Raw genomic sequence first — 144179 nt, forward strand, 5'->3', positions numbered from 1 at the left:
CCAGTTCGGCTTGTAGTCTGGCAAATTGTGGCCTCTTCAGGACTGATAGTCTAACCTATATGTAAGTTACATATGTTCAGGGATAAAAATTCTTTGTTCATTTTAAGCAATGCTAATTTTAAATTATTTCTTCTCTGTTAAGATCTAGCAGCATTTTCAATGCTGGCCAAATATAAATGAAAAAAAAAACAAACCCCTTTTTGTCTAAGCGGCAAAAACATCCTACTCCTGCCTACTGTGAGATCAGTGGAGGAAACTCTGATGGCAGAGAAGTGACCGAGTATGCCATTCATGGGACCGGATCTGTCTGCAGGACCAGAAACATTTTACTGTGAGCTTTGCTAACACCAAACAAATGGTCAAGTGCAAACTTAATCTGAGCTCTGGAGTCTGCCTAAGCGTAGGAGGACCAAGCTCGGGTTTTCGCAATTGGGTCAGGAAGGAGTATCTGGGCAAGCACACCTCAGCTTGACCACCAGCAGGTACCTAGAGCAGGCATTTCACTTGCCTGAGAAATATTAACTCTACTGCTGTCACAGTACAATTCAGGCATAGAATATGTACTCAGGCAAGTCCACTCAGGGTGATATGCAAACACCTACTTTCTTACTCTTTCTGTGATCATAATAATATCTCAGAAACGGCCTCCTCACAAACAGGTTTGTGGATGACAGAAATTTTAATGACAGATTTATGCACAGCAAAGAAAATTGCAAAGGCCAAATGTTCAGAACCTAACAGGCTATGTGCAAGAAAGAGCAAAGCAGACAGCATGGGAAAGAAATGGGGGACTTCAAGAATGATGAAAATATTGAAAATCTCCTCATTGGTACTAATAGAAGAAAGTCACAAGAAATTAGCATGAAAATGCAACCTGAAAGAGAGTTGATGCCTGTATATGTTACCCACTAGGAGGCACAATGTTTGCATACTAGAATTAAAGATGTCATTCAAGAAGCTGGAATGTAGTTACTATGTTCTCAGAATACAGCAAAAGCAAATTAAGAATGATGAAATAGATTAGTAAAAAAAGGAATAAAACCCCATAAAGTTCAAATGAAGGACCTAATTCCATCCCTATTAAAATGTAAACAGCCACATTCACAGTAAGTTCAGTGCGAGTATTATAATGAGCCTGAAGTAAGGTCCTTAGTACATGATGAAATCCACACACACACAAAATGTACTTAAAAAAAAAAAAAGGCAGACAATTTATTTTTATTTTACTTTTACTTCTAAAAGAAAAGTAGGCAGAATAATCCCCTATATTTGGGTTATTTCCCCAGAAACAAAGACTGAGTTACTTTTTATCTCCTAAAGCGCTGCAGTTAATGTCAGCACTCTGGTCCCGAGTCAGAGGTGAATAAAAAGTGAGTGGACCTGTGTTTGCGCTCTTTGCTGACAGCACAGTTGCTGCAGGATGGTGTTCTCCTTTCAGAGTGCACACAAAATGACAATTGTCTGCCACATACTGAGTTGTTAGTGATAGGGCTGAGCCTTCCGTGTTTCTCATGTCAGCTTCTCAGGGCTTGCAAAGAATTGGTGCTCTGGCTGGTGTCAGCATTCCTTTAGTGAGTCTTCAAAAGCCACATCAGCTTGAAGTTGATGGTACAAGGAGAAATGCAGGCAAAGGCCTGTGTGGGAACTGCAGTAAGTCTATGTGGCTGTATCCGAAATTTAGCACTGGGGGCGCATTTGAGCCCTTGTGTCCAGATGAGTACCTCACCTTGATTATGATGCCATGTCTGGGTGAGATTCTTCCGCTTTTTCCGGGGTCTTTGTTGGGAAGGCAGCCTGGCTGCACAAAATTGCAGGACTAGGAGGCATGCTTTAATTAGTCCTTAATTTGTCCCCCTGGGGAAAGCAGGGTCTCAGGGCAGGCTGTGATGCTTGCTTGTCTAACAATCCCGTGAAAAAACTGGGCAAAGCCGACCCTGAGGTTTGCAGCTGGCTGGTTGACACCTGGCACTTGTGCAGAGGGGCTGAAGAGGAAAGGTTATACCTCCTCTGAGACCATACCAGGGCCAGAGTCTCAGGTATCCAAGAATGTGACTGTGCGCAGCTGAGGCTGTAGCAAACCTCCCATCCACCTCATCAATGCAGGACAAAGACCTTTGGGAGAGTACCAAGGACATGAGCTCCCAGACAACAGCTCTTGCAGATGTATGGCCACAAAGGGGGGGTGTTGAGGACATCTCAATATGTGTGCTGTCTAGGGTTTCTGGGGAGCTCAAAGATTGTGTTTGCTGACTGTGTGTCTTCACCCCTAGAAATAGGGCAGCTCTTCACAGTCCTTAGCCTCAATCCGTCAAAACTTGCTGACCCACGCTGGTTCTGTTTCTCCTCTCTAGAAATGATTTTTTGCACAGGTTCAGCCCTTTGGTTTTATTTTGTGTTGTGGTCTGTGGTTTTGCAGGGACAGCTGCTGTAACTTGATCATTACTTGTCTCACGGCTCCCAGTTATCTTTAGTGTTGCTCCGCTTTTATGACAGTCAACTGCTGTCCACTGTCTTGTCTGCAAGCCTTCAACTTTTTGGGTAAGGATTGGGTCTTATTTTGTTTGCTGAGTGTCATGTAGAGGTCTCTCATTGAGGCCTTGCATAGCACGACAGAGCAATGAAAATACTGATGATGTTAATAAACTCCCAAGAAATAGCAATACTCCGTAAGGAAAAACAGCAACAAGCTGTTTTTAAGGTGTGAAGGAAAGAGCAAAGAAAGTGAATCATGTCCGGTCAAGCCCAAAGATGTCATTCCCAAGATGATGTGTTCCACCTACCCAGTACTTGCTGCAAATTAAAACATCCCAAAGATGAAAACAGGCTGCTTGAAGTATGTCTCTGGTCCCACCTCTGGCAGTTGAGATTTGCTCCAGATCAGGGCCATGCTGCCCTCCCTCAATCCAAGGCAGTTTGTCTCCCTTCTCCTCAACTGTCCGGCTGGATTTTGCCCAAGAATCCTGAAAACCATCAGCAAACAGCTATCTGCTTATGGATGGATTTACTGCTCTCTCTAAGTGGTTTGCCTTTTTCCAAAGGCTGTGTAACTATTAGCATACTGAACCAAGCCAGCCTCAGAGAACACGGTTCGCCTTGCTTTCCCCGAGCGCTTTTCCCCGTTACTGAATGCTCCTGATCGGGGCAGAAAACGATCTGTTCGGGACATCGGCACAGGAGAGGCCGGGAGGGCCGGGACAACTCTCTGAAGCCGGTTTGCCCTCCTTCCCCAGCGGAGCCCCGGAGCACGGACTCATTTTCCTGGAGCGCTTCCAGCCCGGCAGGGCGGTGGGGGAGCTCCGGGGGGGAGGCCCGGCCCCGGGGAGGCGCCGGCGGCAGCGGCGGGGCCCGCCCCACTCACCTGGGCAGCCGCTCCGTAGCGCCGGTCCCTCTCGCTTTCGCTCCTTGGAGGATGAACGAGCCGGGGAGGAAGGTAAGGGGGAGCCGGGCGGGTCGGGGGGCAGCGGGGCGATGGCGAGGGACTCCCCGGGGACGCCCAGAACCGGGGCACAGCGGCGGCGAGTGCTGGCTCTCTGCGGGTGACCTCCCGCTCCGGGCGGCACCCCGGGGCCGGTGGAGAAGTGTCCGAGCGCTGGTGCTGCCGCAGGGGCTGCTGACCCCGCTCAACACGGCTCGGCTCGCCGGGAGCTGCGCTCAGCTGCTCCTGATGCGCAGCGCCAGAGGCTGCCTGCGCCTGCAGTGACCACCCGAGCGCGGTTTGCTGACCAGATATACCCGCACAAGAATAAATCAAGGGAGAAGAGTTGTATTACTGAAGTAACAGCGAGCAAAGAACAAGCTTCCTGTGAGGAAACGAAGTCTTGCTGCGAGACTTTTCAATGCTGTAGGAGAACCGCTATCGCTTTTCTTAACTTTTGAGTCGTGTGAAGTACTTGATTCAGTCCTTCTCTGTCCACCAGAACAAAGGGTTTGATGGAGAGCAGATGTCTAAGCCTTTTAAATGGGATTGGATCTTCTTGTCTAGATCTAGAAAATTTGCTTGTAACCAGAAGTATCTGCCCACTGTCCTCCAAAAACGGCTACTGCCGGTGACTGAAGCCTGTAGTTACTGTGTATTTCTGTATGTTACTCTTGCTCTTCAAAGCAGTGTAGTAAAGGGTTGCTGTGTCTCTCGAGAATGTGCTGATATTGACGACAGTGGCCCATTTTAGGGAAAAGGACTGCAGGTGTCTGTCCCCAGGAGGAAATCTGCATCCCTGGGGCAGCTCATCACCTATCAGCACTGAGGAGCAAAAGCCCAGGACCGCATCTTCTTCTGCCCGTGGAGAGAGAGAAGCAGCTGCAGACAGAGGAGGGCAGGCCCTGCAGCTCTTCTCTGCTGACACACAAAGGGATGCCATGGCAGAGAGAAAGGTGCCTGCCCCTCCATGCACTCTCCACGCAATCTGTGCCTCATTGCATTTACGATGGCACAGACTGCTAGTGGAAAGAGAGCCAGACTGAGTTCCCTTTTCAGCTCTGCTTCTTTGAGTGAGCTTGCAAAACTTCTGTAGAATCATAGAATGGTTTGGGTTGGAAGGGATTATAAAGATCTTCTAGTTCCAACCCCCTGCTACAGGCAGGGACACATAGTCTAGAGCGCAAAGTATTCCACAAACTTCTTGGGAAAACTGAGATAGCTGGCATTGTCCAAGCCAGTCAAAATCTGACTGTAAGAGAAGGCCAAAGATGAGTTTTACGGTGTGATTAGCAAGCAATTCCAGCAAAAACTTTCTGTCTGAGCAATACCTACCTGAGGGAATTTTGTTGTAGGGTGTTGCTATTGGGAGGCTGTTATTCACAGAACTCACAGAATATAATATGCCAACACAGTATAACCAACCCGTGGTAAATTAAAACACAGCTTTTCTGCAATGACTGATTTTTCAAAGTTATGAGGTGAAAGGAGTTTGGGGCAGGGAAACAAAAAGGACTTGATTTTGCTTTTTGGTTAATTTGGAGGAAGGTTGTTGTTTTCAATGAAGTTACTCTTGATCACATTGGTGAGAGAGTCATCGGATTTGTGGACTGAAAAATACATCCTGCTTTTCCTCAGGCAGAAGAGATAACATTTGCCTCTTGTATTTAATATCTTTCTGTTTTCCGAGCACCAACATTTCTTGTATTGTTGATGAGTAAAAGCACAAGGTTAACATTTGATAATCTATTGCCAAATTATTGTAGAGGTGGGTTTTTTTTAACAGAATAGAGGTATACAGAGAAGAGTTCTATTCTAGCTGCCATGATTATTATTTTCCTCATATCTATTTTAAGTTAAAAACACAGCATGTAGTCTGGATAATTTAAATAATTTCTAGGTATTTACTTTGCTCTAATCTGGGAATGCAGCATGTTAGTTTTTTACTGTAGTTTAGAAATCTTTTGGACCAATATGAAAGGACACAGAAACTGTTGAGCTTCCTAAGAGCCTAGTAAATTTTTCCTTTTTTTTTTTTTTTTTTTTTTTTTTTTTTTTTTGTACAGGCTTATTTATACATTCTTAAACTGGTTTTACAGTAAATGAACCATGAATAGAGGTAACTGTCTTCAGTAGCTGGTTGTCAAGTACCAGATTTTTAAGTCTCTGTAAAATGTGACCTCTGAAGTAGTATATTCTTACTGCAATGAACTGGGATTTACAGATATTGCTTCCAATAATGCCAACATAAACTTATCAATCTACTTGTAGCATGGCGTCTTAATATTGAGATCAGAGTGAAGCCTGTGACTGGCTTTGGAAGGGATATAAAGTTTGAGGAGTATATTTTCCCCATTGTGGAGGGATTTGCAGGTGTAAACACCAAAAGAATGTATATCCACCGGTTTTACTGGGAAAAAAAAAAAAAAAAAGATGAGACACTTCAGGATTCCACTGGCAGCTTTCAGAATCACTCATACACTTCAATTCATCATGCTAACATTAGTCATGTGTAATAAATTGGTTTCCTGTGAGCATTAATTTGTTAGGATTTATACAGTTGCAGCTAAAGGCAGTGAAGGCTCTTTAGTAGTGGAAAAACTGGTGCATGTGAATATCTTCCAGTGTTTTGACTTAATTCTGGGGCCATGCTAAATATGTGTTTCTGAGGGCAGAGTCTCCTTCAGTACATTAACTGTCCCTCCTGGAAGTCCCTGTTTGAATTAGTATGTGCTGCTCACTGTAAAGCCTTCTTCTTTAGCGGGCATCGGTCAGGTCAGGCTGCAACAGCATGACTGCAGGAGCATGACTTGAGCATGCCATAAAAGGTGGTGTAAGTATGCGTGCATGTATTTTAAATATTCCCTCTTCCCTCCCTGTCCAGTAAATCCATGGTTGTCCTCTCACAGGCAAGATGCAAGAAGAATACCAGTGTTAGGAACATGAATCTTTCATTTTCCATTTCTTCACTTCCTACTCCAGCAGCAGACAGACATCCGTCTCCTCTGCACCCACTCACTCTGCCCCATTCCAGCCTCCGCTCGTGCTAACGCCACTTATTTGTTCCACCTCTCCAAGTTCCTTCCGAGCACCACATATATGAGGAGAGGCTGAGACAGCTGGGACTGTTCAACCTGGGGAAGAGAAATCTTGGGGGCATCTCATCGACGAATATAAATGCCTGAAGGGAGGGTGCAAAGAAATGGAGCCAGGTTCTTTCCAGTGGTGCCCAGTGACAGGACCAGAGGCAGTGGGCACAAACTGAAACATGGGAGGTTCCCTCTGAACATCAGGAGACAACTATGAGGGTGACTGAGCCCTGGAAAAGGGTGCCCAAAGGGGTGATGGAGTCTCCATCCTTGGACATACTATAAAACCACCCAGATATGCCCTTCCTGAGCAAGTGGTTCTAGGTGGCCCTTCTTGAACGAGGGGGTTGGACAAGATGACTGTTCCAACCTCAACCATCCTACAGTTCTGTGATTCTGCTGTCAGACAAAGCATTAAGTTATTCTCCCCACTTCTCTGTTGCTTTTCAGCAATCCACATAGTTTCCCATCCTGCAGCCTTCACTCCTCTCAAACACTCTGGCATTGTGCACAGGCAGGATCATCCTCTTCAGTGATGATCCTTCCCCATTACCCAAAACCAACCAAGAGTTGCATTTAGCAGACGTTCTCCAGAGCTGTGACTTTTTATTCCTACAACTTGTTTTCTGACATCAACTCAACCTAAGTAAGGGAAATCCAGGTAAGGGTGGGCAGGTGCCTACAATACTGTCTTGACAACATAGCAATGTTGTCAAAGTGTTCAGTAGGAACAGAGCAGAAACCTGAGTGCTGGGATATTAAGGAAACCTAAGTATTGACTGACAAAATAACTTACCATTGATATCTGTTCAGAAAAATGGACCTTGTATAGCTAGCAACACAGTTTAGGATGTACGTGACATTTTGACCAAGCTCAGTTTACGAAGTCGAAATATTCCTTCCTTTATTAAATGCTAGGTGCTATTGATACCTGGGGTGGGTAAATTCCTATGAATAAAGTCTCAAACTAGGTAGTCAACAACCCTTAGAGGTCTTTTGGGGCAATGTCATTTACACCAATGTAGAGGTTCTGAGTGGCATTCCTGAACTCCTGGCTCTGCTGCAAATCTCAGATGTGGTCTAGGGCAGGTAACTCAAATGCCCAACTTCAGTTTCCAAACTGTTAACAGAAATGAAAAGGGACTTAAAATATTGCAAGGAATACATACAACTGATTGCTCTTTTGTTATTAAATGCAGTTTTAGGATACATTAATCTGCAAATTAGTGTATTATGCTCTGGGAGTCTGGAAGGTCTCGTCCAGAAGTGCAGCCTGAGCAGCAAGAAAGGCTGCATGGCTGGGTGATGAAGTGCAGTCTGCTTCATTTCGCTCATACTAAGCCTGTCTTCAAGGTAGTCCTCAAAGACAGCCACCAGCAGAGCAGTATGGTGGGATCTGAGCCATGACTTGGGTTGTGAATATCAACAACTAAAAGGAAAACTAGGGAGGTTTTCTCTGGTAACTGGAAAACCATAGTTTGTCAAACAGATTGATCTCAGTCCAGCTCTTGAAGGATGAGTGAATGTCCATATTGCCATAATTAGAGTGAACCATGGACTGGATCAGCAGAGGCTAAAGGCTCAAACTGTCCTCTAAACTGAGGTATTTTAGCTGTGAAGCGATCACTTCTGAATAAACTGGTCTCTAATCCATGAAAGCACTTCAGAAGCCTTAGGAACCAAAATAACATGTTCAAAGAACTTTGTCATTCAGCGTCACAATCCTTGCACTAACTGTGCTTCACATTTGCAGTATTTTTACATGACTTCCTAAAAACAGTGGAGAAACAGTGATCAAACACCAGGTAATGCTCCAAGGAGGTGTACACACGAGTGTTTGTTGGTGACTGGGTGTCAGATAAATGCTTTATTAGGCAGGCAGCATGCTGCTTGGATGACATGACCAATTCTTGAAGGATTTACAATGTGCCATTGAAAACAGAGAGATTTAAACTAAAATCTTGCAAAGACTTAAAACCCACATGTTTAGCTTTACACCTCATGGGTAGTTTCGCTGAGGTCAATGAAACTATTCACTGTGGAAAGCTAAGAAGGTGTGTAAATCTCTGCAGCATTAAACATTTTGCTTGATTGTCTCCCCCGGGACTGGAAACAGGGATTGGCAGCTATCAGATATACAGGCTAAAATAGCAACTGGTGCCTTTGAATTTTGGCCCAGTTGAAAAACAGCATTAAAAATTGTGGAACAATCCTGGCCTTTTTCCTAACTTGCAGTGGGTGCTGCGTGGCTCTGAACTCCTCCCTGCAGTCCCCCCAAACAATTGAGATTTGCTCACCCCTGGGTAAGAAAAGTAGGTGCATTTTGACTGACAAAAGAAGTATTTTTAACTGGTTTTAAGAAAAGAAAAAAAAAAGTATTTGGCACAATGGGGACATGGAGGGGCAGATGGTGTGATGTTGTGCGTATGGAAGGCTTGCAGGCAGACCCTCTGCCAGGGTCGGGAGGGGGCTGCACCACTGGTGATGCTTCTCCTCCTCTTCCCCTTCCTTCTTTTCTCCTCCTCCCCCCCCGCCCCCGCGGCTCAAGCACCCGGTGGCCGCAGGCGCTTCGTAAGACACTGCCGGGAAGGGGAAGGGTCTGGGGTCCCTGGGGGCGGCGCGGGGGGACGGGCGGGGGTGCCGGGGAGGCGCCGCAGGGGCGGGAGCGGCCGGGGCAGCGCCCGCGGTGGGGGGTGGTGCCGGTGCCGCCGCGGGGTGCGCGGCGCAGGGGCGGCGGCCCCGCAGCCCGCTCGGGCGGCAGGTGGGAGCGGAGCGGAACGGGCCGGTCTGCCGGCGGTGCAGTGGGAGGGGAGGGGAAGGGAAGGGATGGGCTGCGCCCCCAGCATCCACGTCTCGCAGAGCGGCGTGATTTACTGCCGGGACTCGGACGAGTCCAATTCACCCCACCAGACCACCACCATCTCGCAGGGCACCACCACCCTGCACGGCCTCTTTATCAAGACAGACGCGGCCGACTCCATCCCCTCCGTCCTCGCCTACCAAAGCCGGCAGCAGCCGCCGCCCTCCGCCGGCCCCCGCCGCAAAGAGCGCAGGGATCCCGGAGCCTCCGCCCGGGCCAGGGCGACCCGCTGCTGCGGCGTCGAGGCGGAGACCCAGACCAGCAACGCCAGCGTCAAGGTACACCGCGGCCGCTCAGGGAGGAGGGGGGCCCCGGTGGGGCCGGTGTGGGTCCTCCCTGCCGGCCGCGGTAGAGGGAGGACGGATCCAGAGCATCCTCCGCCTGCGCCGGGGAGGGAGGTGATGCTTCCTCGGACGGGATGCAGCTGCGGGGAGCGGTTGCTCTGGCGCCCACTGACTCACCGCAGCTGCGGCGGCCGGGCCGGGCCGGGCTGGCACTGCTGCGGGGGGGCCGCGCCGGGGCGCGCCTGGCCCAGAGTACCCCGGGAGGCGGTGCCGGGCCACTCGGGCTGCCCCGCGCCCGCAGCGCTTGGGTGGCTCCGGGGATCCCCTGTGCTGCGACCGCTCCCGGAGTTACAGCGGGGGGGCGGAGGGGAGGGCTCGTTTCCAGGTTTGTGGCTGATGGCAGGGATTGGGCGTCTGCGAGAAGTGTTAATGTGCCGGAATGAAATCTCCCTCTGCTTAATTCTCCACAGCAAAAAGCCCATACTTGCTGTTGGGCTTTCTTCATCCCTTTTTCTTCCCCTTCCTCCCACGTATCTGGTTAAAATGAACTGTTGCTGCGAGGCGTGGAACCGAACCACTATGATCTGCACACAGGCAAATACGCCTTGCTGGTGTAGGACGAGGGGAGGCTCCCGGGAGGGGCAGGCAGGGGCTATGCCTGTAGGGTCAGCTCATCCACATCTGGAAGACTTGAGTCCCCCTCTCAGTGAAAAAGGCAGCACTGCTGCAACTGCACGTCAACTTCCTCGCTGAAGTTGACTAGTTAAAAGAGATGACAGCTCTGGAGGGTTTGGGGGGGATGGGGGTGTTTTGTTGTTTGGTTTTTTTTTCTTCTTAGAATCAGGGTAGATTTCATTAATTTCCCTGAAAACTTTCAGATCAGAATCAAATTTTACTTTGTTGCCCTATTCCAAATCTTATTATGAAAACAAATGGTGCCTTGTGACCCCACTGCTCCTTGGGTTACTCTTCTGTTGTACTAATAAAGCAGGATATCACAAAGTAGTTCCAGGGGATTACATACATCCTGGTATTTTCTTAGACTATAATGAAGAAATTAAAAGGTTATATAATCGTATATAATTAAAAAAACCAACTCCGGACATCATCTAAGGAAAACATAAGTGAGAGACATCACAGAGAAAGTAAACCCATTTCAGGGGGATGACATCTGAGCAGGACTGGAGTAAAAAATTTTTTTTATTTCTTGGGTTTGTGGATTTTTTTTTTAATTTTTTTTTTTTTCAGAGTAGAATACTTAAGGTAAAATACATTGTGGTTTGTTTGTTTGTTAATGTAGAGAAGAGCAAAACAGAAATTGATGCACAATTCATTAAGTTGAGATTTGAAAAAAAAGTAGGGTTTTTTTAAAGTGGTAATGCCCCTTTCTGTTCTAATGAATTGTTTGTTATCTGGGATTACATCATGTGCTCTTATAAACAAATACATTTGTCAGTTTTGTGGTTATTAAAAGTGGACTTTTCTAGATATTTTTGAACTTTATAATTGGCACTGTAGTATTACTTTGGATAGTTTCAGTTCTTTTTACAATTTTAGAGTTCCAAGCACCTAAATGGAATTATGTGGGTTGGGTTATTTATTTATTTGTTTATTTAACAACTGCTTCAATGATACAGTAGAAATGTTTCCATTCTTATAAGAATTATGATCCGTGAAATACTTTATGTATTTTCTAAACTAAGCTGGAGCCTCCATTCTTGCTGGTATTTCTGGCACAATTTCCTAGTGTTATGTTTGTCTGGCCAAAGCAAAGCTGGAATATTGCAGAACTATCATGGAGGCAAAATAGTACTTGATACCTGGTGGGCCATAAGAAATTGAAAATAATGGAAATATGTTCTCCAGTACTACATGGTAACTATTTATTTCCATTGAAGTTCAAAATGAAGAAAAATACGAGTTATTTTGGTGCAGAAAAAGTATCTAGTAATACCACATGGTTTTAACATGTAGTGCGTGGCTGCATATATTTGCTGTGTTGAAATCTCGTATAACTGTATTTAGGGGACAACATAAATAAACAGACAAACAAGTTTTAGGGCTCTTGTTGCTAACATACCGCCTAGTGGGGGAAAAAAACAACCCTCTTCAGACTTCTATTGATTACTGTATCTTATTTTTCTCCTTGAAATGACAAGTGCAGCTGGTGTAATGGTTTGGTTCTTCATATGCTGTTCTTTGTGGAAGAGAAAAACCTATCTATGAAACTCTCTTGGAAGTCAGTCACACTAGGAACAGGTTTTGACAGTTTTTAGTTTTTTCTATAGCAAAATAAAATTTCAAAGTAAAGCTCAGAAATAAGAAATACGAGACAGTATCTTTTACCAGTGTTGGTATGTCTTAAGTTCCAAGGCAGAAGCATTGAGGAGAAGAATGCACCCCATATGTGAAACACCTAGCTTTTATGGGGGTTTTGTTTTGGTTTAGGTCTGGATGAATAGGGAAAAAGATGCAGCTGCCAAATACAAATACAAATTGCTGTGGAGAGCATTGAGAAATCCAGAGTTGCATTAGGTCTATGGGTTCTGGAGAAATGCAACCCTAAGCATTGCCTTGATTTCAAATACCTTTCTTCTTTTTAAAGCAGTATCATGTTTAGGAAAAGTCACCATACTTTTCACACTTCTTTTTTTGTTTGAAGTGTATTGCTGTTTGACTGGCTGAAAGTACATTCTGCAGAACATGGAACATACCAGGTGTAGGGTAAACTTGGAAAATAAACCTCCCAACTTTGTAACTTAGTGTGATCAGGGTCCATTTCACAACTTAACAGGACACATAAGACACCAAAGTCCTCTTGAACATACTCTGGGGCTGAAAAGATTTGGGCAGACCAAATGTTACAGTGCAAAGCATTTTTAATTTAGGTTAGCTGCTCTCTGGGAGATGGTGGCCTGAGTAACTCTAACCATAAAGAAAATTTTTAGTAGAGAGGTGCTTTACTTGGACAAAGCCCAGACTTCTTGTATTTTAGTGAATACACTAAAAGGAGTTTTGCAAAGGATTTGGTGGCTCTGTATCTGGCCTTTCCATTTCCCTTTCAAATGGTGCAGGTAAACTTCAACAAGCACTGTAATTGTGCTTTTAAGCAATGCTGGACAGGAGAAGTGTTACTGAATGGAGAAAACTGCTTCTTCAGAAAATAATAAATCAGCTGGCAAAGGAAACCGAGCAGCCTGATAGATTAAACCTATTTGGTGTTGAGTCACACAACATTCTGGACTTCCACAACTGTTCTGAGTGATAGGCATTTATATCATAAAATATAAAAGGCTTGCTTCTCTTTTTTCTCCTGCCCTCCCTTAGTAATACAAAAAGAGGAGAGTTGGAAGCTTGTCAGAGAGCAATGAGCCTCAGCCATTTCAGCACTGAGAGTCAAGAGGTGCCTCAAGGACCTGTGCACCCCTCTGAGTCCTCCAGTAAAAAGTTGTTTTGGAACATTTGCTTTCAGTGACCCAAATACTAAACATTTGTAGGTAAACTGAGCATTAGTAGCATCTGTTTTCTACTTTGTACCATTTGCTTGTGTAAAATAAGACTCTGAGGGTTTACTTTCTGAGGAGCTTGATGTGGATTTTTTGACAATTTCTAATACTCCCTGATCATACTGAATACAAAGCAGAGAGATTTCAAATAAAACTGACTGCACAGCTGAAAGACATAATGCAAGCTGAGAAGTTGTGCCATATACCATGGGGAATAGCGTATGCTCTTGGGATGAAGGGGATAGGATTGAATTCTTGCAGCTGAGAATGCTTAATGATAGCTAGGGTGTGATAGAGAAAATGGGCACATAGTTTCTCATTTCTTTCCTTCAGGTGAGGAATAATCCAGTCATCTGTCATCCTTTACGTAGTGGTTTAGACAGCAGAGTAATTGAGCAGACGAAGGTTGTGGAATTAAACATCACACTTGCCCTGCAGGTAGTCTGAGAGACAAGGCTACCAAACATCTCTTGTAGACATTTCCCTTCAGGTGGTGTGAGTGCCCCCTCCATGCCTTGGACATCTATCACATGAAGATGCTGAGCTTGCCCTATTTGCTGTAATAAGCATTTGAGCACCTGACTCATAAAAATTTTCCTGTTGCTGGTGGGGTCCTTCAACATCTCCAGGAGTTTGTTATTACAGACAGGTTGCCATACCTCTTCTACGTCCCTGGTTTCCTAGATGAGATGTTTGTACCAGGCTGGATTGTACAGCCTAGGCGTTCCTAAAGGAAGGAGTAATGCAAGTGCATCTTTTTAATAACTTGGTAATGTTCTGTGAAGCAGTCCATAATTTTGTGTAATGATACTTAAAGCCTGCAGAAGTTAAAAAGAGTATCATTTATACTCTAAAAGAGATGATAGTAATTTCTGAAATGCTGGGTGCTCATGGGTAAACTTGTCAGATTAGTACAACCAGAGCTGGGGACATTTGTAAGCCTTAGTCCCATGTGCAAAAAAAGCAGCAGAGTTGAGGGTTTTGGTTTGATGTTTTGTTTTTTAGCTTGGGCTTTTTTTTTTTTTGCTTGTTTCTTTGTTTGGTTGGGTTTTTTTGTGTCTTTTGGTTGGTTGTTTTTTTTTTTTCCCAAAGTCTTCATAGCACAAGGCAGACATGCTATTTGCATGAATACTGTAGTCCCATTTTGGATTATCTGTGTACTCCCTCAAAAGTATTGTTACTTGAAAACTCAAGCCCAGAAGAGTAAGATTTCGTGAAAGTGTAAGTAGTGGTGTGAAGGGCAATGAGAGATGGATAAGAAACCATGCTTTAGATTAAATTCTCCTCTTCCACCACCTGCACTGCTGCCAGATCTCAGTGTGCTTTACTTTCCATGTTGATCATTCTCTGCTTATATTTCCTGTCTGCCTGTTGGTCACACCTCTTATTTTTAAAAAAGATTCAAGTCTGTCTACATTACAGGCTTTTTTTAGTGTAGCCCAAAGTGAAAGATGCAAGATGCATGGTGTATGTGAAATCTGTAGGATTATCTTTAGCGTAACTTCTCTAAAATTGCCTTCAGTGAAGGCTGTATGTACCTATGTGGTTGCTAGGAAATAGCATGTGAAATGTTTTATGGTGTAGCAGAGTTTAACTCTTTAGGGGGAGTATTGTCATGGTAACCAAGCCCTGTATTTTCAGGACTTCAAAATAAGTCAATGGCAGTGGGATTATGGCTTCAGAAAATCAACAGTCGCCTTTACCGATGTAAAGATAAATATGCAGAGCATTGTGAAACACAGCTTGTGTGTTTGAAGGGCATGAATTTACAGACACTTGATGATCTCTTGTGTAGTACTGTCTCTCTCTGGCCCGGTTTAGTAGACGCATTTCTAGCCCAGTAAGTGACCAGTCTTGCCAGGCAGCAACAGCTGATTGCCCCCTTGCTTCTCTGAGAGTATCTTGTTTGGGACAATTCTCACAGGCCATAAAGTATGTTGAGCTCGTTCTATAGGAGCTCCCACAATTCCCACAAAACACTGGTGCTTTTGGCTTGTGAAGCTTGAACCAGCTTTCCTTTTGTGTGAGAAAGAAGTGCTGTCAGAGAGAAGTTATTAGTTCCAAGTAAGATGGCATGCTGCATGGCCTTCTGGAGATAGTGTCTAGTGCAGGTAACATTTTTCACTTGAGAAAACCATTAGTCCATTTGCTCATGAGCTTTATTTTTCCCTTGCAGGTCAGCCAGTTTTGTCACTGCCCCAGCCTTCAGCACCCAATTATTTATAAATGTCTCTCTCTTACCTGTTAAAAGAACAAAGTATGTTAGAGACATTCTGTTCCTTTGTGTTACCTCTGACATTGTGAATAGAGAGTTACACTGAAGAGTTGTTAAAAAAAAAAAGCCCTGTGTATCTCTACCCACTGATTTGACCATCCAGTGCCAAATATTTCGTTTATTGAATATCATAGAATCATAGAATAGTTAGGGTTGGAAAGGACCTTAAGATCATCTAGTTCCAACCCCCCTGCCATGGGCAGGGACACCTCACACTAAACCATGTTGCCCAAGGCTCTGTCCAACCTGGCCTTGAACACTGCCAGGGATGGAGCACTTACCACTTCTTCGGGCAACCCATTCCAGTGCCTCACCACCCTCACAGTAAAGAACTTCTTTCTTATATCTACCCTGAACTTCCCCTGTTTCAGTTTGAACCCGTTACCCTGTGTCCTACCACTACAGTCCCTAAGGAAGAGTTCCTCCCCAGCATCCTTCTAGGCCCCCTTCAGATACTGGAAGGCTGCTATGAGGTCTCCACGCAGCCTTCTCTTCTCCAGGCTGAACAGCCCCAAGTTTCTCAGTCTGTCTTCATACAGGAGGTGCTCCAGCCCTCTTATCATCCTCGTGGCCCTCCTCTGGACTCGCTCCAACAGCTCCATGTCCTTTTTATGGTGAGGACAGCAGAACTGTACACAATACTCCAAGTGGGGTCTCACGAGAGCAGAGCAGAGGGGCAGGATCACCTCCTTTGACCTGCTGGTCACACTGCTTTTGATGTAGCCCAGAATACGGTTGGATTTCTGTGCAGCAAGCACACACTGTGAAGCCAGCTCATGTTCAGTTTCTCATTGACCAAGACCCCCAAGTGCTTCTCTGCAGGGCTACTCTGAATCTCTTCTCCGCCCAACCAGTAGCAGTGCCTGGGATTGCCCCGACCCAGGTGTAGGACCTTGCACTTGGCTTTGTTGAACTTCATGAGGTTGGCATTGGCCCGCATCTCAAGTGTGTCAAATACAGAATATAGAAAGGCTAGAGCTTAGATTTATTCTGAGAAGCCACTCAGAGAAACAGTGCTATTTTACAATCAGTCTCAGTTTTAAACTCTTAATAATGTGAGTTACTCACTTTGAAAATACCGAACCAATTTTGGTGTGGATTTACAATTAATTGATCTCTTGTCCTGGATTCGTACTGCATCTGAAGAGGCAGCTTTCATTCTAAAAGGATGTAAAAACTGGAGCAATGTCAGTTGGTTTTATAGCATGGAACAGGGGAGCAGGACTTGCAAAGATCTGGGCCACCCGGACTCCAGCAGAGAATTCACAGAGAATGCAGTCAAGTGTGAGCATGTGTATAGGTATTATGAAATTGTTTTTTAATAAGAAATCCAAAGAAAGAACAGTTAGCTGAGATGCGCTGCATTAGTAGGATCAGTAACATCCACTGTAAAGAGGTAAGGCAGTGAGCTGAAATAGGTAGAATGGAGTTTTGAAGCAATGTAGCTATTGGAAAACAACTATTCAACAGCTATTTATAAGCCTAGGACAAACTGTGCTTTCAGACAGTTTGCATGTAGAGCTGTAACCTGTTAGATTCAATTACAATTTATTTGTTTATATTTGAAGGTGCAGGGTCCTATTCCTGTTTTATGCATGATTTAATCAACATAGTTATATACTTACAAGCTGCATATGTTTTAGGGCTATAAAAAATCAGTTAATCAAATGTGGAATTAGCCATGAGGTCTCTGAAATTTGCTTTGGAGCTGCTTCCAGCACTACATTTTCCCTTTGCTTTTAGGTCAGCCATTTTGCCACAGGGACAGAAGAAGAGGCTTTCTTCTTCCCACATTGCAGATTTGGAAGACTGTCTAAAGGCACTGTGAATGTCAATATTGTCAATGGTTATCCTTCTTCTGCAGTTATATGTAATAATCATTGCGTACACCTATGAAATGCAACTTATGGAACCATTGTATTAGCCAGAAAAACAGGAAATCCCTTTCAGAAAGGAGAGGGAAAAGGAGGCTTTAACTTTTCTGTGTGCTTATTTCCAAAGTGAATCAGATTTCTTTTGGAACTCAGAGACTTCAGGGTAGCAGATAGCATGGTGGCTAGGGTGATTTTTGGAGATGAGACACCCACGTTCAATTCTCTGTTTTGAAGGGGTTCCTCCAGGCAAGTCCCCTGCCTCCTGGACAGTTGGCTGTTGTGGGTTTCTCTTCCTTTTGGCTCTGAGACCCCCCTCTCCTAAATCCATCCATTCCAAAGAGTCCCATCCTGATGAATCACTGCTTCCTCCTGTCACAAAGGAAGCCTTTTCCTAAACAGCTGCTTAATTATGTTGGGAAATAACACAAGCTTTCAGGAAAAGATGGTATGTTCTATTTCAGAATAAAACCATTCACATGTGCTAAATGGTGAGGACTGTGTAACTGCCATGTTGAAACCCTCACTGTGGCCTCATTTCAGGCAGCTTCCCTTTGAGTCAGACTGCAAAGTGAGGGAGGCCAGGATAGCAAGACACCTCAGAAGTCTGACTTCTTGCTTTCTCGTGAACTGTGAACACGGTGCAATGGGCTACATTTGCTGGACAGCGCTCCCGGCCCCATGGAGCTCTGGACGGCAGCTGAAGTGCACTGGTGAAACCTGGGAAGTCTTTGACTATCTTTGTTCTGGAGGCTTTTGCAGACATAGTAAAAGGTCAACTAGAGTACTGTGGGTGGTTAGAGAAGAGATGGATGAAGTGAAGACCTGAGATGGGCTAAGCAGAGAAAGACATCATTGTTCAAGTGAAAAGTAATCAATCAAGCCTAAGTTGAGATGGTTGTGGAAGGAGCATCTGTTATGGGCTGGAGGAGGCTGGGATGGAGACTTAAACCAGAGGAAGTGGGGCTGAAGAGGTATGTGAATGGAAGTGTTTAGAGTGAAAGAAAGATTTGTCTTGGTGGCAGAGGTTGCCAATGACACTTGAAAGTCTTGAGGAGATGCAATCATCTGAATCTAGTGACTTCTGTCCAGATCTTATAGCTTGCAACAAAAAGTATAGCTTGCAACTCAGCACTGAGAAATTGTGTGGATTGTAGCAATTGTCTTGAACATGATATTTCTGAATTTTATTTGAGGTAGTCTTCATGAGCTTCTAAAACAATTCAATCATACATTGGTTTCACTGCAATAGGAAATGCCTAGATGGTGTTCTGTGCACAGAGTTGTAGTAATGTATCTGCTGCTGCCTAAATAGTCTGTGGTTTTATTTCCCACCCCATCACAACAGTAGAGAATGCCTATGTATTTTAGTGTTTGAGAGCAGGAAAGAAGTATCTCATATTTGTCTAAACAAATTGAAGTCTACTAACCATTTTGTTTGCCAGTGCAAACCCTATACTCTTGAAAGGAAAAAAATTCTTGGCTTCACATGTTTTTTCTCCTTGTCTGGAGTACTGCTCCAGACAAACCATGCTGGTGTGTTGTGGTGTTGTGATAGTTGGGGGAAGAATGCTGGTAGCTAAATCAGTGCTTTTACTATAAAACGGGAAAGGGAGCTTGCTGGGAGAGTCTTGTTGTCCTGAAGAGAGCTTTGACAGAAGGGCAGGAAGAAACTCCAGAAAAAAAAAACCCAGAACAAAGCAAAAAAAAAAAAAACCCAAACCAAACAAATAAAAAATCCCCACCAAACCCAACAACAAGCAGGGCATAACATTCAGAATTATTATAACATGGAGATACTTCTGGTAAAACTTTGTGAAATAACAACATGCATGCCTATATTCCAAGCTCAGATAGGATATTGCCAGGAGAGGATTCAGTCTGTGGTCTATTAGAGCACAGTCTATTAGCTCTGTGAGTCAATGCATGGGAATGAATTTAATCTTAATGACACCTTTTTTCTTTCAAACTTGACTTTGTATAAATGTCACTTTATTTGGTACAACAGTTTCTTTGGTGCATTCTGGCATTTTTGCTCATTTCAATGTGTAATCTGGTCATTCAGGTGGGCTTGGAGTAAGCAACAGAGCTTGTTTGTTTCTCATACCATTAGTAGATTTAAAACTGTGCTTGATATTGCCAAAGACTCAAGCTCAAAATTGTGAATTGTGACGGTTTTAAAAATAATATATTTAAAATTTCAGAATTTTAAATTAGGCCGTGTATTCTAGCGCTAGAGATATCAGGCTTTTTCTTTCAGGTATGAAGCCAGGTGTTTTAACAAAAGTGAATTATCATAAAATTATCAATAATATAAAATCTAGTGGACTGATCAGTATTGCACTAAACCAGAAAGCATTAGGATAACCATAGAATAGTTTGGGTTGGAAGGGACCTCCAAAGGTCGTCTAGTCCAACCTCCTGCAAGGAGCAGGAACACCTTGAACTAGATCAGGTCTCCCAGAACCACATCCACCTGGCCTTGAACATCTCCAGGGATGGTGCATCCACCACCTCTCTGGGCAACCTGTGCCACTATTTTACCACACCCTCATTGTAAAGAATTTCTTCCTCACATCCAGCCTGAATCTCCCCTTTTCTAGTTTAAAACCATCACCCCTCGGTCCTATCACAACTGGCCTTGCTAAAAAGTCTGTCCCTATCTTTCTTATAGGCCTCTTTTAAGAACTGAAAGACCTCAATAAGGTCTCCCTGGAGTTCTGCAGGCTGAACCACCCCAAACCTCTCAGCCTTTCCTCACACGAGAGATGCTCCATCCCTCCGGTCATTTTTGTGGCCCTTCTCTGGACCGTCTCCAACAGGTCCGTATCTTTCCTGTGCTGAGGGACTCCAGAGCTGGCTGCAGTACTCCAGGTGGGGTCTCACCAGAGCAGAGCAGAGGGGCAGAATCACCTCCCTCCCTGCTGGCCGCGCTGCTTTGGGTGTAGCCCAACATATGATTGGTCTAATGGGCTGTGAGCACATACTGCCCGCTCATGTCCTACCTTTAATCCACCAGTACCCCCAAGTCCTTCTCCTCTGAGGTACTCTCAATCCCTTCATCCCCCAGCCTGTATTGGTATCGAGGGTTGCCCTGACCCAGGTGCAGGATGCTGCATTTGGCTGTGTTGAACCTCATGAGGTTCGCATGGGCCCACCTCTGAAGTCTGTCCAAGTCCTGCTGGATAGCTTCCCGTCCCTCAGGTGTGTCAACTGCACCACTCAGCTTGATATTGACTTGCTGACAGCACACTCAATCCTACTGTCTATGTCATTGGTGAAGATATTAAACAGCACTGGTCCCAGCACAGACTTCTGAGGGTGCCAATTGTCACTTGTATCCAAACAGACATTGAGTCATTGACCACAAGTCTCTGGATGTGACCATCCAGCCAATTCCTCATCCACCAAACAGTCCACCCATCAAACCCATATCTCTCCAGTTTGGAGAGAAGGATGTGGGGGACTGTCAAAGGCTTTGCAGAAGTCCAAATAGACAACACCTGTACCCCTGGTAAGATCCTGCAGTGAATTAGATCTATATACTGCTCTTGGGGGTTTGGGCCCTCACAAATGTATGTGGAAAAATCTTGTATGTTCAGTGTATTCCTTATACCTACCATTTTTCCCCAACACATGCTTCTAGAGTTTGGGAAGAAAAACTAGCAGGTGGTGAGAAACTCTTTTTAGAAGTAGTCTGAACCACCAGTTTTAGACTTTTGACTTATATTTGTTTGTTTTTTTTCCTACCCTATCAATTCAAAAGATTCTTTTTTGTCAGTTTGCAGATATGTATTAACTGGAACAGCCAATGCACATGTAGATCTTTCTTGGCCCTCTGGCATTTTAGTGGCTTAGAGACTATCCATACAGTTCAAAGAGTTCAGTAATGAATCATCTTCAAAGAAGGGAATCGTTTTCATGGGTTCCACCAGGTTTATACAAAAAGCTATTTTTAGATCAAGGATTTTTCCCCCCCTTAGAGCTATGCGACATCTGTGGCCTCGCCTTAGATTTGAAAAATCTGCTGTACTGAAAGTAACTCCTTTAAGGCCGTCCTTTCATGTTCACTTTATTGTTATTTTTCATTTGATTGCAAATTATCTGCAGATAGCTTAAAATTGAAAAGGGCTCTGTAGTTATGTGTCTCACATGTCAAGTCTTATCAGAGAACACTGTTTTCCTGCATCGTTAATGGGGATGGTTGCCTGTGACAGGATGACCATTAATTACCATGCTCACACTTACTCTCGGGAGTCAGTACATGATGCAGTTTCACTGCCCAAGTCTGAGATACGTGTATGTTTACAAATCGGTGTTTTATGATGGACGTACAGTTTTTGGCATATAGCATATTAAACAGCTACTGAGTAAAGAATGCTTCAACATACCCTTGTTTTATTTGGAAACTCATGCAGGACAGCTGCACAGGATCCACTGGAACAAATTAACAAAATGAAAGAAAATGGAGGCAACTTGCTCACAGTTGCAAGGTGTTTCAGTTTCTGTTACTGATGTAAAATGGATACTAGATACATATAAACTTCTTTGAGTTCGGGCTAGAGAGCTACTCCTACATGATACTGTCATCAGGCAGATTTAGGAATACCTGGGTGGTAAAGAGCAGCTATAAACTTTTGTGTGTTTCAGAAATTTTTAGGAGAGAGATCAGGTCAACTCTGTTTGTGTGCACGCATTGTAAGAACATTTAACAGAACTAGCTTTCTAAATGGACATCAGAACATGAAGTGTGATTTTCTTTTAAGGTACTCAAGGTACAAAAGTACTCAGGATTTTTTGTGTAACACTTATCATTGAAGGAAGAACAGCATTTTATTTCAAAATCTAATTAAAGAGCTTAAAATACAAAACACTCTCTTACAGAACTTTTATTTTTCACTTGTTCTTTCAGCAGAGGATCACTAAAGAGGATAGTCTGCCTTCTTTGGATAATAGGTGATCCTTTTGCGTGTTTGTATGCACACTTGGTGTAAGATTGTCTGCAGATTAGATGAGCCATATTCTGTTATCTCCCCTCCAGTTTTGGTTGTTTGGGTGGGTTTTTCCCCCCCCATTTGACCAATTGCAGAGGTGTTGTCATTGCTGAGAATGGGATCTAACCAGGATACATTTAAAAGCATGGACTTCCTGCTTCTTTTTGGTCGCAGTTCACATCCTGTGTCTATCAGCTGCCAAGTCTCTTCGTTCATTCTTTGATGATGATCAGTTACGTTCTTTCTCACTCTGGAGGAGAACAGTTCTATCTGCCTGTTCCAAGTACTATCACAACTGATAAGTATCTGATGACAGTAGGCATATCTTCTTTTCTGCTACCAGCATATATGCCATAGACAGGAAAGAATCATGCCACAGATGTGGCTTAAAACTGTATTTTCGTTGCTGCCTATCATAGGATTAAGCATAAAACAGGAAAGATAGTCTGCTGTGTACCCTCTTTAAACTCCTTCCAAACTTTTGCTGCTTATCTGCTCATAAATTTGCTTAGCAACTGACCTGCATGCTGATGGGAAACTAGTGGGAGTTGGATTTCCTGCTTATTTGGAAATGTCACTTCAACAAGAGAAGTATTTCAAAGATAACATTCTGGAAAAATGTTTCAAGTCAATCAGAACTTACTGTAGTCAATCTCAGATTCTGTTTATATTTTGATAAAAATGTCTACATGATTTACTGCTTCTTCAGAAAGCTTTACTTCTAAGAAATTAAAATAGTCTGGTGTCTTGAAGGATCCAGCTGGAAAATTTATAACTGTCTGGCAATGGTAATTTTGATCACTTCATGCTGCAGCTGGGAGGTCCAAAGACGGGTTGCCGTAGAGACACCCACACAGAGATAACCACCTTTAAATTACTAAAGCTCGAGGGCTAATGATCACGGTAACATCAGCTGTAAAACACTCACTGGTAAGCTGGCTAGTTTCAGCAGCTGGCTGCACTGACTATACCTAACTACAGCCCAGTGATGTATGCTTTTGAGGTTGGAAGCATAGGACTGAGATCTTGTAGTTCTTGCTGAGGCACAACCAGCCTTGTACTAAGGGGCCTGACCAGGTACCTAAACACATCAGTTGTGCCGCTGTTGTAAAGGACAAATAACTGGCCTTGGACAACTGGATCAGATCTGTAAATGCTCACTGGCTCCACAAATGAGATTGCAGTTCCTGCTGCTGCTCTCCCTTCTAATCTGGTAACTTGCTTGATTTTTTATTTATTTTTTTACTTTTTGCAATGATGTATTTTGCATCTTTGTTAGAGGTTGCACAGTTAGATCAAAATTCAGAGTGAAAAATAAAATGAGTGATTATTTACTCTTCTAACCATCAGCCATAAAACATCATTTGTATTTTCACAAATTGGGCTTTGCTGTCTGTGTTAAATGCTTGCGGATGTATTCAGTAAGCACATATGGAATAGGAAAGTCATTCCTTTTGAAGGAAAAGATGAAGCGGAGCACTAAGGTGAAGAATTTAGCAAGCTATCTTTAAATAAATATGGTTTCTGACTTGGTTTGCATCTGAGTCCAAAGCGGTCAAAAGAAGCCAAGAAAGATTTTAAATTAGACTAGTAGGCTGTTACTCGATCCATCATCATTATGTTTCTTTTCATGGAGAACCTAGTCATACGAGGAAGCATATGACTTAAATGCTTACTTGATATTACTGTCAGCAACAGGAAAGTAAAGTGAACGACAGTCAATTGTGTATGTTCTGCTGTACATAAAAATTCATGGAGACTTCTGTATTACTTCATGCTGTACACCTTTTAGTGATAAGTGGTAATCTCAGACAGAAATGTCTGCAGTCTACCTTTCAACAGTAGCGTAAGACAATCATTAAACCAAGCCATCTTAAATAAGATAGATGCTCTTGCAGTTGTTTCATTTTCTGAGAATTAGTCTTTTCTGTAGATCTCACTTATAAATCCTTCCCACGTAGATTGTATTTATTCTGTTTCTGTACACCAGTTGCAGCATCTTCACTAGTCTTCCAAGGATAATAAAATAAGTTGTGATGGGTACAAGTGAAATTACTGTGATCATACCATAATTTAGTTACTTGAACCTGTGTAAAATTTCATTATAACAAGTGTCTTATGTAACAAGGAAAAATTCAATTAAAGTAACAGGCATACTTGAGAAATTGGGGAATAGTTCTTACTTGCTGTGAACACAGGTAAGGTTTCTATGCCAACATCATATATACACTTTCGTAATCTCATAACATGATCGATAACTACAAAATCGTACATTTTACTGCATGTAGAAATAGGGTAAACTTTTTTCTAATCTGATATAGGCAAAGTCAGTTATGCGTCCCAAGTTCTGAGATGGCCTGATGCCTTTAGTGCTGTGGCTTTTGCCTTCCCCAACATGAATTCCTGCTTTGCAATGAAGATTCCTGTGCCATCACAGAGGTTGTCTCAGTGTCGCCAAGTGGAAGCAAACTCCTAGCTGACTCTTCCTGGACTGGAGAGATAGTTCCCAATCTAGAGATGAAGATCTCATTCTGGAGAAAAATGGGAACTGTGCACAGAGTTGCTTTTAGTTACCCTTTGAAAACTTCCAAATATATATTCCTTAGCTGGCTCTTGGTAAGTGTTTTGGGGCAATCGTATTTTAAATGTGGTATGAGTGACTGAATAGTGTTAAAATATTTATGCATACATCTTGATTGAAATTAAAATAATGGTTGAGGGAATGACTTTTTTGGAGTTTTCATTTTAAAGAGCAAAGGAAATTTTTAGGGCTATTTTCATAAAGTGAAATATAAAAATGCCAGTTAAAGCAAACATATTGCATTAGAACTTTTATAGGAAGAACTGTATCTGCAAATGTATGTACCTCTTCACTGGAAGCTGCAAGAGGAATTAAACCACGAGAAATTTCTATAACATGAAACATGAAGTATAAGCCAGCACTCAGACTTCTATGAAGAATGTCATAAAAGTCTTCCATATGAAGACTTTTCAGTATTTTGCATGTATTCATTACGTATTTTTTAAAAATATTGTTGTTGAAATGGGTCAACAGTGCACGCTTCTGTAAATTACATACAGTTCTCATCACTAACAAAATTACTTCTCACCTTCTTTCTCATCTTATTGCTAACTTTTGGAGGGGGCGGTGTCCTTTCCTAAGGTCTCCCTAAAATCAAGTTGTCCTAATTTGGATCTGAGAAGCAGTATTCTCACTGCCTGTAAGAAAAAAAAAAACACTGATCAAGATTCATGTAAGTGATATATCAAGGCCACTTTTCTTATAGAAGGCAAACTCCCATTTCAGAACAGATCTCTCTTCAAGATAAATTAGCCATGCTGGCTGTTAAACTGCCCTAAAGGCTATCAGAGCTGTTGTCTCAGACCCGCTGTGGATTCAGGGAGATGTTGATTCACACTGACTTTCAAAATACATCTTTATCTGCCTTGATGACTTAAAATGACTTTGCTTTATTTTTAATTAAAGTTTTCTGAGTAATCTGCACCTGATACATAACAGTTTCAGTGAAAAGCATAATGACTGCAAATTACAGAATGTGTCAGGCTGTGCCTTGCTTTACAATTATATGTATAAAAAGAAGGTAGTGTTCCATGAACCACATAACATGAGTTCACCGGGGCACTGAAAATAATAAGTGAAAGAGAGATCTTTTGAAGACTAATAGATCAAAAATTACTTCTGTGAATTTTGTACATCTCTAAGGCCCGCAGTGGGGAGTGGATGCTGGAGCTTTCATAGATGCTTGTCCTGGCCTTGTACATATCATGCAGTGTTGACCATTCTCAGAGACATGATGTTAGTTTGGTGGCTTGATCTGACCCAGTGCACCTGTTGTTGCGTGTTTGCAATCCTGGCCTCCATTGAAGCCTGACTTAGCAGAATATTTAAGTGCATGAGTCAAACCATCCAGCTTGACTGGAAAAACCAGAGCACCAGTTTGACTTTACATTTCCACTGGGTCATTGCACTCAAAAGAAGCCTAAAACAGCCTTGGGCTGGCTATAACCTGTGTCTGGCAGCTAAATATAGAACAATTGGTTAGTTCCAAGTCACAACAAGGGTCTAAAAAGGAAAAGTTTTTCCCCAAGAAGAGCTTCATATGTGAAAATTTCTTGTTCAGATAATGTTATATGGATCTGAAGACTTGGGGCCTGAATTCTGTAATGAGTACTAATATATTTGCACTACCATAACTTAAATAATTCATGATGCTCTTTTGTTACTCAGTGTGGAGGATCCAGCTATCTGTACTGCGTTATCACTTCATCACAAGGTTTCTGCAGATGGGACCAGTAAGCTAATCAGACTGTTTTATGTATGCCTAGAAATCTGCTTTTTATGTCCAGTGGCTGAAACAGTTACAGACATTTCATTACTGATGTACTTTGTTAGGATGCCTTGCAGCCTGACAACTCATTTACTTTTGGGGAAGCATTTAAACTCTAATAGTAACTTGCCATGTGAAGAAAAATGCAATTTCTGGAATGACTATGAGCTGGCAGTGTGTCCAGAGGGCCAATAGTAACTTAAGGTGCATCAGAAGGAGTGTGGCCAGCAGGTTGAGGGAGGTGATCCTTCCCCTCTGCTCGACTCTGGTGAGGCCACATCTAGAGTCCTGTGTCCAATTCTGGGCTCCTCAGCACAAGAAAGACAAGGAGCTACTGGAGAGGGTCCAGTGGAGGCCACAAGGATGATCAGGGGTCTGGAGCATCTCTCTAGTAAGGAGAAACTGTGGGAGCTGGGCCTGTTTAGTCTAGAGAAGAGAAGACTGAGAGGGGATCTCATTAATGCATACAAATATTTCAAAGGTGGGTGCCAGGAGGGTGGTGCCAGACTCTTTTCAGTGGTGCCCAGCGGCAGGATGAGGAGCAACGGCCATAAACTAAAACACGAGAAGGTTCACCTCAGTATGAGCAAGCACTTCTTTACATTGAGGGTGGCAGAGCACTGGAAGAGGCTGCCCAGGAGGGTCATGGAGTCTCCCTCTCTGAAGACATTCAAAACCTGCCTGTATAACCTGCTCTAGGTGGCCCTGCCTGGGCAGCGGGGTTGGACTAGATGATCTCCAGAGGTCCCATCCAACCCTAATAATTCTGTGATTTTGTGAAAGGACTCTTGGGCCAGAGAGATGACCCCTGAAATTGTAGGAAGCCACCTTCTATAGCCCCTTCAACTTCATTCAAACCTTGGAAAAGTTTTTTCTCTGACTTGACTGACAGGAGTCCTAAGCTGTCATTTCTGCTTCTTCTGTTGTATTCAGCTAAGAAGCTTTTAACATATAGCAACATACATAAGAATGCAATGTGACACTTCACATTGTTTGAATTTCAGCCCATTTCTGCAACTCCTGCCCTCAAGATTTTCTATTACTCTACCTATCTTGCAGTTCTTTTATTCACCCCATTATCTTCAGCTCATTTAATAGAATTACCTGTGGCATGCCAACAAATGCCTTTCAGTAGTCTTGAACAGGACAGGTTTGTTAATTTTCCTTTCTCTAGAAGATACTTTTTATTATTTTATACATTTTTATCAGCACCCATATCAGGGTGACCCAGTAAGTTTGGTAAAATGAAATTGAATTGCATCTTCTGTTCAATATAACTGTATGTCTTTATTCTTCCATACAACTCTGGCACAGATTTCTAGCATGAATGCCAATATGATGGGCTTGTGATTACCCAGACCACTTTCCCTGCTTCCTGAGCAGGTCATTTCCCCCAGCTTATGTCAATCAAATATTTCTCAGCTTCTTTGAAAATTGAATGTTTTATTTGAAATAGAATGAAAATTGAATTCAGCAAGAAATTTATAGCTATTTATTTATCCCTGGCGGTGTTCAAGGCTAGGTTGGGCAGAGCCTTGGGTGACATGGTTTAGTGCAAGGTGTCCCTGCCCATGAGAGGGGGATTGGAACTAGATGATCTTAAGGTCCTTTCCAATCCTAACTATTCTATGATTCTATGATTCTATATTGTGATATGCACTTGTGATTAAAAACAATATTAACAGGAAATAACACATATTTCTCTATAAAGCCTAGCCAAAGACGGTTGTAAATAAGAATATACATATGAGAAAGATATGTAACGGAAAATTCCAGCAATATATTTTTCTGTTGTAATCTCATGGGCTGTAATGTTAGATTGTAACACATACATAAACAGTTCTTCAGTGGAGCTGTATGGGATACTCAGTCTAATCCACTAAAATGAAGAGATCATGCCCTATAAAAGCTTTGCTGGTGAAAATTTTGCCAGTGAATTGGAACTCAAAGATTTTATGACTTTCAGAGACAGAATTTCTAGATAAAGGTGGTTGGAAAGTGTCAGGCTTTGAACTGTCCATGTGATCTCTTAGAGAGGAGATTAATGTTCACTTACACTTCATATACAGATATGTATATAATTCCTGTTGCTTAATAATTGCTTAATTGTGCAAAATGTTGAGCATTTGGGCCATGCTACCTTTAACTTTATAAGAAGCCCTTTTTTTCTCCAGTAATACTGCTCATAAAATAAAACTAAACAGATTGCTGAGTTGAGGCTGTGGTTCACAGAATTTGGCTCCTACAGTATAAGGTACATTGAAAATAGGCAGTTGTAACTATTCTATGGGGAGAGAAAGCAAGGCCATTAACACTGCATTCAGTGGCCAGAACTTCTGCTTGTAATTCTTGAGTTTGGAAGTTCATATTGTGCACATGTAGAAGTCATGGTTGAAGATCAGTTGCTGAGACATTTGGAAGAAAGTTGTGTTTCATTATCTGTGGAGAATATAACAGTAATTCTTTTATCCACTCAGTATTGTGTTGGTAGTGAGTTGCATAATACATCCTAATGATGGACAGTCCTAATGGTGAACTAAAATGACTATATTCTATTCAAAATGATGTCAGTACATAAAAACCGCAGTAGCAGTAAGAGCTCTCTGTAGAACATTGGTGTGACTTTTGTAATGCTCGGTCTGCAATGTGGCACTTAATTTGGTGGTGCTTCTCCTTGTTATGACTGGAATAAAATGTCCAAAAAAAAAAATCTTTTTCCAGGAAGCTTTTAATGGTTTCCTCCGCCACCACTGTGGAAATAGTGATGTGTAACACCAAAATGATTATTTTTTATTGCATAAGTAATAATTTGCCCTGGTGCAGCAAACCAGCTGAAGGAGTATGTGATGTCTTCTCTCCATACTTCTGCAGAGCTTATTTGGATTGCAGCCATGTGCAAAAGTTAAACCCTAACATAAGATGCTGATCCTGCCAGCATTTACATGAGTAGTATAAGGGCAGTGAAATTAGTATGACTGCATTCAAGTTTGTGAGACTGGGTAGTTAAATTCCCAGGTATATAAAAGCAATTCTTACTTTCGTGAGGTATGAATACTTCAGATACATCTAACAACCACTACTCTGTTCCTCTGGGTCAGAACTTCCCATTCTTTTGACCACTTCACGTGTGCCGCTATACCCACCTTGTATAAATATTACTTCTACTCTTCTTCAGTCTCCATTGTGTTTGGGTAGGGCTTATAGAATCAGTCAGCCAGTGTGCCATATTATATGAGGTAATATAAAAGTAAGTGCCTCTTAGGTTTATAACCTAAATAGATGAGACAAGCTTCATAACCACTTTATTTGTGAATGACAAAATAAAGAGGGTGAAAATGCTGGTTTGGGCCAACACCCACGTGGCTCAGTCACTTGACTCACCAGTGGGCAAGGCACTGTGCACATCCTGGAAGGTGATATCCAGATGTTAGTATTAGAGTCTTAGATTCACACACTACTGCTGCTGTCTGGGTTATCTGCAGTGTCTTTCTCAAAATTAAAATGGAAACTTAAATGTGGCCATGAGTTACTCAGTCAGCATGAGGGCCTCCGAGTTGTTTATTTTGATGAGAATTTGGCTTTGATTTTTGTTGTCTGCACAGTTTTTAGTGTGAGACATGGCACAGACTTCCATGTTGATGATTTATAGCTGCACAATAATAGGTGGTGTTGTGCGGGAGGCTTTGTTATTGGAGACAGTATCACTCTTGATACTAAGATGGTAGGGTCTACTTTGGGAATATTTTTTCTATCTGTAGGTTTCTGATAAAAGAAGCAGTGGCAAAATAGTTAATTTTGACATATATTTAAATGTTATTTTTAGACTTTGGGTTCAATGATAGGTTGTAAAGGAAAAAGTTATCTCGACAACTTGGAAGATTTAATTTTTGTTCTATTGGTGGTTGTACCGTGTATTTGCAATTTGGATTTGTTGTTAGCTTTTAGAATCATAGAATGTTTTGGGTTGGAAAGGACCTTAAGATCATCTAGTTCCAATCCCCTGCCATGGGTAGGGACACCACACACTAGATCATGTCACCCAAGACTCCACCCAACCTGGCCTTGAACACTGCCAGGGATGGAGCACTTACCACTTTGGGCAACCCATTCCAGTGCCTCATCACGCTCACAGTAAAGAACTTCTTTCTTATATCTACCCTGAACTTCCCCTGTTTCAGTTTGAACCCATTACCCCGTGTCCTGTCACTACAGTCCCTGATGAAGAGTCCCTCTCTGGCATCCTTCTAGGCCCCCTTCAGATACTGGAAGGCTGCTATGAAGTCTCCATGCAGCCATCTCTTCTCCAGGCTGAACAGCCCCAAGTTTCTCAGCCTGTCTTCATATGGGAGTCGCTCCAGCCACCTGATCATCCTCATGGCCTCCTCTGGACTCGCTCCAACAGCTCCATGTCCTTTTTATGTTGAGGACACCAGAACTGCACACAGTGCTTCAAGAGGGGTCTCACGAGAGCAGAGCAGAGGGGCAGGATCACCTCCTTTGACCTGCTGGTCACACTGCTTTTGATGTAGCCCAGGATACGATTGGTTTCTGGGCTGTGCATGCACACTGAAGCCAGCTCATGTTCAGTTTCTCATCAACCAACGCCCCCAGGTCCTCCTCTGCAGGGCTGCTCTGAATCTCTTCTCCACCCAACCTGTAGCTGTGCCTGGAATTGCCACGACCCAGGTGCAGAACCTTACACTTGGCTTGGTTGAACTTCATGAGGCTGATATCAGCTCACCTCTCAAGTGTGTCGTGGTTCCTCTGGATGGCATCCCTTCCCTCCAGCATACCAACTGAACCACACAGCTTGGTGTCATTGGCAAACTTGCTGAGGACGCATCAATACCACTGTCCATGTCGCCGACAAAGATGTTGAACAGGATCAGTCCCAACACTGACCCCTGGGGGACACTGCTTGTCTCCAATTGGACATTGAGCCATTGACCACAACTCTGCGTGCAGCTATCCAGCCAATCCTTTATTCACTGGGTGGTCCATCCATCAAATTTATGTCTCTCCAATATAGAGACAAGGATGACAAAAGAAGCGTGACCAGCAGGTCGAAGGAGGTGATCCTGCCCCTCTACTCTGCTCTTGTGAGACCCCACTTGGAGTACTGCGTACAGTTCTGGTGTCCTCAACATAAAAAGGACATGGAGCTGTTGGAGCGAGTCCAGAGGAGGGCCACGAGGATGATAAGAGGGCTGGAGCACCTCCCATATGAAGACAGGCTGAGAAAGTTGGGGCTGTTCAGCCTGGAGAAGAGAAGGCTGCGTGGTGACCTCATAGCAGCCTTCCAGTATCTGAAGGGGGTCTACAAGGATGCTGGGGAGGGACTCTTCCTTAGGGACTGTAGTGGTAGGACAAGGGGTAATGGGTTCAAACTTAAACAGAGGAAGTTTAGATTAGATATAAGGAAGAAGTTCTTTACAGTGAGGGTGGTGAAGCACTGGAATGGGTTGCCCAGGGAGGTTGTGGATGCTCCATCCCTGGCGGTGTTCAAGGCCAGGTTGGACAGAGCCTTGAGCCACATGGTTTAGGGCAAGGTGTCCCTGCCCATGGCAGGGGGGTTGGAACTAGATGATCTTAAGGTCCTTTCCAACCCTTACGATTCTATGATTCTATGATTCTATGATTCTATGTTGTGCAGGACAGTGTCAAATGCTTTGAACAAGTCCACATAGATGATGTCAACTGCTTTGCCCCTATCCACCAGTGCTGTAGCCCCATCATAGTAGGCCACCAGATTTGTCAGGCATGATTTGCTGTAGTGAAGCCATGTTGGTTGTCACCAACCATCTCATTTTTCATGTGCCCTAGCATGGTTTCCAGGAGAATCTGCTCCAAGACCCTGCCAGGCACAAAGGCGAGACTGACCAGTCTGTAGTTCCCCAGGTCTTCCATTTTCCCCTCCTTGAAAATGGGGGTTATATTTCCTCTTTACCAGTCATCAGGAACTTCACCTGACTGCCATGATTTTTCGAATATGATGGACAGTGGCTTAGCAACTTCATTCGCCAGCTCCTTCAGGATCCGCGGATGGATTTCATGAGGTCCCATGAACTTGTGCACATTCAGGTTCTTAAGATGGTGTCGAACCTGATCCTCTCCTCCAGTGGGCCTAAGGTCTTCATTCTCACAGTCCCTGCATCTGCCTTCCAAGGCTTGGGCGGTGTGGTCAGAGCATTCGCCAGTGAAGACTGAGGCACAGAAGTCATTGAGAATGTCAGCCTACTCCAAGTCCAGGGTAGCCAGTTTTCCTGTTTCCTTATGGAGAGGACCCTTAGTCTATCTTTTGTTAGCGACATAACTATAGAAGCCCTTCCTGTTATCTTTGACATGCCCAGCTAGACTCAATTCTAACTGGGCCTTAGCTTTCCTGACCTGATTGCTAGCTTCCTGGACAACGTCCCTGTATTCTTCCCAGGCCGTCTGACCCCACTTTCACCTTATATAGGCTCCTTTTTTCCTTCTGAGTTTTCTCAGCAGTTCCTTATCCATTCATAGAGGCCTCCTGGCATTTTTTCCCCATTTTCTTCTTGTCGGGACGCAATGCTCCTGAACTTGGAGCAGGTGATCCTTGAATATCAACCAGCACTCTTGGGTCCCCCTGCCTTCCAGGTCTTTATCCCATGGAACCTTACTAAGCAGGTTCCTGAAGAGGCCAAAGTCTGCTCTCTTGAAGTCCAGGGCAGTGAGCTTGCTGTGTAGCCTTCTCACTGCCCTGAGGACCTTGAACTCCACCATCTAATGATCACTGCAGCAATGGCTGCCTTGGAGTGTCACATTCCCCACCAGCCCCTCCCTGTTGGTGAGCACGAGGTCAAGCATGGCACCTCTCCTTTTCAACTCGTCTATCACTTGCAAGAGGAAGTTGTCTTCCACACAATCAAGAACTCTCCAGCTGATCATTGACATAAATAGCTACAACCCCTCCCATCTGCCTGGCCTGTCTTTTCTAAAGAGTCTGTAATGTTCCGTTCCAACACTCCAGTCATAGGAGCCATCCCACCATGTTTCTGTGATGCCAATGGTATCATACCCCGTAGATGTGCACACATCTCTAATTCCTCTTGTTTATTTTGACTTGTGTTTTCTGTTTGGTTGGTTTTGGTTTTATTTTTTAATAGAGTTTCTAGGTGTAATTCTAAGATACATCTTGTTGATGCTCAAATTTTAATTAAAATGCCAAACTAATTGGCTTCAGCTACCTTTCCCCAGATTTGAATAATCAAAACAGAAGAACTGTGAAGCAAACACTGTCTGGCAGTGTGAAGGAGTGGAAGAGAGAGAATCATCATGTCTTTAAAAAAGTGAGGAATACCCTATTCTTTACTAGAACTTAGTTTGATATTTTTGTAAAATGTAGATCGAAGTTCACAGCCGAGCTTCTTCTAAGAGTAAGACAACTCAGAAAACTTCAGTAAGTGACTAATGCTCATCAGAACATCTTTGTTCTGGCTTTGGGTTTTTTGTTTGTTTCTCTGTGTCTCAGAAAGAGAAATATGGTGTTGGGTTTAGGCTGAGATAATGTGTTAGGTACCTTATACTACCTAAGCAAAAAAACATATAAACAGACGTTGTTGAACCAGAGAGAAATACTTTCCAGCCGTGCCCACCTGGCTTTAAGAAACAAGAGTAGGTGATACTAAGACAAAGCTCTGATGTGAAGAGCATTGTCATGCATCACGCTTCCATCATGTGTCTTCAAAGAAGCCTGCTAGCCACTCTAAGCTTGATACTTGAAGCCAGAAGCATCTTCACTGAATAGTGTTGGAGAAATGGTAGACTGGAAACATAGTACATACCTTGGGTCAAATAGTTGTTTTCCTTTTAAACCTTGGGTTACAGTCCATAATACCTGTGTGTGCATTTGCAACTGGTATTTGAGGTGCTGCTTCTGACTGCTGTCAGCTATTGAGGAGCATAATCTTAGTGGTTTTGAAGGCAAGGGAGAACCTGTGACTTCAGCTCAATCTTAATTTGTTCACATTCACTAAAATACTGTATATTTTATGTTAGGTAAAGTGGAAGCCAAGACAACTAGAATTTTTTCTTTCAGTAAGAAACCAGGTAGGTTGTCTGCCTCAATTACTTTAACACTGTAACAGCAGTGTTAAATTAATTGAGAACACACTGTTTCTTGTTATAACCTCTCTGAATCCAAACTTGTCCTCCAACAAGCAGCAGCCAAAGCTAGCAATACATTGAATGTAGAGAAAGGAGACAGATTGCACTTTTCTAGTAGAAGTAGACTTGTGGAAAACTCCTGAATATCCACATATTCCAGGAGGAATTTCAAATATGACAACTATATTTCAGCAAACTCTTACTGACATCTCAGAGCCCTGGAAGTATACTCCTCACAACTCATTACAGAAGTGGGACTTGAAGTTCATTTTGGCAGCACCTTCCGTAAGAGGTGGAGGGAACTGAACAGGCTGCAGAGCAAATGGTGAGCTGGCAGCCCCTCTCATGAATGCAGACAACCTCCAGATGTTTTTTCTTAGTCTTCAGAAGGCAAAGTTAATTTTACATTTTAAAATTATTGGTTGATTGCAGACTAATGGTATGCTTCATAAGTTGTGGGTATTTACTCAGACGAAGTGCTGATGTAAGAAGACCAGGATTACTTACGTAGCAGCTTGCTGCAAATTACTGTTCTAGCTGTTTCCATTTATACTTATATGATCATGTCACCTGAATCTTCCAGTATTGAAACTCACTTCATATCTTTTTGTATCAATTTTAATAGCCATGTCCAAGAGTTGCTCTACTATATTGAACCATAAGTCTGCCAGCCCATTATGTTGTGTCCTAGAGCAAAGAGCCTTATGCAAGAGACAGAAAAGAGGCCAGATGGAGAGGGATCTCTCCCTGGGCCTCTATTAACCTGTAACTAAGGGGCTTCTGAGTTGATGTGATGTTTCTACTAACATATTTCACAGCAACTCAGTGCCTACCTTTGGTAAATTTTGTTCAACTGCTTTTTGAACAATACCCCCTTCAGTGGCCTGGTGATTTAAGTGAAAGCACCATATTTCTTGTATTGCGAAGACTATTGATGAATCATTCTTCGTTCAGCTTTACACCATTCACGATTTCATAGATGCCTCTTACGTTCCTTAGTTACCTGTCTGCCTGGCATAGGCAGCCTAGTCTTTTTAGTTCTCTGAAGATGTCTTGGAATATCTATGATTATTATTAACTTATCTCAAAGAGAAAACAAAAAAAGATGGTGTACAGCATTGAAAGTGTAGGTTCATCAGAAATTTACGTGGCAACATAAACTCATTTTATTTGGCTCTTCATTCCTAACCTCACATTGGTTGCTTTTTTGACTAGCTGAACATACAAGGATAAAAATGAGATAAATTTTTAAATCTTTCTGTGTTTATAGTTTTGGATTTTGCTCTCTCTTAAATGCGCTGCTTGTATTTCTGAAACAGTGTAGGCTTAGTTGCTGTATTTTTCCCTAAGACTGATGTAAGAAGGTTTGACTGGATTCTCCAGTAATAAGTGCAACTCTTGCTCTTACAAAGTTGAGAAGGGACAGTAATGACAAATGGATTTACAGAAAGAGGTCTCACCAAGCCAAGTTCCACAAGTCTTGGGCAGATTCTGCTTACTTTGACAGATATTTGGAAAAGTGTTTTTTCCCCATGCCTCTTTGCACTGTCAGGACAGTAACTTACCTGCCATGCATATTTGCATACTTAGTGAACTGAAATATATGTGCTAACAAAATACATAGATTTTCAGAGAAATTTCTGTGGACAAAGTCACTATTCAAAATAAACCTGATGTTATTGGGGACTACATTCTGAAATTGGCATTCTTTCCACAAGTATAAAAATGTTGCCATTTGTGACATGAGTCTGTCTCTTTACTATCTGTGTGCTGCTGGATTAAAATGTGGAAGTGTATTTTTCTTAAAGAAGTCATTTTTTAACTTGCCACAATAGTTATACAGAGAGTTACTAAAGTTTCTTGTCTCTGGAGGAGTCCATAGTGTCTGTGCAATGTTCACTTTTGAAAGTATTTCAAAGAGAAATCTGTTTGCCTGTTGGGTTTTTTTGTTTGTTTGTTTCTTTGTTTATTCATTTGTGGGGGTTTTTTTGTTTGTTTATTTGTTGGGTTTTTTATTTTAAAGTGCCAATTTGATCTGAACATACTCAATATTACAGGTAAGGGAAAGTAGTGAAATAAAAAAGGGTTAAGTTATGATATTTCTCTTACATAGTAGTTCAGAAGTTAAAGCATTTGACCAGTCTATGGATTTTAATTCGTTTCTTGTCGGTGGAGGCTGGAGGTGATTGCTTGAGCAGCAGACGTGCTGGAAAGGGATAGGCAAAGACATGGTTGATCCAATCAAGCACTGTGGTAGCATCACTTGGACAGACTAAATACCATCCAGGGGTCCCTTCAAGCCAGCAGTTTTGTGTTTCTTTACTCATTTGGTGTTTCACTCAACATCTCTAGACATTAGTCAGGCCCTTCTTCCTACTCAGGTTCTGCATACCTGGGAGAAAGGGAGGAAGTTTCCTACAGCTATAGACCTTGAGGCACTATAGGTAGTCAGTGAGAAAGGTATGCTCTTAATTTATATGTCCTGCTGCAATGTGAGCAGGAATACCTAGTCCAAATACTGTTTGAAACCTATGCATTAGATTTTTGCCATGTCTCAATCCCCTGATTAGGAACAAATGCTGCGAGTTGTTTTTTGCTTTTTGTTTTTTTGGTGGTGGGTTTTAGTATGTTTTTTGGGGGGTGAGGGGATTGAACATTTTAACAGCATCTGTGGATAAGAAGCTGTTATCTTGAAAAGACACCTTGTCACAGCCAATTTAATTTCTCAGATTTTTGTATTCCTATGGTATAGCAATCGAGCCAATTTAAACAAATGTATCTCTAAACTTCTACATAAACATAAGAATAAGAAACCTGCAATACCTTAGAGTAACTTAAGGTAAAGAGGAATAAATGCTTGCCTTTCTTATCAAAAGGTAGGAAATGTCAGCTATGCCGTATTTTTCTTGTAGACTTGTATGTAAAACATTAACCAGAAAACCTACTAAGAAATGTGACTTTTTTCCTTAAAATCAATACTGAATTTAGAGTGAGAAAGACAGGATGCCTCAAAGATAGAATTTCATGAAAGAAAAGTGTTTGGTATCAGACTGTGATGCATCATTTTGTAATTTGATGTCTTCCTGGTGTATATTTAACCTATTAAAATCAGTTTGTAACTTTTTTTTTTTTTTTAATATCATTGGCATGAAAGGTTCACTGTCAGTGAGTACACTGATAATGATAACTACACCTTTTGAGACCATGCCCTTCTCAAGCAATGTGAATAGCTGCCAAGACATCTGAGCCACCTTGCTGGGCGCTTTGCTCTTGAACAAGAGATGTGTGGATAGTAGATTTTGGGATGTGGGCCATTTATTGCTCTGCTGTAGGAAGGAGGTGAAGGAGAAAGAAATAGTGCCAGATAGGAAGGTAGGCATATTCACCAAGAGTTCACAAGGAACATAAATCTGAAATTGATGAACTACTAAGGTGTATCACCTATTCTTTAAACTGATGTCAGTGCCAGAGGAGTGAGAAACAGATAATGGCACATTAGTCTTCCTTAGAGGGTACCAAAGATGATGCAGGAACTACATCTGTTTCCACACTGGACAAGACACTGTGTCTAGAGATATAACTTAACACAAGTAGATGCGGTGGGTAATTGGACAAAATGATGTGCTGGGGAAGAGTTAGCATGGCTTTTCCTATAAGGAAAGCATAGCTGAGGTGAGTTATGAGCACTGAGTTTAGGTGGTATAAGGGACAGAGTCACTTTGTGCTTGCCCTGTTTTTGAAGTTTTGGGTCTGTCGTATGGTTTTGGCCACTTCTGAAGACAGAATGTTGGGCCAAGATTGGTTGTTCTGACCAATTTTTGGTTGTTCCTCAAAGACCTTCTATAAAGGGCATGGGAATGTGTTTAGAAACCTCTCCAGAGATTTGTAGGGTTTTATTAACGAATGTCCTAATGAACTGTGTTCAACCAACTGAAGCTTGGACACCAAATCTATTTTGTGCTAACATCAAAAACCAGAATTGTGGTACTGATCTTAGTAGGACCAGTGTGCACAACATGTGCCTTGAATACATGTAAGAAAAATTTGGAGTGAAATTTTATGTACAAACCTGCAGGATTGCTTCCAGATTCTGTTGAAAGCTTTAATTTGCAAATTATATGAATAAAAGGGACGTAGACTACTCTTTATATATTGTGGGGTTTTTGGTAACCTATCTTCCCTTAACAGGTCTCAAAGCAGTTGCTGATGTGACCAGAATTGAGAACTGATTGATTGACAATGGTAGTTTGTATGCCAAATGTAACAAAATAATAGCCAAAATAGTGTATTTTCTACTTGATTGTTATACTTCCTATTATGATAATGTATTCATAAGGAAGCTGCTACCAAAATGTGAACAGAATGCAAGAAGTCCTAATATAATATTCTTTCTTCAGTTATGATTTTATACCAGGTACACATTTGTTATATTAGAGCTCACAGAATTATTTGACAAGTGTCAGCTTGCTTGTTCAAGAGATTACCTAAAAATTGCTAGCAACTTGACACTAGTACATTTTTCTTTCTCAATTCTTTTTCTCTAAGGGTGATCCAATTTTTGTGACCTGTTTGTGCTATCTGTCCTTTGTTCCCCTTTCTCCTCCCCATGTCTTTCAGAGGTTTACCTGCATCCATTGGTTTGTTTTTCTTCCTTTACCACTTATTGTAGATTGAAGCAGCAAGATCACTACTGTCTATAATTGCTTAAAAAGAGATTAATTATATTGCGGGGTGGGAGGGCAGAAGGAGTGAGAAAAAAGAAGAAATACTTTTCAAATACTTACTTTTCTTATTTGAAATACAAGCCAGGAAGCCATGTAGAGTGGAATGAGGATGAAGGAAGAAAGATAGAAATCTTAACATCTGTTCCTGAAGCTGACTCTGATCATACAGATCTTTGCAGCTTTGCACAGAAGCAGTTGTAGGAGCAGACTCTGAAAACCAAAGTTAAAAAACAGCTTAGGCATCCAACATGCTAACAACTGTGTAATTCACAAAAACCCAATTTTAGCGATTTGGTTCTTAGACTTCAAAATTTTAATAAGGACTTCTGTTTTTATGAGAACATCTGCCAATCTTAGCTCTACTGAGATCCACAGTCTTGGCATACACGTCACACCAAAGAATATGTGGAGTTCACAGCCAGAGACATTTCTGTAGCAGGTCCCCTGAAAGATCTAGTCAGGCTGGTATTCTCAGAGTTCATGAGAAATGCAGGGACAATAGTGGGCTGGGTTTTCTGGCATATGATAGCCTGTGCCCAGCCAAGTTTGGTTTCAAGTGCTTCTCTCCCATGTGAGTGCTCCCCCACCAGGGTAAGGCAAGGTTAGCTAGGAAGAGGCAGGTGTGAAAGGAAGTTAGACAGTGCTTAATGCTCCTTTTCTGGCACAGGTCTCCCTCATGAGTGAAGGAGTGAGTATGCAACAGGAGCCTTACTTTATCAACCAGAGATGAGGGTAGTCATGGAAGGGAAGGCCCTTAACTTTCTTCTTCTCCCTCACAAATTTCCTGTTCCGTTGTGTGCAATGACATAGGTTTAACTGGAGGCATTGAGAGGGCCTCATCCCAATTCTGCTTCATTTTGGGAAGCAGAAGAACCAGTTGCAGGTTTGTGAACTCTACCCTTGAGCTAGGTGCATGAAAGTACAGCAAAGCCTGCCAAACCTATATGTCTTTGTAGGTTTGGGTCCAGTTTATTGGCTGTGTATATAGTCTCTTCATGCTATGTGCCTCAGTGTGTGTTGTCACATATATTGTGAAAATCTAGCTCTCCAAAATGTGTATTTTTTTACCAGTTCTTATATATCTGATGGGTCAGGCTTCTGTTATGGTCGCTTGCAGAATTTGCAGTTGCCAAGTCAACAATGATGAAGCCTTATTTCTTCTAAATGGTATGTGCATTTGATCATTATTTTCAGTTAGTAAAACAGCATGACCTTACGTTAACCTAACAGTTGAGCTATCCAACTATTTAATGCTCCTCTGCACACCTTGGAAGGGTGATAACAGGATGGCATGAGGGGAGCAGATTGTGGAGCAGAGTGAGTTGGCAGCCCTCTAGTGGGAGCCAGGGAAGTGCAAGGTACGAGCAGCTGGGGAAGCTGGGAAACACGTGACTGAAAGCCACAGACAGGAGAGGGCAGGAGGAGAGAAAAAACACTACCGACCCCCCCCCAAAAAATCCAACAGAACTTGAAAACAGAAGTGGCAGAGAGTGGCGCTTCATGAAAGAGGGTTGGGAGAGTAGCTGTATTGGGGGGTGGAGAGGATGAACAGACACAGCTTGTCAAATGAATGAATCAGGGAAAGATGGTGTCTGGAAAAGCCATGGAAATCAGGCCAAAAGCCATCTAGCTCAGGACCAAGTCTCCAGCAAGAATGTGTAGTGATCTGTCCTGTTTATTCTCATAGCTTTTGCCAGCTTATTATTTAGGGGCTTCTTCAATCAGAGGTGGCATCTTTGTGGGTTCTTAAATTTTCCCCTGTAAATCTGCCCCTTCTTTAATACACTCAAATTGCAAGATAGGTCAAGTGATATTACCTGGAACAGCTGAAGCTGTCAAAGAAACGTAGGAAGACTCCAAACAGAGAAAGAGTAGTGAGGTGTCAAACTATAGAAAAATGCCGGTGGGTGGGAGTTGAATAGAGCAGAAGTGATAATAAAGTGAAAGAAAAGAAGAAAGATTGGGATATAGTTCATCTAAGAAAGACAGGCAAAGGAAAGAATGGGAAAAAGAGAGTGGCAGAATGTTGCTAAGCAGTGGAAGAGGAGCTGGACACCCTGGTCAAAGGTGTTGTAGCAGGAACAGGAGTAGGACACCAGCTCCAAGCAAGGGATGTTGAAGAACAGATATGGGCCCTGTGTCCTGTAAGGGAATTCAAGCAAGGTTAAAGCCACACATGGTTGTAATCCTTTTCAGGACTGAAGATTGGCCAGGTAAAAAAGGGAAGGGATTTGAGGCTGAAAATATTGGTACAGTTACATATGTAAATGGTAACAGCCAAAGGATGGGCAGAGGTTTCAACCCCCACTAGCTGTGTGAATAGGTAGAGCTGAGCTGGAGAGAATTGCAAATGAGCCCTAGCAAAAATGGGGAGAGCTGGGCCAAAAAGAGAGTCCAGTTACCTGCTTACAAAACCAAAGGGACAGATATCTGAAAACATACTACAAAAGTGAGGGAAGGGATGCATCATTGTGGGATGAGAGGAAAGAATATATAGGGATTAGGGGAAAGGGGCTTTCAGGGCAAAAGGGTGTCCATAGGGTCCTTGGCACCTATGTGATGCTTCTCAACTGGCACACCCATCCTGAGCCTTTCCAGGAGGCTGAATTCACCAATGCCTTTGCTTCACTGGTTGGTTGGTTCTAGTTGCTGTTGTTGCTCTGGAGCAATCAAGAATCATTCAAGGAGATTTTACTCTACTAATTAGTAATTCTTTTTGCAGTGGTTGTGTTACTAATTATTGATGATTTATAAACTGCAGGGGCTATAAATCTGCAGGCATATGGGGGGTGAAGATTTTTGTGTTGATGATTTAAAAGGGCAGAACTTTAATGATGTAGTAAGTACATTTTGCTTAATGGTACTGCTATGATAGTAAGGTAATTGACGATCTCTAATTCACATGAAAATGTACAGGTTAAGAAAGTACCATTGACTTTGTCTTTAATTACTTGATTAATAGCTGATTCCTGGTGAGATTGCCTTGGAGATCAGAATGATATTGGAAATAATATGGTTTAAAATGTTAAAGCAAAATTTCTTCACAGTTTTTAAGCTTTTGTTGTTTGCTCATGGTTAGTTTATTTATGATTTCTTTGCTTCTAAACATGCTCACTGAAATCAGGGATTTTCCCACTGTCCTCTTTGGAACCAGGCTTGTATCCACATATTTTACCAGAAAAGTTTGTCACGAGCTACTGTACTAATTGGTTTAGGTTCCAGATCTACTAGCAGCCCTTCCTGACAATCAATCGTATAATGAGAGATTTATTTAAATTGGAAATCGTCAGCAATGAGATGTTCACTTAAGTCAGGAAATGAACAGAGGTATGGTCATGGTATCACTACCATGCAACATCCACATGATCAGACTATTCTGGGAGGTAGGAGCATGTGGAATTAGTTCCTTCAGGCCAAAGAGAGATCTGTAGGACACTTGTGAAGGCCAGGCCCTCCTTTTTGCTGCATCCTCTAGCTGTGGTTTGAAAGAGAAAAGTGAGACAGTCACTTGTTCCCACAGCAATTTGGACATATAAATCCAAGGGATTGATTTAGCTGTAAAATAAAACTCATAACTCCAAGTCCAGGAAGGAGGATTTTGGACATACTTTTTTGCTGTATCTGTTGAAGTTTATTAATCCTTCCTATGCTGAGGTTCATTACCAGTCTTAATTTGAGGGTCCCATTTGTTTCCATGCATTGTAGAAGCAACAAAGTTGAGCAAGTTAGGAGCTTGGCAATCTTTCAGATATAGCAGCATCTTTTCTGCGTTCATGTGTGGTTCTGGCCCTATCATGTCTGTGCAGAGCAGGATAGGGACAAGTTCACCTACACTGGGGCTCTCAGATTTTCTAATCTCATGCAGCTTTCATACTGTTAGCAAAGGCAGGAACACCCTGAAACTGGGAGGGAGGAAGAGAGAGAAATTCTCATTTTTAGGTTCTTATATTCAGGAATTTTCTATTCATGAGGCTGACACGGAAGCATCAGGAAGAGAAACCTCGAGTCCCAGTGGTGTGGATTTATTGTTGTTGTTATTTTAAAATACCCAGGCGAAGAGAAGTGGCTACCCTCTAAAGGAATCTCCAGAAAAGAATTGTAGACTTCCCTGCTTCAATCTATGCAGTTATTTCATTTTGGGCAGAACAGAGTAATTAAAGCTGTATGTTCTCTGAAGTGTAGAAGGCACTCATTTACAAGTTTTTTCATCAATCCTCCAGGTCAAAGGGGCAGACCTTGAAAAGGCCAGGTGGATCTGGCAGGTTAAAAAATGGCTAGAAGGGTGGTGCCATAGTCAGGGGTTTGTTACTTAGACCATCCCTGGCAGTGTCCAAGGCCAGGTTGGACAGAGCTTTGGGCGAAAGGTCTAGGGTGAGGCATCCCTGCCCATTGTAGGGGGTTTAGAACTAGGTGATCTTAAGGCCCTTTCCAAGAGAAACCATTCTATGATTTTATGATTCTATGTCGGTTCCCTAGTAGCATTGATAAATGGATAATAAAATAAATATCTGTGTCTTAACTAACTGTCTTTTGTGAAGGATTCTGGGCTCTAGATCAATATATTCTGGGACAGTCAGAGCTTGTAAAAAAAGAAGGTTTTTCAGTGATACTGACCCGAGCCTGTTGTGTATTCTTACAGATTCATCTAATGAGTCTACTTTATGAGTCTACTTTAAAAATTTTCCTTTTTTTTTTTTTTGAATCAAAATGAATAATGGTAAAAAACGTATTTAAGAGTTTCCTCCACCATTGGATGGTGAATGTGCTATTTTTCTTTTTTGGTGGGTGGGAAGAGTGGCTGGGAGCTTTCAGAGAACTCTTTCTCGAACCTTACTCATAACTCATGGTTGGTGATGGGTGCTAACTTTCATTTCTATTCTGATACACTTTCTGGCATGAAGTTACATTCTGCTATGGCAGGAGCTCAAGTGGGAAGTTAAGCTATTGTATAAGAAAAGGAGAGGTTAACTACACTTATATTGGGGGCAGTTTTTGCTTTGGAAAACAGTGGCAGGCTTTGTGGTTTAATCTTTTGGAGTCCTGCCTGTTACCACCTTCTGACGTACGTTGTTGGGCTGAGAAGAATGGGTGCTCAGTGGTGCATGAAAGTCCAACGTGTCAGTTGTAGCTATACATAATACCACTGTCTCACATGCAGGCAAGGCTGTTAATGCTTAACACGATATTGTATTCTCTAAGGGAAAAAGCTGAATACTGGTAACTTCATCCATTTTGAATGTTCATACGCATTCCTTTGAAAAATACTGAAATTAAGAACAAGGTAATACCTAGACAGAAGGCTCAAACTAACAATAACTGCAGAGCAAAATGCTACAGAAATTAGGCTCCAGGATTCCTGTGTCACAGGGAACAAGCCTGGGAATCTGCCTACAGTTAGGGCTTTGTTCAAACTTTGTGCCTTGAAGAGCAATTACTTTAACTTGCCTACACCTGGGGTAACTGGTACCAGAAACACAGAGAATCTGCCATTTTGGAGATTGGTAACTTGCAAATAATCCTCCATACGCATGAGGGGAACAATATTTTAAGGCTTCAAAGACTCTTTTCCTCAAGTACATGCATCTGTGGGTGGACATAGGTATTGTTCAGTTGCTTAACAACCTTCTGTGGCTAATGGTCTGAAGTGAAACAAATCAGTAATGTGCAGGAGAAGTGTATTGAAATTTATCAAGACACAAAAAGTATTAAGGTAATTCAACTCCTAGGAAATATTGGCAACAAAGCAGCCACAGCCAATATCTGCTGGCTCTCTTGCAGTAGCTTTAAATTATGATATGTTCTCATATCTTCTGAAAATGTCATGGTTCACATGGTAGCAGTGTTTTTTCCTGCAAAAGGAAGGCTATGGTTCTGGAAAACAATTTTAAATCTGCGATGCAAAAAAGTTCTCTTGTCTAAAGAAGTAACTTTTTTCCCAACCAAATAGATTAAAATATTATTGAATATGTGTCACAAGACCTTTAATACAAGTTCTGTATCACATTCATATGAGTAAGCAAATTTTGGCCAGGAAAAAAAATAGCTTTCCGTAGTCTTGAGCAAAATACAAGTCCTTCTGTGTAACCAAGGTACACTGTTGGGGCAAGAGGGGAAAGGAAATGTTGTTTCTTGTTTCCTTATTTAAAACCTTACAATTTTTAACAGGCAAATAAAACAAAATTGGGAGTTTGGAAAATATGTTCATAAAAGATACACTTCAAAGCAACTATATTAATGCTGCTACTCATATGTCTGCCTGCCTTTGAGAGTCTTTCATGGTTCTGTTTGATTGCTCATTCTTGCATGTAAAATGCCATCCTGTTAAGAAACAGACTGGGAAAAAATATCTGTATTACTTTTCTTTAGCAGGCTTCAGCAACAGAAGTACAAATTGGGCCCATGAGACTGACACAAGATCCAATTCAGGTAAGATGCTCTTTCCATTTCTTGATACAGTCAGTTCAGTATTAATGGATGAAGAAATGAAGATTCAACCCCTGTAGTTAAGCATGATGTTTTCATTTTACTTGTTTGAGGACTGTGAGATGGGTAATTGGTGTTTTGGTTTATCTGATTGCTTCAGAAGAGATGTACAAGTAAATTAACTTGGTAAACAAGGTGCTTAAATTTCCATTAACATCAAATCATTCCTTTTATAAGTCCTGTCAATAGGAGTGTGTGTGTATGTGCATTAGCAGGGGAAAGAGCTGCCTCTCTGTATCTAAAATCTGTTCAGTTCTGATGTACCAAAGCAGAGAGCTCCATTATAAAATTTAAGTACCCTTTGAGTTTTGCTGGGTTTTGCACAACAAAACAGAGAACTGCTTTTACAGGTCACCAATCCAAGAAATCTCACCGTCTCCAACAATACAGTTTGAACTTCAGCTTAAGGAGCACAGCTCTCACCCTCGCTTACTTCTGTACGTTTTGTTCCTGTGCCAGTAAACAGATGCCAAGCGTTTGGTTTTTTTTCTTTTTAATTTAGCCTATAGTGGGTGTTAGAGCTCTCAGATGTCAGGAAATTAAATAATCTTAGTCTTTAACATTGCTCTAGTGACACAGCATTCATTTGAATTAACTTTTTGGGTCACAGAAACATTTAGTCACCAGTCACCTTTTGGTGGGTTGGCTTCTTTTTCCCTGTATCTGGCTATGAGAGGAAAAACCTACAAGTGGAAGGAATGCTATGCCCAAGGAAAATAAATCATGTGTATATGCATCATAAAGCTTTACATTTTTATTTCTGTATTAAGCATTCAGTCTTAATGATGACTTGATCTGATGAAACTGTTTATATCATAAGATAACTGTGGAACAGTGGCTTTAGCAGCAGACCAGTCTTTGGTTTTGCAAGGAATTTCAACATAAAAGTGTGGAACTCTTCACAGAAAAATATTCTGTAGACTGTGATCATCTTTAGAAAGAATGTCAAGCAGATGTTTAACAAACACAAATACACTCAGTGCTTATGTCAGAATTTTACTTTATGGAAACTGGATTTGCCAAAGTGCCAGTCTTAGCTGTTTTAATTGAAGATTTTCCATATAAGAAAGGAAAATGGGGTTTTTGTTCTTTCTAAATGTTTGACATTTTTCTTGGTATCTCGTCAGGTGTGGATGTTATTTTGTCCCTAGATTTCACAAGCAAGAATCTATGGTGCTGCCATAGAAGACCTTAAGCAAAGCAGAAAGCAGACCTGAAGTAAAACCATTAACTGACAAGTTTTCCATAAAGACACTGCCATATGCTAACTTATTTACGGTAAAGGGAAAACAATTTATGTAAACTCACCTCCTTTGTTTGTGGAACAAGCCACATTACCTCAGCTAATTTGACAAGTACTGCACACACCTATGCATTTAAAAAATGTGTATTAATATTTATTCCATCTAGACAGTGGGATTATGTGTTTGCAATGCAAACAGCTACTGAATATCACATTTTAAATGTCTGTTTGCGGGTGCTTAATCATGTTCACAATTGTCTGATAAGTCTATTTATTTTGTTAAAACAATTGCCACCAGGGCTTTTCTTAGCAATGTTAATTTTATTCTGGTGCATGTTTCATGCTGTTATGGGACACCTGTGCCAACCCCAAAATGGCCCATGTTTTTTGTCTAAGAGGTGACCTTACTTGTGACTGTGACCTGCCATAAACCTTTTAATAGATTCCTCACTGGACTTCATGTCCATCTGTGTTGGAGGACAAATCTGGTTTGGTTTGTACTAGATTGTGACCCAGGTGCTGCTAGCCTTAAGGGGCAAGGAGAAAAGTCCAAAGCAAACCCACCAGCTCTGACACTCCAAATATCCTCCTCACATGCTGCTTGCACATTTGCCCTGATATTGTACCAAGACTTGCAAATAGGCAACGTGAGGTTCTGAGACCTTAGAAATGGCCATGGTAAAAGTACATATAAATGCACTTTCTCCAGCGGACACAGGAGAAAAGTGGTTTTTATAAAAGTTTAGTGCACATGAAAACCCTGTCTTATCCTTATTATTTACCAAGGTTTGGATGTGTCCTTGCCTCCCCTTTCCACCGTTATATATTGCATTTTCTCACTTCTTAGGACATTCATTAGCCATCATCTCTTTCACAGCATTGACATCAAGCTTCATTTCTGTTCTGATGATGGTCATCTTCCCTGCTCAGCCGCAAAGGAAGCATAATGATGCACAGCATTTTACTGTCTCCCCATGCCAATTTTCGGTGTAACAAGAGCTCTTCCCTAGCTTAAGTCAGAGCCACTATGTGTTTTCCACCTTAAAACTCTCTTGCTGGGATACAATAACATAAAAATAATTAAGTATCTTTATTTTCACTTCTTAAGTTGCTGTTTGTAATTTTCTCAGTTTTGTTTTGGTACCCTGTGTGGCTGTACTCAGCTGGTGTCTCTTGTTTTATTTTGAGCTCTTTAAAGCAAATCTCTGTCCCTTTTCTGTATTTGTATGATAAACTGGGAACAAGACATGCAATACTTGAGCAAAGCAAATACTTAGAAAGATGGTGAAAACTCCAGTAAATCACAAAAAAATGTAAAGACCTCCACAGGAGAAGTCCAGAGCTCCTAAACAAGGGCAACACTGAGTAGAGTGATCTTTTTACAGTTTTACAGTTTACTGACAAATTACACACACGCCCACAGAAAAAAAAAACCTACATGGGGAGTTTTGCCAAGAAACACAGATTGAATTCAAGCTTTTCCTTGCGGTATTGTTTATATGTATTGTTATATTTTTATCTTGACTTTGAGAACATATCCTGCAATATACTTATAGTTATAGTAAGCTCCATGCAAATGTTAATGAGAAAGCATGGTAGTAATACTTTAAAAAACCTTCAAAAGTTAATATTCTTAGAAGGATTCACACACTGATAATTAGCTACCAGTGGAAGATTAGGTGGTTTAACTAAACTCCATTATTTTACAGCTGGTAAATGATCACATTTTGCAATCCTTTCAATATTCCCAGTTTGGAAATAGAGAAGGAAGATATCAAAATATGTGCCCTAAAAAATCAGTTTTCTGAGCCATATTGTACTGATCAAAATACGAGCAAAATAAAATTAATGCCAGTTGGAACCAAACAGGAGAAATTAAGGACTTTCCTGAGTATCTGCAGACCTTTGATGGCTGGAAAAAAATCAGGGATTGATTAGGTAGCATGACAACAGTTACCTTGGGTGTTAAGTGCCAGTAACCCAAATCTGCTTACTGTTAACTGTAATTAAAAATACGCTCTCTAATAAATTGAAATTCTTGTTTCTTAATATTTATGGAAGTTCCAAGCATATAATTTTCTTTCCCTGCTTAATGAAACCTTGACTGGTTGTCCTGCCAGAATAACATTAATTGATTTGTTTATTGTTTAGAAGTTAACAATCCAGACAGGTCAAGATACGAGGAAAATTGTGGCCACCTTTTCTAGCTTCTAGACTGATGGTGTTGAATTTCATGTGGTGACACCACAGCTTCATAGAGAAGCACAGATGGAAGGTTATTGACATTTCCTATGGGCACTTGGGGCAAAATTTTGCATATTTTGCTCAGACAGTTTTTTTTTCAGGGAAATCAGGGGATTACTTTTATCTGTGAAATGAACAGGATATTGCTTCATACACAGATTATTCTCTGCCCATTGCCTTTCTGTGCAGTTTTGAGGCCTTCTTTTTCACAGCATATTTGCACTAAATTAACTTTTTACTTCATCTGTCACACAGGGTGGCATGGTTAGTGATTGGTTGCTATGACAAATATGTGCAAATTGTGAAGGGGTTGTCTATATGACTTGTGTTCCTAGCTATATAATTTGAATGCTTGATAATACATGTATTATAGGGCAAGGATGAAAAATCTATTCTCTCTTAAAAACACTCATTTTTTCACACAAGCAACACACAAATAAAGCTGTTTTCAACCTGTATTCTGTTATTCTGTATGTCAGTTAGCAAACAGACCTTCTACAGCATCAATTTGATTTTTTGAACAGCTCCTTTGCACACATTCTGCCTGATCTTGTGTGAGCAGTTCCTTAAGTGTTCAGTTGAGGTTGTTGAAACTACCTCATATATTTACATAATTAGAGATAGTTTATTGGGTAAAAATTGTTACATCTGAAAGAAGAGGGGTTTTCCCCTACTCAGCCCTGCTCATTCCTACTTGTCTGTTTTTCTCTTCAGTTTTGAAAGAACATTGGTTAACTCCATTTTGTTGTACATCAAAGAAGAAATAATGAATAAAACTGTGTTATGTTAATTGTCCCTGAAGAGGGATAATTAAGGCAGTTACATTTCAGACATTTCATTACAATTAAAAGTGTGTGTAGGTGGGATGGCCTGATGAGAGTGGTGATGATGTTGGAACACCTACCTGCCTATTCTGGGTGGCTGCTGATTGACTTGGAATGCCAGATAGAAAAGACTCATCATCTGGCAGCTGGTTTTGTCCTAAATATCAGTCCTATGCAATTAACTATTGATTATCTATTGACAATCTATCTATTAAGAAAGTTGTGCTATTGCATCAGCTGTTTTACAGTCTGTAGATCAATCTTCCCACCTTCAAAGTAGACTCAGTCTGTCATATAGCAGAAATGTTTGTTAAGATTTGCACCATGCAGAAAACTATTTTGTATGTATAATGCGATGCTGCTGTTTTGCACGCTTTGCAGGTTTTGCTGATCTTTGCGAAAGAAGACAGCCAGAGTGATGGTTTCTGGTGGGCTTGTGACAGAGCTGGATACAGGTGCAACATTGCACGTACTCCAGAGTCAGCACTTGAATGTTTTCTTGATAAGCACCAGGAGATAATTGTTATAGATCACAGGAACTCCAGATATTTTGATGCGGAAGATATCTGCAGGTAACCTAAAGGATCTTATGCTCTTATGGTTCTCTTGAATTTTAGAACATGCTGAACATTAAAAAAATAAATAAATAAGAAGTACAAAACCTACAGTAAAAAGAAAGTTCGAGGATTGAGGCCAGGGGACTTGCTGTAAGAGGAGAACAATACAAAAAATACACTTTGGCAAACCTGAATTGTAGAACTGTCTTTTTAGGTCATGGACTTCTATCAGAGCATAAGTGAGAGCTGTTGTGAAATTATTCCCTGCTGTCTGTGCCTGCTTCTTTCCTGGGTTACTGCTGCAGCAAAGTCTGAAGCTGTAAGGCTTCAAAGGAATGTGCATGTTTGTTCACTGGGTCAGGCGCTGCCAGCTCTTCACAGAAGTTCCCATCACTCTTCTGATTCACATGACTGTGTTAGCAGCTCTAAGGTTGCAAGCACTTAGAATTCTAAGTGATTCTTTGCTAAAATACACTGTGTCAGCTGAAGCATACCTTTTGTACCATACACCATTCTGTGCTACTCAGTCCACCCTGAGCTGAAATGTCCCATATGTATGACAGGGAGCATTTTAAAGCTCAAATACTTGTGCTGATGGAAGTTCTTCTAAAAGATCAACAAATAAAGACTGTTTATTCAGGACAGTGTGACATGATTGAAAAAGGTTATCTTTAGCCAGTGAAAGGTGAATGGAGTGTTCTTCTGATAGTTGGTCATATTTTTTTCAGTTTCTCAGTAATACGTAAAGTAATAAAATTTTGTTTATTTGGCATTTCGTAAATTATGGTCTATCATATACATCTACTATATCCTCTTTCCTTGCTTGCATGCCTCAAAAGCACTTTCCACCCTTTAAAGAAAATTTTACAGTATCTAGAAGGACTAGTAAATATGGGAGAAGATGGTGGAGATTCTTATTTAAGTATTTAATAGGTATGGAAAAGGCATTGTTTAGACTGAACTTTCCCAACCCATGCATTCAGGGCGCTCAGCCCCAGATAAGGTGAGTAAACAGGGCAAACCTTTGCTAGGTTATAAGAGTAGATTTGAAGAGCTTCTGCTCATGCCCTGTGTTTTTGGAGCTCTTGCCTCTTCACTGCACCAAGGAAATCTGAGGAATCTGGTAGGAAAATGGAAATTGATTGTCTAAGTGGGGATATGTAGATTTTGGCAGCGTAATATCCTATTGTCTAGCCTCAATGGTGTCTTTCAGTCCTGGTTTTCATTTATATTTTCTGTGAAGATACTCAAAGTAACATTGAGAAAGCATGTGGGGTAACTGAGAAATTTGTTTCCTTAGATCTATTCGTGCCACAAAACCATCAGAGCATACCGTGATACTTGCTGTGGTTCCATGCACGTAAGCATTACTCTTTTGTGAAAGATTTTTTTGTATAAGAATGTTATGTAGAATAGTTAACTAATTTGCAGACTACACCAAATTGGCTGGGAGTGTTGATCTGCTGGAGGGTAGGAGGGCTTTGCAGAGGGATCTCGACAGGCTGGATCAATGGGCTGTGGCCAATTGTATGAGGTTCAATAAGGCAAAGTGCCAGGTCCTGCACTTGGGCCACAACAACCCCATGCAATGCTCCAGGCTTGGGGAAGAGTGGCTGGAAAGCTGCTCATGGAAAAGGACCTGGGAGTGCTGATTGACAGAGCTGAACAAGAGCCAACTTGTGCCCAGGCAGGCAAGAAGGCCAACGGCATCCTGGCCTGTGTCAGAAATAGTGTGGCCAGCAGGTCCAGGGCAGTGCTCATCCCCCTGTACCGGGCACTGATGAGGCTGCACCTTGAATCCTGTGTTTAGTTCTGGGCCTTTCACTGCAAGAGAGACATTTAGGTGCTGGAGTGGGTCCAGAGAAAGGCAACGGAGCTGGTGAAGGGTTTGGAGAATAAGGCTGATGAGGAGCAGCTGAGGGAACTGGGGTGGTTTAATCTGGAGAAAAGGAGGCTCCGAGGGGACCTTAATTGCTTTATACAGCTACCGGAAAGGAAGCTGTAGCAAGGTGGATGTTGGTCTCTTCTCCCAGGTAACAAGCAATAGGACAAGAGGAAATGGCCTCAAGTTGTGCCAGGAGAGGTTTAGATTAGATCCTAGGAAAAATTTCTTCACTGAGAGGGTTATCAAGCATTGGAACAGGCTGCCCAGGGAAGTGGTGGAGTCATGATCCCTGGAGGTATTCAAAAGACATGTAGATGCGGTGCTTAGGGACATGATTTAGTGGTGGAAATGGCAGTGCTAGGTTAACAGTTGGACTCAATGATCTTAAGGACCTTTCTCAACCTAAATGATCCTATGATTCTATGATTCTGTTTTGTAGATCTGCTGACGAAGAAGAAACTTCTGTTCTTCCACTTCTTAATGCAGGCTTTGATAGGGTATGTATAAATTACATATTTAATATAGTAATCATACAGACACTTCTAATTCTTCAAATTGAAAACTATACTTTTGCTTCTGTCAAAAATTTATTTATGAGAAACCAGTGGCAATCATTGGGTATTCTTTTATTTTCAACAGTGTATCCAAGAAGCATACGAAATAGAAGAATCCATGATCTAGCTAATCCTTCCAGAATAAGCAGGAATACTGAGATTAACTTCTTGTGGTCTGTGTGGGAGGGTTTTGTTTATGACTGCATTTAAAAAAATGGTGGGTGACCCTGATCACTGTGTGCTGCATATCACAGCATGTTGACTAGTCACCCAGACATTTCTGTGTGCTTCAGACTGCTGAGGTTTCTCTTCTAAAGGGACTATAAGCCTATTCCAGCTCCCTCTGATGTGAAGAAGACTTCTTCTTTTCTTTTCATGAGGTCCGTTGTGCTGGTTTGCACCCATTCTTCTCAGGACAGTGTTAGAGGCTCTCCTGTACAGGCGCCTAAAGGGAACGTACTGTTCATACTGTTTCTCAAAACAGCTTTGGAGGAGAGAGTGGAAAGGCAGGAGTTCTCAGCTCTGAAAATCTGTGTTCAATTTCTTGCCCTTTTCCAACGTTGGTGTGCATGGCTTTAGATGGATATTAATCTTGTGTTAATATAATATAAATCAGTTGTAATATTAAAGTTAGCCATTCGTAAGGAAGGTTATGTATTGAAGCAATAGAAGCACGCCAGTTGACACTTTAGTTAGGGAGAATTGTATAGTTAGGACAATTAACTGCAGTGAGGAAAATCAAAGGAAGGGAATTAAGTCAGGCAGAATCTCATGCTGATATGCTCATACTGAGTCCAGTGTCTGAGCTAACTCATATTTAGCTTGAGTTTCTTTACAAAGCGGAATATGCACTGGAGTCACCATTTGCAGATCATCTCCAAAAAGAGGTAATAAGTCTTTCCTTGCCTGCAAGGGTACTGTGGGTGCAAAAGCGTTACAGGCAAACGCATTCATGAAGCGCTTAGATGCCCTGAAAATTGGAAAAGTTGAGGCTAAAAGGTCAGCCCCATAATGCAGTGCCTTCTTAGCGTAGTCTTCTCCCTCTCTCAAAAAAAAAAAACAAAAAAAAACCAACCAACCAACCAACCAAACAAAAAAAAAAAACTGAAACGAAAACAACCAAACTAAAACTAAAAGGGTTTAATACTTTTCAAACAAATCTTTATTTCTTCTCAAGTCTGGTATCTCATCCAAAAGCAGTGCAGGGCAATGAGTGTTGTGGACTAGATTATAACTGTAGGTGTAGTACTGAGCAGAAACACAGCAGACACTGTGCAGCTCTGAGACACATCTCAGTGACACAATGTCTGCCTAGGCAAATAAAATCTTTTTGCACCTAACAGCTGCTCTATCTATTCCTTCTAGCTGTCCCAGATGTATCAGAGAGCTTGCATAATATAGTATTTCCCTACTGGAATTATTTTTAAGCTTTTAAAACACATCTGATGTCAAATATCCTATTTTCACAGTGGGGTGGACATAGGAATTATTTCTACTTGGATGGGGATCAGTAGGGACTAAAACCATTAACACGCCTACACACACACCCCCCACACAAAGATTTTAAAATACCCTTTTTCAAATAGACAGTATTTTCAGACAATCTCTTTCTCAGCAATAAAATGCAATTTATTTTTGGAATATCCTGTCTGTTCCAATTAGAAGTTTCTGTTCACTATTTTTATTTTTAGAGTCCAACTTTTCTGGTAGCTTTATTTTGCATTATCACGATTCATTGTGTTGGCATTTTTCCTATTTTTGCTCATCATCTTGATCCTCTTCCCTAGACAAAACACTGAATGCAATTGCTCTGGTGGTGGCTTCTTCAAATGCATCTCCAACCTGATTAGGAAAGAGTCTGAGCATCTAGTCAATTCATCTGTCACCTTTTTGTAGAGTTTTGTAGACAAAACCAGACTTTTTACATCAGATTTTAATTTAAATATTCCAGAGAACTCCTTTAATCTTTTTGGGGGGATACTTTTATAAATAACCATAAATGTTTTTCATGTAGTATATGTTTTATTTGAATCTGCTATAAAATTTTCTTTTCCCTTCATGTATACTTATGTTAGAGTGATATCTTTCTATGTTTATGTTAATATGTAATATATGTTACAAACATATATTACATATTATGGAAGTCTTAAAGAAATCACTTTTAATTTCTTCTAATTAAATCAGTGATGATTAATTGCTATCCAAACCCGGATCACTACAATCACCGAAAATCTTACAGAGAGAGATTTCAGGAGTCTTTTCTATTAACTTTATACATTCCTTTGGCATTTTTCTTTACGCTGACTTATTTCTGGTTTTTTCTTCCTCCTTCTGAAGGAAATGCATTTTATTACATCTTCTGATTTTTCTCCCTATATTATCAACAGCTTCTGTGTTTGTGTATTAAAGGTGTTGTTAATGCAGCACATTTATTACAAGGATTTTTTTTTTCCTCTCAGCCTCATAAATCTTACAGTGATGACCTGCCTAAGATGAACTAATTTAAATGAATGATTTGGCTTCCTGAATGATTTTTAACTGTGATTTAAATTAGCAAACAGGGGACCTTAATGTTTGCAGTTACTCAATTACAATCTTGTTTTGTATTTTGAACTTTACTTCTTTTCCTAAACACGTTGATTCTCATTGACCAGTTACTATTAAAACTTTCTGGTTTGCAATAAAATAAATCTTTAATATTAAACTTAGAACTTACTGCTAAGCATGAAGAATGATGCATTCCTACTCGCTGATGGCTCATGAGGCTTGTGTTATGTTCTCTATATATTAGTTAAATCAAAATGCAATATATAAATGCTAAAATTTTTAAAAGAAGGTATTGTTGTCTGCCTTCTAATATTTGAGAGTCAATAGATCTCCATCTTCCTGTGCCTCATTTAGATACACAGATTAGGGAAAGGAAACATTTTGTGCATTTTTCAGGTCCCAGTTGATTTCTCAGATTTAAGTGAGCCAGTGAATGAGTCGCATTAGTACTATAAACTTAAATAAAGAGATTCTGCACATCTGCAGAAGACCATACAACAGTTAAGAGCAGGATTAGCACTTCAGCAAGCTGCAGTTCCTGGTTCTTAGCCAAAGATTTGTGCCAAGATAGTGGTTGATTTTTCTCAGTAAACAGCACTACTTTAAAATTTAGTTTATAAAGAGCTTTAGTATGTTCTAGTAAGTTTAGTTTGTGAAACAGGTTGCCATCATTGTTAAGTTGTATATTATTGATTTATTTGTTTTTATAGTGCTTTAAATTTTGCATGAATATATTTGAATATTTAAAAGAGCGGTCTAAAACTGAAAATCTAAATCTACCATGCTGTAGAAGACACATTTGTTTGCAGGCAGTTTGTTATGCAAAAACACAACATGACTGGACCTTTGCTTCTGCCAACTTGATATAGTGCCTTTTGGTTTCCCATGCATTCACTTAGTGGGTCCAGTGAAAGTTACAGATATAATTTAAGATCTTAACCTTAAGGAGAGAAGCAGACCCACGTCAACAGATATTTTTAATTTTACATTTTTACATTTTGCTGGCAACTTGGTATTAAGCCATTGGTCCCCAAAACAGAATTTTTTGTACAGGAGAGAAGCATAGATTTTTTTAAGCTGTTCTTTGTTCCTTGGAGGTTTGAGTGCTGCCTCTTGACTCTGCATGCAACGGTGCTGTGAGAACTAGTGACAACAAGAGGTATTTCCTGTAAAACCTAGACTTGGTGCATGTATTTCTGAAGGAGTGATTTAGCTTTTCATAGCAGAAGTTTACTAATGAGCAGTAAACTTTAACTGAAGTCAGAAAATCTGCTTCTTTTGTATCAATGTAAGTTTCTGATTTCAGCAGGACCAAACACAAGACCTTCCAACTTACTACCCTTGCCTAACAAAGAGAGGCTGTTCTCTCTGGTCTGGAGTATATAAAAGTCTGTTAACTGTTGTCAGCATGCTTCTTACTTTATGTACTTTTCTGCACTTCTGAATTCACAGTGACAGCTCAGTGAGATTACTTGTGGAGCAAAGTTACTTTGACCTTCTGAGCTTCAGCTGCAGCATTCGCTTGAAATGCCAAATATCCTTTTTTTTTTTTCTTTTTTTAGCATGAATGTTTTATGTCTCTATTCCATTTTCATTCTGAACTAAGGATATACGTTCAAAATGAAATATCAAAGCAATACTAGTTTGTGTGAGACTCTGTTTGGGGTTGGTTTTTTTTTTTCAGACTATCTTTTCTAACTGGGTTGCTAAAACCAAGTGGGAAAACTCACAGTTGAGGTTTTAGCATATTTTTATACTTGCTTTGTATTTAGATAACCATGTTGTCTTAAGAACTATAAAGTCATTCGTAAGAAAAAGGTGATTAAAGAATGCAAAAGGTGCAAGTAAAGCTTTTTATTTCTACAGAATCACAGGATGATTGAGGTTGGCAGGGATGTCTTGAGGTCATCTTGCCCTACCTCTCTGCTAAAGCAAGTTGCCCAGGACCATGCTCACACAGCTTTTGAAGATGTCCAAGTATGGAGACTGGGCAACCTGTGCCAGTGCTTAGCAGCCCTCACAGTGAAAAATATGCTTCCTGATGTTCAGAGGGAACCTCCTGTGTTTCTGTTTGTGCCCATTACCTTCTGGTCCTGTCACTGGGCATTCATACTCTCTTCAAATATTTAAATACCTTAAGCCTTCTCTTCTCTGGCTGAGCAATCCTGGCTTTCTCAGCCTTTCCTCATAGGAGAGATGCTTAGCCACCATCATAGCCTTTTGCTGGACTTGTGCCAGCTCTCTTTATAAGGTTAGAGTTTTAGATTCAGGAACAGAAATAACAGTTTTAAACCATTCCACTCTATTTCATGCACTCTTGATTTGTCTTCCAGCAATTCAAGGAGAATAGCAGCATAACTGCTTGTTACAATGAACTGGTTCAAATAGAACATGGGGAAGTGCGATCTCAGTTCAAATTACGGTATGTAGAAGTGTAAGAAACTGCAAACATCAACTGCTTGGTCTACATAATTTATTAGATTACTTTCTGCTTCTTTCAAGCTGCGCATATATGTGCTTTGCATCTGTATCTTAACTAATATACTATACCATACCCTTATTTCCTTATTCTGTTCTTTTGTAAAGGACCAATGTAAGTGTCTTAGTAACTGGTACCCTGAGAAACCTTGGTCTATGTATGTTTCATTCACTGGTGGTGTAAATGATGGCCTTCCTTAATGCAAAATGCGGTATATGTCTTCTGGTGCTTCCTTGTGTCCCATATATCTTGAGGTGCCCATACTGAATTTGGCAATGTTCAGCAGCCGTTCCTACCAACATGACAGTCAGGGCAAGATCCTTTAGCAAAAATATTGCAGAACAATGACTTCAGCTTGCTTAATTGCAAGGATAGCATTTTGAAAATGCTATCTCATATAAGGTTTATGACTGCAAACTTACATGACAGTAAAATTTCACAAAGTCATTCTTGATCTCATGCGTGTGAGATTTCATGTTTGATAGCTTGAGCTGAATGCAATCTTAATCCAGCTCTTCATACGCTGAGTTTTTCTTGCTTGGGCAAGACTTGGCAGAGCAGGAGCACAGTTCTTTTATATTAGTGAGATATTACTTGAGTTTCATTTCCTTATCACTTTTTCTTTAATGTGACTAATTTTATGTTTAATACAGGTGCTGATACATACATACAAATATGTTTGCAATACAACTATATGAAAAAAAAGTGCCCTTGAAGTTGAGTGTTATGCAGAGGTGTAGTTGCCTGGGTGTCATAACTTAATTCCAGTTCCGTCCACAGAAAATAATATCACTTCTCTACAGGTTTCAGTGTCTTTGTTTAAGAAATAGATTTTTCTAAGATTTTATTTGCAAACCGATCTCAAAGTGAGTTCATTTTCAAGTGGCTACATGTTTGTACATGCAGTGTGCGATTACAGTGAAATCTTCAGGAGAAAAAATAGAATTTGGGCTTCCATGATTTTTAATAGGTGTTTTCCAAAACTCAACAGGAAAATAAAGCATCTGTGAAATTTTAGAGGTTAATTAGATGTTGCGGTGGTCCTGACTTGGTTTGTTGTTCAGTTGTAAATGCAATATGAAATGAGTGACTTCTGAATTAAACCAGCGTAGACCAGAAACACCGGTTTTATATAGAACGATTAAGCTGTCATTCAAACACAGAATGCTTGTAGTTTGTTTCATTTCAAAAACAAGACACAAATACAGTTTGAACATCTATACATGAGAGTATCAATTATGAATGCAGATAATTAAACCTCCAACACAGGGAGCATGATTCATATTGTCTACCACATTTTGCTGCAGATTTGTTTATAGTCATCACCAGAAACATCTTAAAATTCATTAAAACTGGAAGGAAACAATGTCCATCCCCAGTGGCATTTCATCTACTGACAGTTCTTTTATCCATATTGTTTATGGAAACAGCGTTATACAACCCACTTGTAATTCTGATTGCTTTTGGTCTCTTGAATGTAGTTACATAAACTGTGAGCCTCCTTCTTTTTGATTTACATAAATAATAACATTATAGAAAATGTATTCAGTATTATCATGTCTTTTGTTTATTGAGAGTACATATTCTATATATTTATGTGTGTATATATATTCGCATCACCTCTGAACACGACTGTTTTGGGAACCTTTGGCAGCATTGCAAAAAACTGTGAAAAAAAACCAGAACAGTGGTATATTTGGATTTGAAATTGCTGCTGCCAGATGCAGTCCCAGAACAGTCAAGTAATTTAAAGAGTTTAATAGACGCAGGCGCAGGATAGTTAAATAGTGAAATACTCCTCATCATGTAACAAGCACAAGTAATGCTTATAAACAACATTTGTAGTAATATCTGGGGGTATGATGTAGACTTTTAGAAGATAAATCTTTTTGAAAAGGCATATTTATAACTTGCAGAAGCCAATGTCTTGCAACAGAGGATTTCCCCCTACCCCTGCCTGATTAGGCAAGTGCTCTAAATTAATTTGCCACTGAAAACAAAGGAGAACTATAGTGTTTGGTACTGCTGTTTGGCTATAATTTGCTTTCATCTGTGTGGTTTATTTAAGTGGGGGAAAAAGTGCTGCACTCTGTGTCTATTCCACTGTGTCCCTGATCTATTCACTGTTTCAGTAGGTCTTCTATGCAGATTTGTAAAAGTGAAAGGGGAGAGAGTATTTTCAGAAAGTTAGTCAATGGAATTAAAACCAGGATATTTCAAGTGTTTGGATACAAGAAAAATGTGGTGAGAAAGCTAGATCAGCCCAACAAAGCAGTGTATAAGGTCACGTCGGTGATCAGAAGTGTCTTCCATTCCAAGTGGGGACTCTGCTTCTCCAAAGAGCTGTTTCTGGTTTGAAGCTTGGTTAGACATCTGTGGGAGGTGTGTATTAATCAAAGAGGGTATGGGCCATTTAAACTTGTAATTTTGCTGGCTTGGTTGCCACACTAAATGAAAGTACTAAGGTTTGAATAGTGCAAATATAGATGTGTGTTTTCTTGCAGAAAGTTTATGTAATGACATTTGTTAGCAGCTGGTGTATCAGGCAGGCATCTATCACTGAGATAAATTAGTTATTTCACACAGCACAAAATCACATTTTAGAGCCAGCTTGGGCTGCTAGAAAATCACTTGTAAATTACATTGGGAGCTCCTGTTGTTGTGTGAGCTGAAATACTGCTGTTGTCTTCTGAATGCAACACTTTTTCCTACAGATCTTCATCAATGTGGCTGCATGTCTGTGTCTCTGTGTGTACCTCCTGGTGTATCCTGTTTGATTTTGAGTTGCTTCCATGATGAGCGGGCCTAGCAATGTCGTGTATTTCTTAATTCTCTAGTCATCGGTATTAATTCAAGCCCCACTATGCAGTCTGGGAGCAAGGTGTTTGTTTTAGGTAATAACTATACAAGAATGTTTATGCGTGGTGCATTTAAGCTCCTTGCAATGAGAGGTACACAGAAGATAATTGTTTGTGTTTAGTCCAAATCAAAGATGGAGTACTGATACCTATCAAAGCAAGTATGCCTGGGTTGTTTCTTTTAGTATATGCTCTCTCTTTCTCTCTCTTTCTCTCTTTCTCTCTTTCTCTCACTTTCTCTCTCTTCCTCTCTCTCTCTCTTTCTCTTTTTCTCTCTCACTTTCTCTCCTTCTTGTCCCCCTCTGCTCTCCCCCACCGTAGTATTAGGAGCCTACATTAATGTTAATCCTATCCTGTGTAAATCATCATTTAAACAATTTATATTGTGTAGCAAGAAGGTAAGGCTTTTGTTTTCCTGTATTAGTTGAAGGATAGCCCTGAAAATAAAGGAAAATGCAGACAATTTGCCCCTTAATAAAAATCAGGATCTATGGAAAACAAGTCACTGAATTATTACTTGGAAGCAGGAAAATTGGCATTTTTCTGAATAGGACTTTGAGATGGTTTATGCTGTTTTCTTTAATGATATTGTATTACAACATCTTTGATAGTGCCAATCTATTTGCTGTATTGAAACCTTTGTATATATCTGTTGTGATGATTTTTGTGTTCCATATCTTTAATGATCACAAACCTTTCTATTCTAATGTAACAGCCATTTGTTACTTTTACTGCTAATTGTTAGTTCCTGCAGTCTAGAGCATGTTTGGAGAAAGAAGTATACTATGAACATGTTAAGACCCATGTACAATTTTACAGTGTGATCTGCAGGAAAAACACATTAACAACAGGGAAGTCTGAAGCTGAATTTCCTGAAAAAATCATAATGGAGATAGTGACATTGTTTAGTCAAAACAACATGCCTCTTTGTGATCCATCTACTGATAAGTACAATATAATAATGTATTTATGTTAAGCAAAATGTTCTAACAATAAAACTAACATGAATCATTTGCTAATTTCAGGGCTTGTAATGCAGTGTTTACAGCATTGGACCATTGTCAGGAAGCTATAGAAATAACCAGTGAAGATCATGTCATTCAGGTAGGGGAAAAAAGTTAGCTATTTTGTAGTATTCTAGTTTTGTTGCCCATTAGAAAGCCGTGTGCAATGAACTGTCTTAGTTCTGCATGCTGCACATTGATGCCTGCTGAATTTTTAAGACTTTTTCTTCAGTAACTTTACTTAGATTCTAATTTTCAGTAATGTTGCATATAGTAAAACCACCATGAAATCTGCAGCAGAACTAGATAACCTGTACAGTAAAGTTTTGTTCTCTTTTTGTGCCTTCTGGTAACAGTTTACATATTGCCTTCTGTGTTCAGCTCATTGCTTGAATAAAATGTTTCACCATTACATAATATTTTTATATGAAAAACACTGAATTCTAGGCATGTGTGGTTATGGCTCTAGATGCATAACTTGTAACAATTTGGTAGTTATATGTGAGTAATTAACTTTTAAATGTGTTCTTTTTCATATTATCTTCAAGTACTTTTGTTTTGGCAGTATGTTAATCCAGCTTTTGAACGGATGATGGGGTATCACAAGGGAGAGCTTATTGGCAAGGAACTTACTGAACTACCAAAAAGTGATAAAAACTGTGCAGATCTTCTAGACAATATCAACACATTCATTAAAAAAGGAAAGGTAAGGAAATAAAATAAACCCATGCAAAATTGCTTTAAATTTCTATTCTGCTTCATTTTTAGTACTATAGGTTTAAGAACACAAGATGTGGTTTTCATGGCTGTACATGTAACACCAGAATTCTGCTTCTCAGATGTCTTAGGAGCACAACAGCCCACGCCTCAGACAAGTGACTACTAGATTTCTTTAGCTTTGCTTTTAGGATCTGACTGAAGTCCTTGAGTGATCTGTTTGCATAAGAGCAATGTAAGAACATTTTCTGTGTTTCTGTTTTGCTTAAAGCCCATGGAGATTTTGTTAGTTGGAACATAATAATTTGTCCATCAGTCAGTCTCTCAGGTGGTTGCATCATCTGACCAAAAGGCTTACCTGTTCTGTCACACTGCAGAGCCTTCACCAGCTGTAAGCAGCACAACATATTAGTACCCAGTGGTCATGGTGGTGATAGGCCACAAAAGCACTGCATTGTTCCTGGGGATATGCTCTCCTAACACATGCAACAGTCTCTTACCCCATCTCCCAGAGGCTGCAGAAGTACCTCTCACCCTTCCCTGTCTCACCCTCTGCTTCATGAACTTTGGGGAATTCTTGAACCTTTGAGTCACTTACAGCAATGATCAGAGGTTTGGGGGTCACTACTGGAGCTGTTTGCAGGTTTACCCTGGTTCATTAGCAGCACCTGCAGGCCACTCTTGCTTTGCTCCTACTCATTTACTTAGGCTGACCAGCTCATAGCACTGCCTGCTCAAAGGCACTCTGTGTCTTCTGCATCCATCCATCTTTGTGACAGAGAAGGTACCTTCCACCCATTTTCCAGCTTCATCCTACTCTATGACCAAGTAGTTCCCTCCTTAAAATCTCTCTTCTTTGAGTTGTAGGAGAACAACACCCTCTCCTTTGTCTGTCTTTCTTCTCCAATCCATACTAGAGGATATCTTTTATCTCTGCATCAGTGAACTGTTTAAGGATGGGGCATATATGGCTCTTGTTTAGCCTGGAGTCCTATTGATGCTTTTCTGTAGCAGTGGGAATGGAGGGAAAATGAGCGGCCAGTCAGAGAAACAGGCATTTACATGGGAGACCAGGATAAAAGATGCCATGAAGAAACTGTTTATTCCTCTTGCTGATCTAGAGTGCTTCAGATATTCATGGTCATGGGAAATGAGTCATGGAGTGAGAATAGGCTGTTGGTTATCTGAGATTAGTTGAAGGACATCCTTTGGTCAAGGGTTTCTGCATATGAATTTCAACACATATTGCTTGATGATTGGTGACTTTGAAGCTGAATGGTGTTCAGTGCAGAGTTTGGTTCAGCTGCTCCCACGGGAGATATCCTCTGGGTGTGTTGCAGCCAACATTGTTTGTAACCCTCAAAGTAAATGATTCCTAAAGTTCCTTGTAAAAATTGTATACTCTCTCACAAGAGAAACATATTTACACTGTCCTTATGTTAACAGATGCCTATTAGAGGTGCTACTCTGTATTAATAAATTTTACACTATTTTAAAAAATACAACCATGAAATAATACATTATTATTTACTGTGTAAGGACTATGTAATAATAAATGAATATTTGACTGCCAGATATGTATTCTTAGATGCTGTCTCTGTTGTGTGTTTGCTTAGGAATGGCAAGGAGTTTACTATGCAAGAAGAAAAACAGGAGACAGTATCCAGCAGCATGTGAAGATAACACCTGTGATTGGTCAAGGAGGGTAACTTACTTGTCCAGAACATAATTGCTTTCTGGTTTTTAGGGCCTTCTCTCTGCTTTCCCCATCTGTAAGTTTGACATTAACCTCCATATATTTAGTAGCAGGATGATGATGTAACTGCTGACTTCAAGCAGTCTGGAAAGAATAAGCAAAGTTGAAAAGGTCATGTTCATTTTGGTGTCATCATTTGCTGACTAAAAGAACTGTAAAGTCATAACAATTAGTAGTGTCACTGCTATAGATACCTTTAAGTTGACGTTTATGGTCATGTTACCAGGCACTTCTTTATGCAGTTACTCTGCAGAATGGATGAGTAGCTGGGTAATGGTCTTGTTTGTGTGCGTGCTTCAATGTGCTCGCACCTTTGCCGTGTCGTGTGGGCACATTGCCAGATTCCGCTCCCAGGTGTGCAGGTGAATTCCTGCAGGAGCAGAAGGATCAGGTACAGAAACATAGCTGTAACACTGAAGGAGTGCTTGCCACCCAGTTCTTTGTTTGGTGTTGGATTTGGTACCTTGTTTCATGAGGGTGTGGAGATTTCTGCTTTAGAAAACAGCAGTATATCACTTCACTTCTCTCTTTACCATTTGATGTGGTAATGAGTGATTATTTTTGTTGCTAGGAAAATAAGACACTTTGTGTCCCTCAAAAGGCTGCATTGCACCAATGAAAACAACAAACAGGTATTGTATTTTTTTCATGTTGTAATTTTCATAGCTCTGAGTAAACTGATATTTTTTGATTTAGAAATACACATTTTTCCAAGAAAATGTGATCTGTATTGTCAAAGAGATTCTCATCGATTGTTGGAGCAAGCAAGATTCCTTCAGCATTTGCATGGGCTATTCTCCTTTTGTAGGACTGCTGACTAGAGGAAGAATGGCCTTAATTCTTTGGAGCGTGGGTATGACAGTTGAGTCCATAATACTGTGAAGCAACATAGGTCAGAGTCCAAAGGGAGTTTAGGGGCTTTCTTCTAGAGCTGCGCTTGCCAGTCTGATCTGGTGTGTTTAGTTCTAATAATGACCTGTGTTTAGCTGTCACAAGGTTTGCCAATGTGTAAAGTGTGTAGCCTTCATGCAGGACCTGAGATACCGCATGCTCATCACAACACATGTTATGGAGAGGTGCAATCTGTGTCATAACCCAAGTAAACCAGCAGTCGCAGCTGACCCTGCTCTCTCCAGGCCAGATGTATCCACCTGAGCAGGTCCTTCAACAAAGCTGGTGGCATGGGGAGCTGTTTGCTGTCATCTGCTCCTGGTTCCCTCCCTCTGAAAGCAACCGAAGCAAATGATTGTATCACATGCTTTGCTTCAAAAATGTTCTAGTACATGGCCTGTGAAGTAAAGAAGTTTGGACTTCTGTGAGCAAAGGAGTGAAATCTATCTTTAGCCTGTGATCTGTAGGGTGAGATAGAAAGTGAGAAGCATGAGAAGTAGCTGGCAACATTTTAGGCTCAGGATGTGCTTGGGAAACATGATCTGTTTCCATGTTCTTTAGGGGAACATAGGAAATAAAACAAGGGAATCTTGTTTTATTTAGAACTTTAATGTTCTTTTATCCATTAGGTAGGTAAAGACACTTGTGCATAAAAGGTATTTAGAAAGCCACTACTATTTCTAGTTGCTCCTTATTCAGTATAACAATACTGAATATGAACACATTATTGGAAAACCTCTACTATTGGAAGAAGTTCATAAGCGTTATTCTGTAAAATTTAACTGTTGGAACCATGCCCCTTGCACAAGTTTTTTGAGGGGGCAGGAAGCCAAGGGAGAAATCTGCAAAAGTTCTGGAAGAACTTTGAATGTCTATCACTGAAAAACAAGGCTCAAAATATTTTAAACTGACCTCATCTTTGAACTAAAACATGGATTTTAGTATTAGCAGCAAAGTATCATTTACCATAGCAGGATGTTTTAAAATGCTCTGGCAGAGTGAAAGAGTTGTGTAATAGAAGCAGTGCTAAAGTTACAGGTATTTCTTAGATACAAGCTGACTTTTTTTTCCTAGAATATACACACAGCTGAAAGGCTAGTCCAGAGAAGTGTAGATATGATACTCTTAGCACAAGATAATGAATACAGAACAGTTACAAACTTGCAGCCATGTGTAAAAAGCAACAGTAAGGATACACGCAAAAGTCCTTTTCCTTCCTGTTTTTCTTCAGGCTGTTCATTGGGCTGCCAAAGCCAGTAGTAAGTGTAAGAAACAGATTTTAGCTGGGGACTTGTGTCCAAGGCCGCATTCATGTTCTCTGTACTACTGGAACTGTTGGAAAGCACCATCAATTCACATTTTTTTCTCACTGGTTCATGGGCACTTGCTCGTAAAAAAGCCTGAACGCAATGGTCTGGGAAGCTCTAGATATTTGGTGATCCCAGGGAATATGGCTTTTGAAGGGTTCTACACAGATGCAGATAGACATCTACCACAAAGGTTAAAGACCATAGCCTTGCAGAAGGCATGGTCTATGGAGTTTTAAGGTCCATTGGAGAAAAAAAAGGTGCAACCAACAGAACTAGGTAATTATTGTGTTTCAATTCTGTGGTGGAACTATCTCCTGCCTGGAGTAGAGCAGCAGGTGCTCTCTCGTCACATGAAGAATTCACAGAGTGTCTTGGAATTTTGGGGGGTTTGGGTGTGGTTTTGAGTTCATTTTGTTTTGCCTTTTTTTTTTTTTTTTTTTTAATTTTTGTTGGGCAGTGATGGTGACATATGGGAATATTTGTATTATATTCATAAGACTTTTTAGATTTATTTTTGTAGCAATAATCACTAATGTGATGTTATCAATCCTGATCAACAGAACATTGCAGTTCTAAAATCTATGCTGGAATACTTGCAGCAACAGAACCTTTCTCTGCCCTATAAAAAATTAGGTTTCTCTTCAAGCCACCGATAAGTCTTTACAGAGGAATAAAGGGAAATCAAACAAACTTTAGTTACAGAGCAGTAAAAACTGATGATTCAAATTTTGATGCAAATGTTTAATGTTTCACTGCATCAACATAGCTATAAGTGGCTTGATGTCAGCATTCAGACTCTGTGTGCAAACTTAGAAACACCCTTACATTGTTGTGCATTGTTTCACCTTAAAAAGATGTAGAATTGTTCTTCATCAATACCAACAGCCTCCATAAGGGATATCATAGCATGATTAGATATCGCTGTGTAAGAAGCTTCATGGATCTCTGTGCCATGTTTATCACATACAATAATAAAGCATGTTAGATTTATGCACGGAAAAAAGAAATATACCTGAGAGTATATCAAGTATTCTTACAGTGAAGATTTATGAATAGGGATTGACTTTCATGTGACTATTCCCGTGTGCTGAAGCCTGATGATTAATGATGCCTTTGTCAATTTGAACCGTGGCAAGATAGAGTCCAGTGTTTGCACATTCAGAAATTTACAACGGAGGTGGTGTTTCTTCGCTTAAGAACATACTGGCCCAAGATTAGCTGTGTAACTGGCCTCATAACTTATCTTATGTGGCTCTTTCAGGTCATGCCTGCAGGAGGGATAATAGAAGTATTCAGAATTCAATTATGATTTGTTTTACTTTCTCAGTAGAGAACTTACAGGACAGTAAGTAATGTTTTCTGCCAGTTGTGCAGCAGAGATATATGTGTGGGCTCTGAAAGAAGCTCCAGTTCAGGACCAGAACAAGTAGTTCAGATGCATTTTGTCATTGTACCATATCTGATCAGCTTACTTGATTTTACCCTGTTTGGATGAGATGATTTATCTGAGAGTTCATGCATGATTGCAAGACAGGTGTTTAAGCTTTTAAAATCAGTTTTCTGGGGTAAGAAATGTTCCTTAGACTCCAGATTTATATGGGCCATGAGAGCAGGATTTCCCCTTCCATTTTTTTTTTTTTTTTTTTTCTCCTTCTAATTCATTACAGAAAGCCCCTCTTGAATTTGAATTTTTGGTTTTTTTCTGTTTTGTTTGTCTTTTGTTTGTTTAGGGTTTTTTTCTTTTTTTTTTTCCTCTCCTTTTTTTTGAGAGGGGAGGTTTGTTTGTTTGTTTGTTCCCTTTCCGTTCTCTTCTCTTTCTCATTCACCCTCATCCCTCCTCCCCTCAATAGCAAAAAGGAAAAAAAAAGTGGAAGTAGCACAAGAATGATGGAAAAGAGAATTTGTATAATTCCTCACCAGTTGCAACCATGATTTCATGCTTCCATGCAATCTAGTGCATTGCTATAGGCAAGTGATGTATTTGGCCAGAGGAACCAATCACCACAGATTAGATTGTGATGTGTCATGAATAGCGTGAAAGTGCAGTGTCAAGCACTGAAGTTTATTCATCTGAGCTAAAGGGTATGTATATCTTTGCTAAAAAAAGGAATGGTTTTAGCCCTTTTCAGTGTCTCTGTTGGCTTTACCTAAATACATCATGTGCTAACTTTAGAGGGAAGACTTGACGAACTGGAAGCTCTGCTCAGTTTTCCTACTAACAGCAAAAAACTTTCTTGTGTCTATGTAATGAAGGAACAGGATGAAGTGATTAGCAGATATTAAACTGTCACATAATGGACAGACAGCGCTTTTTGTGTCTTACAGGATGGAAAAACATAGAAGCATTTATTCTGTGTTATTGTAGACTAAGCAATAGGCATAAACTTCAAGATGATGGAAATATCTTATCCAGATACTAAGAAAGTTTGAAATATCTATCAGTGGACCTACCCAAGATGTGTCAGAAGAGCAAAGAATTAAGATTTTTTTAACTTTTCATTTCTGAGAATGTTTAAAAATTACTAGGAAATAAAGAAAGTTTTGATAAATGATACCTACTTCTACCCTTCAGTTGCTGGAGAGTGATTTTTGTAACTGAGTTCTTAGAAGTCCAATTGGTCAGTGACCCATGAAAGGATGCATGCAAAATTAGATAGTACTTAGAAAATTGTTTTTAAATTACTTTACAGAGGGCAAAAGTGAACTTACGTGTTTGTGTGTGTGTGTGTATGTCTTACTTCTTGAATCTTTCAAATTCATATGTAATTTGCACTTAAAAATGACTGTCAGTTCTGCTGCAGAAACAAGCATTAAAAAGGAACTTAGTATGTAAAGCACTACTGTATCTGTGATCTTCCGCATTGAATATCTGTTTACTTTCATATTATTTCTCTAGTTCTAATTACACCTAAAGAAGAGTCTTTGCCAATCACTATTTTTTTAAATAATTGAACAGAAAATGCTGGATAAAGACAGTGTTGAATGTAGCCCTTTTAAAATCTTTTTGTATTCTTTTTCCTTGCGTATGTATTTCACTCTTCATGCATCTTCAGCTCTACAAGAGTCACCGTGATGAGAAGTATACAGGAGACAATTCTCAGTCAGGTTAGAATACTATAATTTACCTTTATACACTGCTGCGCTTGAGGTCATGGCCAGGTTCTTTCCTGGTGTGAAATGTTGTCTCTTCCCTTTCTCAAGTTAGTGGTCAGAGCAGATGGCCAGTGATGGATGCCAGCTGCTCTGATGTTGCACCACGAATTAGATTTGTAACCATCATTAATAATTCAATCTCCTGTGCAGAGCTCTTCCCGTGCATTCGCAGTTAAGATGTATTGCTCTTCATTGTACTAAAACACTATGTCAGATCCTGGAGCTGGTGTACCTTGGTACCTCTTTATGTTTGAAATTAATGTGGAACTGTGCTGATTCGTGCCAGATCTGCCCTAGTGTTTTCAAGTTAGGACTTGTCAACAGGTCATTGGTTTGGCTCCAGCACAGGACTAAGATAGTTGTCTGTAGAGTCCAGGCTACAACTAGTCGTGTCCAGTCAGTGCTGAGTTGTTGCAGCATGTCTGAACAACCCTTGCACTGTCTGTTGGGCAGGTTTGCTTACTTGCAGACAGCACGTTCAAGCTCTCAGTAACTTCTGCAGGTAGCTTTTGGCTAAAGGTATGGAGCGTAAGGGGATAACCTCTTCTTCTGATGCCGTGTTATCTTTGGAATAACACTTTTTGCTGAAGAAGGTGGCACTAAAAGCCGATTTTAAGCTTGTGATTCTAGTGATCTGAGCCAGATGGTCACTGCTGTTTTATTCTGAGTGAACAGGTTCTCATGCCTTGTTACCTTCTGGCACCTGAGGCCCTTCCCGCTATGAAACACTAGACAACATTGCTATGCAATGTCAGGCACCTTCTGATTTTCACATGGGAGAAGGATATAACATACCAAGAGACGGGAAGTGACTGTTTGACATCCCGTACCTTTTCAAGTAGCATAAATGTTGGAGACCTTTGTAGCACAAAATAATAATGGGCAGGGGGGAGAAGAGACAATACATGCAATTTGCTGTTCTCACGGCCATCAGAACTAATCCACAGTGTGCTAAACTGCTTGTTCCTGTGTCCTTGTAATAAATGCAGTTTTACTTTCTCACTGCTTCCTGCAAAGAGGAAGTTTAGAACACCCATGAATTAAGCTGAAGAACACTTGTAACTACTTAACACATTGTTACTAGTTTACTAATGTGTTTTACAGATAATGTGGGCATTTAGGTTTGCTTATTGTTGTGGCAGATTTCAGCAAGACTGTGGAGCCACATCCCATTGAGGTCTACTGTGCAATGAAGACAGGCCACCCTAGTCATGTGTATGTGTTGCAGGCTATCCTTCCCTGCTGTCCATGGTTGTGCTCCAAGTGTAAATTCCCAGAGCCATGGGCATATACCAGTATATGATGAGTGTAGAAAACACTCCATGCGTATCGTGCTGCTTGTGATGGTTTGATGTGTTACAAATCTGATGGGAAAACATTCCGCTTACCAGGCAAAGGAATTTTTTTTATTTAGGCATTTAAGTATTTTCAGCTAAAACTGTCGTGTGGCACAAAGTAGCTGCTATGCACCCATGACTCTCTAGGTGGCAAAGTTTCTGACTTGCTAGTTGGTATTTAACACAAGGAGAGTTGTCTTGTCAGCTGCTGCCACTCGCAGTTGTGTTTATGCTAAAATGTTTGCTCCCACTCAAGTGCCTTATGTTAAACTCCTCGAAATGTTCATGTAGGAAAGGGATTTTAAAGAGGAGTCCTATCAAATAAATAAACAAAATCATGTAACACACATTAGTTATGCCCTGCTCTTAGGTGTCGACAGAGGAAAAGGCTTTCAGGTTCTCCAGTTTGGACTGCAACAAAATAAGAAGACCCAAGCTGTCTTGTAAATTTGTGGTAAAGAAAAGAATAAAGACAGAAACTGTATTTCAGTAATTTATAAGATGGATAACTTCTTAATTCTGGAGAACTGTATGTTAACATTTTCTTTTGCGAAAGACAGGCTGCATATATCCTGTCTTGTAACAGTGTTACACAAATTGGTCCTTACGTTGAGAATATCAATTTTATGATATCTCTGATTCTTCACATGATGGTTATCTCCCTTTGAAAGCTCGCTGGAGTCTCTGATCTTGGAGTAGCATTTCAAATACGCTGGGAACAGGTCCTACACCTATTCTTGCAGAGATACATAGATGCATGGTTGCTGTTTTTAAACATAAGGAAGAGTGCAAACTGTAATATTTTGGAGGAAATTTTTTTTTTTTTTTTTTTAGGCTCTTTCCAGGCATTTCATCCCACTTTTGCAGTTGTCTGGATGTGATAATTTCTCTTGCTTTAGCAAATGGCAGTTTCAAGAATGACAGCTTGGTGCATGGTTAATTTTCACAGCCACTGAATTGATTGTTTATAATCATTCTCAGTATGTTGGATTTTCCTTACACAAAGGGTACAAAAAATTATTGCAATTAAAAGAAAAAGCTATCAGAGTCTGGGCTGTGCTTGGAAGAGTGTAAACTGAGATGGGATTTTTCTTATTTGGCTACATTTCTAGGCAGTTAAACTGAGGGTTGTTCGATGGTAGATGAAGAGCAAAAGGGACTTGCAGGAGGGGTTCAACCCACCTGCCTGAGACATCTATCCTAAAGCAGGGTCTCTGACAACTACCTTAGACAAAGACAGCCTGAAAGATTGCTGCTTTTACGCAGCTAAAGTTAGGTGAAGTGAGTCCTCTGTTCCACAAGACATCTCGACTTCCTTGAGAAAACAGCTTTCCAGGTACTTCAGACAAATTGTTGTAAAGTGATAGACAGAGAGTCCCTTGTTCTGATGTTCAGAGATTACAGGATTTCCCCCACTTATGTGGTATTGTTAAGGCCATTAAATTTCAAAATTTTAGATGGAGGAGTCTCCATAGAGGTCTTATTTGAAGAGTTTTTAAAGCTTTTGTTTTGTATTTACAGAATCTCATTCCTTCAAATGCAAGAACAGAAGGAAAGACTCAATTGATGTTAAGTCCATAACATCTCAAAGTAGTGATGGTAAGAAAGTAAACTGTCCAGAATGACGTTATAAATAAAGAACAGACTTGCCATAGGCAATAAAAATGCAGAATAAAAGAGGAACCAGACAGATTCACATTTGATTAAACAGAGATCACCCCACTTTTTATAACTGCTGTAAAATTTCTGTAGCATTGTTTGCGAAACAGTTCCCCAGCATGAGTACCAGCATCAATATACAATGCATGGCAGCATGCAGTGCCTTCAAGTAGAGGAGGAGGAGCTGTGCTCTGGGATAGGGGCAGCCTGCTAAAAGAGTGCATGGTGAAGTGTTAGTTCCACTTCTCTCAGAAACCTGCAGCTTGTGCTCCTGAACCAGTACTTTGGTTTCATTAGCGTAGGACATGAAGGGATCTATTGCTGCTGGTAACTTGAGAGCAGTACTTCTGCTTCTGATCCCATTTGTAACTGCTTGCTGGGGCTGGGACAGTGGTGGCAGCGATTTCTTTCTGTCCCAGTATGTAGTGAGAAAGCACAGGTTACAGGAAGGAGGAATGGGCTTTGTCAAAGCAGCTGTATCGCTGAGATGAGGGACGTACTCCCACAGGAGGAGCCAAGTCTGACAGAGGCTCATTGCAAAGGCTAGTGGCAGGTACTGAGCATTAAGTATAATATAGCTTAAGTGTAGCTTCATTGCACTACAGCCCCAGCAAAGGACGGATGGAAAAACTGACAGCAGAAGTGAGGAGTGGCTGTAAAGGAGATAGACAACAGTGCAAGAAATGAAACAGTAAAGCAAGAACTTGCAGAAAGGGAGATACAGGACAAATGGGAGATGAGGCTGGATTTTGTTGTGACTGTTCCCCAATGGCAACCTTCTAAACTCTTTAAATGCTGTCACCTGAATTACACTCTGTGGCACTTAAATGGTGCTCTCTTTAACAGCAGCTCCAAGTTTACCAACCCGACGGTACTCTTCCATGGCAAGGATACACTCAATGACAATAGAAGCTCCTATTACAAAGGTGAGCCCTGAGCAGTAGCTTTTCCATAAACTCAGAATTTGGAGTTGCTCTCATAGGGAAGGGTTTGTGTCAGGACAGCCAAGGATTTCATGCACCTTGTCTCTAACTGAATAACTTAATTTTTCTTTTTTTTTTAAGTATTTTCTTACTACTTTCTGCATCTCATCCCAAATCCTACTCAAAAGGAATAATAATAGACAGGGGAAAAGGGTGTCCTTGCTAGATGCACTGCTTGTGGCAGGAAGGGAACCCTGCTTTGTTGGGCCATGCATGTGTAGGAGGATGTGTGCTTCCAGTCTCACCTTTGCTTTTACCATGGATATTTATAAGACAGCATGGAGAGGAGGGACCACCTGCACCATGTTCTGTCCTCCACTTTCCTGCTGTCTTTTCTTCACTCTCTGTGCTATGCAGACTGCTGTCACAAAACAGCTGCATATCACTTGTCCCACAAACCAAGGTGCCTGCCATCTCCAACTCTCACAGCATTTTTTTCCCTTCTCCCCATCTTCTCTTCCTACCACCAACCTCACTACTTCTCAGCACAACCTTCCTGCTACAACAGCTGACATCTTTCCTTTTCCTTCTCCCCAAGCATACCCACAGGCTTACCTGCAGTACCCCCAGAGCAGCTTCTGGTTGCTGCAGAAGACAGCACTGGGGCTTTCTCCCTCAGTCACCGCAGTCATTGGTGCTGCTGTGTCATTGCTGTGTTCCCTGATTGCCGCTGAGACACAAGGTGGGAGGCAAAAAAGAGCTATCTTCTACCAAAACCACAGCCCGGCTGTTTCTGCTCTCTGTGCTTAGTTTTCACATTGATAAAACTAAGGCTTTACATCCAGTATCAGGATATCTGAGCCACGTCCCAGAGTTAGTTTGGTTGGTGGTTGTTGTTGTTTTTTCCTCTAGAGACTGAATGATTGCTTCTGAGCAGCCCTGGCTATGCTGAAGTTTTTGGTCTACCCACCTGCAACTATTTCAGATACCTCACACCCTTCTGCTTTCACTTCCCAGGAGTTTCCCGGTTATAAATAGCAGATGGATACCAGGGAATTTGAGCACAAATTTACATTTTCAGAGTTGTACGTCAAGAGTTGGGGAAAATACATAGCATTTTCTAAATGGGAAGTAGCATAATCAAGCCAAGGATGAAGATTTTCTAATAAGAAAACACAAAAGTGCCATTCACTCTTCCTCACTTGCCTCTTTAATCTGATTTCAGGTTATTAACATAATTAATGCTGCCCAGGAAAACAGCCCCATCACAGTAGCAGAGGCCTTGGACAGGGTTCTGGAAATCCTGCGGACAACAGAACTTTACTCCCCTCAGCTAGGTACCAAAGATGAAGATCCTCACACAAGTGATCTTGTTGGAGGTCTGATGACTGTGAGTAAAATTAATAAAGATAAAATTACCACTTCTAGTGCCCTACATCACAGTTCAGTGCTCTGTTGTGCTAAAATTTCACAAGCAATGGGAAGGGGCTCATAATTCATCACCATTTCACTTACGTATTTTGGTCTTTCTACAAACAGTAGGCCCCAAGATGTAGTAAGATATGGCCACGTCTCAGTCCATTGGGTGCATTCATCCTCATATAAAGTGAACACGGTTGCCACTGGAAACTATATCATTCAATCTGATTTGTCTCAAGGAAATACTTTTTGGAAATCCTAGAAGCTTAGATGGGATTAGAGGGATTGCTCTACAGCTGGTCCAGTGTAAGGGTGAGGTTACTTTAATCAGGTTCTGACTTTGGTCCTGTAATAGCAGCAATGCTGTCTGCCAGAGACAGACTGCTTAGATTTCATTAATGAATACTTCATTTTTTTAACATACACTGAGCCAATCCTTGTCAAAATAATATAAAGAAAATAAAAAATAACTTATAGTTGCTAATTTGAATGATGAAATCCTGCAGGTGCCAAGGAAAGGGTCAAGGAGGGCAAAACACTGTATAGTTCATAATATCCTTTCTGGAGATCTCAGACTGGTGTTCCTTGGATCCTTCCATGTCTGTTTGAAAGACTTTAAAACAAGGATGGTGCTTATAGTGCTACAATAGGAATAGTACCTAAAGAAAAAGTATGTGTAGTGTTTTTGCAGTTACTGATGGTTATTCTGCCTAAAACGATAAACTTGCTTTTTCAGGATGGCTTGAGAAGACTGTCAGGAAATGAGTATGTGTTTTCTAAGAGTAAGCCACCATTTTAAATTTCCCTTTGCATGTGTAACATCTTTGGTAGATGCTAGTGACATAAAACTCCAAGCTAATTCGCAATGGGATGTACATCTTTGGAAACAGTTGCTAAGTGGCTGCAGAACAAGTGCTAGACTGCCTCCATTTTGGAGTTGAAGCAGATTCAAATAATTAAATAGGAAAACAAGACTATAGAAAAGCCTATAGACTAGACAAAAATAATATTGCAGAAAATAAGACTAGGAAAATACTAAATTGTCACTCAAACAAAAGTTCATCGATCTTTTTGGTTTATGCCCAAATCACCTGTAATAATATAAGCTATATATATTGTAGGGTTTATTACGGAATTTTTCCTGTAAGGAAAAGAGTTGTTTTACTTGAAAACGAGTTGTTTTCTAAATGGATATAAATGGAGTTGTTTTCTGCACGTGGGAGATAAAAATAACCCAGGAATGTTGTAATTCCCAAAATCCATTTCAACAGACGTGAACCAGAGCCATAGTCACCTTTCAGTGCCAAACACCATCAATGACGTTCCGCCCTGTATTGCACAGCTCCTGGATAATGAGGAAAGCTGGGACTTCAATATTTTTGAGTTGGAGGCTGTTACAAATAAAAGGTACTGGACTCCTTTCCCAGAGTGCCTGCAAAAAGGTTATTGAAGAGCTGTAGCAGAAAGCAGTTTGCTTTGGAAAAGCTGAAGCAAGGCACAGCAAATGTGTGAAAGCTGTCTGTCTTTGTGTGTGTGTGTGTGTGTTGATATCACTGTCCCATTTAACAAGCCAGGCATGCACGATGGTCATGGATAGCCCTGTGCAGACTCTTGTCTTCCTTGACAGCGTCTGCAGCCCTCCAGGATTGTCTGGGGCTTGACTCCCGTCTACTCTGTACAGGTGACGCTGTCTGGCATAGTCTGGTGGTGTTACATTCTGGATATCCCACAGATGCCCCTCTCTCCTGCTGATATGCAAATGGTGCTGCTGGAAAAAACAAGCTTCTTGCCTCCCTCACCTAAATCCCCCTATGATTTAGGAAGCTCTGAGGCAACTATGGCTTTTGATTATAGGGATAAAAAGCTAAGAGAGATAGATAGAGGATAAACCAGTGATAGGATGAAGAGCCTGACATTTTAAAGCTTATAATGAAAGAAGATGCCAGTAGTTTTGAGGTCATGTAGACCACAAAAATAAACATGTCATGCACAGACGAAAGTTATTTTCATTCCAAGATACAAAGAATTGGAGAGACTACCAGAACTTTTGTAGTCTGTTTGGAGAAAGTGGCCATTTTCGGAATTTACGTTTGGCTGTTTTTAATTTGCAAATGTTGACTTTTGGTTGTGCCTTTCTCAGCTCAGGGGCTCTGTAGATCATATTGCAGGCATGTGAATAAGAATAATGTGACTTATAGATAGGGCTCTGTCACAGGCAACACAGAGTAAATGACAACCCAGAGTGAATTTGGACTTAGGAACCAAAAGGATTAGAGATTTTACTCTATTCACTGTTTCATACACAAGCTCATTTCTGTCCTCCCCAGAATCACATTTGCTAGACTTCAAATTCTCTCTCCAGCCAGAAGATCACTACTGGTTAGGATTCAGGACATGCCACTTCTGTTTAGTCCAGCCCATACCTCTTGAAGCAAGAAGGTAGCAGGCTTCTGCTTGAGAGTTCAGAAGTTCTATTTTAGACATTAACCCCCCTAGACACACACAAGTAGTTACCTGCTGCCTGTTAGCATTTGGAATTCAAGGGAGGGTGGTTTACTGATGGCAGACTCATGTGTCAGCTCTAGAAAGTGATCCAGTCCTCTTAAAGCTAGAAGAGTTCATATGAAATATGAAATAAAGAGCTGCTCTGGGAGACATCTGTATACTTTGCATATGCCAACTTCAAATAGTCAGTAAGTAGAAATCTGGACCCCCTGAAGTCACAGGACAAATTTAAACAGCAAACATTTGACCTTTTCAGCCTTTGGGATGTGCCCATGTCATGTTCAAAGTCTGCTTTTTTCTCCTCAGGAAAAATATGAGCGTTTAAGACTTTTTTTCTGAAGCTACAAGAATTGGTGAAACCCTAGTGGAACTGCACGCTTTCTACTAGACATATTAAGATAATGTCTGAAAGGATGGCAGATGTAGTAGTTTGTAACCTTGGGCAGACTTGTGAGAGGTTATAGGTGTTCAATTTAAAAATGTTTACCATTCCCCCTCCCCTTTCATTTTTAAGGTCTTGTTGGTTTCTTTGCCAAAAGTCTCTCTCCTTAGAACATCAGAAATTCCTATTTTACAGTGGTACTTTTTTCTTCTATTGTTTTGCAGGCCATTAGTGTATTTGGGCTTAAAGATTTTTGCCCGGTTTGGGGTTTCTGAGTTTTTAAACTGTCCAGAAGCAACACTGCGAGCGTGGCTGCAGATGATTGAAGCTAACTACCACTCCTCCAACTCATACCACAACTCCACGCACGCAGCAGATGTCCTGCATGCTACCGCCTTCTTTCTCAGGAAGGAGAGAGTCAAGGTATAACCATCACCTAGGAGTCATTTCAGCTAGGATCTCAGTGTGTTTGCCATCTTATGTGTGTCATTCAAAAGTCAGATGTTTTCTCTAGTGATGGTCCTGGCTTCATAAAATCTCTCTGCCCCTGAAGTCTTCCTGTTTATCCTTTAGATAAACTGCCCACACAGTCCTGGTAACTGGTTGTTAGTAACAGCTCTTAATAAAGCTTTGCAAAAGCTTTGGAGAGTGAGGTGCTGACCTCTTCTCCCTGGGATTCAATGACAGGATGCATGGGAATGGTTCAAAGCTGCACCGGGAGAGGTTTAGAGTGGACATTAGGAAGCATTTCTTTACTGAGAGGGTGGTAAAACACTGGAATGGGCTTTCTAGAGAGGTGGTCAATGCCCCAAGGCTGTCGGTGTTCAAGAGGCCAATGAGAGTTTAAGAGGACAATGCCCTTAATAACATGCTGTAACTTTTGGTCAGCCCTGAAGTGGCCAGGCAGTTGGACTTGCCTGATCATTGTAGGTCCCTTCCAAATGAAATATCACATCCTATCATATCCTAAAACACACAAGCTGTGTACGAGCAGAGTCAATACAGAGGCATTCAGGCAAGCACACAAAGTGGAAAGACACCATTAAGATGATTCATCCACCAGTAGAGGATTTTAATGCAAAGATACTGTTGAGGTGACAGCACAGTAAAATTCTTTGTTAAGGAAAGAAGGTTTGGGTAAGGGTGGGCAGGGGAGTTTTGGAGTAGGTAACCTGTGGGCAGAGTGCATGGAAAATAAGTGCAAGGAAGTATAATCCCTGCAGTCAAGCTTACATTTGTGTGTTTGTAGGTACCTGGAAATGATCAGAGGTTATTTACTTTAATTTTTGTGCCACATCATAATTTTTCTCTCTTCCTGTAGGGAAGTCTTGACCACTTAGATGAAGTGGCTGCATTAATAGCTGCCACCATTCACGATGTAGACCACCCTGGACGGACCAACTCTTTCCTGTGCAATGCAGGCAGTGAATTAGCTGTCCTTTACAATGATACAGCTGTATTAGAGAGTCATCACACAGCACTGGCGTTTCAGCTTACCATTAAAGACAGCAAATGCAACATTTTCAAAAATATTGATAGGTGGGTCTGCTGGAGAAAGGGGAGCGTGTGTGTGTCTGAGTTGCTTGTTTGGTGATTTTAGTTTAGGTCGGATTGAGAGCCTACCTTCTAGACCAGAAAGATAATTTAGATAAAGACATTAATATTTAACCTCTTCCAGAATCCCATGTAGATATGATTTTTCAAAGCGGCTAGATGCCGCACACTGTGCCTGCATGTGGCCCCATGCTTGCTGGCACTGCCACATTCGTGTGGGATAGAAAGCGGGGTAGTGGAGGGAACTGAACCTCTGGGAGATTTCGAAACACCCTGTTGCTGGGCATGCGTGTAGCCTGGGAGTTCCCGTTGCATCAGCCTAGCTTTTGCAGGGACAGGGTGGGAGAGAAAGCGATGAGGGAGACGTGGGAGAGAAAGGGATCTGAAGAGGAAGGGGCCTGACCCCAAGCAGGTGATGAATTTGTCTACACCTCAGAACACTTCTGGGTTTTGAAAAACCTGAGATTTGATTCCAAGCTAACATAGGGTGAGATGGAAATGTGTTGGTGCCATTCCTGGAGAAGTTGTCTTAGTGTTACAGTGTTACAATTATGAAATTGAACTGTAAATTTTTATTGATTTCAGGGGATTGCTTTTCATTAGGTAAAAATAACAACAATAACAACAAAAACAAAAAAAACCCCAAAAAACCAACAAACCAAACTAAAACAAACAAAAAAAACCCACCAAACAAACACACACACACAAAAAAAAAACCACAACAAAAAAAAACCCAAAAACCAAAACAACACAAAACCCCCCAAACAGGTAATAGGGGAGTTCAGAGCTGGAGGAACCCGGAGAAGCACGATACAGTCCATTCCTCCGATGCTGCTCTTCCAAAGCAGCACTTTGCAGTGCAGTCTGAGCAAGGACAAGGAAAGGACAGAGCTCTGTCTGTCAGGCTTGCAAGCAAGAACTCTTTTTCTTTCCTAGAAATCGCTACCGGACATTGCGCCAGGCCATTATTGATATGGTTTTGGCCACAGAGATGACAAAGCACTTCGAGCATGTGAACAAATTTGTGAACAGCATCAACAAGCCAATGGCATCTGAGGAGACCAGCTCACACGTAAGTGCTTGCAAGTCTTCATGTCTTCAGGCATTTCAGTGAAGTTCTTTAGACACAACTCTAAATATCATTTTCATTCGTCTTGTATTAATTTGCACTGTGGTAATGCCCAAAAACCCACAATTGGATTTGTGACCTCACATCTCAAACTGTGAAAAAATACTTTCATTTTCTTGTTTTCTATGTCTGGGTCTGCCCCTTACCTCATTTAAACACTTCATTTTACAAGCCTTGCCTTCAAAAGCCATCTTGTGTTCAGAAAACATGTGGGTGGGTGCTTTTATACACGCAAAATTCTGTGCATGGAGCCAGGTCGGCACTTGTGCCTATGATCCTGCCTCCAAACAGTGGGATTGCGTAAACCCGGGGTTGTAACTGTGGAATCTGCCCTGGCAGCTTTGTGTCAATGTAATCTGGAGCCTTCAAGCTCTTCACCCCATCCCCATTCCTCATTGTACCAAGAGATGGCCAAACCTTTATTCCAATCAGTTACACACCCTCATGCTCCATCACCAGCAAGGGTACCTTTCCTAAGATGCCTCCAGGTTTCCCAGCCCAGGCCGCTCTTTATCTTCTCTTGTTGCCACTTGAGGTTGAGTGCTCAGTGCCTGTGTCCTCCAGGGCACTGTTACTCACCTAAGCAAATACCATCTCATCACAGCTTAGCGAAAATAGTGCTCAGAAAGATTGACCAAAAAAAAAATCAGACCAAACTGAAGATCACTGATATTAAAAATAAATAAAAATAGCTTCTGTCAGTTTTCCGTAATTAGACTTTTCACACTGTAGGTTGTCATGACTTTTCGCACAGTAGATTGTCATGGGTGCAGAAACCAGTCAGTGTTTACAACTTTGGGGACAGCATTACGTCAATTAACTGACCTGCTTCGAGGGATTGCTGAGCTCCATTCTCCCAGCAGTTTGAGCTGGCAATCACAAATACTGCTGAACTTCATGGGCTCTGTGGACACTTTGCGCTGTACATCCCAGCACTTCAAAGCTCTGGAGGGCTCATTGGATGTGGCACTGGGTCTGAATTAGCCTGATCATCTTCAGTGTCACAAGTCCCACAGCATAGCGGACTTGGTTTGGGCACCACTGAGGGCACCTATCACTGTTTCTGCACTGCGCTCCCAGCACAGTGCCTGGTGCTGTGTTTCATGGGTTTGCCCTCCAGTCATGGGCTGAGCCAGGACAGTATGGATCTCACTTTAGATCAAAGCCCAGAGGTAAGGAAGGTCCATATTAGTAGTGGAAGTACCTACTCTCAGGTTTCTCTGTACTTACGTGTGGACCAGATAGCAGCTTGTTCCACTGGTTTCTAAAAAAGCCACCTGAGGTGTCACTGGGAAATGTGGCTTCTCACAGTGCTTCATTTCTCCCTCTGACAGTTTAAGCATTGTTCTGAAATGTTTCCTCAATCTATACCCTTTTAAAAAATCTTTAGTTTTCTGGCACCCCCACATTGGCCTGTGGGACTTAGATTCAAAAGCCCCACTGAAACCACGTGTTTCCAAGCTCTGAACACATTTCTGGATATCTCGCTTTTATCCCATGAACGCATTTGTTCCAGCACTTCCTAAAGAGCTGTTCCTAAATACTTTTTTTTACTCATTCTCTTTTATCTTACCAGTTTATAGCAGAGGCTATTTCAAAATGTACAAGAGTTGGAGGGCAATAAAAGTGGAGCACAGAACCACCTGTATTGCAGGCTTGTTTTTTATTTCGTTATTAGCTTGTTCTGTTCCTTATGGTTAATGATGGCTTTTTCCTATTTTTGAATAGCAGCTAAGAAGCAGCGTTAATTTGGCAGCTTTTTGCTGGGCTACCCATGCTGAAAAAAAATAAATTAACTGTTAAACGTTAGAAGATTAATGTCTGAATTGGCAAGTAACTGCAAAATATCTTCCCATAAACCACAAGAGGTTAATTTAGCCCTGATGGTAGAAAGTATTCATGCTCAGTATTTTACTCCAGTTGAAATTGCAGTGAAGGGAGGCTGTAACTACACAAGTATATTATCTTGAGAATAGCATTAATACCATAGTAAGCTGAGGTGGAGGCTTTTTATTACTCAATAAGGAACATAATATACCTGTGCCCTTCTACGTTGTTCAAGACCCAGAAGATGAAGCCATAGCAGACTTGTAACAACTACTTTGTCCCCTCCACCCATTCTCAAGAGCAGTCAATAAGCGATTCAGTATTTTACTGCCTAGAAAGCAGAGACTTCATGCAGTCAGTCTGCCACTCCTGTGTTTTCCTACTGTTAATCTCAAAGATTATCTGAGACTTCATCCTAGGTGGTAACTGAGACCAAAAAAATGAAGCAGCCCCTACCATCACCATTCCCAAATTTAAACACTCAGCAAGGAGGACGATTTATCAGCTCGCAGTTGGTGGATGCGTCCCCTGCCCTGGTCGTGTTCCAAGACAGGAAAGCTGGGATGCAGAGAAGGGTAACCACTCTACCCGATTAGGAGCCTGTGATTATTTTATTTCACAGACTTTGCTATTAGTTATGAGAATCTCCACAACTGTCACATGTAATGGGCTATAATTAGTTACTTAGCAAGGCTGCAGTTGTCAGACATCACTTTCTCCTCTGAATTCCTGGTGCTCTGTATGAAATTAGAAGGCGTCAGGCTGGATGCCTGCTTACTGCCTACAGTGCAATGGAGCTGACAATGATGCCTTGCTCCTGCTAGCCGGGATACTGGCCGCTGACTCCTGAAACCAACTCTCTTTTACAGAGTGAAGGCAGTGACTGTGAGTGTACAGCCAATATAAAGAATTTTCCAGATAACCAGACACTGATCAAGCGCATGATGATTAAATGTGCGGATGTAGCAAATCCATGTCGCCCCCTAGAGCTATGTATCGAATGGGCAGGGAGGATTTCAGAGGAGTATTTTGCACAGGTACGTGTATTTTTATAATGACTACTGGGTTAGGTAAAAAAAGCACACATTGGCAGCTCTGCTGTTCCACATGGGGTCTGCCTGGCATCACCATGGAGCCAGATGTATGCTTTTTGTCCCCAGACCCTCCATTTCATACAGAAGAATTCACTCTAGTCAAAGTTAGCTAGTTTGCTTCCCACAAAGTTTGTGGTACAGAATGGTGGCAAGAAGGTTTTACACTTTCTTCATCTGGCTGAACAAAAATTATTTGATTAGCCTTGGTTAATTTAATTGGCTGAAATTCAAGATTGTCAACATTCTAGCTTATAGTCCCACTACCTTCCATGAAGAGAGCATGAAGATCCTGCTTGATGAAGCCCTCTGTTGAATCATCAGGCTGGCCCTTTCTCTTCTAGGGTGTCACCTGAACTACTGTCACAGTAGGCAGACAATGTGGAAGGCCAGTACTGCAGACATGTGGCAGTGTAAACCCTTATCAAATGGGATCTCTCTGGACAGAAATGGAAGCTCAACTTCCTTCCTCAATAATCAGTTTTTCTAACATAAATGCACCAGCTTCCTGAAAGTGAAGCACTCTTCTAGATCTTTAGTTGAAAAACTGATAGATTCTTAGGCCTCTTCCAGTTGTGGCCACAGAGTTAAAGGGCATACCCTTACTTCTATTCATCTTACAACCCAACACAAGCAGACAAAGTAGCAACAGCATCATTCTTCTTAAAAGACAAATGGTTTGAAACAGACACTAGAGATGTGGTAAAAAAAAGAGATATCTGAAGGGAAGGTGTCAAGAGGATGGGTCTTGGTGGTGCCAGGCAATACAACAAGAGGCAATGGGCATAAACTAAAATACAGGGAGTTCTACCCAAGGAAGAACTTTTTTTACTGTGGGGGTGACTGAGCACTGAAATAGGCTGCCTGGAGAGGTTGTGGAGTCTCTTCCCCTGGAGATGTTCAAGAGCTGTCTGGAGACAATCCTGAGTAATGTGCCCCGGGTGACCCTGCTTAAGCAGGGAAGTTGGACTAGATGACCCCCAGTGGTCCCTTCCAGCCTCAACCTTTCTGTGATACTGTGATCAAAACAGTCCTCTGCTAAAGAATGCTGCAACCCCATTTCCCATTTTTACCTGGCGTGCCCTAACCACCAGAGCTAAAAGCAATCACAGCAGTAGAGTAACAGAGGGAAGAGATGTTGATTTCAGTCCCTGCTGAGACAAAATAAAGCACATGAAACTAAGGCGGTTCACCTCAGGGGTTCTAGGGTGTGACTCAAATCTCCTACTGCAATTCATCTAACCCCCTGGCCTTTGCTACTCCAGCATTAAAGCCAGCAAAGTTCTAGGGGCTAACTGGAGTTTTGTTTTCTTAGACTGATGAAGAGAAGAGACAGGGTCTGCCTGTTGTAATGCCAGTATTTGATAGAAACACCTGCAGCATCCCCAAGTCTCAAATTTCCTTCATTGATTATTTTATAACAGATATGTTCGATGCATGGGATGGTAAGTACTTCTGCTTTTTTCTTCCTTGCTCTGAGACAGAGAATTCTACAGACTAAAACGAATAATCTCAAGCTGGCCTCGAGTCAGTTTTTTCCAGGGACAGTATCCATATATAAGTAGTACAGCATAGGAGCTAAGCAATGATGCTGGCTAAACCCAGTTCACTGCACACAACACACACTTTGTGAAATCTGAGTGCTTACCAGACAATCTATGTAAAGGAGTAACGGCGTTTAACTAAACTTTTCTTCATCTAGGGGTTTTTTTTCCCTTTAGCAACGTATTTCTTCTAAGCAGCAGAAACTGAGACCACAGTGTTAGTGCAATTTAATGAAATCATCATACATTAAGAAAGGGAGTTTTGCTTGAGAAAGAAACAGACTGAAAAATCCTTCCGCTTTTAGTATTAGCTTACAGCTGAAGGAACAAGAAAGAGTAGGAGAACGCCAATTTCAGACAAGGTTGGGCTGTTCTTCTGCCTGTTCTGTACACATAGTACAACTGTTCCTCCTGTTCATTTCAGCATTTGCACATCTGCCGGTTTTGATGCAACACTTGGCTAACAACTACAAACACTGGAAAACACTGGATGAATTAAAGTGCAAGAGCATCAGGCTCCCATCAGAAAACAACAACTGACACTAAGGCAAGAAAACCAGACCTCTTGATCTACCAGTTTCACTGTGAATCGCTTACAGACTTGGATACAAGAGGGGTGGTGTTTCCTTTCCAGTGAAATTGAGACTTTGTGGCAAGAAGGAAATATTTTATTCATCATGTCTAAGCTTCTCTGAATCCTAAAGAAAAATGTTTTCAAGAAGACTACGTAATCCACAGATTAATAAGTGCTCTTTGGAAATAACATTTTGTGGCAGAAAATGTACTTCTGAAGCTAATTTCTTATACTGAACATACACCTGTCAAATCTTGTAATTGATACAACTGTATTCACTACACTTCATACAACTGTTTCTCAGACAGAGGGGTAACCTAGTCACCAGTACAGTAAGAACAGGTTGACAAATAAGCATGAAAACTTCCCACTTATCTAGCATAAGCTTTCTCCAATCCTATTGATACAGTTTAGAGAGCTGAAGAACAGTTCTAGAAGAGAATGTGCACAGTAGAACAAGTAAACCTTGATAAACAGGACACAGTAAAAAACAAACCCTGCACCATTTAACACAACCTTCTTATAGAAACTTTCTCTTAGAGCACCACTGTTCTTTCTTTTCCATATCAAATCTTGGTAGCAGTCAAATTCCCTTTAAATTAGTCATATAATGAGGAAAACAAGATGTTCTGTAAAATTCGTGCCATCCACATGTTTCTCTGCCATCTTAGAGATGTTAACATGAAATCTTTCATCAAATTTTACACAAAAAACATTGTGGCACTTGGTCAACATCCTTTTCTATATAGTGGTGTTTATACACATAATCAATTTTATTAAACTGATCTAAATTTTATGATAAGTCCATATATATTGTGCTACTTACTTCTAAGATGAGCCTGTTGCATTTTAAAAAAAGTTTCCAGGTTATAATTTGTAACAGCATTATAATTTGTACTGCTTTTTCCCTCCTACTAAAATGTTGGTTTGTTTTGTGAAGTAAAAACTATTTCAAATTATGTAAATAAGTTAGAAATCAAACATAGTTTTTCATTAGTTTTAAGATACAAAATTTATGCTAACGCTTCCAAAGCACAAATGCGTATTTTTGTACATCTCATTTTAACCCCGTGCAGAACACGAGTTCAAATTTTAGACTACTCTCAGACTATTCAGTTAATAAATACTAGCTGAACTGCTGATTTTTAAGACTGTGCACTCCAGGCTGCAGGCAAGAGCTTCAAAGCTGTGGCTGCAGTTGAAGAAGCAGTCCACTACTCCTTAAAAAGAAAGGTCTGGAGACATACTCTTTACCTTTCCTATGCTGTATCATGAATTGAATCCAGTAAAGGTAAAAAAAACCCCAACAAAACCAAACACATAGAGTTTAGATTGCTGTGGAAGAAAAGTTACAATGACTGCTGTCTACTGCAGGTAGCTTACATAATGTGCCAACCTTTTTTGTATGTTTTGTACCAAGTTCTGAAACAAAAGGAAATATTCATAAAATGTAAGTGCAGATAAATGTATATAAGCTATATTTTTGTTAGAATTGTAACAGAACCTTACTTTTGTCATAGTTAAGGCAGGTTGCTGTGTATTAAAATGCTGCATTGTGCATATCTGAAGAATGGTGTTTCTGGTGAAATACATTTATTCGTTCTTTCTTATTATCTATTACAACATTCTTCAATGGATTTTTAGTCACGTAAGTTGAACCTGGTTTTTATATTGTAAACTGTTTGCTTTTACCATTCTTTTGTTTAGAACTAGTGTTCTTGGTGGTTGTATCTTAACTATTCTGATGACTAAACGCTCCCTGCAGCTTGCATTAGAGAAAAGGATTTCAGAAGATTTACAGCTTTGTCATCTTAATTTGTTAAATACAGCAACACTGTAAAACCACACCCATGTAAAACATTTCAATTCATTATTTTTGTCGCACTTCTGTCACAAGGAAGAAAATGTCAATGGTGGAAGGAACCTAAGAAATAAAATTCAGCCTCAGTTCTGGTTCACAAGTTAAGGCGTTGATGTGTCATCAGTATATTTGTTGCAAGATCCTGTGTTTCTTCCCCCAGTCAGAGACTTAAGTAAAAAAGCAGTGTGTGGCAGTATGTTCTTTTTAAGAGCAGAAGAAATCAGCACAGATTAATCATCATCTGCCAGTTTTGTCAGATCTCCTAGACTCTGACCTGTCCAGTTGATTAACAGCTGCTTGTTTCATGCTATTGTCAGTGCACAGACAAGTAAAACAGCTGCCTCAGAGTTACAGAAGTATTAAGAGTATGTCTGCTGGTTAACTCCATGAGGTGAACACAGAATTCTGCATTACTGAGATGTGGAAAAAGAAATTTAAAAGGACAAAGTGGAAGCAAAATTTCTAATCTGGTTACCCTCATTCTGCTCACTACATTTCCCAACAGCAAGTGATAAACTTTTATCTAACAGGAGTGGGCTACTATAGCCCCACTGTGTTCACTGTTCTGCTCAAAGTTCATTTGTAAAAGAAAGAACTCAATTTAATACTTTCAACTCAACCATCTTTAAAGGAAAAGACATGTGAGCTCTATTAGGAGAGCGTATCTGAGAACAATGGCACTTTTGATAGATATAAATATTTATACATGCATGTAGGACTATTTAAGGCTGAATTACATCCCTGTAAAATACACAGTGAGTTTCCTGACTAGAACTGTTCAGTTAAATAGGTCTGTTTCTCCACCAGGTATTCACTTTAAAGCAGTCACATAAAAATGAAATAGTTGTTCTCATGGTATAGGAAGACGAGATAATAAAAAGATGATGTTCCTTCTCTCTAGTTGCAACTGATGACAACAGTAACCTCTAAAAAAAAAAAAAAAAAAAAACCCTATTTTTTTTTGTTTTCACTGTAAAGTTTTAGTAGCAGTGTGTAAACATACACTTTATATACAACTAAACAGTTATTTTTCAATTGAAACGAGGAAAAAAGAGCCAAGAGCTGATCTTACCAGCTTGGACTGGGGTAGTCAAAACCACAACACTTATTATGAAAGCAAGCTGAAAAAATACAGACCATCAGGCAGAAGGACTTAACACGCCTTTCTTCCCCAAGTTGAATACCATATACCCCAAGGCATGTTATCATCAGCTGCAATACAAATGCCTTTCCAATGCTGGTCTATAGAATAGCCACCATGAGCAAAGAACATGCAGCTCAAAACTAAACTCTGACTTAACCCTCCTGAATTGAAAGGACATAGTAATTTAACAATTTCTCCATCTGTTTTATGGTTTTGAAATATGTCATTTTGAGCTCTACACTCAAGACTAGTTCTGCAAGTTGACTTAAAGTCAGGGAAAAATACAGCTCAAAAATTTTACTGTCCCTCTGCCCTGCCTTCCAGGGAAGGTTACTGTCAGACTCTAGAGGCAAAGCTTGGCTTCTGGGTGGTAGGGGGAAGGCAAGTGTCAAGGGAGACTAGGGAAAGCAAGTCTATAAGGCTCCTCGTTTTCTTCTAGAAAGCTGGAGCTTCCTCCTTTTGCTTCTGCTCTTGTCAGGATCTGCTTAGCCCTTTGTTTTAATTGCACTTAATACAACCACTTCTTGGGATCTTAAGTCTGGGATTACAGCTCTGCGGTCTCCTGTAGCAAAAACAATTCTCATTGATTCAAAGAGAAGAGATGGCACTGATAACCTGCAAGCGACTTATTCCTAAGATGTTTTAAGTGGTGGATATTCTGAGGAGACCCAAGCACCCTCTTCTCATGGCTTTATGACCACTAAGTTCCCCAATTCCCTCCTTCCCTAGCTCAAATGGTAACTTACCACTCATTATGTCATGCTCCCTCACACTTTCTTTGTATCAGTTCCGGGTTTGACTTTGCGGGGTTTTTTGGGGTTTTTTGTGCTTTTGGGGTTTTGTTGCTTTGGTTTGCGGTTCTTTAGTTTAGGTTTTTTTCCCATTCCTGTTTAGCTTGCAGATTACTGATGCTATCTCAGACTTGAAAAAGGCATTATTTCTTAGAGGCTTTTTATTTTTAAACCCTAAAATACTACTTATCCTTATAAACTTGGTGCAGATTTCTCTGCACTCAAACTTCAGCTAAGAATTTAATATTCATCTGGCAGAAATGTTTTGCTAATACTGAACACGTCAACTGCTACTGCTTAAGAAAGTATTTTACATCCTGAAAATCCATGGTAACGCTGGTGCTTTTTATTAGATACAAATTAATTTAATGAATGTTCTGTGGAAAGACTAAGCTAAACCAATCAGACTTCATGCTAAACATGATAATGGTGCTGTATAAAATCCAGTGGTGTAGGTTAACCTGCAGTAAAATGGCAGCTACTGCAAGTGAGGAGTATCTATATACCCTATTTTGCCAAAAAATGAAAACCTGACAAACCAGTACTGCCTACTTTTCTTTCTTGCACTTACCATTGGTGCAGGATAACAACTTAAAATACCAGAATTCTATTTGAGAACTGTTTCTTTGGGTTTTTTTTCTAGATACATAAATCTCAGCCATGAGTGACTAAAGTTTAGCTTCAAGAAATAAGTTACATCAAGCAGGAAGACTCAGGGTTTTTTTTCATGCTTCCTTCCTGCACATAAAACTGCGGATGCCCCTAGCTGCCTTACTTTTGATCCATTTAAGGATTTTCACAAATCTTGACATCTGCCCATGATATTTTTAAACATTAGGAATAATATTAGAAACTATCATTATCTTCAGTCTTTCAAGAGAACACCGTTTCTGCTGACAGAATAACTTAAGTAAGTTTCAACATGCAAAATTCTCCTTTGAGAAGAGTAACAGCAACTAATAATAATTCTAATACATGATATTAAGTGTAAACCTTACTGGTAGTGACATTCCAAATAGTTCAGACTTTCCTTCACACTCACATTTAACACGTACCCAGTTTACACATACATAGCCTGCATAACCCAAGCAAGTTAAAATTTGAGCTGCAAAGCACCATTTTGCGCCAATTTTTGAAACAGTGTTAAACTGCGGAGCCTAGATTCTCGTTCACCATCCTTCCACAAAATTATGAGGTGGTCAGCAGAACACGTAGCCAGTCCCAGTTCACCGAAATACAGGAACATCTGCAATGAGACAATTACTATTACCATGATGCTCACATGAGACTGTTAGCTTGATTAAATGTCCAGTGTACAGCTGGACTAAACAAATACACGTTTTGCTTGAACACAGGTATGCAAAATTACAATGCATACTTTCTGTATGTTTGAGATGTCATAAAATCCCTACATGAAAACAACTCCTTAATGGCACTTCACACTGAAAGATTTCAGTTTAGAAAAAGCAGTAAAGCCTTACAGATAGGGAAGCTAAGGTATAGAATATTGAAGAAACTATTGAAGAAACTTGTTCAAAGTCAGCAGTAGTGGAGTGTCTTGCACGAACTCTGATCTCCTGGTTTCTTAGGAATAGAAGTCACTGTTCTGTTCTCTTGGGTACACTGTCCCCTTCCCACACAACACCATGGGCTACCATCATCAGGCCTGGAAGGATCGCAGAGTAAACAACTGTGACAGACATCAGCACATGCCTGGTCACACAGAGGAAGCCCAACCAGCAAGAACTGCAACACAGGAGAAAAGTAGAGCAGCAGTGGAGGGATTTTGCAAGAGCAATGGAGCTGACAAGTTGTAGCCATCCCTGACTTCAGAGTCCTCCAGAAGGCTGCCTAAAATTAGCCACTACTCGCAGTTCAACAGCCAATGGAACCAGGTCATTGATACCACTATGGCATGTTTGCAGTGTCCTGACTCTTCAACTTACTGAAGGGATCTGCTCAGGGGAGCATTAAGGCCAAGCCTACCAGCTCTGGCAACAGCCACTTACTAGCTATGCAGTTCCAGTAGAAATACTCTGTCCAAGCCCACATCTTTGACCACCATATTTCATCACTACTCAACATTTCCAGCCTCCAGTCTGCCCAGAGTTTAAAAATGAAATTTTCCATATGTAGAACATGGCAGGAAATCATATCCACCATTATCTCAGTTACTTTGTGACCCTGCAGTATCCCAGCAAAGACCCAACGTGTGCTTCTCGCCTTCTTTACTATGCCTCTTGTTGAATTACACACTATGTCCTCTTTCTCAGATAGCAACTTTTCTTACTGATAGAAGGGTCTCTTTCAGCAGTTTTTCATTAAGATGGTAGACAAGGGCAGAAAACCTTGCAGAAATCCATGTAGCAGAAAGGTTCACCTTAGCTATTAGTGAAAAGCTTTCATCTTTTCGCAGTAGCAGTTCTGAGATCCAGTCAACCTCACGAATACTTGTGAGAACTACTCCAGAACCACACTGCTCCTCTCTACCTGCCCTTCCCCCGCTCTTGCCAAGAATATGTATAAAAGTCCACAATAAGAAAGTGATTTGTTACTCCAATAGGTTTGTCAAACACAAAAAAGCATGGAGGGAAAATGCCATTTAAAACAAAAACATAATTTATTAGGCAGATAGGCACAGAATGGAACCTGATACCAGTTAAGACTCACAGCACAGAGGGCTACAAAATTCCTGATTGTTTTATATGAGTCCTTGTTAAGATTGCAAAATTAAGATGAAATCTGGAACAAACACACAGTTCCCAGCTGTATTTTTTGTAGTCCATTAAGAAACCAAATACCCTACATGTATGCATGTACCTGCACACACAATCTTTGGGCATCAGTGAGTGTTTGAGTTCTCATTAGAACTTTAAGTCAGTATGTATTATTGCTGTCACACTGCACTAAATGTACCACGCAATTGATGTGTTCCCAGCCTCCAAAGCCAGACAGCCAGAAGTTACAGTTCTTTAAGAAACACTGACAAATTACATCAGTAAGTGATACTCACTTTTTCTTGTTCTTTCTAAAGCTGACCTACCTGCACAGCTGACGAATGACCAATCAAATCACCAACCAGCTCCAAGAAATACATAGGTGTATTTTCCTGCATCTTCTTAGCAGTTTGATTTGCCTGCTTGTTTGCCCTTCCAAATCCCCACATGTTGAAAAACCCTGGCGGGGGGGAGAGAGTAGAGATAACAGCAAAAGTCAAAATACAATTTTCTTCCTCAAGCTAAAGAAAGAACTACAGCAGTCACTTAAAATCTAAAAGCAGGACAGTCTGCATGGCAAAATGACAGAAGCACTGTCCAGCACCACGTTTTTATATCTGGATTATTCACCTTGATGGGGGAAGGAAACATAGCTAGTTTGTCTTTTTTCCTAAATAGACTTAATTTAGCAAACATGCTGAACTACTCAGCTGGATGAGACAATATACGGATTTAACAAGAAAACCAAGGACTGCCAAAATTAATTAGCTGAACAGCAAAGGTAGATGCAGCTCAGTGATGTTACCTTTGCTCTCTCTTTGCCCTCCTAAACTGTTACTTTTATGAAGAGAGGAGAGAAATGAGGTCCCAGTCTCAACCCATGTGTCCCGCGCTAAGGCACTAGAGTGCTGGCATATGGGTAACAAGCAAGTTTTTGATCTTGAATTGCCTGTTTTTACACTGGCTTTCTCCCTCAGATTTAAAACTATCAACCAAACTGGAGTGTACATATTGTACTCCACATGTTTCATTTAGATAGCAAAAAAATATGCATCTGTCCCACAGGCTCTAGGAGAACTGTGGAATAATACTGGCAGAAGTAAGAAAGTTGGGTTCTGTATACAATGCATATCAGACTTTCCTACTGACCCCTCCCTCAGCCCCATCAGCACACAAAACAAGTGTGCCAGACCATGGCCCTTGTGCAAGGGAGATAACTGGAGAGATGAACAACTACTCAAGGGATTCTTAGAATAAAAATAAAGCAAATCAACAGCAGTTCACCTATCTCACCATTACATATGTTTTTTCAAATGCCTCCAATCATATACATTATAAATTTCCAATGTGAAACCAAATACTACTTGTCACAACAAGAAACAGAACTGTGTAGATTAGCTGTCACCAGCAATACTGAAGACAGAACATTCATGAAAAAGTCTTTCTAAATTAAGCCAGGTAGCAAAACAATATTTAATAAAATAAAAAAGCAGCCAGGTAGACAAGATACATCAAGAAAATTATTCACAGCTTAAAAAAAAAAAAAGTCCTACAAGAGAGATTAACAGCTCATTACTGTTCCCAGTCCATAATACTAACTATATTGTCCAGAGCACCTGTCCGAGACCACAACTACTAGTGCCCAGGGAAGCTGCTGGCCTGGTCAAAGAGCAGCAGGCACTGTACAGGCCGTGTCCGTACTTGGCAGAAAACACTTCCTAAAATACTCACTACTAGCCCTGAGAACCGAGATGCCCACAGTTAGTATGTAAGTGAGGTTAGATACAGCCTCAAAGTGAGTCCCAATGTAATTCCAAGTTCAAGGAGGAATGCGGAAAACACATATTTTAGAGCCAGTTGCTCATCTGGAAGCTTCTCTTTTGCTTTCTTCACAAGGTCCTGCAACTATTCACTCCTTCGTGGCAGAGGGTCCAGCACAATTCAGTGCAAGAAGTGGATCTAGGTTTGTCAGGAGGAGTCATAATTTTTGTTAAATCAGCTGATACAACTAAACTCTAAATAAACTTTATGGCACAGAGCTGCTTCAGCTGGACCTTCTAGCTTCCCATATCAGATCTTGGAGGGCTTGTACACCCATGTCTTCTTCAGTTTCCCTCCCACACCTATTACCAGCTGGTTGAACACAAGACATTATCTCTTCTTACAAAGCCTGTAAGCCTCTCTACTACTACATGGTGATCATCAGCTTTCCTGGTATCCTTTGTAAATGCTCTCTGCACTTTAAGCAAACCTGTTGGAACTGGTTCAGCTGGCAGCTGCTGCTTTTCTCGGAGCTCCCAAATGCGCACACTGCCATCTTCTGAACAGGAGATCAGCTGCCTGTAAAAACAGTTGTTAAGCAAGACTGGCATGGATACTTATCTGCACAAGTCACCTTGTCATGTTTCTATAGAAGAAATAGCAAGTGCCTTGGGGTCTACACAAGTTTGCTAGAACTCTCAAATGTAGCAGGACATCCAGGTGTTCCATACAAAACAAGGTGCATTTTTATCAGGACAAACTATAGTGGACTTTCAAAATAGATGAAAAAAAAATTACACATTTTCAATCCCGTTTTAAAATCCTATTGCTCTGTAAAACAAAAAATAACAAGTCCACACTCTGCAAATGCAGTTCCACTAACTGTCTTCCATAAGCTTACTTCCATTAAGAAAAAACTTCTTTTTCTTATGGGAAAATAACAAAAGGAGACATACGTCTTTTTTTCACGTTTAGAACAGCGCGTGCATTTGCAAGGCCCTAATTTTTATCTTCGGACAGGCTTTTTCTCCATTGAAGAAGAGTATAAAGGGATCTAACAGCACAACTATGAGATACATACAATGTATCAAAATGTCCAACTTGGCTGTCAAAATAAGTTCCAGCTAGAAATTCAGCTGGACAAATGCTGGAAGTTGTTATTTTTTGCTTAAAAAAATTTCAAATGTTACAAAATATTTAGTGAAAAATATTTACTGAATATGCCATAGGCCTTTGCTTTATAGAAGTAAAATGCCATTAAGCTATAGTTTCTCAGCGTAGACAAAAGTGCTTTATCAGGTCTGATTTTGAAAACAGTCATTTTACTCTAAGCCTATGCATTAAGCATACTATAGTTTTTTCACACTGAATTATGATGACTCATTTTCAAAAATCAGATCAACAAGCTTCATCTAATAAAGGCAGATCAAACTAAAGATCATGTCCCTGCCCCAGAAATTAGATGTAGCTTTGCAGACTGACTCTAGCCACCCTTCCAAGTTCTGCATTTCTTTACTGCATTAACAAAATGTACCATGACTCGTACCTGTTTGGGAGCTTCTCAATGTGCAGTACAGAGGAGTCGTGAGCAGTTCTTTGGCAGGCAATCACACGCTTCATTTGAAGATTATATACGTATATGCCTTTCCCAACAGCAGCAAACACACACTGGAAAGAAAATTCAATGGAACAACTTGCAGAAACAGATACTGAAAGATCACCCTGCGTGTAATAGATTTCCAGCAGTACTATGACATCATCTGGCCTGCATTATCTAGCTTGTTTCTGTCCTTGTGTTACTGCTTTATCCCAAACATATGGAATCAGCAAGTTATAGAAGAAAAAAAAAAGGATTTTTTGAGGAAATGAAAGACATGTTCCTATACTCTAAGCAGTTGTTTCATTCCTGTATTTTCATCCTGTACCTTACAGTCCCAGCAGAAACACCTGAACACATTTCTGCAATTAAACATTTATGTTCCTACACTAAAATAATACCCTGTGTTTTGACAAATTCCTGTTTTATCAAGAAAGACTGAGAATACTGGAAGCCGTTCTGCATTTTTGCCTTATTTTTTTAAACTTAACTGAGGCTGCACGAAGAGGTCTTGCTCAAGCATTTGGATTCTACAGAGTGTAGAAAAGGATTTCTCTCACAGAAAGGTATTACACAATACTGTGAATAGTTGGAACCATTTTGCATACAGTGCTCTTCAGAAAAAGTGCAGAGATTTTGTTTCATAACCATCATGGCCTTAAGAAGCCACAGACTGCTCACAGATCACTGGACACAAACCCTCTCGTGACTTGTAATGATTTTAGACAATTGCACTGCATGTACGTACACACAATAAATATTTGGTACCAGAGGAGTGCAAAATGCTTTCATTCAGAATATATTTGGATTTTCAATCTATCCTGTTTAGGTGATGATAGGCTGAATCTTTTCCCTGAATGGCCTGCTTCCATCTACACAGCCCAAACATTAATGTCTCATAAGCAGTCCACACTACACACCTGTCAACATTTCGTAAAACTGGTAACCCCGTGTCTTCAACTAAGATTTCATATACTTCTATATATTCAACCATGTTTTGACACTTTTTAAAACTCTTTGTCCAGGTTTTTGTTGGGTTGTAGTTTTAGCTGCCCTTTTTTTTTTTGGGGCGGGGGGGGAGGGGTTTGGTTTGGGGTTTGGTTTGGTTTTTTTCTTCTTATGTACATGTGTGGTGGGAGCTCAAATAGCTCTGAAACTAAGCTTAGATTTCTGATAGCACTCTACCAGATCAAGGAAAAACACTAAAGCCATTATTATTATATTCCTAGTTTTGTGCGAGGCTCAATTCAATGGCTTTCCACCCACTCCGCCACTCCTGCATCTCAACCTTTTCTCCTTTACAGTCTTCCGACTGAAGACAGGCTATTGAATTCCATATAGTCCTTACAGCTTTGCAGAAGACACTCTTCACAAATCAGTTTTTTGGGGGTTTTTTTTGTTTGGTTGGTTTTTTTGTGGGTTTTTTCTGTTGGTTTTGTTTTCTTTTTTTAACACAAGCCCCAGCAAAACCCTGGTCATCTCAAACCCCAATTAACAGATGATGAAGCATAAATTGTACACCTACCTTGACAGGCAAGTTAAATACACACACACACATATCAGGACAGCAGGTGCACTCCTTAGCATGGTTTCCTAGTATTGCCAAACCTTTGCCATTCCATTTGTCTCTGAATGATGTTTTGCCTACAAGCTTGGTGTCAAACTAGACATCTTCTCCAGTTACTTAACTACCAAGCTGCTGACAAAGTTCCTGACATAGAAAATACCAATTTTGTTTTTTAAACATGAAGAACAGTGTTCTGCTTTTAGATAGCAGGTAACAAAGTAATTCATTATAGAAAGTGGTGAAGAAATGTATTCCTATGTAGGAACTTTACAATACAGACAGCACTAACTTAAAAGCACCTTCGAAGGAGGTGATCCTGCCCCTCTGCTCTGCTCTTGTGAGACCTCACTTGGAGTACTGCGTACAGTTCTGGTGTCCTCAACATAAAAAGGACATGGAGCTGTTGGAGCGAGTCCAGAGGAGAGCCACGAGGATGATAAGAGGGCTGGAGCACCTCCCATATGAAGACAGGCTGAGAAAGTTGGGGCTGTTCAGCCTGGAGAAGAGAAGGCTGCGTGGAGACCTCATAGCAGCCTTCCAGTGTCTGAAGGGGGTCTACAAGGATGCTGGGGAGGGACTCTTCCTTAGGGACTGTAGTGGTAGGACAAGGGGTAACGGGTTCAAACTTAAACAGGGGAAGTTTAGATTAGATATTAGGAAGAAGTTCTTTACAGTGAGGGTGGTGAAGCACTGGAACAGGTTGCCCAAGGAAGTTGTGAATGCTCAATCCCTGGCGGTGTTCAAGGCCAGGTTGGACAGAGCCCTGGGTGACATGGTTTAGTGTGAGGTGTCCCTGCCCATGGCGGGGGGGTTGGAACTAGATGATCTTAAGGTCCTTTCCAACCCTTACGATTCTATGATTCTATGATTCTATTTCAGGATAGAATGCTACAAACTACCTTTTCCTCTCATGATTCAAAAGTATCATAATAAATAAATAAAATTCTGCAGCAATTTGTTTAGTTCAGTTCCATGAAAGGAAGAAAATCACTCAGCAGGCTTGGATTCCACATTCAATGTTTTAACTACTTCTGAACTTCCCAAAATTCTTTCCCTCTCCCTTAAAACCCATCCGTGTAGCTTTCAAGCAGGGATTCAGAATGTTTTGAAGCCAAATTACAGAACTTCTCCTGAATAGGACTGGCTTTTGCTTCTTCTAGAGCTACACAACAAAACCACAGAGACAGTACATCTTTCACACACACACACACCCCCCCACACACACCCACACCCACCCCCCAATGTTTCTCTCTCCAGTGTTTCAGGAATGCTCTTTTCACAGACAAATGCATGAGATGACTACTAGGACCTCAGCCTACATTCAGGATTTTCCACAGCTTTTATTTTTTTATAGTTCGCATTTCTGAATCCATTTCCAAGAATCCCTTTCTTGTACATTTTGCGTAAACCTCTCATATTAAAAAAAACAAACTGAAAACACAAAACACTTGGCCTCCTGTGGTAAGGTCATGCCACCTCATTTGAAGTAGTTCACAGTTTAAAGCTTTTTACCTCCTCATCAGACGTTAAGTGTTGAACTGAAGTTTCATTTGGGCTTTGGGACAACTTTATTTCTGGCTGTACATCTGGATGAACAGAGGAGTCCCAGAAGTTGCACTCAGATGCCTGCTTTGTCCAGTCAAGTGCATCCCAAACTATTAACTCACCCACATGAGAACCTGTCACAAAAGTAAAGTCTAGAGGGCAAAAAAGCACACACATAAAAATCATATTGCATTAAAAAACAAAACAAAACAAAAATTTCACACAAAATTACAATCCTAAAAAGCTAAAAACGCCTGTTTTCGAGTGAAGCTATGTAGAATGTGCAGTATATAACTGACTAGACAAAAAACTCTCCCTTTGACTGAACATTCATTTGATTACGTCGCATAGCTCAAATGAGCAAAAGGAGATGAGCTCTCCTTTGTAGAATTATAACTAAGAAGGAGAACATTCACCAGCCACAGGGCATAGTTCAGTATAGCAAAGGCAAGAAAAACCATGAAATATAGAAGTATTTGAAGTTCATTTGTTGCCTACAAACAAAACCCTTCTATTCCTTGCACAGGAGGGTGTATCAGCACCCCTCAGACACAACAAAGTATCTTTGCCATAAACTTAAATACCGATGACAAACTAAATGGATGAGTTAATAGCAAGATTGAAGTAGTTGCTCATGAATTTGTTAATCACACATGGAAAGGAACTGCTTCAACAAGACTTAACGGAGGTAGCGTTTTGTCTTTTTAAGCCCAATATTGTTTTCTCTTCATAATTATAAAAGAGAAAATAACAGAAATGTATATACACTCTCTATCCCATCAGAAACAGTTCGTCCTGGGCTCTGGGGATGCTCCATGAAAACAAAAAAAGACAGGGAAGAACAAAGTACAAATAGTTTATAGCTGTACTAGAGTAGACAGAATTTCAGGTAGTAGCTCAGTATTGCTTTAACAAGCAGCAGAGATTGCATCACCTTCCAGGGCCTCTAAATAATGGATCTATATGCAGGCCCACATCTGCACACCCTGAACTTTCAGCTACCTTGGGACTACAACTGCAAAGGACATGGCATTGTATGTTCCATTTTAAGAACCAGAAGGAACAAGAAAAACATTGCATTTTAAAGTTTCCCAACAGGAAGAAGAGTTCTCACCAATGACATCTCCTCTTTTGTGCCCCTTCTACATCATAACCTGCCTGATTTTATTTCATTGTTAATCCATAAATAAAGCCACTCTATTTTCACATTCCACTACCATTGCAGCTACATGGAAAGGCACATCTACTAGTTACGAAGTTTCCCTCCAGTTAAAAGTTTGGTCCATAGTTGAAATATCCCACTGGTAACTAAGAAAACCAGTTACATTATAAAACAACTCTTACCATTGACACTGACTAATGACAAAATGTTATCCTGATGGTCAAAAAGGCGTTTTACTTCAAGGACATTCCAACCTTCAGACCCGTCATTAGAAGCAATCAACCTAAAAATTACTTCAAAGACAGAGAGACAAGTTGTCTAAATAAGTTTTATAATTCACAATAAAATGTAGCTATGCTTAAATAAAACACAATTTTTCAAAAGACACTAACAAAAACTTTAGTGAGACAGTACAAGATGTGCAAAGCCACTTATGACCATTCGTAACACCTGAAAAATTGGAATATATTATTTCAGTGTTATTATTAAGGCCTCTTACTACAGCAACTATAGGATAAAACACTTCACACTAGCAACACTGAAATTCAGATAATCTGCCTACATCAGAAGTTGCAGAAAGTAGAAGTGGAAACTATTAGACATCTTTATTGATAAGTAAAGTAAAAGCAAAACATTTTTCTTGATGGCTTATCTGAGTGAAAACTATCGTTCAAAAGGATGGAATATTCTCTAGTAAGGCAATCAAGATCGCCAGGAATTAAGACTTTATTTTAACCGATCTTAGAATTTCTTTTATGATATCTCAAGGACACTGCAGAAGAACTGTGGGAAATTCAAATGGAAGTTTACATTGTATAGCGATGTCTAAACACAAGAAGACTATTTGCTCCCAATTCTTTGATCAGAATATCAGATTGCTATTTTTCAGCTAAGTGTTTAATCATATTGAGCAAAGCCTGTTTTGCTGATTCAGTGTTTTACTCCTGGATTTTTTTTATAATATACTGTATTTAAAAGACTCTGTATCAACAGCTAGCTGATGATTCACAGTTTGCATAGACAGAAAACCTAGTCTCCAAGGGAGCAACAGAAACCATCACATTGTCTCATTATAGCTTTGGGCAATATAATGAGATTGGTAATATCTCACATTCCTGATTTTGGGATAAGGAGGCTCTAGAGAAGCCTAGTATCTGACAGCTCAGGTAATGAGATCCTGACCTTCTCCAGGACAAATGTAGACCGCTACAATCAGTTCTGGATGAGTGGCAATAATAGTCATAACAATAACAAAGAATATAGGAAAGATCTCAACAGAATTCCTGAATGAGATTAGCATTGTCTGACTGTCACATAATAGAAAAAGGAAGAAGGTTTCTAATCACACCCTTATACCATTCACTACTCCTATACAATTCCAGCAGAATGCTACTTACACATATCTCTGATAAGCAGCTGTTATAGAAGTATATTAATATTTAACAAAAATGCAACATACTCACTTAGCTCTTTGCCAACAGCTGCCGCAACACAATTTTTAGGCAATTCAAGCAAAGCACTGATACCTTTGAAAAAATACAGGAGATAAGGGAGAAAAGGATATTCATTGACCATAATAAAACACAGCAAACTGTTAATTCCTTATTAATAAAGTTGTTCATAATCTTCCTTCTATTTACAAGGTATTATAAAAATAAAAGCATATTGCCTGAAGTGAAAGTTGAACAGCACTGGAAGTTAACAGATTACCTCAGATGGAGACAGAGTCAGGAGTTTTGGTCCTGAATCCAGGAGAAGTCTGAATGTCAAACTTGAAGCTGAGGATCAGTAATCTTTTTACTTTAAATACAGTTACAATATTTATGTCCTAATGCTGGACAGTATTAAGGACACCATGGTAATTATTTAGACTCTCAACATATGCAGTACCACAGTTTTTAGATACTGCTACTACCACAGTATGCATGATACTAAAATACTGTGCAGAGCCAGCTGAAGAAAAATAGGGCACAAGATAGTATGTCCAGCTTGCTGTTACTGTGCCTTCACCCTGCACAGAATTCCCCCAGTCTGTGCTGCCACACCATTAAAGGAAAACTCTCCAGTGTCTTTTTCCCCACAAGGAAGCAAGACATTAGGAGGGAAGAGAGGGCGCATGGTGCACATCTTATTGACCACTTGTTTAACAGTTTCAGCAGTACCTCATGCCAAGCACTACAGTGCCAGTTCCAATTGGTATTTGGCATGGTACTTCACATTGAAATAAAAGAAGTATTAATATACTCAAAGATTCAGAAGGCTTTGCCTACCACTACTCCATTCTATGACAAAAATATTAAAAATATTGGTTCCAACTTTGAATCTGGTTCACAGTTTCACAGGTATCTTTCTTTGTAAAGTATGGTAATAACATGCAACAATTTTCTTTGCATGTACAGTTAATATATAAGCTTATTAATAGAAAAGCGTGACTGACATTGCGATATGATTACCTTTACTGTATTTGTATCAAAACCTGCACTATCTACATCAAAAGTACTAACTCTTCATAATAAAAAGAAATCTTCACTGCTTTACTACTAGAAAACTTTACTTCGTAATAATAAAACTCCCACTTGTTCACAGAGAAAGGCAGCCAAAGCATTTAGTCCACATTAGAGCAAACATGTACTGTACATAAATCAGCATCCAAGGTCTAAGCCTGTAAGTCTAAGTTAACGTACACTTACTGACATATGACATATTCTAAAATTCACACAGCACAGCAGACTAAAAGCAGCCTTAACTCTGAAATGATTAAGTCTGACATTTAAAAAAATAGAGAGTGGCTTTAATACATAATGTTATCATTAGAATTAAAGAGAATTTGCCAAGTTGGTTTTGCATCATTATACAGATCCATTTTACTTGCACTTTAACAGCTATAATGAGTCATTTACATTTTTACCTGCATCAGTAAGATGACTGGTCTTACACAAGAGATCTAATTTTCGGTTCCAAACACATAGATCACTCCCTCCAGACAACCATACATCCAGTCTTTGAAGAACTGTCAAACACTGCAGAACAAAAATCAGATATATGTCCCCTGCAAAAGTTCTAAAGGGAATTTCTCCGTGAAATGATCATGAGCTTTAGCTAGATAAAGCTGTAAGTACTATAAAATACAGTATTAGGGTGTCACTTTTGTGAGAAATACAGATTATGTTACATTTTTTAATCAAAAATATAAAAATTGTTTTTTCAATAATTTTTTTTACTGTTAACATTCAAGACCTAGTTTGACTGTAAGGTTGCCTTTTCCAACACAGTAACAAAACCAAGACATAAAGTCACCTTCGTTCTACATCCTTTCAAAAACAAAACTGAGGTATTAAGAATTCCAAAAATATATTAAGAATTGTGCTCACTTCTCAGCCACTCATTACGTACCTGTTCTTAAACCATCACTGATGTTCATTTTAACACACCTGCCCATATGGTCCATGAGCCATACATAATAGAGTCTTATATACAAGAAAACAGCAGACATACCTAGGTTTTCCTTAGCTTACCTTGACAGTAGAATGGAAACATGACACTTTCTGAACCTGTCTGCCACTACTGCAGTCCCAAACCTGACTTTATTCATTAAAGAAACTGAAAGGTTTTTAATAGATTATAAATATAACTGATGTGCTTGTAACTAAATGACAAATTGGGAAACAGGTATGGAGAATGTCAGTCTTTTAAATACTGACTGTGTTTTAAATATTTGTCCAAAATGAGATATTAATAATAGTCTGTTATGGATTCATTTTTGTAAAAAGGATCTCATCTACTTGTGAGTAATAACTAGTGAAATCCTAGTGTTATCAGATTATACCTACTCAATATTATCAGCCAATAAATTTAAACAACCTGCACCCTGTCTCAATGCTACATTTAAAAGGAAAAACACAAAAGCCCATAGAAATTCAAATCTTCTCCAGATATAAGGATACAATAACTGTTCTATCAGCTGATGCTGTTAAAATTAAGTGGTTTTTTTCTTCAGAAGCATCTGACGAAGGAAATGGTGCTATAGCTGTAATTTTGTGTGTGTGTCCATGAAGTTCAAAAAGTTTTTCTCCGGTCTGAAAAATAAAAACATGGAAAACTAAGGTAAAATTTGGAAAATGCTTACTATAGCATACGACTATAGTAATAAATGTCACATAAATTTTTCATAAGGTTTCTAAAAAAGTTTAAAGTCTGAGATTTCTTTTTGCCTTAATTTGAAAGTTTGATAAGCGTCATTAAGTCAGCACAGGATGTCTCTATTTTAGACTTCATATAGAACAATCAAACTTGTATGCCAGCCCTCCTTAACACAAGTCTAATGCACATCCCTTCTCTACAATTTTGTCGATGATAAAAAGACGCAGAGCAGAACAGATATTACCACACTTAGGGCACTCTTTCCATGATACAACTAGTGTTTTAGTAAGGTTTTCAAAAGTTATAAGAAGATTTTTATCACAGCAAGCAATTAAGGCCTTGTTTCTGCACTGCATGAAAAGTTTAACTTCCACTGACTTTGGTGTCTTTCCAATACAGTTTTGTGTCACCTCTCCATTTAGTCTAATCAGCTATAATACAAATAGATATTGGTAATAGAGTGATTGAAATATACTTAGAAACTTAAATACATATATAAATCTTGATAGGATTGGGACCTTGCTACATATTTGTCGAGTTACTAGCCAACATTTGAGTGTTTACAGCAAATCCAAACACATTTTAAAGAAAGGCTTAAAACCACAAGTTCATACACACTTCTGCTTTTCCTATCATGATCTCCTCACAGATCTCTATAAAAATCACTACTATCTTTCGAAAACATTCTAACTTTTAAAACTTACTCTTGTGTTCACACATCTTTTACCTTCCTAGCTTTCTTTTGTAAACTAAGATTCGACAGACTCCCTCCACTTCTACATTTTCAAGCCATAGCCCTCCAGCAATTCTTATTTATTCTGCTTTTTCCCTACTACATGTTTCTAACTCCTCTCTAAAAAGTTAAAAGTAACTAGCTTCTACCTTCTCCAGACCTCACAAGCAATCCCAAAAAATAGCTAACCTGAGCATTCCACAGAAATATAATGCCATCATCTCCTGCAGATGCAAACCTGAAATGCAGGGGAGGGGGGGAAAAAAAAAAAAAAAAATGTCTGTGAAAACTTCAAATGTAATGGAAAAGCCATAAACAGTTATGTAAGAAAAATATTTACAGTATATATACAAATATATATATCAGTTTCCGGCTTTGAAGAATAATCACATATTTGCAAATCTCAATTACAATTTATAAACTGAAGTCAGTACATTTAAATAGGTATTTATCAACATATACTTAATATAAGAGCAACAAGGCTTCCAATAAGAACAAGGAATTCCAATACATACTGTTATAAATAGAATCCCACATTACAGAAACAATTATTTTGTTTAAAAACATGAGATCTTACACACCAAAAAACAGCGAACTCTAAAACCAAATACTATTATTCAGAGCCAGCTAACTGCAAGACATCTAACAAGTTACAAACCACTCATCTGAGCTCAGCCCATGAGTAGAGGAGCCCAGTATTTATCATGATATTTGAAACTGTAGCTTAAGTTGCTTAATTTGACTTCTGCTAAAAATCCAGCTCAAAGGCATACCACATGAGGAAAAAAAAAAAGGTTCATATTAGCTTGTTAATCTCACATTAACAAAGTCAGACCTAAATTCAATATTTTCTTTTAGGCTAGACTGAATATCTAACCACCTGCCTACAGTTGCACCTTATCATCACCACAGTGACACTGTAGCTGGCACACACATCCCAGGTATCTCAGTAAACGTGTACTATGAGTTGAGAAAGCCTAGAACACAAGCAAAAGGAGGTGATCCTGCCCCTCTGCTCTGCTCTTGTGAGACCTCACTTGGAGTACTGCGTACAGTTCTGGTGTCCTCAACATAAAAAGGACATGGAGCTGTTGGAGCGAGTCCAGAGGAGGGCCACGAGGATGATAAGAGGGCTGGGGCACGTCCCGTATAAAGACAGGCTGAGAGAGTTGGGACTGTTCAGCCTGGAGAAGAGAAGGCTGCGTGGAGACCTCATAGCAGCCTTCCAGTATCTGAAGGGGGTCTACAAGGATGCTGGAGAGGGACTCTTCCTTAGGGACTGTAGTGATAGGACAAGGGGTAATGGCTTCAAACTTAAACAGGGGAAGTTTAGATTAGATATAAGGAAGAAGTTCTTTACAGTGAGGGTGGTGAAGCACTGGAATGGGTTGCCCAGGGAAGTTGTGGATGCTCCCTCCCTGGCGCTGTTCAAGGCCAGGTTGGACAGAGCCTTGGGCGACATGGTTTAGCGCAAGGTGTCCCTGCCCATGGCAGGGGAGTTGGAACTAGATGATCTTAACGTCCTTTCCAACCCTAACTATTCTGTGATTCTATGAATAAACCTTCCAAAGAAAATTTAATTCAGTTGTTACTTGCAAATATATCTACCTTCTAATTTTTCCTTTTGTTTTAAGCCTTCACCAAGCGTTAAATAGTTGATATTTAGAGAACAAAGATTTGTACCATGTGCAAGAAAGTCATGAACAAGAGAGGTTACATCCCTTTTGATTATTCTTCTTTTTACCAACTATGAATGATTTCATTAACTATATACTTGTTCTCTCTTTTAGACTCTTTGCAATTACACTGTTTGTGAAACTTGCTAACAGAATAAGTTTTCAGACATAAAGCCACAGCATTTTTTCCCAGTCTTTCTTCCATATACCCTTCTGTTTTATTCTATTATAGTAAAAAAATAACAAATAATAAAAGCGTAAGTGGTATTTTCTTCATATATTTCATTATTCTATATCCAACGGAGCCCCTTCTTTAAAAAGATTTGAGCAAAAGAACAATCTTCCACACACACCTCTAAATACATTAATTTCTTATCTTTAGTTGCCTTTTAGCTCTATTATACCCTGTTTTGTGACAATGACAAGAACTTAAAATAGTAAGACTCTCACAATTCAGCAATAACTCTTTAAATTCCAACTCCTTTCTTGAGTAATATTGGAGATGTGTGCCACTTGAACAAAATTCTGGGAAGAAAACTGGTGTTCGAAAGAATGCATGACTGTAATTCATCAACATAGAAGTTCAACAGAGTGCTGTTCTGTGCATTTTCCTCCTCATCTTCTAACCAGGATTTCTGTTTAAATATAAAGGTATAGTTATTCTACAGTTACATTCTGTTCACCAAGGTGGAGATTCACGGGTCACCTGATTCTTTTCCAGTCATGATCACCATCATCTATAACCTTCTCTGCTTCCTGAAGGAGCAAGAAATGGTCAAATGAGCAACAAAAAAGCTATTCTTCAAATATGTTATGAACTCAGTTTAGTTTAATATGTCAAATGCTAGAGTATTATATGCAATTTTATCTCAGTGCAGTTTTTTGAATACTCTTGCTGAGGCTTAGCCTTCTTTAGTGATTTTCCAATCAATATGACCCTTACTTCATGTTCAAAAAGTACAAAAGAATAATAATAATACATAAATAAATAAGTAAAAAGCAGCTTTATGTTACATTTATACAGCATTTATTTAGTATCTTCAAAAACCAATCTGAGAAAATTTTCCACTTGCTGGTTTTAGCTGAGCCACTGAGAAAACAAGAAAATCCTTCTGCAAAATTCTCACTAAGGTGATATTATCTAAAGACCTGAAGCGTGAAAGTTGGCTTACAATAGTTGACAAAAAGCACACAATGGAATAGCTGCAGAAACTAAATAAAAACATTTCAGAAGCTGAGTAACAATACTAATTTTACTGAAAAGAATCAAGTGAAAAATACTATCAGCTGTTTAGCAATCCAGAAACTACTATATTCTTGATAAATAAAACCTCAGAATCACTGTCCAGTGAAGCAACTCCCTTAAACTCCTCAAACTCTCAGAATATTAACCAGCTATATAGCTTACTTGTTATCCATATGCTATTTTTATAACCTATCTTCAATGCAGCCATGCAGTGTTTAGTTTTACACTGATTATCATTAGTTTAGCTTCAATAATTTACTTCAATAAAGCCCAAAATGGTAAAAGATTTCTCTGCATCTGAGAGTGCACGCAATCTAAGAATACTGTGGTATTTCCATAAAGATCAAGTATATTTATTATGTGTTTTGGGAAAAATGTACTTACAGGAAAGGTTATTTTAACAACTTGCCTGGGAAAAAAAGAACTGAAAAAAACCCTACAAAATTCTTCTATTTTTATATGAATCTTCTGGTGGATTACTATAATATAGACAAATAAGTTTCATGGTAATGCATGTAACTTTTCTGAAATATATATTTATGACATTAAGAATGAAAACCGGAAAGCTAAAAATTCTTCATGGACTCTTTTGTGAAATTTTCATCACAGCATCGTAGAACAGTTTGGCTTGGAAGCGACATTAAAGATCATCTAGTTCTAACCAGCCTGATGGTGCAGGGACACCTTCCACTAGACACATCCAGCCTGGCCTTGAACACTTCCAGGGATGGGGCATTTACATCTTTGGGCAACCTGTGCCAGTGTCTCACCACACTCACAGTAAAGAATTTCTTCCTAATGTCTAATCTAAATCTACCCTCTTTCAGCTTAAAGCCATTCCCCATTGTCCTGTCACTACATAGCCTTGTAAAAAGTCCTTCTCCAGATTTCCTGTAGGCCCCCTTTAGGTACTGGAAGGCTGTTATAAGCAAAGTCCTGGAGCCTTCTCTTCTCCAGGCTGAACAAGCCCAGCTCTCTCAGCCTGTCTTCACAGCAGAGGTGCTCCAGCCCTCTGATCATCTTCATGGCTCTCCTTTGGACTCACTCCAACAGCTACACATCCTTTTTATATTAGGAGTCCCAGAGCTGAACGCAGCACTGCAGGTGGGATCTCATGAGAGCAGAGTAGAGGGGCAGAATCACTCCCCTCAACCTGCTGGTCATACTTTTGCTGCAGCCCAGCACACAGTTGACTTTCTGGACTGCAAGCACACACTGCCAGCTCACATACAATTTTCCATTCACAATATCCCAAGCACTCCAAGACAGGGCTGTTCTCAATCCAGTTATGCCTCAGACTGTACTGATCTTGAGAGTTGCCCTGACCCAGGTGCAGGACCTTGCACTTGGCCTTGCTGAACTTCATGAGGTTGGCATTGGCCCACCTCTCCAGCCTGTCAAGGTCCCTCTGGATGGCATCCGTTCCCTCCAGCATGTGGACTGCACCACACAGCTTGGTGTCATCAGCAAACTTGCTGAGGGTAGATCAATCCCACTGTTCATGTCGCTGACAAAGATGCTGAACAGTATCAGTCCCAACACCAGCCCCTGAGGGACACTGCTCATCACTGGTCTCCACTTGGACATCAGTCCGTTGACTGCAACTCTTTGAGTGTGACCACCCAGCCAATTCCTCATCCATTGAGTGGTCTATCCTTCGAATCCATATTTAGAGAGACCCCTGTCTGATCAATGCGCATGGGGAAGAAAGGAACGTTCCTACACAAAACACCTGCTGTACTCTACAAGGATGTAAACCAAACACTTACCCATGTTAACTTAATGTAGTATATTGATTAATATATTAGAAATCCCCTTCTGTGCCTACTCCATGAAATATATAAATTACTAAAGCTCCTTAACAGAGAGACTGTTGCCTATTACTTACATTCTTAGTTCTAACAGTTTTCTATTTAATTCTCCACATCAGCCAAGAGTCACTATGCTTATTATTGACTAAAGGCTTCACAATCTTACTTCTAAGGCAGAAAAATATTTCCTCTCTTTCAGGATTAAGTTAAATTAGAGAACATGCAAGGCTAATTTAGACAAAGCTAGGACAGAAGCTAGGTCATAACATAAAACTACCATAATTCATTCTCTCAGTCACACTTCAAAATGATAATGGCAAATGTAATGACTTCATTTCCACTTCATAACCAGTTCTCCAGTTTTTAGAAACCTCTGTCCTCAGAGTTTGAAATAAAGTTGGACCTAGCTACAAGGAACTAAGAAAGGAGCAGATAAAGATTGTCAGGGAATATATATTAAAAAAGGGCACAAAGCTAAGAATTAGACGAGAGAAACAAAGTAACTGTCAAGTTATAAAGAAGTAGTACAGCAAGTTGAACAAGATCAAATTGGAGGAGATATGTAACACGGAGGTTAGGTGTACGTTGAATTTTACTAAGAAGTCATTCTGAATGAAGCAGTGAGAAGTTCAGAAAAAAGTTGCATTAACTGAAACTCATGTGAATTAAGCACTAAAGTTTCAGAAGAAAGCCTAACACAAGATTGGAAAGAAAGGAACAGCAACATTCAATATTGCTGAGAATGCTGAGAATGTCATGTTCAATTGCTATAGTGTATCTGTAGAAATCTATTACATTCTTTTGTAGAACCAAAAGGTGAAACAGCAGCTGTCCTCAATTCAAAAACCTAACACATGCATCCACTCAGAACAGGAGCAGACACTACTGCATATTGTCCAGGGAGAAAGTATGTGTGTATGCATGTACAGAAGGAAATGCTGAATCCAGGACAGCCTGAAAAAGAAGGGTGGAATTAGCTAAAGGTATTTCTTTCAAACTCTTGAATTTTTACCAAGAAATATAACTCCATCACCATTATTTTCTCATGAAAGCATAACTTACAAGAGAAGCCAAAAGATGTAGTAACATACCAAGAAAAGGGAGCGTTCATCCCCTACCTTTTTAACACCAGACTTTTCCTGCCCTCCCCACCAAAAATAAAAAGGATGATAAATATTACCACATTTTCATATTTTCTGAAGTATTGCTAAGGATGCTGTGAAACAATTTGAAATTAAATTTCATACCTGCAATCATCTATTTGCACTAGAAATCGTACTATGTCTTGATGACCTTTCAACACAAGGAGCTCCGTGTAAGGATTCTGTATTTGTTCTTCACCAATTGTCTGTACAGATGATTTCTAAAATTCACAAAAAAGGAATGAAATTTATTTTGTACTGACATCATTATTTTCATCAGGTCTTTGTAATGTCTAACAGCCTACATATAGACTCATGTGCGAATGTACAGTTATATTCGAAGTTAAATGAAGTTTCTGAAATATAATTTTACCTTAATGAAAATTGTTACAAAAGATAATGTATTATTTCAAGTAAATAATATCTTTCTATAGCATGTATTTTAAATTATAATATAGCATTTTCTGTTTAACACAGCATTTTGTACTGCTTTAATCACTGATACACCAAGATGAAAAACCAGTTTAGTCATGAGCTGTCATGTGGAGCCACCTTCACGACTCAATATCCACACATTCAGTTTTTCATTAAAATACCTCTTCCGAGAGGTTTGTGAACCTCTCATATCTTTCATCTACCATTCAATTTTAAAATCCTGTATAAAGATGATATATTTAAAACAAATAAGAATAAATGCTGTTCTGTTACATAATACATAAATCATTCATTGGGAATCCATTCACAAAATACCAAAGCAAAATCACTTAAAAAAACCCACAGAGAATGATTAATCATTTTATAGAACAGCATCTGCAATTACCCCCAACTAGACTATTAATTAAAAGAACAATCAATCACTCAGAGCAGGCTGATCACCAGACAGGGTCAATAAAACATCGCAGTTTCAAAGTGTGAGAGTTGTGCTAATCTCAATCACCAGTTTGTTTCAATAGAAGACAACTTTTTTACATTTAAGGTCTTCCACATTCTGGAACAATTTGCTATTATTCATTATTTTAAAAATAAATGAATCTAAATAGCTCAGTACTAACTCAGTGACAGCACTCTCCTCCTAGATATATTTTACACAAAAGTCAACATAGAATCATAGAATCTTAGAATAGTAAGGGTTGGAAAGGACCTTAAGATCATCTATTTCCAACCCCCCTGCCATGGGCAGGGACACCTCGCACTAAACCATGACGCCCAAGGCTCTGTCCAACCTGGCCTTGAACACCGCCAGCAATCATCTTACTTTCAGGACTGTCTCTTCTTTGAGGACTTCAACAGAACCTAGACTGTAAAACAGTAATTACTGAATACTGCACAACATGCAGCATGTATGACTAGGAATCCTACATGAAAGACAAAACATATTATCGTCAGATACTTCAACATTTTCTTTCAGCAATAATAAATTATATTCTATTACTTCCATAATGGTACTACGATACCATTCTTCAGAAGTTAAGAATGACAAACCTAATAAATAGGGAAAGAAATCTTGTTTATTTTTAAAATGAAGAGGTTGTCAAAATGCTAGTTCTTGTGATTTTATCTTGGTTTTGTGCTATCTGATGCATTTCATGAAGCAACTGTTCCTCATTTTATGCGATTATGTGAGAATAGCAGTTCCCATTTAAAATAACACAGTAGAGTCTGCATGGTTATAAAGAAAAGTTGGACAAACATGAAACTTGGGAGTTCAGCTGTCAAAAGCTAATCAAAACATTCCTTAAAAAAAAAAGTTCTAAAAATCCTAAGCAAATCTCAGCATCACTGGATGATATTAGCAATACTGTAGTCAGAAGACTTCCATTTTTATTTACTAATGGAAACATACATTCACAAATCAATTGCAATACCACTTTGAAAAAGTCAGAATTTGTAACATTAACATCCCAATTCTATATTCTGTTATTGCTTCCTATTTAGTACAAGACTGCGCTATCTCTTTTGAACGATGTGTTTAACCTTTTTCTTAATTCTAAAAATGCCTGTGAATATTGAAAGATACAGTGCTGATTAAATAATATAGATAACAACAAAATAACAGTTTTCCCCCAGTACTGTCATACAACAAGCTATACGCTCTCTTCAGATCTTCATTAATATTCACGAGTGCAGGGTTACATGTGCATTCCTTCTCTTAACAAATCCATCTTTTACATAAACTATTAATTGAACTCTCTGGTAGCAACATCAAGTTTTTAGAAAAGAAGGCTAGATACTGACACTAATGGAATCCATTGCCAACTTGCATGTTTTTATGCAGGACCTGTATGCGTCATTACAAATATCAATAAAAAATGCACAATGTTCATCTCAACCTCAGAACTTCTACAACCCCTGCAATTTCACATGCTTAGAAGAGAGATTTTCAAAGGCGATTCACTAAAAATATGAATACAAGAGTACAGAGATATATTTATGTATATACCATGGAGCATGAGAAATTAGCTTATTTTGACGATGACGCTACTGAAGTTAGACTGTTCCCATTACCAGAGCCACACTGCTTGAGATGTACACCAACTGGAAAGATTCAGGAGCTTAAGTCTAAATGATATTCAAGTCCATAATAAAAAAAGAAATGGGTATGGAGAAATTTATATTTCACAAATTTAGGACAGCTTTGCCAGAAGCTCTGTCTATTCACCCAGTGCAACGTCACTGTAATACATCTGGCCTGTTCATAACTGGCTAATGCCATAGAAAATGGAACAAACTTCCTCAGTCCACAGCCCACACACTGCTATGGGCTTCCTTATCTATTTAAGAAGAATACAGAGCGACATAGTTATAAAGATGATCTTTAGATAAAACAATATTACCTAATGCAGGAGAAAAGTACTTTAGTATTTTTACCAGGATTTGTTCTTCACTTTTTCAACAGAGAAGCAAAATGATCACCATCTTTCAGCAAACCAGTGGCAGGAATGGAAACAGAACCACAGAATCACAGAACAGTTCAAAGGGATATTAAAAAGCATCTAGTTCCAAGCTCCCTCCCATGGGCAGGGACACCTTCCACTAGACCACGTTGCTCAAAGCCCCGTCCAACCTGGCCTTGAACACTTCCAGGCATGGGGCATCCAAAACTTCTCTGGGCAACCTGTGCCAGGGCCTCACCACCCTCATAGTGAAGAATTTTTTCCTAATGTCTCATCTAAATCTCCCCCTGTCAGCTTAAAGCCATTCCGCCTTATAAAAAGTCCCTCTCCAGATTTCTTGTAGGCCCCTTTTAGGTACTGAAAGGCTGTTATAAGGTTTCCCTGGAGCCTTCTCTTCTCCAGGCTGAACAAACCAAATTCTCTCAGCCTGTCTTCATAAGAAGAGGTGTTCTAGCCCCCTGATTATCTTCACGGCCCTCTTCTAGGCTCGCTTCAACAGGTCCACGTCCCTCCGGTGTTGGCGCCAGAACTGAACGCAGCACTGCAGGTGGGGTCTCATAAGAGCTGAGTAGAGGGGCAGAATCACCCCGCTCAACCTGCTGGTCATGCTCCTTTTGCTGCAGCCCTGCACATGGTTGGCTTTCTGGGCTGTGAGCACACACTGCCAGCTCATGTGGAGCCTTTTGTCCACCAACACCCCCCAAGGCCTTCTGCTCAGGCCTGTTCTCAATCCATTCTCCGCCCAGCCTGCATTTGTGCTTGGGATTGCCCCAGCCCAGGTGCAGGACCTTGCACTTGGCCTTGTTAACATGAGGTTTACACGTGCCCACCTCTAAGCCTGTCAAGATCCCTCTGGATGGCATCTCTTCCCCCCAGCATATCAACCAAACCACACAGCTTGGTGTCAACAAACTTGCTCAGGGCACACTCAGCCCACTGTCCATGTCACCAACAAAGACCCTGTGGATCAGGTTTAACCAAGCCACAAATGGAAGAACTGGACCACATCTTTACTCGTGCTCATGCTTTTTTAAATCACAGTATAACTAAACTGTAGCCAGAATTTAAATTTTGGAGAGGAAGGTACACCAACATAGTCTTCTAGCATATGCTGGAAAGCTGTTGTGTATTTCCCATCTTCCTTTAAAAACTACTGCAGACAAACCTGCTAAATATGACTGCAACACAACCAACATTTTGACTGAAAAAGGTCAGAGGCATTTCCAGACATCGTCATTCCAAATTGGTGCAGACTCAAATTTACATCAAAGTAACCACTGGCATTTGAAATCCACCATGATATTGTCATGACTTGCTCACGCACAGCAGCTGAAAAAGAATTACTTCCTCATATTTGTCTGGACTACAGAAGCACTAAGTGTAACGAGCCCTGCAATAGTGTTAATTAACTCTTGTTAACTCCAAGCTGAACTTCAGCAGTGTCTAAGGGACAAGAAAATTCCGATAATCTCTCCCTCAAATCCGGCAGAACTCTTTTCCTGAGTGAAGCCAACAGGAAGGATGTCAGTATCAGTGCACTACATCGGCGTACTTTATTTCATGGATGAGAGACTAAGAAGAAATGCTGCAAGACTACTAAAAACTACAATTAGGCCACACAAATAATAACTTTCTGCCTATAATTTACATCATCGACCGGGGAGTCCCGAGAGCAGGACTCCATACGTTGGAAGCTACCCAACATAACCCCTACTCGCTCGGGATGCGCTGAACAGGCAGGAGGAAGCCGGAGCGCTCCTGTTTGCTTTTTTTTCCCCTCTCCTCCTTCTCTTCAGCGGAGCCTGTAACCCCTTCCATCAGCCAGGAAGTCTCACAGGCTGCGCGTCAGCCCTGAAGGCCCCGTGCTCCGGGGAGCCCTGCGCAAGGCCCGCCCGCGATACCACGGGGCCGACAACCCGCCCCGACGGGAAGGCCACTGCTCCTCCCCTTGCTGCCCAAGGCTCTCCACCGGCGCCGTACCCCATGCGGCCGGCCGTCGGCAGGGGCAGCACCCGCGGCCCCGCCCGGCCGGCGGCTCCTGAACCGCGGGGACACCGCTCCCGCTGGCCCCGCCTCCAGCTGCTCTGCCCCCTTTAACCACGCCCGCCCACCGCCTTACCTCCGCCAGGCCCTGCGGCTCCCGGCCGCCGCCGATGAGCCACCGAAGCATTGGGAGCGGCTGCTGCGCCCACCGCGGGCGGCTCAGTACGGCAGCAGTGCTGTCCCTGTCCCTCACCGCCCGCTGCACCCGCGGAGCCACCGGCGGCGGGGCTCCCGCAGAGGGAAAGGCCTTCTCAGTCGAGGCCCGCGCGGAGACCAGCCCTCCAGCGGGCGGGGCCGGGAGGGCCTGAGCAGCCGATAGCCGAGCGTGTGGCGTGCCGCCGCCGGGAGGGCGCGGCGAGGGGCGGCGCAGTGGCGGGAACCGTGGGGCGGCAGTCGCAGTGTAGCTAGCGTTAGCCTGTGGGCGAACTCTGCAGCGTAACTGCCGAGCGTGTTAATTCCGTGTAATGGACGCATAAAATCGTTACTATCTTTGTACTTGTTACCTTCCAATTTCAGAAGTAGCTTATGCTACTACAAAGGAAGAGTTACCACCGTTTTATTCTGACCACCTTACCTGTTTCCTGAAGTAAACAACCACCAAATTTTTCTGCATATAACAGATTTCACTTGTCTGTGGCTGTTTTCCTTTGCTGAACCTCCTTTAGGTCTGCGATATCCTTGTCAGGATGGAGTAACAGCTACTGTACAAACACTGTGCCTTCATAGTGTGGCTGCACCACGGGACTGAACGCTGTCCTTGCCTCAGTCTGCTCCTCCTCAGCCCTCAGCGCCATGGTCTGTCAGTCTTTCTGAACTCTACGTGCACACGGAGCAAAATCACAAAATCCAAGCCAAAAGGCTGCACAAACCCCATTCTTGAGCAGACACAGGTAATGAAGAAACCCCTAATGTGTATAAACGTGTCCAATAGGCGTTGCTCCATACATCCGAATCAACACAATTCACCTGCCCCGTTGCCTTTTCACCCGTGCTGTTTCAAGTAATCAATACCACGTGGTATCATGAGGCATAGCTGAGGTTTCTGAAATACCTAGGGCAGGAGATAATGGTGGTTTGCTATAACCTGAACTTCTAGTAGTGACCAACCTGTGTGTGGAAAGCATGGGATGCATCCTAGGTCTAGGGTGAAATGCCACTGTCATGACACAATTTGACAAGTATTGGTGGCATGCAGCCTGAGTATTGCCACTTGTTAACCACGGAGAATTCTTTGCAGCTTTTCAGCAAACTAAAGTTGATGATAGCCATAAACTGATTTTAAAACAGGAGATGTTTAGCACATTCCTGCTTTTCCATTTCAGTTCAATTGTGCTAGATTCCCACCTCAGAGGAGCTGTTCCTGCAGATGAAGGGCTTAGCTGGTAGGATTACTTTGTGCATACAGATAGATCTGCCAGGGTTTCCATGGTAATACTTTGTCATCACCAATCTGCTTTTCGTTAGTCTCACTAAATAATTTGATATCCTCCAAATTGGCAAGTGTTGACTCATTTTGTTGCATTTCATTTATTGGAAGGACTGCACAGTGTAACACTACTTTCAGTTCTATCCTGTAATCCTCAAATACATATCCATATGTAATATTTTTAGAGGTATCCATAGTAATATCTCTAAAAATGAAAAAGAGAGGGAAGAGCCCTTACTACACCAGATACAGGGACAGGGAATGGTGCTTGCTCAGGTTAACAACATTAGTAAGGATCTTATTTCTTCTTTAATACAGTGAGGAAAATACACTGCTTGACTTTACCTCTCCTGCCAAACCTCCTTATTTCAACCTATTCTGCTGTATCACAATTCATACATCTGGAGGAGACAGGATAGAAAACATGCAGTGCAGTGCAGTACCACACTGAACAACTTATTTTTATACAAATGCAGAGGTTTGGCCTTCATGGCAGTATCTGGAGGCTCTAGGTGTTGCACTGTCTTTGTGAAAACAGTGCCAGAATGTGTTCTTCAAAACAGGAGATGGAAACACACTAGATTCCTGCATGGTGAACATGGAGCTTTGCATGGCTCTGATGGTGTATTGGGTTTGTGTGGCAAGGTTTTGGTAACGGGGGGACTACAGGGGTGTCTTCTGTGAAGAGGTCGCAGAAGCTTCCCTTATGTTCGACAGAGCCAGTGCCAGCCAGCTCCAGGAGGAACCCGCTGCTGGCCAAGGCTGAGCCCGTCAGCAATGTTGGTAGTGTCTCTGGCACAGCATGTTTTAGAAAAGGGAAAAAACTGCACCGGAACAGGAGAGTGAGAATATGTGAGAGCAACAGCTCTGCAGACAGCCAGGTCAGTGCAGAAGGAGCAGGAGGAGCTCCAGCACCCAGAGCAGAGATTCCCCACAGCCCATGGTGCAGCCCATGGTGAGGCAGGCTGTGCCCCTGCAGCCCATGGAGGTCCATGGTGGAGCAGATCTCCACTTGCAACCCATGGAGGACCCCACATCAGAGCAGGGGGATGCCCAAAGGAGGGTGTGACACTGTGGGAAGCTCACACTGGAGCAGACTCCTGGCAGGACCTGTGGCTTTGTGGAGAGAGGAGCCCGCACTGGAGCAGGGTTGCTGGCAGGACTGGTGACCCACGAGTATGAGGAGCAAAGAGCGACACAGACAATGTGTGATGAACTGATCACAGGTCCCATTCCCTGTCCCCTGTGCCGCCAAGGGGGAAAAGGTAGAGAAAATTGACAGTGAAATTGAGCCTGGGAAGAGGGGTGAAGGGAAGGTGTTTTAAGATTTGGGTTTTATTTCCCATTATCTTACTCTGATTTGATTTGTAATAAATTAAATTAATTTCCCCAAGTCGAGTCTGTTTTGCCCGTGAAGGTAATTGGTAAGTGATCTCTCCCTGTCCTTATCTCGACCCACAAGCTATTTATTACATTTTCTCTCCCTGTCCAGTTGAGGAGGGGAGTGAATGAGCGGCTTGGCGGGCACCTGGCATTTAGCCAGGGTCAACCCACCACAGATGGATTTCAAGAGAGTGCCTTTTGTCTTGTTACTTAGACCTGGCTTTAGAACTCTGCTTCTGAGCATCTTTGAATACCTCCTTTAAACTAACAATGTGGTTTGCTTCCAGCTTTTTTACTGCATTTTCCATTTCTCTACCTTTGTATATCGTATTAATTTGTGTATACTTCTGTTTTAAATCTTTCTTGTAATCTTAAAAAAAAAATCAACAGAGTTCTTATTCCAAACATCTAACGTACTGTACACTTCCTGGAAGCAGAAACAACTTCTCTATTTCCCAGTGCAGTTCGTACAGGTGCTATGTTTATTGTGATGTCTAGGTAAAGAGCGTGATCCACCACAGCATTCCAGGTGCCAGGCCGAGATACAGTGTCTTGTGCAATGTAATGGCTTGTTGCTGTCAACCATTGGCCATTGGCAAAGGGTTGTATTAAAGCTCTTGATATGGAAATGATGGGCCAGCTTGAGGCTAGCTGTCACTGCAGGAAATTTGCAGCACAAGTTATGATTACACTTGCGAAAGGAGACTCTCTTCCATAAACGTGGCATTTCTTGCCCCCAGGCCTTTGCAGCTGAATGAGGGAATACTTTTTATTGCTAGCTTCTAGCACAATGGCTTCCCTTTTAACTCACCCCAATGGGATCCAGGCCTCTGCTTTTGTGATTAGGCATAGAAACTGTATCTGGGTTATCTCTTCCTCTCTTAGCTAACATTTCTAATATGTCACATTAATTGTATATCTCTTGCCTGGCTTCTCTATTACATCAACCAAATACACTAAGATAAATCTTAAAAAATTCTGAGTCTTCAGAAGAAGTGATTTTACAGTCACCTCAGATTGATAACATTAATGTTCCTGTGAGTTTTGCATAGTAAAAGTACTGTCCAGCAGTACCATAGGATATGGATGCTTAGCATTTGTAAGTCTCCTCCAAATACGTCACTCTTGCGTCACAGTCATATATGGCATTTTCATTTTCCCATCGTGTTATCATTTAAATAATTATTAACAATGAGAACCTTCTTGCACAGTCATCTGCAGTCCTGTCACTAAACTGCATAATACCTTAGTTTAGTGCAGGCATCAAGACACTTAAACAAATGGACCAATTTGTTTGCTGCATGAACTTCCATATATATATGCATAGATATCTGAATGTATACACACAGACACAGAAACACACAGGTATAAATCTATGTAGCTGTCATATATGTATATCAGAATTTAATTGTATATATAGGAGAGAGAAATGCCGCTTAATGCACTGATGTTGCTTTTCTGTTTACAAATTGATGAAGCCTATTACAATTCAAATTTTTCTACTACAAATGGAGCAGCTAGGGACAAGTAAATAGTTTACAATCAATCTTAGAATTACTTTGAGAGATTTTTACAAAGAAGGTGGTAAAAGATGTTATTTTAAAGGTGACTTCTCTAAATCAGGCTATATACCTTCAAGATACAGTTAGTTGTGATTCAGTTTCAAAATCCATGCCTAATCCAGACAGTATTTTCCCTTATGTCTAATAAATACATCAGTTGAAAAGTGCCTGCAAGCATTTCACACTCTGCCAAGATCAAATACGATCTGAAACACTTTACATATTAAAAAAACAGAGTTAGAAGCAGAGTAGCCCAGCCAGCAGATGATATTTCAGTGGCCATCATATGTTACACTCCTTCACAACCAGCATATGTGCTTTAAAATTCCATTCTACTGTTCCTTATATTCGAGGCAGCTAAATCCACCCCCTTGGGAAATTGCTATCCTTGCATTCCCCAGACCAGGTGAGTGATACAAATGCTCAGACATCTGTTATTCCTGCAAAGAAGTTATCTCTTTCAATTCACAGGCCCTCTTAGAGGTATGGATGTGACCTGGATGATCGGTGATAACACAGTGAAGTGTCACTCACGTCATTCTAGTGCTTGAGAACACACTGTTTAACAAGCTCATTTAGTGACTGAAGGTAAATGGAAAGCACTGATTGAAAAATGGACCCTGTGGCTCTCACCAGCTAAAGGTCGACCTACAACATGCGACCAGGACAACCTGGGGGCTGTCCTTCAAGGTTTTCATGCATTTCGTCACATCACCATCTGTCTCGCACCTAACCATCAGCATACAGAGGTTTAGGAGATGGGCAGGAGATCATCCAACATTAACCACGTGAGCACATTGAGTTCCTCTTCCTGGCCTGAGCCCAGGTTGAGCTGGACCTGGATTATTAGCTTGATTTAAGTGAGGCTGGATCTAAACTTCTCTAGGAACTTGCAAGGGAATGGAAGTTTAGCCATGGCTGGTAATTAACTTGACTCTATATATCCTATGAGTGTGGTTGCAGCATCAGTCCCTGTGTTGTCTCTGAGAGTGGAAATGTTTGCTCCCTGAAGAAAGGATTGTCTGCGCCTATCAAGAGCTGCTGGAACTGCCCGTGGGCCAAAGAAATGCATGGATTCAGATTCAGAAATGCAAATAGATAGTTTTGCATTTTAATCAGATTTTTTGATAAAATGCCAATTTTTTGTCAAAAATACAAAAGGCTTTCTCACCCCTTCCAGTCAACAGCTTCAGGTACCCTTAAAACCACACTAGAAACTCATGAGTTGCCTAATTATGTGGGATCACCTTTGCATGCTGATTATTTCTCTATTGATCAAACGATCCACTGTGTGAGCATAAATACATAGCATCTCTGTCCCTAGAAACACACATCCTTCATGATTCACCTTGCTACAAGGACAGCCAAGTCCTCAGGTCTTTGGCCCAGGAGCAGCTCAGTTGATGGAAGGATCCAACAGTAGGTACATGAGTGCTTTAGGGTCTTATGACTGTGATGCAGCTCATCATATAAGATGAAATGGAGTCAGGTAGTGCAGTGCTCCCATCTGCCCCTTCATGAAGAATTTCAAAAGACTGGGGAGAAGTAAAAGGTATCTCATTGTGCCTGACTGAGGGAAAATTAAACGGTGACTTACTAAAATTCTCAAGGAAATGGGATCACCTCTCTCCCCTTGGTTTTACATTTAACATCTGAGTGTGCACAATGTGTATTAAGTTCTCCTGTCTGGCCTGAATTATAAAAGTTCACTAAAAGTGCACATGAATACTGCATAGTGGGGAGAGGTTACCTACATGTTTCTAACAGCAAAATTGTTATTTACTTGTGACTTCTGGCAAAGATTCATGTCAGTTCTCACTTTTGTCACACTGAGTTCACAATCCCCTAAAGTAAAATCAAGGAAATACTTTTAATACTAATTTAATAGATTAGAGATATGGTCTGTATATTTCCAGTTTTAATGTTTTAATTTGCTGCATTACACAGTTTATTTGTGCTTGAATGATCACTTTTCTACCTCCACAAACTTTGTGGCCACCTCTGTCGTACGGCTGATGTAATCTAGTGTTTTCTACTGTATGTTGCGAATAAATATGTATATTTTTGTGTATCTTGTGTTTCATTTGCATTCTTCTGTGAAAAGAAGCAGAGTATTCTACACAGAGCCATAATGCTGTGTTTTCCTTTGCAAAGCAAATTGATTTACTTCTTCGGTACCCATTTCTTGTATTATATTCTTGCTGAAGGACTGAGGAGTTAGGTGCCATAAAGTAGAATAACCCCTTCATGAGTTCCTAAAAGTCTGACAGTAATTTGTGAAGAAAATGAAGCTAACTTGTTTTTTTTAATCTGGCAGTACAAACTGCAGGCTGCTCTGATCCGAAGTGTGATGGCAATATAAGCCCCCAGGTGGCATTCTAACCTTGTTTTTCTAAATCATTTGTTTTCATAAGGAATGGATCTGATTCTTTTGTTTAAAAAGAAATTTTCTTCACCCTCATGGTAGATTTGAACAAAGAAATTAAAGCTGTACTCTGATCCCCTCTTTTTTTTTTTTTTTAAGTTTCCAACTTGTATACATTTTGATAATTCAAATGCAGTAGCCTCAAACCCAGCTTGAAGTCTGATAGAGGTTTAATGGAATCATGTAGATTATACTATATTCCAGATATTAAAGTCCATAAGCTTATGATGTACTGCAACAGCTATTCAATAAAAGATACCATTCAAATTTTAAAGATCACAATTACAGTAAAATTAGTTACATTTCAACAACTTTATGATAAAAGAGTAAATCCAATTATGACTAATACTTTACAACACATGGATATTAACTGATGCTGGATCATGGTGAAATCCAGGCAGAATTCAATATTATGGCTACATGAAACTAAAGTGATTCTGATGGGATTTCTATTCCCTTCCAGGAGTAACAAGTAGATGTTTGCAAAGAGCACAACTTGTACCTTGAAATTTAGTCACCCTTTTAGGTGCTGAGGGCGCTGATTGTTCATCTTAAGCTCCTTCGTTTACCAGAGCAGATGGCTCCCACAAAAGCTGACTCAGACTGCCCCAGGTAGCTCGTCATTTGAGTTGCTCTCTACTGAAACATTTCTTTCCTCAGCTTCATGGCTCAAAGGCTGGGGTCTCATGTTGCTCTTTCAGTGACTTTTTCCCTTTCAGCCATTTTATGCCCACTACTTTGCTGGTGGACACCTATGTGCTTTCTTCCACACTTTCTCTAACACATCTAAAAAAAAAATCACTGCCCCCTCAAATCCCTTTTTCCAATTCTCCTTTGCAACAAACCCCACAACTTCGTCAGAAACAACTGGGCTGATGTGCTGCAGGTTGTCCTTACGGGACTAACCAGAACTGTCATCTAGTCACGGTCACCATGGGCTGCCCACCTGCATCTCCTTGCAATCTCTGTGCTTGTGTTTGGATTATAACTTCTTTAAAAGGTGAACCATTTTAGTTTGTATTTGTGCAGTACTCAGACAAATGGGATCTTTGTACCTCTTTAAGATTCCAGTGGCATACAGCAGCACAAACACACAATAATCATATTTAATATAGCAAATTGAGTTAATTTAAATTACTGCTTAAAATACATTGGTATGTAATAGGTCATAAATAAAAACCAACCTATGCACTGCCCTGGATATTTTTCAGAGTGTACTTTAGGAGGAGTCACTAAGTCAGAGTATCATCAACCACACTTCCTAAAGCAACAAAACCCAAATTGCTGCAGCACTATAAGACTGTGAGTAGCCAGGAGACACAGAGGGAAAATTTAAAGTTCAAACTTTCATCTGTCTTGTTGTGTTTCAGCCCTCAAACTCTCAACAGTTCATCTGAAAAGTCATTTCACTATGTTTTTAGGGACTAAGCTGTAATTCATGCTAGTCACTTGCAGGTGGTATCACTGGACTTTGGGCTGGACAAATGAAAAACTTCTTTGAATGTAAACAGATTTTGAAACAAAGCCATATATGTTTGTGCACAAGACTTATGAAAAGCCTTTTTAGACTGTCTTGTACTGTGCAGGTGACATATTACTGTTTAGTTATCTTCCAATTTGTCAATCACATTTTTTCATCCTGTGTTTTCTAGTGGGATTTAGGTATGGTTGTGTGAGGTCTATGTTAAGAGTAGACTTATAATTTTAATAGCCTGTCTCCTTCACAGTAAGTGCAAAAATGGTCACAGGGTGTTCTCTTCTTCCCTAATTCGGAAATGGTTGAGAGATTCCTTTGCCCTTACAAAAGATTCCTCTTGAGTGGTAAAGGATAGCCTGATAGCTGATCACAGTAAAGTTTCAGGCTTGTAGCAAAGAGGTCCAAAATGGAAGAAGCCTCACTGCCTTAGCTGTAGTGAATAGTCTGGTGGCTACAGCAAAAGCTTTCAATACTTGCAGTAGCACAGGAAGTCACCATGATGAGAGGACGGGTCACTTCTTGGTATCCTCTGGGGCCTTGCCAAAGAATAAGTTGTTTTATATCCTTTACTGTTAATTGTTTAATCCCTTTGGGGTGACGCTCAGTTCCTGGCCATATGAATACATTGGCAGTGTGGTGCAATTGTGCAACGAATCTGTGTGAAATGCTTCTAGTGCAGATATGGGTTTATAAAGACCAATATGCAGGATGCTAGCAAGACCTGACTTACTGTGTTATGTGCAAGCCTGGTCTTCCAGTCAGAAAATGTTAATTCACACCCATATGTGAGCAGGCAGCAGTCACTGTAACCCTAAGGCTGATCACGTCAGATGGCACCAGATATTCAGTTCGACCAAGCACAAGAGGAAAGAGCAGAACAGCTCTCCCTAGTGTATCTTGGAGACCCTAGAAGAAGGCTGGGAATGGAGAAGAATTTTTAACGAAAAGCAAAGTTTTGGCAGAAAAAGCTGCTAAGGGGCTGTGCATATGTGCAGCTTCAGAAAGGGCCTGTAGGGACAGAGGTGGTTGCCCTCAGAAATCCCTTCCTATGCTCCTGTCTTGGTGCGCCAGGCTGACACAAGGCCACTAGGTATCCACTTCTGCCATACAATCATATGGGAATAAAAAAATGCATATACCTTGCTTTGATCTCTAAACTGAGGGTGAGAGTGATGGGGAAATCTCACCATTCGTGTGCCAAGGTCCAATCTAGCAAAGTATTTCCACTACATTTCCAATGTGCACTATCTGAATTGGGTCACCAAAATATTAAAAGGCAAATCTGTGTTTAAGTATGTTGCCCAAACACTATGCAAGCCACATGCTGATAACTGCATTTTATGTGGCATACCTTTTATGTTATTCAAGAGAAATCTTCCCGCTCAGAGTAACACAATAAAGCCAAATCCTTGAAAATATTTCATTATTTCATCCATTTATTCCAATCAAGTAACTGGGGACCAGGCAACTAAATCTCTAAAGGAGTAAAGGCTTAGTCATAAGAGGTGATATCTGGCCTGGCCGAGTTAAGTCCAGCACTCCAGTTAGGAAATATGTTGGAGTTTAGGTTACATGAGCACCATATACTGAGGTCTTTTCTTTCACATTTCAGTCTGCACAGTTTGAAATAAAATGTCATCCAACTTTACATAGCAAGTTCAAAGAAAAATTATAATTGATGAGCCATAATGATTTAGAAGATTAGCTAGCGAACAGTTCTTTTCTACACATACCATGGTTAAAAAATATTACTGTGTTAATTCACACTATGTCATTAAATAAAATTGTTTTCTAATTCTGACTCCCTTCTCTGTACTGAAATGCCACAAAAAGACCGCAGTATTAGGCCGTATCCTTTGCTCTGTTTTCATACAAATTCCCCCTTGAAGTAATGACTAAGGTTAAGTCAGGAGAGGGCCCCGTTTTCTTTGGCCTTGATCTCATAAATCCTTGCACAATGTACAGCTGGAAGCTTAGAAGTGTTGCTCTCAAGGCTAATTGTGTGGCAGAAGAGACCGGATGGTGTAGCATAGTGTGTCTGAGTGCCAGCTAACCAGCTGTGTCATTTGTCCTGTTGCTGTGCTGGCTTTCCTCACCTCCACCCGTATGAAGCTTGCCATGGTTGTTTTCCAGAACAAGTACAGGCAGATGCTGCATCTGGGCTGCAAGGAAGGTTAGATGAGAGCTGCAATCTTTGGCTTATTGCACTAGTGATTCCCAAAAGCCTGTTCTCTTGCACTGTTCTGTTCATGATGAGAAGGGCAAAAGAAGGGCACAAGAACAATTAAGAAGGGTGATGGATGAGACTGGAGCCTTGGTCAAAACAACAAAGCTGGTGTAAAAGCAACTTGAATTTCAGGAGAATCGGTTCCTCTGACTAAACAGGGATCCTCAGAATCATATTCCTCCTCTCGCTTTCATAGAATCATGGAATAGCTAAAGGTGGAAGGGACCTTAAAACTCATCTAGTCCCAACCCCCTGCCACAGACAGGAACACCTTCCACTAGACCACGTTGCTCAAAGCCCTGTCCAACCTGGCCTTGAACATTTCCAAGGATGGAGCATCCAAAACTTCTCTGCACAATCTGTTCCATTGCCTCACCACCCTCATATCAGAGCATTTTTTTCCTAATGTGTCATCTAAATCTCCCCTCTGTCAGCTTAAAGCCATTTACCTGGTCTTGTCACTACTTGCCCTGGTAAGAAGTCCATCTCCAGATTTCTTGTAGGCCCTTTTAGATAGTGGAAGATTGTTATGAGGTCTTCCCGGAGCCTTCTCTTTTCCAGGCTGAACAAACCAAGTTCTCTCAGCCTGTCCTCATAGGATAGGTGCTCCAGCCCCCTGATCATCTTCGTGGCCCTACTCTGGACTCACTCCAACAGCTCCATGTCCCTTTTGCCTTGGAGGCCCCAGAGCTGAACACAGTACTGCAGGTAGGGTCTCATGAGAGCAGAGTAGAGGGGCAGAATCACCCCGCTCAACCTGCTGGTCACGCTCCTTTTGCTGCAGCCCTGCACATGGTTGGCTTTCTGGGCTGTGAGCACACACTGCCAGCTCATGTGGAGCTTTTTGTCAACCAACACTCCCAAGTCCTTCTCCTCAGGGCTGCTCTCAACCCAGGCTGTGCCCAGCCTGCATTTGTGCTTGGGATTGCCCTGACCCAGGTGCAGGACCTTGCACTTGTCCTTCTTGAACTCCATGAGGTTTGCACATGCACACCTCTCAAGCCCGCCAAGGTCCCTCTTAGAACAGGACAGGCTGTACTGATGCCAGCACCAGGCCAGGTTATCTCTTCTTTCAATACTGCTTTCTTGAGCAGTGCACTGGTCTCCTTGGTGTCCTGGCTTGAAGGACATTTTAATAGGCTTTCAGTCCTTTCTAAACATTTCCTCTTCTTTCCTCTCAGGCATTCTTCATACAAAAGTCTAACTCTTCAGAAAAAAAAAACTAAGCCAGAAGGAACTGCTATGTTCAGTAACTCTCATCTTCCTTGTTACACAGAGCAGAAATCTTTACCCAACCATTTCTATAGCAAGTTTCCATGCAAGCTGCTGCAAGTCCTCACAAAGGCAGCTGCTGACCATGTAGGGATCTCCCATGACAGAATCTGGCACAAGTGTGGTTCAGAGCTTGATTCACTTCATTGCTAAAAAATTTTTAAAAACATCTTGAAATTTGTCTGTTTATACCATCCAACCACAAGGATCATGGTGTGTCTTTTTCTGCCATATTTCAATAGTTAATTCATTCATTCTGCATCAAGTCAGCAAAGTGAGCAACTAAGTCATTTCCTGTACGTCCATGTACTTTCTTGCACTTCCTTTGGTCAATTTCTTGCTTTTCTCTGCTACAGACATGTTCGGCAGTTAGACATGTTTCCCACCAAGAACTACCAAGGCTCTGAAATCCAGTGGACCTTTACAGAACAAAGCTCAGTAGCTTCCATCTTAAATGAACACATTTAGGGGTGTTTTGGTTTGGGGTGCCAGGCTTTAGGTCCACCTTCAGAAGTGCTGTGAACTGCTCACCAAAGGAGGGTTGCCCACAACTGTCAGTGCTCAGTGCCTCTGGAAAACATATCTCTGGGGGGGATTCTAAACAGCTAAAAACCAGGAACAGCCTTTGAAATACACAGGCTTCCAAAGCAGCTGAAGCAGCTCTGCCACTAACCAGCCAACATGCTACACTGCCAGTGAGGCCTTCTCCAGCAGCAGCTCTTAAAATCAGAGTTCAACAATTTTATTCATTTCCATTTCTGCAAGTGTTACTTTGTAAATATGGGCTTGGAACCACCATCTCCTTCTTTGTTGTAGCAGTACTTATGCCCACATGGTATCTTAGCTGGATCAGCTCTGTACCCAAGTGAGAATTCAAGAGAAGCAAAGGAAAAGGATGATGGAAATTCTTCTTTTTCCTTCATACACCAGCCAAAGAACAGCCAGGCTCCCCTGCCTGCAATTCTTAGACACCCATCTGGATTTCCATGGATATCCACCTAGATATGCATCTGGACATCCATCTTAGCCTTATCTGCAGTTGATGGCACAGGGAGGGGTTTATTTCAGTGGGGCTAGAAATTCGCTCAAATTCGTGATAAGTCGAGGAAAATTGTGCATGCATCCTTGGGGTCAGAGCTTTGCCTTCTTGTGCAAGGTGTTAAGAATCCCCAAAACAGCCCAGCTGGGCAAAAGAAAAAAAAAAAAGGACAGGATAGCCTTTCCTGAGCAGCAGTGTGGTTTGGAGGCAAAGGGACAGTATGTGTTGGAGAGAAGACTGGCTCCTGTGCATGGTCCTTGGCAGCACCAAGACACCCAGCCCAGCCTTCAGATCACACTAATGTGTTGCTGCAGTTGATAGTAATGCTGCCACCACTTGCGCTCTGCTCTCCATGAGAGCCATTGAATGAGATGTGGATGCACAGTTTACTGGATGACCTTTTTGCTTTCCCAGCTCTGGGTTAGAGATAACCTTTGTGATTAAAATTTCTTTGAAGCAAAACAGGGTTACTGGATTTGTGATTTAAGCCCCCTGTTGTGTCACACTTTCTGATATGTCAGGCTGCTGCTTCTCTCTCCCTGTAGCTGCAGGCAGTGGGAAATGTTTTCCCCTTGTCTCAGGCAGCCAAGAGGTACCAACTGCTAAGCGAATACAAAATGAAGAACACATAAAACTTGCGGCTCTGTGTAGGCAGACATCCCCACCTTTGCCAGACAGCTCAGGTCCTCTTGTCGTCTCCCACGTTAGACAAAGGGGCTGTCAAAGCCAAACAGATTGTTATATTCAACAAAAGCCCCTCTGACCCACTCTCTTCTCCCGAGAGACTTCAGCTCCTCTCAGCTTTTACATCATTATCACTCTCAGGGCAGGCAGGGGGTCATTTCTAATTTGTGAATGCCCTTGGATCACAAGCTGGGATTTTTAATTTGTTTACCTTGCATATTAAACAGTACTTTAAAAGGTACTGTCAATAAATCCTCTATGAATAGGGATCTTCATTCCAGACCTAGTTGTTACTTTAACTTTTCAATTTGATTAGATGAGATTAAAAAAAAAAAAATACCTTGAGGGCAATCTTCGTCACCAAACACAATGCCATCACTGAAAGCCCCATAGGGCTGAGGGAAAACCCCAGGCTATATGATGTGAGGGAAGAGCACTGCTTTGCGAAGGAGAGGTCAAACAAAGCTGCTATTTCAGAGCCAGAAGTGGGCATTCAACTTACGGTTATGTGGCAAAGTAAAGTACCTCATGATCAATTGATCAATTGCCGAGGTGAGTATCTCCAGAGAGGACGCCTTTAACACCGGAGCGGGGGGAAGCACAGCGTCCAGGAGCCTCAGTTCGGAGCGGCAAGAGCGACCGAGGGAGCCTCAAGTCCTCGACAGGACTTGCCCAGGAGCCGGCAGCTCAGCTGACGCGAGCAGCTGACTCACAGGGGGCGGCGCCAGGAGTGACGGTGGCAGATTCAAAAGGGCCATCATCGACCACTAACGATCAATTGCCGAGGTGAGTATCTCCAGAGAGGACGCCTTTAACACCGGAGCGGGGGGAAGCACAGCGTCCAGGAGCCTCAGTTCGGAGCGGCAAGAGCGACCGAGGGAGCCTCAAGTCCTCGACAGGACTTGCCCAGGAGCCGGCAGCTCAGCTGACGCGAGCAGCTGACTCACAGGGGGCGGCGCCAGGAGTGACGGCACCAGCCCTCAGTGGGTAAAACCCATCCCAGGGAGCGCGAGCGACCAGGAGCGCGGCGAACAGGGCGGGCAAACAGGGTGTGGCACGGCAGTTGGCGCAGGCAGGGCGAGCGGGCAGCGAGCGGGATGGTGAGCACTCGCCTCAGGACCAGGGCCCGCTCTGGGAGCTCTGCCCCGGCGGTGGCCAGCGTAGGCACCCAGACAGAGCCGATGAGAGGGGAGGCTGCGGCGCAGACCTCGGAGTGTAGGAAGTGCCTCGACTGGTCTCGTGAGGCGGGGGTGCGCGATGGACAGGGCTGCACTCGGTGCGCTCTGGTGGAGGTCCTCCTGCAGCAGGTGGCTGAGCTGCGGGAGGCTGTTGGAGAGCTAAAAGATGCCAGGGAAGCTGAGAGGAAGCTGGGCTGCTTGCTCCAGGCTCAAACTGCGCAGGGGCTGCAAACGTCCAGCATTGCTCGTACAGGAAAGAAGGAGGGCAGCAACCCAGGAAGCTGGGAATTAGTCACGGGAAAAACGAACAAAAAAAGGAGGAAGAGGACAATTAACGACAAGGAGCTTCCTCCTAAATCTGATGTCCCCACCCAGAACTGCTTCGCGGTTCTGCAGGAGGCTAATGAGAAAGCACCCACCACACCTAATGAGCACCCTGCTGATGCACCAGTAAAGAGGATCACTACTGGTGCCTCCAGGAAAAAGAGGAGGGTCATAGTAGTAGGGGACTCTACTTTGAAAGGCACAGAGGCGTTCATCTGCCGGCCTGATCCAGTCTCGAGGGAGGTGTGTTGCCTGCCGGGGGCTCGGATCAGGGATGTTGCTGAGAGGCTGCCTGCTCTAGTAAGTCCTGCTGACTATTACCCCCTTCTAGTCGTCCATGTGGGTGCTAGAGATATAGACAGCAGTTGCCTGGAGGACATTAAGAAGGACTACAGAGCCCTGGGAGAGGTGGTTAAGGGCTCTGGAGCTCAGATAGTTTTTTCATCGATTCTCCAGGGCAAAGGGGAGGACCTTAAAAAAGCTAGGCGTGTCTGGCAGGTTAATAAATGGTTAGAAAGCTGGTGCCATAGTCAGGGGTTTGGCTATTTAGAACATGGGGCTCCATTTGGGAGGCCAGATCTACTGGAGGCTGGTGGAGCTGGTCTGACAAAGAAGGGGAAGAGCTGTTTTGGTAGGAGGCTTGCCAGGCTGGTCAGGAAAGCTTTAAACTAGATGTGTTGGGGGAGGGGAGCATTGATCCATCCCAACATTCCTGGTCAGTTGCCAGCACCTGTAATAAGTGCTTGGAGAGATGTAGAGATGTTCCAGCTGTCCCAGCCATTGAGTCGGCTTCATTTGGAGCTCGGCTAAGGTGCCTCTATACAAACGCCCGTAGTATGGGGAACAAGCAAGAGGAATTAGAGATGTGTGCAAGGTTACGGGAATATGATGTCATTGGTATCACAGAAACATGGTGGGATGGCTCCTATGACTGGAATGTCGGAATGGAAGGTTACAGGCTGTTTAGAAAAGACAGGCCAGGCAGACGGGGAGGGGGCGTTGCTATCTATGTCAGTGATAGGCTAGAGAGTATGGAACTCTGTCTGGGGATGGGTGATGAGGTAACAGAGTGTTTGTGGGTCAGGATCAAAGGGAAAACAGCAACGGGGGACATTACGGTGGGGATCTGTTACAGGCCGCCTGATCAAGAGGACTCTGTGGATGAAGTGCTCTACAGACAGATAGGAGCAGCCTCACGCTCGCACGCCCTGGTCCTCATGGGGGACTTCAACCATCCTGACATCTGTTGGAGGGACGGTACGGCCCGGCACAAGCAATCCAGGAGGTTCCTTAATTGTGTGGAAGACAACTTCCTCTTTCAAGCAGTAGAGGAGCCGACGAGGAGAGGTGCCATGCTGGACCTTGTGCTCACCAACAGGGAGGGACTGGTTGGAAATGTAACGCTCCAGGGCAGCCTTGGCTCTAGTGGTCACGAGATGGTTGAGTTTGAGATCCTCAGGACGGTGAGAAGAGCATGCAGCAAGCTCACTGCCCTGGACTTCAAGAAAGCAGACTTTGACCTCTTCAGGAACCTCCTTAGTAAGGTTTCATGGGATACAGTCCTAGAGGGCAGGGGGGCCCAAGACTGCTGGCTGATATTCAAGGATCACCTGCTACGTGCTCAAGAGTGTTGCATCCCGACTAGAAGAAAGTGCAGCAGGAGGGCCAGGAGACCTCCATGGATGGACAAGGAGCTGCTGAGGAAACTTAGAGGGAAAAAAGAAGCTTATAGAAGGTGGAAGCAAGGACAGGCGGCCTGGGAAGAATACAGGAGCATTGCCCGAGAAGCTAGGGACCAGGTTAGGAAAGCTAAGGCCCAGCTAGAATTAAGTTTGGCAAGGGATGTAAAAGATAACAGGAAAGGATTCTATAGATACGTAGCAAATAAAAGACAGGCTAGGGACAATGTAGGCCCTCTCCAGAAGCTATCAGGAGAACTGGCTACCATGGATTTGGAGAAGGCTGAGGTTCTTAATGACTTCTTTGCCTCAGTCTTCACCAGCAAATGCTCTGACCACACAACCCAAGTCTTGGAAAGCAAATGCAGGGACTGTGAGAACGAAGACCTTAGGCCCACTGTAGGAGAGGATCAGGTTCGAGACCATCTTAAGAACCTGAACCTGCACAAGTCCATGGGACCTGATGAAATCCATCCACGGGTCCTGAAGGAGCTGGCGAATGAAGTTGCTAAGCCACTGTCCATCATATTCGAAAAATCCTGGCAGTCAGGTGAAGTTCCCAATGACTGGAAGAAGGGTAATATAACCCCCATTTTCAAGAAGGGGAAGGTGGAAGACCCGGGGAACTACAGACCAGTCAGTCTCACCTCTGTGCCTGGCAAAATCTTGGAACAGTTTCTCCTGGAAAACATGCTAAGGCACATGAAAAACAACGAGGTGGTTGGTGACAGCCAACATGGCTTCACTAAGGGGAAATCCTGCCTGACCAATTTGGTGGCCTTCTATGATGGAGCCACGGAACTGATGGACAGCGGCAGAGCAGTCGATGTCATCTACCTGGACTTGTGCAAAGCTTTCGACACTGTCCCACATGACATCCTTGTCTCTAAATTGGAGAGACATCAATTTGATAGATGGACCACTCGGTGGATAAAAAACTGGCTCGATGGCCGCACGCAAAGAGTTGTGGTAAATGGCTCGATGTCCAGTTGGAAACCTGTAACGAGTGGTGTCCCTCAGGGATCGGTGTTGGGACCGGTCCTGTTCAACATCTTTGTCGGTGACATGGACAGTGGGATTGAGTGCGCCCTCAGCAAGTTTGCCGATGACACCAAGCTGTGTGGTTCGGTTGATACACTGGAGGGAAGGGATGCCATCCAGAGGGACCTTGACACGCTTGTGAGGTGGGCCGATGCCAACCTTATGAAGTTTAACCAAGCCAAGTGCAAGGTCCTACACCTGGGTCGGGGCAACCCCAGGCACTGCTACAGGCTGGGCAGAGAAGAGATTCAGAGCAGCCCTGCAGAAAAGGACTTGGGGGTGTTGGTTGACGAAAAGCTTAACATGAGCCGGCAGTGTGCACTTGCAGCCCAGAAAGCCAACCGTATCCTGGGCTGCATCAAAAGAAGCGTGACCAGCAGGTCGAAGGAGGTGATCCTGCCCCTCTACTCTGCTCTTGTGAGACCCCACTTGGAGTACTGCGTACAGTTCTGGTGTCCTCAACATAAAAAGGACATGGAGCTGTTGGAGCGAGTCCAGAGGAGGGCCACGAGGATGATAAGAGGGCTGGAGCACCTCCCATATGAAGACAGGCTGAGGAAGTTGGGGCTGTTCAGCCTGGAGAAGAGAAGGCTGCGTGGTGACCTCATAGCAGCCTTCCAGTATCTGAAGGGGGTCTACAAGGATGCTGGGGAGGGACTCTTCCTTAGCGACTGTAGTGGTAGGACAAGGGGTAATGGGTTCAAACTTAAACAGAGGAAGTTTAGATTAGATAGAAGGAAGAAGTTCTTTACAGTGAGGGTGGTGAAGCACTGGAATGGGTTGCCCAGGGAGGTTGTGGATGCTTCATCCCTGGCAGTGTTCAAGGCCAGGTTGGACAGAGCCTTGAGCCACATGGTTTAGGGCAAGGTGTCCCTGCCCATGGCAGGGGGGTTGGAACTAGATGATCTTAAGGTCCTTTCCAACCCTTACGATTCTATGATTCTATGATTCTATGGGAGAAGCTCACATCTGGCTTCTGCCTGCCAAGAGGGACAGAAGGGTCTGTGTCACCCTGCCCAGGGTGCCCTCAGGAGTGCCTAGACCCATGTTATTAATGCCCTAAGTGCCACGCACAATGAACCAACAAGGAAACCACAACCAGTTCATCAATTTAACCTTCCCTCAGAGCTCCATGCCATGTGGGCAAGCATAGCCCTCAACCCAGCTGTTTCTCCAGCAGGTTTGTGTCCTCCTGAAATCTTGTTTGTACGCTTGTCCTTCTTGTTTCTTCTACAAGAGAAAGTAGGAAGTTTTACTTACTGCTCAGCTTTTCATCTCCCAAAATACTTTTATTAAGCTTATAGGGCAAAAAAGGGGGATACTTCCATATGTTTAAATATAAAAGCATGACAGTAGATCAGTAGCGCTCGTGCTTGCTCCCCCTCTCTGCCTGACACATGGTGTTGCATGGCTATTGAGCTGTATCACTAGTGTCACATAGAGAGCCACATGGAACTCAGCAGTTTGGACAGGGTTTCTGATAACCTTGCTCCCTCTTTTAGCTCCTGGGAAGTTTCCTCACACAGATACTCAGGCCTGAAACTCAGACCTGAGTTTCAGGACATCTAAAAAAGGTTGGAGTAAAACTTAGCTGCTAAGTCGTCTTTGCTCACTTTCTCATGAAAACTGTGGCAAAGCCATAGAACATTTATAATATGTCATCAAATGGTCATTTGAAAGAGGCCCAGTTAAAACTGTCCCACATTTACTCCCTTTTAGTCTCAAATTAATTCAAAATGGTACCCCATTTCTCCAGGATTTGGAAGCTAAAGCAAATACGTAAGGACCCAAGAGAGCCCTGTCGAGCACAGGTACGTTTATGGTAAATTGGCTTCCTGGTCCTTCTTTCTGGTACATCTCAGTAAATTTCACTTCATAGAAAGCTGCAACAGGGAAAAAAATAAAAAAAGGTCAAAAAAAAGCAGGGCAAACCAGAAGCTACTTCGCATACAGTTATGACATGACCTTCCTCAGGGTACAAGGTTACCTGCCTTTCAAATTGCTATGTTTAGAGGTTAACTTACATCCTGAAACATCAAGGATTTTCTGTAACACAGCATGGGGAAATAAAAGGGTGTTGGCAAACTAAATGCAAACTGAGCAAATGCCCTCAGCTGAGGGACAACTACAAGCTCAGAAGGTAGTTGTTTCCATTTTCAGGGAAGGATGAGACTTGCGGTGGCTGCTCTCACACAGGCAGCCCCAGCCATGGAGATAAGCACCTCATGGGCTTCCCCTCTGCCTCAATATGAGCAAGTGCTGCATTGGTCGCAGCTCCCTCTTCTACCTGCTGGTGCCTGCGATACCTTGGGTCTTCCAGGTAGGGTTGCCCCACCATGGAAAGGACATAATTTCAACAAGCAATCTGTCCATTGGGAGTAAGCAGGTATCTTCCCAGATGGATCTTCTCTCCAGTGATCCTCACTAGTGTTTCCTTTCCATGAGGCTGGGTGCAGGGGTCCTGTCCTGCCTGTAGACTTTGAGCACATACACTTCCACAACATAGAATCATAGAATCATAGAATCATAGAATCATAGAATCATAGAATCATAGAATAGTTAGGGTTGGAAAGGACCTTAAGATCATCTAGTTCCAACCCCCCCGCCATGGGCAGGGACACCTCACGGTAAACCATGTCGCCCAAGGCTCTGTTCAACCTGGCCTTGAACACCGCCAGGGATGGAGCATTCACAACTTCCTTGGGCAACCCATTCCAGTGCCTCACCACCCTCACTGTAAAGAACTTCTTCCTTATATCTAATCTAAACTTCCCCTGTTTAAGTGTGAACCCATTACCCCTTGTCCTACCACTACAGTCCCTAAGGAAGAGTCCCTCCCCAGCATCCTTATAGGCCCCCTTTATACATGCAACACCACTGTCCCATGGAAAGTCAACAAGTGCTAATGACCCTCTACTATATGTCTAACACAGCGGCACAAGCAATGCCATAGGCCCTCTGTGAGCTGGGGTGTGAAGCCACACTGGTGATGGGAGCAGCATCTCAAGGGCCCTTCACAGGACCTTCCTGTGGTGTGCTGGAGCGGGGAGACTGTGGCCGCACCATCAAGGACAGCCAGCTTAATAGACCGGTGCCACTGAAAAGGAGAGGGAGAGGCTAGAAGAGTCTCTTAGACAATGAATTATCTAAATCAGGCACGAAGATGTAGTACTGATTGAAAAGCTTGTTCAAATTGCTTTCACTGTGATTCATAAACTCTTCATGTAAATTCATATGTTAGGATGAGCACAAAAATTAGAAAGCTGGAATAAGATTGCTTTAATTTAAATAAGAGACATGGTTGTGAATATTAGGCTTTTACACTGTTAGCAGTAACCCATCAGATGTTAACAAAATCTGATATGCAACAGTTTTACATATCCCCTTGTGGGAGAAAGATCAACTTGCAAACCGCTTTATAAATCAGCCACACTGTTAGAGTTAGGCTACTGTATCTAAATAGCTTTTAGATATGCTTCCTGTTTTAAGCTACCATATTTACAAATGAAAGCTTTTTCAAACCACGTCTTTTAATATAATTTGCATATTTAGTAATACATTGATTAACATTAAACACAGATTATTGCAATCTATTTCAGAAGCAGATGGGAAGCATTAAGTGAAAAGCCAGAGAGTTTAAAGAGACCACACTCTCAGGCTGACTCCCGATGAATAATGAATACCAAAAGTTTATTAACTAACGAGAAAAAAAGGAAACAGGAGAGGACGCTTCATGCTTGCTCCTTTTCAAGCGCTTCCCTCGCTTGAGAGTCTGCAAAACTGCCGCAGAGGAGAATTTAAACCAAGTAATGCTGTGCAGAGGTGCTCATGGTCTGACGGAAAGCTCTGGCACAGAGAAAACAGCATCTTGACCCTGGGTCTCAGCCGAAGGGCGGAAAAACCTGCGCAGGAGCCTCAGCCTCGCCCGCCGCTGCGGGCTCGCCACCGCTGCCACCAGGTGGCAGCCGCCCACAGCGCACGTTTTCCAGGCACGGTCTGGGGGTTTTCCGCGATCCCGGGAACTTCTCGGGCTGGAGGAAAACTCCGCCGAGTTTCCTTCTAACCGCAATGGCCTCACAGCACCTGGTGTTCAAATACGCTGCCTTTAGTTGTCACCTGGTAGTAGGAACGCCTACGTCAGGTTGTGGAGCTCTTGTGTGTGTGCGTGTAAGTATATAGATGATACATATATAATTTTGACACAAAAATAAGATGTACCTAACGTGTATAAAATTTTATCTATGAATCAGCCCATATACGTGGATGTGCATTTTTTTTAATACAATAAACGAGCATTTAGAGCAGCAATGCGATGTTAACAGGCTATTCATGTTTACAAACATTCTCCTCTAAGAGTAACCTTTATTTACCCAAAACACATTGGCAAATCTTTCATCTTTATTTAGGAGAGTATATTGAAATAGTTTCGGGAAAGGAACAGGTAGTCTCGTGAAAGGTGGGTCCATTGATGTTTTTTAAACACGACAGTTCAGTGTCTAGCTGAGCCATAGAAGAACAGTACAGGAGGGATTACTCCTGTATTCTTACACTCTTTTCTTCAGAAAATATATCCACTGCTGGGCACTGATTAACCTGTAGCCTGACCCACTGCATTGGTTTGCATCTTATTTAAATTAGCTTTCTGTATAATTAATGACACAGCCAATTAGTCTGACAAAGACTGAAATACCATAGCTAACATAAGCTTTGATACTTCAATTGATCTGTTCAAGTAGATTACATACATGTTATTTCTATATTACCCATTCAGGGCCTTTTCTTTTGTTTTACACATTTCATATTTCTAGCAGGAATGGTCCTTCCCAAAGCTGGAGTTGGAGATCTCCAAAGGGAAGCAGTTCTACCTTCCCTCTCCTGGTCATTGTATTTCTAAGGGGGCCTCATTCTCCTCTCACACAGTTGCACATGAGCTTTGCAGTTTAGGGTAGCAAAGAAAGAGAAACCATCCTGAACTCTCACACACCCTCTATGCCACAGACACACAGGCAGTATATTTGTATTTTTTAATTTTTTTTTCTTTTTAGCTGCAGAACATAAGTTATTGAAGCTGAGGAAATACAGACTCCATCAGAGCGCATCGTTCGTCCTGAGGGAATGGAAAGGGCTCCCCTTGAGCAAAGCCTGAGGGAAGAGAGCTGGGAAAGGGAAAGGGAAGGCGTTTTTCTCTGAAGTTCATTTAGGGAGTCTACTCCTAAATTTGTCCAAAGAGAAGGGGCAAAATAAGTGTAATGGTGCTAGGGTTTAGCTCCCAAGTCCCCCAATTTCCCCAAGCTCTCTGTGAACCCATGGGGAACTTGCAGAAAGCCAGGGCACCCCAAACAGAAACCACTGTGCTCAGGTCCACTGTGGGTCAACCCACCATCCCTGCGGTCAGGAGTCTGTGGGGGAGGAGAGGAGACCCTGAGCTCCAGCCCTACTGGTGGCCACAGGGGAAGGAAGTATTTATTTTCTCGCCTCCTTCACTGTTCTTCCTTCTCTGTCCTCTTGACCCCGAGAACTCCTTTAGAGGGAAATAGCTTTTGACACCACTTTCTATTGAGAAAAGATGGAGAGCTATGTAGGACATGGGCACCTCGGTGTAAGACCCCAGTGAGAAGATCAGCCCATGCATGTCTGTACTGGTGTGAGGGTTCAAACACAGCGCTGCCAGACACCTCCTTTCTCTCCGGCAGCCTGGCTGACAGAAGGCACACAGCTTGGTCAGTTCAGATCCTGCTGTTCGATCTCTCTTCATCTCCTTTCAACTCAGGCAATAGTCTACCTTGACTGCCTTACTTAAACCTCAATCTCCGATCCATGTACTTCTCCCTCATTTAGCTTTGTGCTGCTTTACTGTACACGACTGAATGTTGCTTTAAGTTACAGTTTTAGGAAAGATGCTGTGCACAACTGTATCTTCACTTAAATCTCTTTCAGATTAATCAACAGCTTAAGGATACTTGGGTAAGTTTCTTAGCATTCAAGAGAGAAAATAACGCTGAATAAGGAGCATTTATTTAGGGGAAAAGCCTGATTACAGAGAATTAATTAATGAGCTTTTTAAAACATACAAGCTTTCCCGGCATTAGGAGAGAAATTCTTTGTTAACATTTTGGGTTGTTGTGGCACTGAGCCAACGTTTCAGTTACATTTTAAAAAGCACCCAAAAATTACCAATACCTCCTTTCCCCATCTTCAAACTTTTATTAAATACTCAAAAGTATTTAAAAGGTCAGTTACCCATTTCACTGCTATCAGGGGATTACTCTAACATGATGTGTTTGTCTCCTATTGTGAGTAGTGAAAATCCCCCTGTATCCAGCATGTTTTGTTTGGATTGAGATGGCATGCAGCTGATGGCTGTGACCTTCATGGTGGCTTAGATCCCTGGCTGGCACTGATTTTTGATTTAGTGCCGATCTGCTGCGCTTGTCACAGGCTGCAAGGTGCTTTCCATGCACTAATGGAACAGCTCAAGGGCAGAGGGGCCCTGTAAATGTCTATCTTTCACCAACACTGTGCTAAATAAAGAGCTGAGTTTTCTACATGTGAATGACAGACCCTGAGATTATATACAGGAGTGAACTGGGAGTTCTTTCGCCTGGGCTGATGCTTGATGGTAAATAAATGTCACTGTAAATGGGAAGTTTTTATTATTATGAGTGGTAATGAGTATGAGTGTACATTGTTAAACAGAATACTTTCTATTGCCTATATATCCACATCTGATGGCAGGAACTATACAGACCACATGCCCCATAAGCAGTTGTGTATTTCCTTCAAACCTTAGAGGACTTGCACTGGAGTTCAGTTTGACTCTGTCTGCATTAAGTCATTAATAAATCCTTTTCCTTAATGACATATTCAGATGAAAATGAATTCACCCTGAGCTCTCCTAGCAGGAAACCAGCACACCAGATTGCAAATGGCAAAGGATTCCAGGTTAACTCTTTGCTTATTCTCCAATGTTGGGAACAGATGAAGGGGCAAATCAATGGTGTCCATATAGGGAAAATCTCCTGTTAGGCTTGATGGAAGTTTCTTCCATCTTCGAGCGCAGGGAGAGGCCATTAGGTTTGCACCAGCAGTGTAGGGAGTAATGCAATGCATTTTAGTGTCATATTAACCTTATCACTCATTTTTAACAAAACAGGTCTTTACAGGATAAACATATTCCTTGCACTCAGAACATCATATCAAGCTGATTTGTAATTTCCATATATTAGATGCAAGCTGGAATATTCAGATAACATAAATAAATCGGATAATAAATATATGCCCTCTTAAGTATAATAGACCAGATGATACCATCAGCTTCTGTACAGAACTCCTCAGTGAAATCAAAATGAAGAAGAGGTCTGCATGGGCTTGGAGAGGAGTAAGGAATTCTGCTTACAAGCGAGAACTGTTTCTCAGCTGATCATCTCCTTATTATTGGAAAATGATCTGTTCATTAATTACTTAGCTGCTTTTTTAAGTTGTTGGTTTAACACTTAAGGTTGCCATCACTGATTTCTGAGGTGGGAGAGGAAAGGAAAGAGACCACTGCCTCCTTGTTCTGCTTCTTGAAGTGCTTTCTCAAGGCTGCTTGAAACTGTGTTTTGCTACCTCTTGCCCCATAGAGAAGCAAGGAGTAATTGAAACCCAGGAGCACTCTGGCCAGAAAGTAATGCTTAGGACAAGTCGCTGACTTCATTCCATGTACTGGGTGAAGCTACATTAAACCAGTTTTCCAGTCAAAGGGACGCAAACAAGCCATTGTAAAAAAAAATTATTCAACCCATTTTTCAACCTAGACTTCCTGCTTATGGGGAAAGATTCCAAAACAAAACAAAACAATGATGAAGTTGAATTAAGATATTCTGCATATATGAATTTTGATATCAACCAAGGAATTTCATGGAAAAGGTAGAGGGAGTAACATCCACTATGGAATTTTGTAACACAGGGGTTTAGAATAATTTTCCCCAACCCCTTTTTTTTCCAGCAATAATGAGTACTCTATGAGTTTCGTCTATAGGAAAAGACCTATAGAAGAGGACCTGTAGTCCTTTCATTTGGCCTATGAAGGTCTTTACAAACAGAAGCCAAGCAGGATCAATCTATAGGCTACAGAGCCTCAGTTTCCTCATGTGTGACAGAGAAGCGCTTTCCCTAAGGGCATTGTTGGGCTAATGAATTACCATTACCAGACTGCAAGAGTCTTACATGAACAAGAGAGCAAGAAAATCAGTCACACCTGGGGCCGAGCTCTCTGCTCAGCTTCAGCCTGAGCATTGGCTCAGAGGGAGATGATTTGTGGGAATAGGGTGGCACAGTACAGCTTCGGGCTGTGGAGACTGGGCTTTCCCTCCAGCACTTGCTGCTGCCTGGGGTTCATTTGAGCTTTGTGCTTGTTTGGAAGACCTTGAAGAGGGACACCTGGAGCTGTCAAATCATACACTGCCTAGAGCTGCCAGGCTGGCACCCTGCCTGTGTCCAGATTGCGGCTGGGCACTCAGCTCCCTCCACCACCCATGAGGGAGCCAGCGTCTGGCAGCCCCATACCATAGGAAGTCTGAATTCCTCCTCTGCACTTGAACTCAGACACCACAAGAAGTTCAACAGTTCGGTCTTGAAGTTTAGTCTTGGCTGGCATAATGAAACGGCTTAGCATTTTTAGGATGCTGTTCAAATACAGCAAAGGGTACTGTGCTGCGCCAAAGCCCAAACCCGCTTCCAGCATGCTTCATGCTGAAGCACTGAGGGCCACCTCCCCTGCCCTGGAACCTTGTCCTTGAGCTGTCCCCATGATGCCAATGCCCCCAGATATATGAACTTCTGGCCACTCCTTTTTGAAAGATGCTGGGAAAAAGCTGGTCCTGGCGGTGAAGTTGGGATCCTTGAAATAACTGCTGGACATCAGTAATCAAGACTTGATGTGGAATGCCATAGGAGCTGACAGGCTCTGGGAGACTGCAAGCAGGCATGCCTAGTGATGGTCATACTTACAAGACAATATACCTTTATGTCTGGTGTGAACATGATGCTTTTACACAAATTAGCAATCCTGGATACTCTTATATATTCCATAGCATGCAACTAAGTTAGGGGGGAACCATAAAATGACCCAGTACATCTCTTAATTTCTTCTTATGATATAGAAGAAATCAGATTTAGAGAGTAAATGTTATTTGCCCCAGCCACAGTAGAAATATCATTAGAAATTCAAGACATATATGGACAGCATGTGAGGGCATGGATTTACTTAACACAGAGATAAATTGTCTGAGAACGCTTCATCTTTACATTAACTTTTCCCCTGTAAAGCAGCCAAGGTCAGTGAGACCTTGATTCATCTGCTGCACAAGTGCCACTTGCTGAAGTCAGAGCTGCTGTGGGACAAGTCTTGAAACATTCCTAGCTCTCAAATCTGTGAATCAGTGCAGAACCTCACAGACGTGTGTCAGATCCTTTCCCAGCCCTCCTTTCCTGCTACCGACACTGAAGTTTTATAATGCAGCATATTTCCATGTGTTCCTCTGAACATACCTGCTCTCTGGGGTGAGAAAACAGAGCATTAGCTAGAAACCTGCTTTGCAAAACTTACCGGAACTGCTCATCGCACTCTCTTGCTCAACTGACGAGCAATATACACAGTACTTTCTGCATGTGAAATATAAATCCCTGCGGCTGATCCGCTCTGCAGAGGTGTCGATAGGTGGCTAATGCAGTCATCACATCTTCTGTAAGACCTTTTTTTTATTTTTAATTTTTTGCAGTTGGCTTTTTTAAGTTTTTAACTGAGGTTCACATACATAAGACCAAATTCTGTGCAAGCCCTGGGACCAGGGTCTGAGCTGGCTTTTTGCGTGCGTGAGGCCGAACATTCACTTGCTGAAATGGCTGAAGAGTCCCAAAGTGAAGGATATTAAAACCTAATTTTCAGTCTTAATTTTAAAAAAAGCTGCTTCAGTGTTCTGTGGTACAGAGATATCTCATTAGCTCTTACCAGATCCCTGCCTTTGGAGGGCTCTTTCACTGTGCTAATGGCACTTTGACATTTTGTGGATTACTCTTTCAGGTTCCATAATCAATTTAACATTAACATTCATGTAAACTATTAATGAAATAATATTAAAAAAGAAAAATGTTCCTACTATACTGCAACATTTTAATGCCTCATTAAAATCATTAGTAATGCTAATATTAAAGAACTTACTTCATCTTTCAGAGAACCCCAAAATAAATCATAATCAAATGTTTGCTAATGTACAGCCAGAGAAATAATTTATACATTGCTGGCATATAGGCATCACGTACACTAAAGATGACACTGTAAGGTCGTATTATTAAGCACTCACAACTACTTCTGGCTTTGGAAACTCATTGTACACAGTATTATTTTATAATTATCATTAAACATACTGAATATTGTTTGTGTTTTTTATTTATGAGGAAAATATATAGTGTGCCTCTCAGCCAGTCAGTGCTTTCATGGAATTCAGGTTGCAAACAATGACATGCTTCACTGACCTCAATGACTTACAAAAGCCATTTATATTCAGTACTCTCATTTATGCTATCTTTAAAAATGAGTAAGAGACATATATTAATAGCAAGAAACTGGGAGAATGATTGCATCACTACCTGTCTCCAGACTTATTGCAGCACTTCATTCTCCATCAGTTGAACTGGCATGGG

At 41.3% G+C, this 144179-nt stretch overlaps 2 protein-coding genes across 11 annotated transcripts; one reads left to right on the forward strand and one right to left on the reverse strand.

Moving 5' to 3' along the window:
* The first annotated feature begins 3411 nt into the window (after positions 1-3411).
* On the forward strand, positions 3412-87910 carry PDE8B (phosphodiesterase 8B). 10 transcript variants are annotated; one of them, XM_030471324.1, is made up of 23 exons: positions 9030-9075; positions 9364-9642; positions 45870-45926; positions 50676-50866; positions 52152-52211; positions 53176-53233; positions 58171-58259; positions 62200-62278; positions 62744-62884; positions 64512-64600; positions 65223-65283; positions 69906-69957; positions 72864-72941; positions 73848-73927; positions 75150-75314; positions 76080-76125; positions 76615-76750; positions 78455-78653; positions 79552-79769; positions 80721-80856; positions 83610-83777; positions 85147-85276; positions 85800-87910. In XM_030471324.1, exons 3-23 carry the CDS (start codon positions 45900-45902, stop codon positions 85913-85915), a joined length of 2319 nt encoding a protein of 772 aa, XP_030327184.1. In that variant the 5' UTR covers positions 9030-9075; positions 9364-9642; positions 45870-45899; the 3' UTR covers positions 85916-87910. The 10 variants fall into 10 exon arrangements, with proteins under 10 accessions (XP_030327182.1, XP_030327184.1, XP_030327185.1 ...); XM_030471325.1 differs by having other exon boundaries at positions 9042-9075; positions 9433-9642; positions 45867-45926; XM_030471326.1 differs by having other exon boundaries at positions 9049-9075; positions 45867-45926.
* On the reverse strand, positions 85587-116081 carry WDR41 (WD repeat domain 41). The gene is made up of 13 exons (XM_030471328.1): positions 115856-116081; positions 110948-111063; positions 105157-105205; positions 104039-104170; positions 103610-103672; positions 103003-103114; positions 101558-101620; positions 100277-100387; positions 98900-99084; positions 95770-95891; positions 94714-94802; positions 92789-92922; positions 85587-90991 (listed from the first exon to the last, which is right to left on the reverse strand). The coding sequence occupies exons 1-13, from the start codon at positions 115904-115906 to the stop codon at positions 90839-90841; spliced, it is 1380 nt and encodes a 459-aa protein (XP_030327188.1). The 5' UTR covers positions 115907-116081; the 3' UTR covers positions 85587-90838.
* Between the last annotated feature and the right edge of the window lie 28098 nt (positions 116082-144179).

This window comes from Strigops habroptila, chromosome Z (genome assembly GCF_004027225.2).
Source record: "Strigops habroptila isolate Jane chromosome Z, bStrHab1.2.pri, whole genome shotgun sequence".
Classification (NCBI taxonomy): domain Eukaryota; kingdom Metazoa; phylum Chordata; class Aves; order Psittaciformes; family Psittacidae; genus Strigops; species Strigops habroptila.

What these genes read in the sequence shown, in the direction of transcription:
- PDE8B (XM_030471317.1), top strand. Translation starts at nt 9,331, where the DNA reads ATGGGCTGCGCCCCCAGCATCCACGTCTCGCAGAGCGGCGTGATTTAC. An exon ending in CTTGCTGTGGTTCCATGCAC is followed by an intron (nt 52,212 to 53,175) that starts GTAAGCATTACT and finishes TCTGTTTTGTAG; the next exon opens with ATCTGCTGACGAAGAAGAAA. An exon ending in TCAGGAAGGAGAGAGTCAAG is followed by an intron (nt 78,654 to 79,551) that starts GTATAACCATCA and finishes CTCTTCCTGTAG; the next exon opens with GGAAGTCTTGACCACTTAGA.
- WDR41 (XM_030471328.1), bottom strand. Translation starts at nt 115,906, where the DNA reads ATGCTTCGGTGGCTCATCGGCGGCGGCCGGGAGCCGCAGGGCCTGGCG. An exon ending in AGCCGCAGGGCCTGGCGGAG is followed by an intron (nt 111,064 to 115,855) that starts GTAAGGCGGTGG and finishes TGTGAATTTTAG; the next exon opens with AAATCATCTGTACAGACAAT. An exon ending in AGCTGAACCAGTTCCAACAG is followed by an intron (nt 92,923 to 94,713) that starts GTTTGCTTAAAG and finishes CCCCCCCGCCAG; the next exon opens with GGTTTTTCAACATGTGGGGA.